The sequence below is a fragment of the Periophthalmus magnuspinnatus genome, chromosome 3 (assembly GCF_009829125.3).
Source record: "Periophthalmus magnuspinnatus isolate fPerMag1 chromosome 3, fPerMag1.2.pri, whole genome shotgun sequence".
Lineage (NCBI taxonomy): Eukaryota > Metazoa > Chordata > Actinopteri > Gobiiformes > Gobiidae > Periophthalmus > Periophthalmus magnuspinnatus.
In genome coordinates, this window is record NC_047128.1 from 22653278 (window position 1) to 22775173 (window position 121896).

General features: G+C 38.1%; 2 protein-coding genes across 3 annotated transcripts; both read left to right on the top strand.

Annotated features, from left to right (window-relative positions):
* The first annotated feature begins 20842 nt into the window (after positions 1-20842).
* Positions 20843-40925, top strand: znf507 (zinc finger protein 507). The gene is made up of 7 exons (XM_033988942.2): positions 20843-20978; positions 22844-24916; positions 27129-27231; positions 27551-27659; positions 32116-32220; positions 34962-35096; positions 36162-40925. The coding sequence occupies exons 2-7, from the start codon at positions 22847-22849 to the stop codon at positions 36544-36546; spliced, it is 2907 nt and encodes a 968-aa protein (XP_033844833.1). The 5' UTR covers positions 20843-20978; positions 22844-22846; the 3' UTR covers positions 36547-40925.
* A 3463-nt stretch (positions 40926-44388) lies between these two features.
* On the top strand, positions 44389-120987 carry dpy19l3 (dpy-19 like C-mannosyltransferase 3). Of its 2 annotated transcripts, XM_033990892.2 has the most exons (19): positions 44389-44589; positions 45618-45752; positions 46479-46606; positions 55453-55543; positions 58729-58850; positions 61528-61673; positions 67104-67227; positions 67414-67548; positions 67616-67747; positions 69044-69145; positions 69262-69335; positions 73179-73337; positions 75364-75480; positions 78266-78377; positions 80460-80516; positions 83508-83590; positions 100586-100718; positions 112898-113056; positions 118700-120987. In XM_033990892.2, exons 2-19 carry the CDS (start codon positions 45638-45640, stop codon positions 118901-118903), a joined length of 2193 nt encoding a protein of 730 aa, XP_033846783.1. In that variant the 5' UTR covers positions 44389-44589; positions 45618-45637; the 3' UTR covers positions 118904-120987. The 2 variants fall into 2 exon arrangements, with proteins under 2 accessions (XP_033846783.1, XP_055086160.1); XM_055230185.1 differs by lacking the exons at positions 44389-44589; positions 45618-45752; positions 46479-46606 and adding an exon at positions 51640-52557.
* Positions 120988-121896: the final 909 nt, after the last annotated feature.

Below are 121896 nucleotides of genomic sequence, written 5' to 3' on the forward strand. Positions count from 1 at the left end.
CAAAATCCATCAAAATCTGGAACGCTGATAACTGTAGAGTAAATGTTCAGGGCTGCAAGGTATCAGGAAGCATCAAAGAAAAATCACTCATGACTATCTTATGTCTGTGATTAAAAAATTTAAAAAAAAGAAAGAAAGAAAATATAATCCTTGATTAAAACATTTCCTAATAGTCACAGTATATAATTAGATAGAATTATGAAAAGTAAAAAGTATTTTGTACACATTTGAATCCTACAATGCCCTGTCAGACCACTGTGTCGTCCATTCCTTTGAATCGGTGAAGAATTGGTGAAGAAGAACAGCATACAAGAGCAGCAACAATGCAAAAATGTTCAGTTTAGAATCTTTTTGAGAGTTTAGAATGTTCAGAATTTTTTTTTTTTTTTGTGTGTGAAGGCCCATGTCTTCCTGCTCCTGTCAGCAGCTCTTCACATGAGACACATTGTTCCAAGAGGCACAATTGTTGTTTCTCATTTAGTTTTTACATTCAGGACAAGTGTTGCTGTGTTCAGGCACTTAAATAAATAGTTCTTGCAAATTATTATTCAAATGTTTTATCAAAATGATTAAAACATCCACATATGAGGACATTCGTTTTACATCACTTTTCTCAGAAACTACATAATAAAAAAGATAATTCTTTGTTTTTCCACTCATCAGGTCCCAATCAGCCTAAATAACAAAGAGAAGTTAATAAAGAATGTCATACAAGAGCTCGGGTCTTAGTAGGGTATAGCACGATTCGTACACAAAGTAATTCAAAGTGCTTTACAGATTAAGAATAACATTAAAATCACAATACAAAACATAAATAATCATCATAAAATTAACATTAAAAAAGACGTGCAGAATTAAAGTCGTATTTCAGTCGTATGCACTGCTGAACAGAACCGTTTTGAGCCTGGATTTAAACACTGTCAAAGATTTTTATTGTGAATTTCTTACATGTCTTTCTGCAACTTTAAAATGCAAGTACAGTATATAACCTATTGCATAGATTAGGACAGACAGCAGTATGAACAACGTAAACAAACAAACGTCTTTCTTATTATTATTATTATCATAGTCTACTTGGTCCATCTCACCCACCTCACAGTTGGAGAACAGTCACAACTCTACAACTTACAACTATAAACAGACTTGCAGTGTTTCATCTGCCATATTTGGACAAACCTGTCTTGCTCCTCTTTCTTGCTGTGTACACCTCACGTTTTTGCCGATCCTCCCTCTTCACCACAGCCTCCTGATTCACCCCAATTAAGGCTGAGCTCCGGGTGCCCTCGCTAACGCTCCACCTTCCTCGTGACAAATTAAACATTACTATAAAAGCTAAAGATTGAATTAGTGGGATCTCTGTCAGCAGTAACCTCTGTGCTAATTAGCAACGCCGAGGAATCTACCCACTGATTTGGTTCGGGCCAGTTTGTCTGCATTATTGCGTGGATGACATTCACCAGAGCGGAGTGTATTTACTTCTTATATTCTCGGCAGACAAAGGTAAAAGGCGCGGTATTCGTCGTAATGGGAGATTCAAGTGGAGGGATGCTGTCCGTCAACTTGGTGGAAATAATTCAAACGTGACAAAGCGTGTATCATTTATTTAAGAGGCGTTCAAGGGCAAGGGAAAGTCTCCGGTAATGCGAGATGTCATAAAAATGTACTATTATGTCAACTGTCAACAGGCGTGAACAGCAGAAAGTAATAATGCATCGTTGAGCGTTCAGTGGTATTATTTTGTGTACATAAAATGGCGTGCGAGAAGGTATTTCGCCAAGGTACATCAATAATCCAAGGTTGTGCATCGGATATCTGATTAAGAGTTAGAGTCATTTTAGCTATACCTCTAGCCATATTTTTAAAAAAAAAACGGCCGGAACTGTTGATTGTTCATTTTCCCCAAGAAGTTTCACTGGTTTCATTAGGCATTTTGCATTTTTGTCGGATTCTTTTGCCGCTCTGGTATTTTTTTTCCCCAATATGACCTCCCAGCATCATGCGCTTTAAGTCATGTTATAATGTTACCTCATCAAAAACATACCTAAAGTTGGGTTTTATTTCATTCGCGCATGTTTGTGTGATCTTTTACTATTAGTCTGTCTACATCTCCAAAGCTCAAAATGCTCTGTTCCACCTTGTGATGTCATTAAGTGGTAGTTTTCAAGTTAACAGCTGCCTTTTTTACCTTTTTTCCCTCAATAGTGATCGGCAATTCCTGTAAAAGCAGTTAGAAGTTTAGACGGTGACTTAAAATCTGTATTGCTTATGATCAGGAAATTAATATCAGAAAACATTCTTTATTTGTAAGATGATATAAAATCAAATGAAGCCCTGTAGTTTCTGTACAAATGACTGCATTTGGGAACTTTCAGGTGGAATCAGAAACCTTATAGTGACATGTGTAACAAGTCAAGCTGCCAATTTTAAAGAAATTTAGACTCACCCATTACTTTTATGGTAAATGGTCACATTTTTATATAGGGCTTTTCCACCTTCAAGGCACTGCATTTTACGTCAAGGCACACACATTCATACACCAGTGTACGCAGACATTGGGGGTGAGGTGGGTTAAGTGTCTTACCCAAGAACACATTCATCTGCGCTCAGTGGATCTGATCACTCTACCAATGATGTTTACGTCGTGAGTGGGATTTGAACTCGGAATCTTTGGATCAATGGACAAACACTAACTAACTAAGCTACTGTCGCACCTTTAATACTAAGAACTCCACTTTGCAACAAATAGAACCATCACTGAATCATTTATCCAGTTCTTCAGAATATATAAATTGGTAAAACATTATAATAACTACACTTTTAAAAGCCTTAATACAGTAGTAAGTTACTAAGTCTCAATCATTCTTAATACACTATTCGTTCATTCTGAATCAAGTCTTTGTTCATGTTATGTGTCAGAACAGTTTATATACTCATATCCAGCCGGTGATGGTCACTTCTCTACGATAACAAACAACTTCACCTGGTCAGAATATCGAGTCCATATTTCCCGCTGCTTTTGAACGCGACACAATTGTAATCACGCTGTCTTATTGGAGCATTCATTCACCATTGTCACCAGCCCGCGCACATAAACGTCCGTAGCTTTGACCTGCCCACCTATGTCTCCTCTGCCCCTCCAAATATCAAATGCATATTTCAAACGTCTTCACTATCTCCGGTTAAATAAAAGTCTACCATCTGATGTGGTTATTGCCTATACTAAATCACATACAATGGACTGGGAGCCGGAACACACAGACTAGCCATCGACGTAGATATATTTTTTTTTCTATCCCGAAGCTTAATGGACTATTTACTACTATGTTTACCAGTGCTAAACATGTCATGAACAATGCTAATAGGGTCATCGCCGCATGTTGAGGTCAGCCCGAGCCGTAGCAAAAGAGGGCGCAAAGCTAGCAAGCGATAAAATTCTCGATTTCTTCCAGCGTATGCACTTAGCAGTTTAAGCTATGTGCATATCATATATCACAGATAGTATTGTAAAGAGTGGAGTGGGGAATATTGACTGTATATCACGCCGTAAATGTCAAATATTGGCATTTACAAGGACAATTATGAGAATACTGGCTCGGATATGTCTTACAAGTGTCGCACTGCAATAAGACTCAAGGTCAAGGTTCAGGTTGCCGTAGGATACACATTTGTGCAGACGGTAAGATGGGAAAAGCAACTATAAATGTATTTTTGGAAGTGTTTGTAAAGCGGTATCTGACATCGTAAGTATTTATTCATCAGTGTTTTCAGTGGCTACAAGTTTCGTATCAGTTTTGTTACTTAAGTAAAAGTACAGATACACAGGTACAAAGTTACTCAGGTAAAAGTAAAAGTATCACATGAAAAAATCTACTGAAGTAAAAGTATTTAAGTACCCGCTGAAAAATGTACTAAACGAATAAAAAGTTAAAAAAAAGTATTTCACACAAGTTTTGCATGTAGTGATGTTGATTAAAAATGATACATATTTTGGCCAACAGCAGCAAGACAAATCAATTTCTTATTTTGTTCTTAGGAATTTTGTGTATTTATTTTTGTTTGCTCAAAGCCGAAACTTGAACTCGAAAACTAGTCAGGATGTTACCACGAACATGGTAAAAACAACCGCTCGATTATGAAAAGTACTTTTTACTTTTCAGTCTAGTTCAAAAATGTTGTGTAGAAGAAATGACAGTGATCTGCTCTCAAATGTAGTGAAGTAAAAGTAAAAAGTATCTACTGTAAAATTTACTTAAAGGTCCTGTATTACACAAAATTGACTCTAGTGAGCTTTGGCCATGTTATAATGTTGTTACCTCCTTAAAAACAAATCTGGAGTTTATTATTTGTCTAAATCTCCAAAGCTCAAAATGCTCCGTTCCCCCTTGTGATGTCATGTAGTGTTAGCTAACAGCTAACACTACATGACTGTTTTTCAATAGTCATAGGCAATTCCTGGACTGAAATCATCCAAATGATTCTAGAAAGATGTATGGAATTTAAGAACACAGTGGAGCACTTCCTGTATTACCATATGACATCACAAGGTGGAACAAAGTGTTTTCAGTTTGAGAAGAACTCAGGCTAAATTTGCAGGGTTTGTGCATCAAACATGTCAGAATGGAACAAAACTTAACTCTATTATAACATAGACCAGAACGCAGCATAATATGGGACCTTTAAGTCAAGTACAATAAAAAATCTGACTTAAGTAATTTACGACTTGTACTACAGTACCTTCCAACACTGGCTAATAGACAATAAAAATGAATTATAGTATTATTGCTGATATCCGTGTAATATTGAACAGTGCTTGTTGAGCCTGACCTATTGAAAAAAAAAAAAAATCTCTACAATTTCAAAGTTACACTATGATTCTCACAAAATGCACTAAATGTAATTACTTTAGTGCACATATGTCAAAGTCAGGCCCGGGGGCCAAATCTGGCCCGCGGTGTAATTATATTTGGCCTGTGAGATCATATCAAATGTGCATTAGAGCTGGCCAGTCGGTATACAGCACATGCACCACTAATACTACAAATCCCAGAATGCTTTGCTAGTACGCTGGCGTGTAGTAGAAACTGGGAAGTGCCCCTCCTTTTCTGTTGAGACTCATTAGCAACTAAGCTACTAGTCACCTCGGCCAAATTAAGTGCTACAGAGAGAGACATAATTATTTTTATTTATTTAAATAAGAAATTAATACTACTGATGTGTCTTTTATTTCAAATTAAATTGCTCTCTCTTTGTAATATCAAGCTTCAGTTGTTCCAGATTTTGTGTTTAAGCAAAACTAAAGTTTGTTTCCATATGAAGAGGTTAAACGTTACATATCAAGTGCAGTCAGTTTTTCAATAAATATTGAGTTTGCCCTGTGAATTTGTCTCATTGTTTAATTTTGTCCGACTGTGAATTTGAGTTTACACCTCTGCTTTAGTGACATATGACACGACAGGTCAGGACACCTCTCCTGCGCTGCATTGACACTGTAGCGCTCCAGTGATGGGGGAGGAGAAGAAACCAGAAAAAACAGGCTCGCTTCAAGAAACTAGATTGTTTTTTCATCTGCAGATAACAGAATTTTGGTGTGACAAAGTCTTTTAAAAAAACCTTGCTTTCCGCTTGGGGCCACGTTAATTGCATTAATTTGCCCTGACAATCGCACAACAGGAAAAGGGATAGACAGGCGAGGAGGGGCGAACGTGGGTAATGCGTGTGTTTGTCGCAAAAGTGCTCTTGTCATTTCTCAGCAATGATGAAATTAGCAACAAGAGTGTTGTCTGGCTATAATCAATCACCAGTCTCAGTCCAGTGCCAGCCAATATCACCAAAACCATATTTCCACCACTTGAGGACAAAATGTTTCTTGATTGGGTGCCATACTTGTTTATAAATATATCAGACAGACCAGTGCTTCTAGTTGGATTGAGTTTGGTGATATTTTGCTGTGGACATGTCGGGGGTGCGTGGGTGTCTCTAGACGTGGGTGTAAATGGGTTTGTTTGGAAGTGTCAGGGGTTGTGCAAAGAGTAAACATTTGTCTCTCTTCAGGTCGATCACTTTGGTGAATTCAGAGCAGCGGTCTGGAAAATCTGTAGTCCAGTGGCTACAGGTCAACGAATCAAATGAATCTTATGATATGGTGGTATTGTAGTACCACATTATGCACATAATGGGGTCAGGAATTTCAAATTAGACTTGAAACCTGCTTTTGTAATAAAACTATGAAATTGTATGTAAAACAGCACCTCAATAATAACCATGTGATGAAAGTAAAATATTAAACGATAACTCTAAAGAAGCATTTCCCAATTTGGGGTACAGGGACATTTAGATATGGGTATGGGATTGGCTTTTACTGGATATTAGTATGTGTCATATTACTTACTTGCCATAGTGTTCCCAATAAATTAAATATATTCCAAGCTTTTAAGTGAAAATGAAAGACTATGTGAGTAGAGGTGTCACAAAAAACTGTTAAAATTATTTATTTTGAGTGTTTAAGGACCTAAATGACTTGGAATGTTCCACAATATGACTTAAAACGTATCAATCCCCAATTCTACATGGAGACAAGCAGGTGATATTACTGATCAGATCTATGGAGCGGCGGCGCCATTGACACAGGTACAATGCATGTTTTCCAAAGTATTTCTCAGCAGTAAAACACCTGTAATAAATACATGCAGGATACACGTTTATTTCTGCACTGAGGAACATTTCAATCAAAGCAATCACATCTCCACTGAACAAGCAAGTGGCGTACTCTCCAGCATAAAAAAGTTACGTAGTGCATCTTTAAAGGGTCCATATTATGCTATTTTCTGATCTGTGTTAAAATGTTGTTTCCTCATCACAGACGTACCTGAACATAAAGCAGCTGTTCCACCTTGTGATGTCATGTGGTGATACAAGAAGTGCTCCACTGCGCCTTCACGTTTGGATCATTTTTACTAAATAAAAGATAATAAGTAGCTGTGAACTTCAAAACTGCCGCTTCATGACGTCACAAGGTGGAACAGAGCATTTCGAGCTTTGGAGATGTAGACAGACAAAAGGATTACTCAAACATGTATGAATGAAACAAAACACAAGTCCAGGTACGTTTTTTGATGAGGTAACAACATTGAGAGACAATTTTGCGTAATATAGGACCTTTGAATAAACGTGCAAGATTCAGAAAAAAAATCAACACCTATTTTTTTCTATAATATATTTCTTTAAAAACTAAAAACAAACGTAAAAATCTGCACCACCGTATAGACATTACTACTTGTTTTACTTTTACCTCCACCATTATATAGTCAAACAAGCCCGCATCTGTCTACTCCTCTCCACATCTCCTCCATAACAGCACATCCACGCCTGTACCCACCCCACGTCTCTGCTTGGGGTCAGGGCCGGTGCTGATAGTCAGACAGGGGCCACCGACCGCTCGCTGCCGTGGTGATTTGTAAGCCGATTTGTTCCTTTTATTTCCCCTGGCTGCCTGCATACAACAACATGCAGTCACACACTCATATATATACGCACCAAAAGACCCTCCCAAAGGACTATCTGCACTGAATCGCATTACAACCATTTCCCATTCGGTGAGGTGGGGACCGGCCCCTGCAGAAATCAAATATTTATCATGTTGTATTAACCCCCATGCACCGCTGGCCCCCAACACACATATATCGGCCCTTAGCTCGCCTCTGCTGTGCCCTGAATTCATTATCCTATTAGGCCATTGCTTAGCCTGTACTATCCCAGGTAGAGGCTGCGAGATTAATCGTAATCGAAATCGTAATTTGAATGAACGCAATTATCAAATCACAAAGGCTGCAACAAATATTCTTATATCCTCTTATTCTGCAAACAAACTGCTAATCCTATAGTTTATATCTGTACAAACATGTTCTGAAATGTGATTACTTTGTCAGTTTATATTTCAATCTTTTCCTCGTACTACAGGATGGCTGAAACGTCCCTGACACTTTTAAATCTTCAATAGCTTCTATAATTCTTAAGTTATACTCACCAAATTTTAGCAGTAGGTAAACTGAACCTTCCGACATTTTTGGCAATATATACGGTTATAACTGTTCACTTACACTTGAACTTATCACTACTTAAACTAGGGGAAGTAAAAATGACCTAATTTTTAATAATAATGTTTTTTAAGTGTTCACCATTTTTGGTTTCGCACTGAACAGCCCGATCCAACACAGTTTGCAGAACATTTGAAAGCATTTCTGGGCTCTTATTTGATCCTCGATTTTATGTTTTAAGTCGTTTATTGTCTGAGGTTTATTCACAAACACCTTTTCTTTAAGATCGCCCCATAGGAAGAAATCAGGACTAGTCAGGTCTGTGGAGACCACATACTGCCCCCTGTCTCTGAAAACAACTTATTGTTCCTTTAATGGCATTTACACTTGGGGCATCTCTGGTATTAAAATGTCGACGATAACACCACTGGGTTTCTGAATTTGACCCATGTGACTCAAAGTCCCACTGTAAAATGAGGGTTCGTCCCTCGGTGCTATATTTGCTCATATTAATGTCAGAAGGGTCGTTTTAAATGCTCTGAAAAAATAAAATAAAAATATTTAGAAGCAAAAGAGTTATGATTTTTTTCAACTGTCAGTGACTTTTGGGCAATAACAATAATACAAATTAATCCTTGTAAACCATTTTTAAATAGACAGTATCATTAAATGGCATGAGCTGCACAAAATAAATAGCAGAATGAAGCAATAATTCGGCAAAGAAGTTATTTTTTTAACCCTCTGCAGCTCAAATCTTATCATATTCCAACAAAAATGCCTCAAATTCCCCTACTTTTATAAAGAAATTGTACATATCGTTTCATTTTGTGACAGGCCTATACTGGACACATTTAAAACTTTGAACAGAATCCTATTATTAAAACATAAATGGCAAATCTTATCTTGTACAGCCACTATCCTGCTGTTGTTCGGTTAACATAGCGCATTGTATATGTTATAAATAATATAAATCACATGTTGTTCTGTATTGATTTGGCATTACTGTCCGTTTGTAGCAGATATGATCATTTTTCTCCGTGTCTGTCATGGGGACTCAGAGGAATAGGCAGTACAATGTTCCAGGAAGACCGGTCAAAGCGCTCGATGATCGGAGAGCAGGCCAGGCGCCAAGTGGGTGACACTGAAGCTGGAAACACCCATTCACACTGTCTGGGAGGTGTAGTGTGACCCAATGTCTTATTTTGTATTCATTTTGTGTGGTTTTAAAACGTGATACATACTGTGCCATTGAATGTATATTTTAGTTCATACGGTACCTGAGCCTAGTGATGGGACTTTTGGCTCTTTTATGGGATCTGAATCTTTTGGATCCGTTCATTTCAAAGAGCCGTTCAAAGGACTGGCTCTTTTACTATTTATTTATATGACAGAAGCTGAAGTGAGAACTCATTTTAACTACAAACTAATCACAGAGAGAAAAGACCAAGGCTGAGATTTGTTTAAAATGGTTCAGCTTTGTGCATTTTTTTTTTTGCATAAATCTCTCACTCGTGTTACCTGCTCTGCTTCTGTGCTGATTCTTGTGTTGATTTAGCGTTACTCAAAATAAAAATGCATAAAAATTAGAAAGAAAAAGATTTGGGTCCTTTAAAAAATGAGATCCGGTTACTATTCACGTTAAAGAACTGTTAAAAAGAGTCGTTTCGTTTATGAACGTCACATCATTACCTAATAAAACAACAAAGTAAAATTAACTAAGCCAAGTTGAAATTACTATATTTGTTTTACATTATATACTTTTCATTACCTAATAGCATTTTATGAAGTCACACCATTTTCAGTATTCCTGTAAGTGAGGCCATCTCCTTCTGAAGAGCTTAATACTTAACCTGGTTTGGTCCAGGTTAAACTTGGGTTCATCCCGTTCTAGCCCATGTTTAATTTTGATGTGGTGCGGTGTTGTGCAAGTTTCAACGTACTCAAAGTTTCATTATCTATGCAGACATTAGAAATAGGAGATGGGAAAACATGTGTGTAACAGCCGTGCTTCCTGTCGCTATTTCAACATGCTTCAATACTAACTGTCACCAAAAGAGGACAGCAATTTGATTCTTGTTCTTTGTACAGTCTCCAAACCTGCTTTTTTTATCGAAGTGAGTCCGGAGTCTGGAAGTAAAGCCTAAAATAGATACATTTAAACCTCACAATGAAAATCTGTATAGTTTTGTTACGAGTGGAAAAAATATTGTAATATCTCAAAATGCCTGCTATAAAGTTTAGGCAACTTTCTGGGGGAAAAAAAGCATTTTATTTCACTGATTTCATTTCCTGTGTTGTGTTTTTCTTTTATTTTTCTCCCTACATTCAAACTTTTTTCTACCTTGAATCCAAAACTTTTTAAAATGTGTATATGAATGTCGATTGGATTGCGTTGAAAGATGCATTTATCTTCCTACAAGTGCTGACTTCTGGACTGAGATGTGCTTTGAGGACACCAAAATGAATAAATAAAAACAAGACAAAAAAAAAAATCACTCACGAACAACATTCACTTCTTCTTCTTTGCATACAATCTGATTTGAACGCCACACTTTCATAATCAATACGTTGGTTGTTATGGCGTCCAACCTGCATCCTGTCTCCCCCCCTACCTTTGTCCCAACTCCACTGCTCCCCCCTCCCCTGTGGCAGGTCAAGACTAATGTGCCCTGTCAGTGCATGTGATGATAAAGTGTCTTATTACCCAACAAGCAGGAATTTTAAGATTACTATGAATATCTTAAGGAATCAATCTGACTCCACATTGCGCGCTGACCTACTTGGACAAATGCATGTGTGTGTCCCATTGCATGCACGGCGTAACATAGGGAGAATGATTGCGCACATATACAAATAGAATTCTAGTATTTTATTGTATTAATGGCTCTGTATTGCTTTGCTTTTTTTGCAAAGTCAGGAAACTTTGCTAAGTAAACTTTATACTCAGGGGTAAAGAGGCAATTAGCATCGGTGAAAAACAACAACCCTGTCGCGTACCCACATTCATCTATCTACGCTGTCCAACGCAGAAGTGCTTAAGACGGATTTATCTGTGTAAATATTTTGACTCCTCGACTTTGGAGATAATTCCCACTTTACGGCATCATAATTTCATCCTTTCTTTTCCCCACATTAGCTGAATACTGCACTTAAAACGGGGGCGTTTAATTATTTGCAACCATCTCCAATAAACATGACTTTATGGGGCTCGTAAATCAAGCAAACAAAAACACGTTAATCGCAGATATTCCGACCATAAAGGCCATCTATAAAAAGATGTGTTTTATACAAAATGTGCGTTGCAGAATACCTTAAGTAAATGCAATAAATGTGGCAAGCTGGGCATATAAATCTCCCCTGCAGCATGTTGTTAATTTGATACATTGGGCAATAATTTGGTATAAATAATTGTTTATTAGCCTGGACCATCCTGCACTGAGGTCTAATGATATGTACTTTGCAAGTTTTAAGGGAGGTTCCAATCAGTGCACAACTTTGCAGCAGCAGCTTCATTTATTAAATGCTATAAGATAAAATTATGGCCATTTAACTATTCCACGCACTCAGATCAGCTAATCATTTAAAGGGCCGACGTTGGTAATTGCTCACAGATTGCACCACTACAACATGGCATCTTGTACAGGCTACTGAAAACATGCACCGGAACAAGAGACAAACTTAAACGTGCACGATACGTAACTTTTCTGGCAGGGGGGTCCCATGATTTGCTTGTTTCCATGGAATTACTATAACTTTTTGCCTGGAAAGTTGCACTGTTGCGTGATACAGACACCACAGGGCTAAGTTACGGGTCAGATCTGCAGCGAAGGAGAGCATTACGTGTTTTTAAAGATAATTTACGAATAGCTGCAAGATATCTGAGTGTAGCGTCATATTATGGAACAGGCAAATCAATTACGTACATCTCTAGGTCGACAAACAGGTGGAACTATTTAACTTTTCTAAGCACAAAAGTTAAATAGTGCAACTTTAACTACACTACAATACGTTGTTGGACCATTTTGAAGAATTCTAGTTCATGATCTGTAGTCTGAATGGCTTTATAACTGTTTTCTAGCTTATAATTATTATTTTTTTTCATAATGTCTTATTGAAAACGTACCACTACTCGAGTATTTATCAAACTGCTATGCAAAAAATGTGTCTTACATATATACGAGAGAGCATTGTGAGGAAATAACTAACAAATACAACACACCGCATAAGCTTGAGAGATTCATACCCGACAAACGAATGGAAAACTTTTCATTTTGCAGCCATAAATGTTGAACCTGCATTATAAAATCTAATAAAACCCCCAAGTATCATTAGCAATTATGTATCGACCTCTGCCAAGCTCCATTGTGCTAATAGTATGGGAACCCTATTTGGGTAATAATGAACTGGAAAACAAATGGATTCTGCCAAGCATGATGTTTTCAAAAGTGCACCAGTATCCACCTATAGCCCGCACACACACAATGCTATGTTACTTATAAATTCACTTCATTTTATTCACCCGCGCCCGTGATCAATAAGTAATTAATTTCACCTGCTAAGGGAAAAACGGCCCTCAAGTGTCATTCAACCAGCCAAGTTTGCTTAAAAACTTCAAAATTTAAATTAAAATATGGCGTAATAATAATGATTTTTGAGTTCGTTCCTTGGATTGGGTGTGTTGTTGTGGCAGATAAGGGACAGTATCTCATCATAATATTGCGTTTATGTTTTTGGGAATAACGCCAAGGACAGAGTTGAACTGCGGATTGAGCTGCTGTACGGTAAGTTATTGTTAATTTACTGCCTCTGTTCCCACTTTTGCTCTCTTTCAGCACTCATTTGAGTTCTTTAATTTCAAAGAAGCACAAAGTTATTACCCGCAATGGAACAAACCCAGCTCCAGATGATGGTTATTTGATTTGAGTGTAAAAATGGCTGACGCTGCTGCAGAAAGTGGCGTAGTGAATTTTGTCTGTTAAAATGAATAGATACAAATGAATGACGTGGCATCTCACCTTACATTGTGACTTGACATTTTAAGATTCTGAAAGTAAAAGTACATGTTTTGGTTAAAATAATGTTTACACTATTTCCAGAATCAAAAATGTCATAAAACATTGCTTCGCTCATCTGCTTTTTCTAATACTGCACTTTTCTGGACTTTGTTGTCTGATGTTTTTCCTGCTGCTGTAGCCACTCCTCCAGTTTGAAGGTCACTGTCCCGACTGCTCTGATGACCACCGGCACCACTGACGCCTTCACCTTCCGGGCCTTCTCCAGCTCGTCTTTGATATTTTTCTAATTTCTCATGTTCCTTATGTTCCATCACTTGGTATTGCTTTGATGTTTATCCGGTTGGTTCGCCATCACCCTTCTGTCAGTTTGTATCTGGAAGTCCCACAGGATCTTGGCTCGATCATTCTCCACCACCTTTCGAGGTGTTTCCCACCTTGACCTTGGGGTTTCCAGTCTGTACTCTGCACAGATGTTTCTGTACACTATTCCTGCCACTTGGTTATGCCGCTCCATGTCGTTTCCCCTGCCAGCATCTCACACCCTGCAGTTATGTGCTGGACTGTCTCAGGGGCCTCTTTGCACAGCTACACCTTGGGTCTTGGGTCTGATTTGGTAGAGAGACAGATTATTTCTGTTTTTGTCTAATTGACCACTATGTTGTGCACCTCGCCTAAGGCCCAAAATGATCCAAGCTCCTTTCATGTAAATGAATAACAGATGATTTTTACTTGAAAATATGCTTTAAAACTCTTGAATGGCAGCCAGGTTCAGATACGTGAGGGTGTACACAGTGTACGTCAAGTTCTTTGAGAAGATGCACAAATAAACAGCATATGTCAGTTATTGTTTTCAGGGCTGTAAAAATCTGAGGGCCGAGGACAGAGCCAATGACACTTACAGATGCAGCAGAGTCTGGAGAGTAGAACAGGACTGAGAAAGAATGTGAAAACTCAGTCTGGCCCAAAAATGACTTACGCAGTAATGCTATGAGGCCAATGATATTTTTAAATTGTAAAATCAGGAAATTGACAATTTAACTCTCAAGGGCTTTATGGGGTTGTGTAACAAAATTGCATATACCAGATGCAGCGGCAAGTGGCAGAGCTTTTACAGAATACTCAATACCTGCATTAAAATATGTATCTAATAATAACAAAATAATAATAAATCAGTTACATGGTCCAGTCAGAATAAGCCTACTGTGTTCTGACTATTAATGTTCATATTTTGATTTACATAAACAATTGCAAAATAATAAATGCCAGGATCATGTAGAGCGGGTTAATACGAACATTTTATAATTGACGAGCCTGACCGCAGTAGTCACGGAGAGAGGCGCAACAGTTTTTCAATAGAAAGTGAATTGGAGCCAGAGTCATCTTTGTTGAAAGGCAAATTATGCAAATATTTATTAATGAGAAGTAAGAAAAGGAATCACCTAATACACACGCACAAGCCAATACTGTGTAGTTTGAATCCATAATTGCGATTTTTGGGTAAGTAAATGGAATAATAATAGCAAAACACATTGACTGACACAACATAATCAAAGTTTGTATTTTGGTAAATGTGTTGTTGTATAGTTACTTCCCAATACTTACGGAAAGTTTATCACATTTTCTTTCCGAACATTACACCACGTAGTAACTTCCTTTTCCCATCCAGTGCCGCCCCTCTCACCCCCTTCCCCTCCGTATAACAATAATAACCTGATTCATGTATTCGATATGGCCCAGATAGATCACCAAGACACATTATCCCCCATTCCTCTATACTGAAAGCATTATTACACCATGTAGCTCGTGTTGTTAGCGCGGGCACGTTAGCGGCATGGTCACTCTATTTCTCTTTTCGCAGGTGAACCGTGGCTTTGAGATCGCGCCGGGGCCAGGAAAGAAAAATCACACCAGATGCCCCGGGAAATCGGATCAGCGCGCACAATAAAGCCCGGCAAAATGACCCGAGAACGCTATAGAGAAGAACGCCCACTTTTCATCTGGCCCGGTGCGTTGGCGAAATGCGGCTAAAGAAGGAGTAGGATACATATAACTACCGGCTTGACATTTTGTTTGTCCAGTCGAAAATAGAGGACATACATCGTGCCTTATTGCGTAAACTAGGAAGGGAGGGGTGAGGGGTGAAGGGAGAAAATACCCACGATGCAATTCAGCTGGCCCCTGGGTGTGGCTGGTCACTAGGGGAGGTTGATCCGGGAGTCATACTACACTGGAGATGGATCACGTCAATTTGCAGCGAAAAAACAATATGGCCCCCGTCCAACCTCGCTCTGTGTTTTTGAGATGTGCAGCCTTCAGTCAATCGCATTAAAGCGGGAATCTAGCCCCGACGCCCTGCCTCTGTGCCCTTTGGCTCGTCACAGCGTTAGCTCTGTGCGCCCCGCTATGGATGTGCTTTGTCATAAGAGGCATTTTCAAGCTCTACTAGATTATTTCTTTCATAACAGCCAAGAAGAAAGTTTCAAAAATATTTCTTATAACTTAGATACTGTATTTTTTTTTTTCTGAAAGCAATCTACCCTGTTTTTGTTTTGCTAATACTTGATGGCGGATAAATGCATTCATCATGGTTACAAACTGAGCTGTGCAGGCAAGTACTATAGATTGTATAGATGTACTTGAAGTTTGAATATCTTTAACTGTTTTTTTATTTGGCACTTGCCTCACTGATTAGCAGGCTACTACCGCCATCTTGTGGAGCGTTCTGATAATGCCGCTTCTTCTTAACAGTCCCTTAGTTTGAAAAGTGACTGTAAAATGAGACTTTCTTCAAGACTTTCTTCTGCAGAATTAGATGTCTGCGCAATCCTCAGTCGTCCAGCTGTGATTCATAGTAAAAGGGATATCCAATTCTGTCAGCTGGGCAAAAAGTTGTAGGACTGAAGATGTTTCGCTGCTCATCCAAGCCGCTTCTTCAGTTCTGGTCAGATTACTGGTGGACACTGCCTTATATCTATCTAAGTGTAGTTCAAAGACCAAGCCAAAAAGAGAAACTGTATACAAATAAACGTGTTAGTTTCAGTGTAGTTAGCTCCTCCCTTCAGACAGATATAAGGCAACGTCCACCAGTAATCTGACCAGAACTGAAGAAGCAGCTTGGATGAGCAGTGGACGAGCTGACAGAACTGAATTTATCTTTTACTGTGCAGACTTAGGTATGGCAAGATCATTAGAGTTTGTATTCTTTCTTTCTTTCTTTCTTTGTCTTTATTTATACAGGGGAACCCAATGAGAGCACTTGGGCTCTCTTTTTCATTGGCACAAGGTTTAAAATACAATACAAATAGAAAAACACACAAAACAACCAAGTACAAATCATTATAAAACATTAAAAACAGGTGCAGGTGTGTGTATAAAAGTTTGTTACCAGATTATTAAATTGCGATGTAACCAGCGTATCTATTTTTTTATTTTTTATTTTATTTATTTATTTATTTTTTGGCTTCTCCTTTTAAGTGTATAACATTAAATAAATAAGTATAACAATTTGCAATATAATAAGAACAATAACTATAAAGGTGAGAAAATGTATTAAGCAAAAGTATATTTTTATCAGATACTCATTACAAATCTCAGACCTCAGAAATCATTGTCAAATTATGATGTTTCTTAATAATAATAATAATAATAATAATAATAATCATAATAATAATCATAATAATAACTATAATAATAATAATAATAATAATAATAATAATAATAATAATAATAATATAGTGTAATTTTCCTATTCAGAATCATTTCAAAGTAGACACCTAAAAATGTTACAAATCCAGTCAGATATATTACACAGAACAACAAAAACAAAACAGGTCATATACAACTATTTATTAAAAGTCAATGGGTAGAACAAAAAAGAGGCCTGTGAAAAAGCACTGATGAGGAGAACTGGAATGTGGAGTGCACAACAGGTTTCTTTTCAAAATGTTGCAGACTTTTAAATGTTGAGTAGCAGTGTATTTCATAACTGTGTTCCTCTGACACCACTATGAATATTTGCTGGCTCTTATCAAAAAATAGGAATGAATTAATGCATTGGAGAGGGTGGGATATGAAAAGTCAAGTTAAATGGCGCAATCAGCCTCATTCAAATGTATATTAAAGAAATGTATATTATTAGACTTCTATGGGGTATTCATTATTATCATTATTAACACATGACATATTTAAATTCCCATGTTACCTTTTATTGTTTTGAAAATGCTATATTCACTAAAGAAAAAAGAAAGTAATTTGTTTCTTTTTTGATGCTCTGAGTCCCCTCTCCCTGTTGCTCCATGCGCTAAGTCACTCCCCCTTCACAGCGCTGTCACAACACAACTAGAGCACTCAATGAAACAACTGCACATGGCTCCAGGTTTGTGAAGTTGTACTGCATTGTTGTATCATGAGCGTGGCCTTGTACCGATAACCGTAAAGAGGGTTCGAATACGGCACAGGAGAGATCACAAGATTACTTAAACATGCATGCATCTAAAACCTCAGGCATGTTTTTAATGAGGAAACAGTGTCATATGGTAGAAAACTCCAAAAAGTTGATTTTTCATAATATCTCATCTTCCATCACTTTCCACCTGCCTGTTTCCTATTGCAAATAAAACCACTTTGTGCACTCATATCTTAAACTGAAGTATGACTTTAATACCTCAATAGAAATAACCAGGTTGCAGAGTCTTTTGAAAGGGCCGCACAGGAGGGGAGCAGTGTGCCCGGGGCTATACACCGCAATGTGTGAGTGAGTAGATGGGCTGTCACTTCAGATTAGGCCTGTGACGGAGAGCCCACAGAGGTAATAGGGGGTTCATAAAAATCATAAGAATGGTTATGGGCAACAATGAAAGATGTCGTATTCAGGCAGGCTTGTGTTACACCTATTTGGCCTGAATTACACTGCGAGTTCTGTGAGCGAACTGACAAACACAGCTGACATTAAGGTGGACATATTGTAACGCGGCCTGACAGTCTGGGTGTATTGCTATGATAACAGGGTCAAAGGTGGCAATGTGCTGGGATAATAAAGATATGGGTGACGTATGGCAAGTCATAAATGATTACTGTAATGTTAAAGCCATACATGAAAAGGTATTGATGGAAAGATTGTGTTGTTGGACCGAAATGCAGTTCGTGCAGCTCTCTTGGTACAGAAAGAAGATATTAAAGATGACATTATGCTTGTTTTAGATATGTAGCATTAAGCTATAACGTGCATAGTTCACTGTGTTACATTTTGGTCACTGAAAAAAAAACAAAAAAAAACTGACATATAATAGCTTAAAGATGATGTACCTGATGTTTTACTGTCTTAAAAATGAAAAAAATGAACTATCTTGAACTTATGAAATACATTTATCAGGCAATAAGATGCTTTATATTTAGATGCACCATGGAGCGTACTTATTTTGACTTCAAGAGCTGCTTATACAATATATCTGTACTGGGCGAAAACCTGGTGCAGTGCACTGACTTCCTGCTCGTAGATGTATTGTAGATGTATTTCACTGTGTAGCGAACAGCAGATTTTCTTTTGTGTTTTATTGTTGAACATGGCCATGAGACATTTTTAAACTCTACATGTGGCAGGTGTTTTTTGAATAATCATAGGTAAGTACAGAACAGTGTGTAGAGATAGGGGGTAAGTGAAAACAGCAATTTTCTGAGCACTCAAGCATGGAAGGACAATCTAATAATGCAAACTTGACTGAATCAATTAAAATACTTCTCTGAGTAAGCTAGTGATAACATGTTTAGACAGATCATATGAGACGATTTTACATAATCTGTCTCCTTTAAAGGACTTCTTCTTATGCACAAGTCTCTCTGTGGCCTGGCAACAAAGTACATCTTTGACATCTCAGGACTAAACATGATGAATCAGTGTTTCAGTTTAATGCAACTAAAATCTGGAGCAGTCTTCCTGAAGATGTCCTCTACTCTGACAATGTTCAAATCCAGCCTTAAATGCTTTCTTGGCTGTGCATATGACTGAAAGAATTTTATTCTTCACACATCTCTTTCAATGATTATTTATGCTTTTATTCAGGTAGTAAGAAAGTGACTTTCCTTGTCCCACAGAAATATTTTCAATAAACATAAAATATACAAAAGAAACAAATATCTTGTGATACACTGAACGAGGTCAGTGTGGGGTTACTAAAGATGATAAACAGAACAAAATATACGGCCTATGCTCAGCTGACTTATAATAGACAATGCAAGTCTTTGTGCAAAATCCAGATGCACTTGTAGTTTCCAAATGATCCCACTAGATGGTGACATTTCTATGTCTTCCTCAACATTCAAATACCATCAAATTTATTTGGTTATTCTTAATCACAAGAGGACCTGGTAAAACAGTATCTGCTTTTGCAAAGACACTCCCAGTGCCCAGTAACAATGTAGTTCTAATTCAATTCAATTTATTTGTAGTCATTGTCACAGAAGAACAATGAAATTGCGTTTGTAGCATCCCATAAAGTGCAAACACATAAATAATAAATACCCCTTAACCCCAAGTGTAAACATTGACCCAGTGTGGCTTCAGTACAACATGAGACAGTTCTTGTAGCAGCATGATGGTGTCAAATAAGGTGCACAAAACAGGGACATACAGACAGGGACCTGAGAATGATGACAAAATGCAACAATGCAACCAGTTCAGTGTTGTTAAGAGTTGGATGTGTTTTTTGTCCGTGAGAGGGGGGCCGAGAGGGGAGAGGGGCAGAGTTCAGGAGCCTCACAGCCTGTGGATACAGACTGTTGGCCAGTCTGGATGTTCTGGCCCGTATGGACCTGTACCTTCTCCCTGAGGGCAGCAGGTGAAAAAGATGGTGCGCAGGGTGATGTTGGTCCCGCAGGATGTTGTGCACTCTTCTCAGACAGCGAGTGGAGTAGATGGTGCTGATTTCTGGCAGAGTCGTTCTGATGATTCTACCGGCTGCTTTCACCACCTGCTGGAGTGTCTGCTGGTCAGCCTTAGTGCAGCTGGAGAACCACACTAAAAGTCCATACGTCAGAACGCTACTGATGGCACAGTTATAAAAGTTCAACATCAGAGGTCTGGGAATGTGGGCACTCCTCAATTTCCTCAGGTAGTAAAGGCGCTGTTGGGCCTTCCGTACGGCTGAGGTGATGTGATCGCCCCAGGACAGGTCCTCAGTCACGGTTACCCCCAGGAGGTCACGGTTACCCCCAGGTAATTGATGAAAGTAATTAATAAATAATAGAACGCATTAAAAAACAACCAAAAAAAAAAAAAAAAAAAAAAAAAAAAACAAACAAAAAACAACAGCCTATTATGGAATAAAGTAAGAGAATCCAATTTAGGGACAATCTAAAATGTAATTAGGCTAAAACCACAATTATTTTGACTATTTGCGGCTGAGAAAAACATTTTGGAGTGTGGAAGTGGGTTATTTTAGCTTATAACTTACACAAGGGAAAATTATTAAAATGTTAATAATAATAATAATAATAATAATTTTCATGAGTAGTTCTTGTTCTGTACAGTTGTGGGGAAGAAATTACATTTAGAAGTGCAGCCTACTATTAATTCATTTAATTTCGTGAAAAGTTAGCCTGTACTAAAGTAAGGCTTGTGTGACAGCATAACTTAAGACAATATCAATAATAACGGAGTCTCTCTTGTCCATAACTAAACGTGTAAACTCTCATATTCAGAGTTATCAGCCATGACCACTTTCCCTCATGCTTTTCTCCTCAAAGCGTGAAGAACATGAACCTGCCTGTGATTGGCCCAGGACGGTCACCTGACCCAAACTCCGAGTCACGTGACTGATATTCCATCCTCGCCATTTTGCAATGTGGAGAGCAAGGCTTCTACTTTTTATGGCAGAGAAATAATCAGAGCGGCTTTATGCGCTGAGGACAAAGACCAGCGCGCTGATCTGTGTCCGTGAGTACATTTCATTTGTATACAACCGCTATATTCTTCAACACTCATTAACAGAAGCGCGTGTTAAAGCGTCCTTTATACTCGTGTTTGGTTAGCTACATTTTAGCATGTGTGGCTCGTGTGGGAAAGAGAAGGCAACAAGCTATGCGGCGATGGTGGATCAAAACTTGTGTGTTCTTCAACGAGTTCTGAAAAAATCCAGCGTTAATGTTGAGGTTAAAGTTGTAGCGTCTCTTCTCTTACCAGTAACATATCAGTGGCATTTGACTAAGAGGTTCTGCTAGAGTTAGGAGGCTCTGCCCAACTTCTGTGAGCTGCAGGGGAGCCTCAGTGGATGACATATTTTTAGCCTCTGACATAACAGGTGCTGGTTTGGGACTGTGAAAAGCACATGATAATGTCCACTAAGGGTTTGAGCTGAGTCCAGTCATATGATCTGAAAGAGGGGGTAATAGTTATTAAAAATAATATTACAAAAAGCTCAGTATTAATTAACCCTATCTGTCCTTTATTTAACCATTGGAGATTCTTATTTGAAATGGGGAATAGGGAAATCACAATATCAAGTTAAGTGTTACCATAATTGCGACAAGACACAAAATATATATACTTAATATTATTACAGTATTAGTTTGTCACAATTATTAGCACCAAGACCCAACAACTGAAAAAAGCCTCATTACCGCTGTCTGCTACTTTACTATTCCTCAACTGTGTGACCAGTTTTATGAAAATAATTAATAATGTAAAGTTAATCTGACATAAACCAGTGAGATTTATTAAATTCATATCATTTTTATTATGACCTGTGTAGTCACGATTGTCCTTTAACCATGTAATCTTGACCTTCCTACTAAGAGGTCACGCAGACTGTGCAGCATGCTGTAGAGTGAAATGTTTTTGTTTTGTGGGTTTTTGGGGTTTTTTTTGTTTTTTTTTGTGTGTAAATTTTGTAGCTTTTACAATGAATAGTAATTTATCATCACTCAAAGTGCTTTCCTATGCTTTGAAAATTCTAAGCAGAAGTAGAAGAAAGAGGAAGACAATTTGTGGTTAGACCAAGAAAAGTACTTCCGTTAAAAATTGTAAACAAAAGCACATGTCTTTTGTATACTATTCTGAGTCATATATATTATACTTTTAGGTAATTATTTGGAGTAGTCAATTTTGTTTTAATACTTTTGTTTAAATAAAACTTGCATCTGCCATTTAATTAGTTTTACCAGTAAATAAGCGGATATTGGTTGCATTTGACATCACAAATATATTGCAAAGATAATCTTGTATAATTGTTGTGTTTAAGGCAGACTGCATTGTTAACCCAAGTCATTTGCCACATGCTCCATAGGGGACAAATTACCATATCAATTCAAAGTGATGTGGGAAGGCACAAACACTTTATTTATTTCACTCAGCAACAATATGTACCCATGTTGTTTTTTTTAAACAACAGAACAATGATAGGACAATAAAAACACTACCTAATAGTCACACCCAGCAATCATCATGGTTACTTATTGTTTTTGATTGTTGTAGGAATTTATGACTTTGTTGTTCATTCATGCGGTGTGGTTCTGCTCCAGATTAATTTATTTGTTTTGCATTTGCATTATAATATTAGATAAATTGTTATTATTCTGAAAATTTCAATCTTTTTTTTTTTTTTTTTCCACAACGATGGTATCAAAGCCTTTTATTTTCACAATAGAGTTTGAAATTTTAGCACTTTATGACACTAATGGTGGAACAAAGGTGTGTGTAGGTCACTGTCTTGTCCCTAATGAATACTAAGTCAAAGTTGCGAGCTAAAACTACTATTCTACTTGTTTTTATTCTTAACTTTAACTTGCCTTTTTATATTTTAGGTGATGGAGGAGGTCAGTGACACAGCAGTACTTGTCACCTCCTCTGCCCCTTCAACTCAGACCCTTCAAGCTGCCCCCAACCACGACCACCCAAATTTCCAACAGAAACAAGCCGCCGACTCCCTCATCCAGGTCATTCAGAAGCTCAGCAAGATCGTCGAGAAGCGTCCTCAGCGTTGTCGCACCTTAGGACAGAAACGTCTGCTCTGTGACTCCTCAACCAGGGTCCCAGGGGTATCTCCTTACAGGAAAACCCGTAAAACATGCAAGGAAGAAGAAAGCTTTGTCAGTGCTGGTAGTACTGATGGAGATGTTTGTATGTTAGGATCGGGTGACAGCAACAACAACATTTCCACCTCCATAACAGAGATCGCAGATAACCCAGGCAGCTCTGAGCACAAGCGGACAGTGACATGCTATCAGTGTAGCCTCTGCCCCTACCTCTCCCCTACCCTGAGCCTGCTGAGAGAGCACCTCAAACAACACGATGAGAACCACAGTGACCTCATCCTCATGTGTTCCGAATGTCGCTTCACCTCACGAGACCAAGACCAACTGGAGGCGCATGTCAAACTGCATTTTGACAATAGCCCCTCTGCTACACGATACAAAGATGCCCTCAAAAGTGAAAGTTCAAATGAGCTAGTGCAAAAGAAATGGTACAGCTACGAAGAATATGGCCTCTACCGCTGCCTCATCTGCAGTTACGTTTGCAGTCAACAGCGAATGCTCAAGACACACGCATGGAAACACGCCGGGTTGGTGGACTGCACTTACCCGATATTTGAGGACGAAGAAGGGGTCGCAACTGGCAGGAGAGAACCCCAAATTGCTCAGGTCTCCGCCAGCGTCACCACAACCAGAGAGGAAGTGGTCCTCCTGTCCCCCGTTCTCCAAGATAAAAGCACTCAGAAAGTCCAATCCGGTTTAAAACTGCAATTGTGCATGCCGTTAGCGATGGAAAATAAACAGGATATGTCCACTCAGTCAGAGCCCAGAATTGTGAAGATAGAGCAGGAAATGGAGGAGGAAACTGTGTATCCGATGAAAGACGTCGTCGCTGATGGGCCGGTCGTGGAAGTGCAAGTAACTACAGATGCGGAGAGCCATGACAATGCTTCAGACAGCTTGCTCTCCTCCGCTCAGAAGATCATCAACAGCAGTCCTAACAGTGCTGGACACATCAACGTGATCGTAGAGAGGTTGCCGTCTGCCGGGGATGCGGTTTTGACGACAAACCCTCTTCTTCTAAGCTCAGATGAAGATGCGGACAAGAGCATACTTAGTGCATCCAAACATGTCAAAGTAAAGGATGAAGAAATTGACAGTGCTAGCCCCATTGATGGCCAGTGTATAGCTGAAAATACTGTATCTACTGGCGCAGACTTGCCGAGGGATGAAAACGTACCTCCGACCGGCCGCAAAAGAACGCATTCAGAATCTCTGCGCTTGCACTCGCTAGCAGCCGAGGCCTTAGTCACTATGCCCATGCGAATGCCCGAACTCGCCAGCTCAAAGGTCGTACAAAAGCTGACAGAGGAGGCGGTCGACGGAAAACCATGCGTCATCAAACCCAAACGAGAGCAAAGTTTGGGGTCACTCGGCGAAGGGGACGAAGAGGTCACAGGCACTAAAGCAGCGGGCATCAGTCTGTCCCTCCTCACTGTCATTGAGAGATTGAGGGAGCGATCAGACCAGAACACCTCTGATGAAGATATATTAAAAGAGCTACAAGATAACGCGCAAGTGCAAAACGGAACAGCGAGTGGTGTAGTGATGGGGAATGGAACAGCGAGCTACGTGGATGGATTGGTAGCCACTTCTGATAACAGCCTGGTGGACTATATTCAGGGCAGCGAAAGGCCGTACAGGTGTAAGTTGTGCCAGTACAGTAGCGGTAACAAGGGCTACATCAAGCAGCATTTGAGGGTGCACAAGCAGAGGCAGCCGTACCAGTGTCCCATCTGTGAGCACATCGCCACGGACAGCAAAGACCTAGAGAGTCATATGATCCATCACTGTAAGACCAAGATGTACCAGTGCAAGCAGTGCCCGGAGTCCTTTCACTATAAGGTCAGTAAGACGCAGGTCATTATTTCTTTGTAAAAGAGATGTTTTCTATTTTGGGCTCAGTAGGGTTATCAAAAAATCATTACTGATACACAAAAGTTTAGCAAAAATGCTAAAATTTCAGTAAAACTAGATGTTTATTTGAAGAAGTCAGTACTGAAAAGAAAAAATAAGGGAAAAAAAACAATAAGTCAATTGTCAATAATTTCAACTAATTTAATTTCATTTGATCATTTATTTTTCACACTGCAGACACACACAAAAAAACATCTACAAATAATGTGTGTTGAATTTATATCAAAAAATGAAATTTTAGTATCGTGACACCACAAAGTTCATGAAACGTAATGCCTAACTCCAGCTTTTAGGGGCATTTGGTGAAGTATGACTTGGTGGCCTCCATATGTTGGCTGTTGATTTGATGAATCTGCACAGGCTCGAGGGTGTCTGGGACAGCAGAACAGGCCATGTTTAGTCATGCCCTGCATATGGACACTGTTTATGTGTTGTGAGCTTGTACGTCTGTATGGTGTGAGCCTTCTTCACTCTCAAACCCACAGGGATCTCACATTATGTCACAGTTTATAGGGCTGGTCCTATCTGTTTACAATAGCAATTCTGTTTTTTTTGTTCTTATAGCTGCACAAGGCATTATTCTGCACAAATGTGGGTATTTTCATCTTTGAAACTCAGTAAAGGGTCACTATGTAACTTTACTAATGTGGGTTCTCCACCTGCTTGTCTTCATGGGGATATAGTTGCTTTATTTCCTTTGAGTGTTTCACAGTTGGTATATTAAAATCAGGGTGCTATTTCTCAAAAGATATCTTGGAAAACATATTTGTATTGTGGACGCTTTTTTGCAGATGTGCCCTGTACCTTGTCCTAGTGGCATCCCCAGTTTAATTTCATGCTGTGGAACATTCTAGTCAAACCAATTACATTATGGATACAAGCAGGCGACAGACCCTCCACCAGAAGTAAATTTACTAGCACCTTTTAAATGATACAATCCAATTTAGAAACTACAATTCATTAGTAACGCAACACATTCATTTTATTATTTAGATCAACAATGTGCGAGTCAATAGCAGAATTACAATTGGCGACCAAAACGAACCCAGTAAAAGTTTATTGCATTTGTTAGTGTAATTTGAGCTTGGATTGAAAACGCAATAAAGCATTACCACAGGGCAAATATTTACCTCCTCACTTATTTCCTGGTGACAACTCGGCCAACAAACAAACAAATGCCAAGTACAATGGGACAAGCACTGCAATGCTAATGACCTAGCATACTTTGGAAACAGTGCCAAGATTTTTTGTTAGTGTTTTTCCACAGATTTTGGGGAATTACATTACAACATTTGGCACTTTGTTTCCTAAAATGGTTATCCTTATTAGGGCTGTAGTCGACTAAATTCTTTTAAAAGGAGCGTGGCAAAAGCTGTCAAACCTGACCCAAACTGCACTCACAAGACTGCACAGAAGTTCATATAAAGACAACTATTTATGCAGAAAAAAGTACAAGGAATTAGGGATACACCGATCCAGCTTTTTCAGTTAAAAGGTAAACAGTCACATTTTTATACAGCGATTTTCCACCTTCACGGCACTCAAAGCTCTTTACAATTCCGATACTGATTTCGATACTGATATTATAGCGATAAGCAACTGCTGATACCAGTGGAGAGACTGAAAACACCATCTATTTCCTTTAAAGAAAAATAAAATGTGACAAATGTGTTATGTAGCTGTTGTTTATCTCTTAAGTAACTACAAAACCAGTAAATAGTCTGTTCATATGGCCAACCAGGATATCGATTGAACCAATATGTGGAATCCGATCCACCTAATTTTTCAGGATCGGCGCCGATATCCAATACCAGAATCTGATCAGTGCGTCCCAACTAAGAATGTATGTTCAGTGGATTTGTATAAAAGTAGATTAAACTTGTGAATCATTAGTTTAATCTGACTTTTTACAGATAAATACCAAAAAAATACCATATTTTCGGCTTACTCATTCACTAATTTCTTCTTTCTGCTGTCCCAAATCCTTATCTAAATGAAATGATTAGTCCACTACTACAAATTTTGGTCAACTAAGACACTAAGGGACAACTGCAGCCCTAGTCCGAGTTAACCTAAGGACACAATATTGTTCAGTTAACATGTTTTATTCATTCTTGCACACCTTTCTTATCTGCTTTAGTGTCAACTGAGAACCCATGAAGGGGAATTCCACAGCCCAGACAAGGCATCAGTGACCGACAAGGTGACCAAAAGAGAAGAGGCGTATCGCGTTACAGACAATGGTGAGTCGCATTTGCATTGGTCTTTCGATGCTTGAATGCACAATGACTTAAAGTTTGCGTCTTAGTGTTTCCTGATGTTGACAAATGTTGTATTTTTTTGTATAAATGTCACTTTCTATTATCTTTAGTGATCAAAAAACACTGATACAACTTAGATATGGTTCCTTCTATTGCTGTATGACAATAAGTAGCATTTGTATTACCATTTTTAGACGGTGGGGTCAAAAATTATAATATGAGGGGCACCACAGTCTGCTCTATTAAAGGGAAATGGTCTCTATAAAGTTATGTTGACAAGAATCTTTTTTTTTTTTAATAGAGCACAACGGCCAGAAAATGTACAAGTGTGATGAGTGTAATTACACCAGCTCCACTTTTCTCGGCGTGAGAAACCACCGGCGGATACACAACGCAGACAAACCCTATCGGTAAGTCTTTTGGTTTATCAAACTGTTAGAGCGGCACAAATGAGAAGGAAGTTGAATTAAAAGCAAAATGTGAATTACTTCTCTTTACTAGTCCAATTATCAATCTAAACGCATCAGGAACTAAACAAAGTCCAACATAATTTGCGATGCCATAGTGCCATACATTTTAGTGGTCGTTCTTGTGATTTTACAATTAATCATGATTATTTAAACTATTAATTTTCATCATTTGTGAAATACATATAATGCTTTAATTCATGAAATGTAATAGTTACCATTGCTCTTATATATGACCAGCTTTTTCAAATTAAACCTTCTGAATGAAAAGGTAGTTTAACAGTAAAAAATAATGCATAATATCTGTTTTTGTCAAATATATATTTTTTGGTTTAAAAGTTTGAAAATATATTGCCATCACTACGATTATTGCTTCACCAATTTAATAGTGTCTCACAAGGCCAAGTTATTACACAAAAAGGTATGATTGAATGATGAATGGGAACATATTTTGAAAGTTCTACAAAGTTTTACACACATTCACTTACAATTTTATTTATTTTTGTTACTGTGAATTCTCTTCTAAACGGACGCGTCACTTTTTCATTCTAAAATTATTTAATTATAACTAAATGTTCACTCAATTTTGAAGTGTGATATATTGCTGAAGAAAATATAGACAATAAAGGATAATACTGAAACTGATTTAATGCCACTGACACAATAACCAAAGAGCAGGTTTAAACCACAAAAAGTATTCTAAATCTACAATATTGTTAAAAATCATGAGCTGCAATAAATAAACAGCAGAATGAAACACTTTAGTACTTTGACTGCTGGGACATTTTTGGTTATTTTTTTGGCTATATAATAACTATTTAAGACGTAAAAGTTTGAATTAATAACTTCTATGACTCATTACAGATACAAAGAAAAAGTACAAATGATAAATATTGACCCCCACAGAAAAATATTGCTCCATCGATCATATATTGAACGATAAGTCGATATAGTAAATATCGTGACAGGTCTACGGGGCAGTCTGAGACATAACTTGAAAACAAAATGTCAGATGAATTCCCTGTTGCACATTTGTTTACACTCGAAGTTGAGCGCCATTGAAATTACAACTTGTAAATTATTCAATGAAATGATAAGAGCTACTTAAATATGACGACTAATTGAAATTCAGTTCATGTCCTTCATATATTATTTAATTTGTTGTGTATCACTTGGGATTCATGAAGTATTCATTTATGATTTGACCTGCCATGGCTTTGGTGTTTTGCTTGTGGGTAAAGTTGGGAAAATCAGACACTAATTGAAACTAAACCTAGATACTCTTTTTGAGCCTGTATCAGTACTGAAAAGTCACATTCACAGAACAGAGATTAAACTTTCCTGAATAGTTTTAGAATAATCTTGAGCTGTATCAGAACAAATATAAGACCACATAGACTAGTATACGTCCATGGACCACTATGGAACATACTGGACGACTGAGGGATTACACAGATATAAGGCCACATGGGAATATAAAAGAAAGTAAGTGATTCTACACCACAATGATAATTAAAAACCAAACTGGTACTGAGTATTAGTAGTAATATAGACATCGAGTTTGAAGATGCAAGAAAAATGTGCTGTAGTAGGAGTAGAATGTGGTTTAGTATCCCCATGCAAGTTGGTTTGTTCAGCCTGGTGGCCTGCTGTGCCCTCTGCTCCTTCCTTTTCTTCAGAGCTTTCTTCTGAGTGTTCTTCAGATCCTTTTTCTTGATAATGATGCTGCAGACCTCCTCCTGTGATGCATGGCTTTTAGAGCTCCCTCACTTTCTTGGACAGCTCCTCTTTTGCTCGGGTTGCTGTCTGTTAGTGTTGTATAAATTCCAAACTCAAGTTCAATACTAAAGAATACACTCGATACTCTATAATGATTTTGATATTTTAATGATAATTTTAAAAGCTCTTTTTAGACAATATGGCAATTTTCAACTCAAGTTAATAGTATTTGATTATTATACCATTTGGTCTTACAAACTCAAGATGAAACTGTTCAAGAAAAGTCTGGTTTTATCCAGTTATGTGATAGATATTTTTTTCCCAGTATCGTTTCTTGCTTAAATGAGTTTTCAGTTTCAAGTTTAGTTTTAGCATTGATTTATTATCTGATTTTGCAATACTTTTGACAACCCTAGTTAGTAACCCTGATTACTTTGGTAGTCGACTAGTCCTGTGGTTAATTTTTTTAATTAGTCGAGCAGTCAAATTAATATTTATACTGTACATTTAGACTTTTTAAATACATTATTCATAAAACACTTTGGGTTGATAAAGTATTATTCCTGTTTTTTTGGGAGGGAGGTTTGTCTTTGCTACAAAAAAAAGACTTTTTATATGTGTTTTAGAGTGTGTATCGTCCACATTATGTTGATCAAAATACAACTTTTTTCTTTTTTTTTTCTTTTTTTTTTATGTAGAAGATTAGTCACGATTAGATGTGACGTTAGTGAGTCCATCATGGAGGTCAGGACTCTCTCTCGCTCCCATTTCTCCTCCATGGCCTGTGGTGGCACTTCTAAGGTCCACACTGATGGAGATAACTGCATCTTCATTTGGAGTTTCTGTTTCATCCTGTCTTTATCTCAAACTTTTGTATTGAGTTTTACAATCAGTATTTTGGCAGAGGTAAGCTCCTTCTCCTTGAGGATCAGGACCAGTGTTTGATGTTCTATAGGTAACAGACATGTCGGCCTGGATAGACTCTGGAGCTTTGTCTTTCTTCCGGAGTGTCATTTGGACCTCTGTCAGTTCAAAGCGCCATTGACCTTCTTATTCAGTTGAATTTGAACAGATCCCCTGACTCTGTAGTGCCCCCTGTTGGTGTGGTACTTCTGAGCACAGGATCCTGGTCAACGAGCTCCTCAGATCTAATGTTGATTTTAATATCTATATCTCAGCATTGGCATTTCCTGTGGAGAAGTCAACAAAAAATTACATTTAGATCATTATAATCATTCTACTTTATTTGTTTTCAGTAAAATGAAGGATCTACTTTCATTTTGATGTTTCTTAATAGAATTGCCTCGTAGCAGCATTTCCCTTATTTTCCACTAGATGGCAGTAAATTGTCATGAATCAAACACATGTCTAGTGGCACAGCACAAAGAAATGTTGAATAGAGTTAATCACAGGTTTGTGTTCATCTTGTTGCAAACATTTTATTTATTTTATATCTCATCCTCCCTTTTATTTGGAGTGGTTAAGTCAGTGAACTGTATGATATGAAACTGTCGGATTCATTTATGCCATTCCTGATGCCTATAGCCACATAAATGGTGTTGCAGACTTAAGTTAAGGTGCAAGCTGAAATATACAGCAAAAAAGAAAATACAATGTTTCTGTCAAACTACATGAACTGAGGAGCCAGTGCAGAGTTGTGAAATGAAAAAATGATCACACAGCTCTGAGCTCAGTTTTAAGGTTTAAATGTTGCATTGTCTCCCTTTGTTGTGAGAGTCTTCAGGCGGGTTGCGTCAGAGTGAACCCCTGAACTGCAGTTGTGTGGCGGCACACCAGCCCACATGAGAAACATGGATCTGCACTTGACAAGACAGCGCTGTGGCTTTGTAGTTTCCAAGCAACATTTTAAAATCACTCCTGTTCTGTGCAGCCTCTCGGAACACGTTGTGATTTACACCATTTTTTTTTTTTTTGCAAAGTGCTTTTACCTGGTAATGGAATAAAAAGTGGGAGTATAATGTGATGTCATGAGAACAAACTTTGTATATATTTTTTCATATGAATGGTTGTCATGACGATGGTTGCTATTTTGACTCTCCATTGATTTTAAACTAGACCCTGTTTTAACATTTGGTTATGGCCTTCTGTATTGATCTTTTGGTACCAGCAACATGGCGCCTTAGACAAACTGCATTTTCTTGTTAATGTCGGTGCTTCACAACGCATTTTTATTCAAATTGCAAAGTGAAATGTTATATACTTCTTTAGGGATGGAAAGAGATGCAGTTTTCACAAGACCAGACAAGACACGGGGTTGGGTCCATGCGAGTGAGACACAATGAAATTTTGACATGATTTATCGTAAATAAATTCTGCAATTCAGTGTTTTTGCTGTAATTGTAGCCATCCATTTTGAAACTAAAGCTTCTCATGAGGAGTAACTTGGCAACTTTGACTTTTTTTTTTTTTCATCCAAAGCAAATATCAGAAGATCTTTTACCTTATGTGTGCACAATCTCGTGAGTTCTTGTGGTATGAGATCCTGTCCCATCCATATTCATTTTGTACATGAACAACATTTGTGCAAACTAGTGCCTCTGTCTATTTTTCATCCTGTCAGAACATGTGAGTCATTTAAATATGAGTGATCGTTTTTGAATGAAGATAACAAAAGCCTCCTCTTCCTCCCCTCTTAACACTTGTTGCTGTTGTTTTTCAGTTGCTGCAGCTGTGACTTTGCAACCACCAACATGAACAGTCTGAAGAGCCACATGAGGAGGCACCCACAGGAGCACCAGGCCGTGCAGCTGCTGGAGCAGTACAGGTGAGCCTTTTAGGAGAGGGATTTCAGCTACGCCAAGCATCACTACAAACCCAGACGATCTATGGGTTTCGCTATGATGACAAATTGGGACAGTTTCCATAGCAGTTACCAATTCAAAACAAAATATTATCTCTTTTGAATTGTCAAAGAGTCCTCGGCATCGCACCTATGACTGAACTGAAGCAGACGGTTAAATATGCTACAGTGGCTACAGGCTACAGTGGGCTTGATTTTCTCGCCGTGTTAATGTAATGTAATATATTCACTGGGTAGAATCAGGTCAGAACACACTCTTAGTTAAGTATTGTCTGAAGGATGTCTAACCTTCTGCTTTGCACAGTGCGCTGCCAGCTATTACAGCAGTTCTTGCTTCATCCCTCAGTAATTACTGCTTCTATCTGACACATGTAGTCAACTGTTATAAATTGTAAGTGCATATAATTGGCTCAGACATCTTTTAAAAATGTTCTTTCAGGATAAAATCCTAAAAAGTGAGTTCAAAATACGAATGTTTTTCACCTGGACTTCAAAGTATAAATACATGTTAGCAGTAAGCACACACATTAAATTATTCAACTACATCCAATAAACATAGGGCTGCAAGATTCATCACAATCAAATCGAAATTGCATTTTTGAGTGATTGCAATTAGCAAATCCTTTACCTGGGCAGCCAGAACCACTCGCTCTGACAAAACTTTACAAAGACGAGTGGATCTGGAACTGTATCCTGTCTCCCCGAGGGTGTGTGTGACAGGCAGATTAACCGATCAGATAGACGTGTAGTCCGTTTGTGTCAAAAACAAACAGGGCTGCTTCGACGTAAAAAGGAAAACAAAAACATGAAAGACAGAGAAACAGCACATATTTTTGTAATTTCAATAATCAAAGCATCAGACTGTTACTTATCTCAGGTAAAATAAGTTATAGATTGTTCTGAATGTTAAGAGTATTTTTGAAAGGACATGTCTTTTGCATTTGAGAAAAGCGTGATATAAATTGGCGACTGTGGTTGGAGCATGTCAAGTTAGAATGGAGGAGTTTCACCCTCTGTTGTCCGTTTCCAAACCTTTCTGGATTCAATTAGAATGTAGAAGCAAATCACAAAAACTACAATTATTTAAGTCCTTTCTAAAGAACAAAATATCATGTCTTATTAAAAAAAACATAAAATGCCAACCTTTTTTGCACCGTGGACCAGAATAATATAGGTTTTATTTTTCATGGACCAGCCTTCTACATATGGCAGAGAAATATGGCAAAAAAGTTAAATGCATAAAAAACTCAACTCACCATACCGCTGAATGAGTGGGAGCCCTGTGCTTGTTTCTTTGTGATGAGGCCATCTAGGTGTGATGGGAGACAATGATACGCGCAGTGTGTTTCTTATGTCCAGTCTGCTCCGTAATTTTGTCTTGGTTGCAGAAAAGCTTCACACAGACCGGATGTTGGAAATGGTAGTAAGGTTTTCAGTGCTCTTGTGGCTTGATTTTCATCCAGAATGTCAGCAGAGATGTTGTCTCAAACATACATTTAAGACCGCCATCATTTGCAGTCTCCAACAGCTGATCCTCTTGTTGCACAGACATGCTCAAGCAGGACTCCTAGTATTGTCTGTAAAATTTAGCTTTCTTTTTCTTGGAGGTCGTAGCTCCTCTTCTGGCTCCTCAGTTGGCCTTTTTTCCTTTGCAAAAAAGCTCTCCAAAGTCTTGTTTTGGCTCATTTTCACTCGCTTTTGGGTCTACTTTTGTGCGACGTGTCTCAGAGGTTATATGTGATATGTCATCGTGGTGGACAAGAGCAGATCTAGCACAGATATAATATACTTGACATATCAAATGGATTTCTGTGATAAATTCCTATTAGGATTTTTATTATATATCTACGATCAAGCTTATTAGTGGGTCATGGGGCAGGTGGAAATTACTTCGGAGAAGATGCGGTCGCTGATAAATTATTTACTGTTTTTGTGCGGCCTGGTCAAATGCTTAACGGACCAGTACTGGTTTAGACCATTAAAAACTTTTTCTGAAATACATGTGGTTCTTGTATTAAATTATTAATTCTTAATCAAGTCTTCTTTCAAATGTTATTTCATTTGGACATGCTTAAAATGTGCACTGTGAACAGAATCCAAGTATTAAAATGTTAAATGTTGTAATTGTAATTGCAATGTTTGTGTCATGTTTTGTCAAAATCATTCAATCCTAATCTCAGCAAAGTTTTTTTGTATTTGCCCTTTATAACAAAATCAGTGTAAACTCATAGTACTACTTTACCTCTACTCTTCATAATACATTTGTTAAACAGCAGTACTTTACATTCATTTCCTTTCTAGCTGCGCTTTCAATTTGTTTTAATTTACCGTACCTGCCATGCACCTGACCTGCCGGACTTCCTGTTGAACTTTACATCTGAAACGCCATAGCAACTGCCGGCTCACCATTTGAGGTTCAGCTGTTCTCCGCCGTTTTCTGTAATTATTTTAACTCTGATAAATCATTTCCGCACTGCACTGTAAGTCGCCTTTTCCCTCCCTTGTCTGCCTTCGCCTCTTAAGCTTTAGTCACCCCAACTGCGCATAAAGTCCGGATGATTCCTCTTGATAGAGAGTAAGTTGAGGATTAGTGGAACTTGAGCACGCATATTAAATCAAACAGACCGTTGATCTGCTGTTACTTGCTCGGTCTCTCTCCTCTTTTGGTTACTCTTAAATTAAGTCTTTTTTGTGGGTATTCCCAGGTGCTCGCTGTGTGGCTATGTGTGCAGCCACCCCCCGTCGCTCAAGTCCCACATGTGGAAGCATGCCGGGGACCAAAACTACAACTACGAGCAAGTGAACAGAGCCATTAACGAGGCCATCTCCCAAAGCAGCCGGTAAGTAGGGAATAATGGGACTGCTATGACAAATTGGAAAATGGGTATATAGGAAAGTGTGTGTATGCAAAAGAGAAAGCTGGCATTGAGTTTTGGAATTTCGAGATTACAGTTGTCTACACAACAAAGTAGATCACTAGGGCTGCAACTGAATAGTCACGACTGGTTGACTATTAAAGTGATCATAATTGTATGTTTAATAATTGCAGTCATTAGCTGGACTTTGCAGACTCAAAAAAAATCATGCCAAAAGACCTTTTAATGACAAAGAATGAATTATTCAATCAAAATGTCAAAAAGGAATAAAAAACTTGTAATTTCCATCACTAATACACTCGGAAATATCCACAAGACTTCTGTTATAGTTCAATCTTTATTTGGTTAAAGATGCAATAAAAACAATTTATAAAATATTACCATAATCATTACTTGCAGCTGTCTGTGTTGCTTGTATTTGTAACACTGTAAATTGAAAATGTGATGATGAAAGTGACATTCCAATAGTACATTTTTGACAGAGTTTTGGTACATGAATGCCATTGATATGTCCACTCTTCATTTTATGCAATCTATACAAATTCTATTAACGTTTTTTGGTTAGTCAGCGCAAATCTACCTTTGAATACACATAACTATTCAGTATAGGATTGTATGCTTTGTTCTGTTTGTTTTTTTACTTTCAAACTTACTGAGTGTGATGGGTTGTGTTTAACTAAGCTGGACAATGCACTAACCAGTATAACCTTGTACGTGTGTAAGATTTGTGGTGAATCATCTTTTCTTTTTTTTATTTCAGGAGCAAATATAAATGTATGTAAACTGTATTGGCACTATATAAAAAGCGGGTTCTCTGAAGATGAGCATAAAGACTTAAAATTACACTGTTTTCAGCCCTCCTCCGGTTGAATTACCTCTTGCCTCTAGTTGAAAGATGAAGAGGTATAGCTGACTTAATGCAAAAGTGTCACTTGTCAACAAACTGTGTCTTAATCTAAATGGCCTGTACATCGTTTGGAATTATATTGCATAATACCTATAATTAAATTTAACATTTTTTCAAAACAGTGCTCCCCAGAAGTCATCAGCAGTGCAGGACTCCACCATCGACCAGCCTGCATCAATTTCCATGGACAAAGCGAAGAACCCAGTGGAACAACTCTCTACCCCATCTACTGCTATGTCCATCTCCGTGGACCTCCCTACCGCCCCCGCAGACCAGTCCCAGGGAGCGCCCGAGTCCCTCAACCCGCAGGGTAAAGAGCCCCAGCTGCCCCACGCCACAGAATACTGCCTCCTGCTGTTCTGCTGCTGCATCTGCGGCTTTGAGTCTACCAGTAAAGAGCGTCTGCTGGAGCACATGAAGGAGCACGAAGGAGATCTCATCAGCATCATCCTCAACAAGGACCAACAGCTGGCCGTACAGCACAACAGCCTCCAGATAGCAGAGTGACCTCCTCCCAGAACCACAGCGCTTGTGTCCCTTTATACCGCTATGCCTGCCTGACCCCTCTAATGCCCCCTTACCTCAGGACGGCTGCGGTGGGTAGCACGGTGTTGCCATTTCACGGATGGTTAGGCTGTCAAGTGAGTGCTCTCCGGGTCAGTCCTTGTGTTGTCATTTTAGGCGATAATAGCTGGAAAATACCCAAGAACATTAACACACTGACTGAAGAGGTGTTGAGTAAAATGATTCCTACTTGAGGAATGTATAACAACACCTGAGAACGTTCTTGTATAAAACCTTTTGTTTGTGTGATTTAAATAATTTCATGTTAAAGGGGCTACATGTTAAATTACTTTTCAGAGGGTAAAGAAAATACTTACATCAGGATTCTGTTAGTCAAAAATCTCATTTCCATACACAAAGACCCTCAGTCGTCTGATCAACCTTTAAAATTCACGTGACTACAGTAAGCTAGGTCTCGTACATTTTGGTTGAAATTGTGTTGCGTACCAAATGTATGCTAATTGAATTGACATAATGTCCATTAGTGCTGCACAATATAAGAAAAAAAAACAAAAAAGAATGTTCAATATTGCAACATAACCCTATTATACACCAGCATTGTCAAGATAAAAATACTGAACTAAAACAAAAACGGTGAAATTTGGGGCAAAAATTTTCAATCACGAATAAAATGTGAGATTATAATAAAAAAAAAATACCTCTAAAATGAAGAATAACTCTAGTGCATTAAATGTTTCATATATTGCACTATCAATATTCCATGAAACATAACGCAGTATTGGTAGATTTGCGACATATTGTGCAGTGACTACATGTGCCAAGTGATCTGTGAAATTTGGCAAGTTTACAAAAATGTCTAAGAAAAAATATCATTCCTGTTCAAAACAAGCAACTGTAATCTTTTCACTCAAAATTGTGAACATTTAGCTGTCATTAATGCTATAGCAAAAATGTGCATTATCGGTTAGGGAACAAAGCCAAGTAATTATTTTCCCAAGTTCTTATTTATAGGGAAGCACTGATACCTCACCATACTTTTCTTTGCTGCAGAATTTTTTCTTTTTTTCCCCCAAAATCCACAGCATGGCCCAAGGCAGCTCTTTATTGCTAATATATTTAATTAGCCCGGCATTGCACAGGCCCTGGCCTTGTTTTGGCGGTACACGCAGACTCCCTCATACCCACAGGCATGTATTGCAGCTTAAAATAGAATATTTATCCATTTTATTTTTTTATGCATGTTAGGTTCTGTTATGCCAAGTTTAAGACGGTTATTATAGTTCACATTTTAATGTTAGTTTGTGGATTTATGTAAAAATAGTGCTGGGGCGTACATTATGTGTTATAGGAGGAGTGTGAAAGTGAATGAGAATTTTGTCATTGCATTTGACACTAGCGGTTAACTGTATTACTTGAGGAATGGTTTAAAAGGGACGTTTACATAGAAAGTCAATACTCGCAGTTGGTATTGAATTGTGCCTAGATATTGTTAACAAAAAGCTAGTTTATGTCCGTTATTGTGGTGCTAGGCTAAAGCTTACTTCAAGTCCATAGATTTTGTGTCATAGTTTTTTCTTATGTATATATTACGTTTTTATATCATTTTAATATTGTTTTTTCAGAACATGTTCAAAGTAGCTTGTACAAAAAAATGAAAATATAACCAAACAACCCAAGACGTTAACTGGCATAGCCCTGCCATTGTTGAAAGGACGGCTAGACGTCAGACAGTAATGCGATTACTGCAGTTCTGATATGAAAACCCAACTCAGCACTATGTAAGAGCGCAAAGAACTCAGATCAATTTGGGCCCCATGTTTACCGTGATGAATTGCCTTTTTTATGGACAATGGCAGCGACGTGATGTGACGAGGGTAAAATGTCGATGATGCTCGTGCTGACCGTGTGCAGAAATCTCAAAGAAAAAGAAAAAAATAAATAAATAAAGGAGGGAGAAAGTCACTATTGGCACAAAGCAAACTTTCAACTTTGTGGCACAAGAGATTGAGGCACCTTTCAATAATGTTGTGGAAAAGTGGATATAGTTCAACCAAGTATGCGTGTTTAAAGTATTTGACTATGTGATGATTGTGAGGGTTGATAGAACGCTTCCCCCTTTTCCCAGGCTCTCTGTTGTGCTTTTGAGCAATACATTTAGCTTCACATCCAGAAACAAGACTAATGCTTGTGAAAACTTGCTGTAAAACTGTCCTAGCTAACGTGGAAATGAAATTATATATCTATTTGTTTTTTAATGTATCAAAAATGAATTGTATGCTCTGATCTAGGGCAGAACAACTTTCCAAATTGGCAGATTTTTTTTGCAATTTATTTTTTTATTTAAATTTTTTTGGCAGATTTTTTGCAATTTATTTTTTGATTGGTTTGGTTGTTTTTTCCCCAACACTTTTCCACAATATTATAACTTGACACGTGCCTGTCATCTGAGCACTTTTAGTTAGAGCTGTAGAATAAACCGTGCCATTCAAACTAATATATTCCTACACAATATGTATCTTATAGCCTTATTAAAGCGAGTCACTTTTAATATGCCACGTTGCAACTTCAAATTTGAGATTGGTATCTTTTAACACACAATAGAGAGGTTTCACTTTAGCTTGGGTACGGCACTGTCCAGCCACTTCATCAGTATGCCATTCATTACCGTTGCACCGAGTGGATGTGGAAATTAAGATAAAATAGAAAATCCATTATTCATGCCTTCTTGCCTTACCTTACAGCAGCTGACATTGTGTGTGTGTGCAAAGAGTAGGTTTGCGTACCACAAAATTAAAAGTCATTCTAACAGACCTGCTACATTACCCTGACGTCGCGTTATCATAGAACATAGTTATTGGCTTGACAATTTTATGGCAAAAAGTGCACTTGTACACTTAAAAAAACGCAGGAGTAGGTGTAATAGCCTATTTTGGATTCAATTAATTGGTAAAAAATATTTTTTTTTTTGGTAATAGAACGCCAGCTATTGATTTTGGTCATTTTTTCACAATTGGTTGGATGTTGGTACCTGATTATGACGTTATGCAATCCCAACCAAGAATGCATTTTAAGACACAAATGTTTCAATTTCTCTTGGGCAGAAATTTCATATAAGAAGCTAAGTGTACGTCTTTAAGCTAACTTCTGATATCCACTAATTGGGAATAATATGAAAAACCTCGAAGTTCTCCAGTGTATTTAATAGAAATACATGGGAGCGCACATTTCCTCGCTGACAACAAGTGTATGGTCATTGCGAAAATTATAATAGTCATTTTAACCATGCGGAAAGCTGCAGGTTGTTGTTTTTGTGCCTTGAGTTGTTGAACATCTGCGTTATTTTTTGAACTAGACTGTTCTGCCAAATGTCTGTCAAATTCACTCGAAACTTTTTGTATTGAAATCTGCTGAATTGTAGAGCAGGGCTTGCACAAATGAAAAGTTCTCAAGTTTTTCAGATAGTTGCTTTGCTATTTTTTTTTGTTGACTTCTAGCAGAATGTCTATTTTAAAGGGTCCGTATTACACTGTTTTCTGATCTATGTTGCGTTTCCTCATCAAAAACATGTCTAACACACAAACCTTGCATATTTAGGCTGAATTCTCTTCTCAGACAGAATACACTCCCTTCCACCTTGTGATGTCATGTACTCCACACACCTTTACTACCATCATTTGGATAATTTCAACCCTGGAATTGCCGATCTCTATTTAACAAATGGTAAAAGGAGCTGTTAACTTGAAAATCATAGCTTCGTGACATAGCAAGTTGGAACTGAGCATTTTGAGATCTGGAGATGTTGACAGTAATAATAAAAAGTTACTAAAATGTGTGAATGAAACAAAACACAACTCAACTGGGTATGTTTTTGGTGACGTAACAAGATTATAACATGACTAAAACCTCACGAGTCAATCTTGCGCGATATGGGACCTTTAAATATAGTTGTACCTAACAAAATGTACTTTTTTTTCCTAATTTGCATAATCCAGGGTAAGGGTAAGTTTTTACTGTTGGTAACTTAAACATGTAAATAATTGTAGAACGCTTAAACTGACTTTTTAAAAAATGCAGTATATATTTTTACTGATCTTGTATGACAAGCGAAACGTTTTTAAGGGAACCGATGGTGAGCTCGGTTTAAATGAAAGAGCTGTGTGAATTCAAAACCAAAGGACTGGGGAGGACTTGTATTTTTGCTCAGATTCACTTTTGTAATCAAGGTTAAAATGGCCTCTTAAAGGGCCACGTCACGTTCGCTTGGGTTATTTATTGTTAGAACATCTTAGGCAGTATTATGTATCTACTTTGTCACTGTATTTTTGGTAATAAAGACTGAACAAATAATCAAAAAGTTATAATTGTGTTAGTGTATTCTGGTTTACATTATGCATTTCTTGTACACTTGGAACAATGATTATGTGAACTATTTATTTTAGGTTGCAAAACTGGCATTGTTGATGAGCGTATGCCTTCCAACCAGATGGTCACAGGGTCTGATCTCTGTACAGTGAGATTTGATTGTGGATAGGGAGGACATTTGACAAAAAACATCTGCCAAATCACCACGGTTTGTTTAAAATGCGACACTATGTTATGTCTCCTATACAGTATATACACAAAAATGAACCTGCCCTTCCCCTGCATAGCCGAGGTGATCAGATTGACCAGGACTTTTTTTTTTAATTGGAGTTGGAAGTCAGATCAGAGACAACAAAAATAGTAATCTCAAATACTTATCCATCCTGTGCATTGCTGCGTATTTGGTCACACGCTTTCACCACATCTTCCAGCCCCCTGCCAACATCTTTCCAGTTAAAAATGATGAATGAAGGTTATTAAAAACTAGTTACCCTGGAGGGGTGTCAAAGCCAAACTGGGAGAGTAAATGGTGCTCATTTAACCAGGGCCCAGTGCAGGACAAGGCCTTTGCGAAGTCTGTAATGTGCCCAAATTCTGCCAAAAATCACATACATTATTCTCAACATTAGTCATTTTTTCCGGTTTACATTTTGATGCGTTATGCAGTCGCTCATTAAGTTTATTAGTGTTTGATGAGGTAGCAACGCCAAGTGAGTACAAGTAAAAATGTTCAACAAAGACGAAAGAGTACTGCTACTTCAAATTCACATAGGAGTAAAAGTATGTTCTGATTAAAAAAAAGTTACTAACCTTAATGCATCTGAGTAGTACACACTTCTAAGGGCTACCCACGCTTTACAACTACTGCTACCCATTCACTCATTATTGGTAAAGCAGCTACAAACTACTTCATATCTTTTTATATAAAGACAGAATTAGTCTAGTTTCTATTAATCTTCAACCACGTTTGGCTGAACCCGCTGGCCTGCCCATTATGCGCTGCTTTATACATGATTCAAATCAAGAAAGTTAATTTGAAATCTTTTATTCACCCTTGCTTGTATTCACACAATCCCTCTATTTTGCTGCAAACCAAGGTCAATAATTTTGAAATAATCACGACCCTCTTAATTCAATAATGTTTTTTATTTTTTTGAATCCACTCCATTGTTTTACCATCTTCTTTGTGCCGTCATTGAACTCCAGTCTATTAAGTTCTTCAATAGGGTCAGTCTTTCTGTCTAAACCCTTTTTAAAGTTCAGCCATGAAAAGTCCGGATCACGGCAAAGTAATCAAATAAGAAGAGGAGAGAAAGTAGGTTAAATAAAGGGCACTGAGTGAATCTAAGTAGCTTTCAGGGACAGTCTGGGCAAAGCAGTTCTCAAGTCCTGGTTTCGCACCACTTTAGGTATTGCCACGGCGAAGAAGAGGTATTTTCAACACACTCAACCAAACAAGAGGCATGTTATCTTAAAAGGCACACCTGCAGTCTGCACTTTATGAAAAATGGCAAGTAGAAAGGAGACATTTCAGGATTTGCTTCTACTAAAATGCAGCTAAATACAGTTTTATTTCCCTGTAGTCTGCCACTTGCTATCGCTCTGATAATCTTTGGACTCGCTGTGTCTTTTCAAGCTGTGAGGTTGTCACTTTTAGGTCTGGCTGTTCTCAAAAATAGAACATGTTGCTACTTTACCGTTTATTGTTAATTCTAGGCCCCTTTTTACTCTAATCACTCTGTATTATTGGCTATAGCTATACTGCATATAAGACCTACATTTTGCAATAAATGAACCTGCCCTCTCCCTGTGTACACCATTTTCTGACCTATGCTACAATATTGTCATCAAAAACACACCCAGAGTTGTGTATTGTTTCATTCACCCATATTTGACACACAAATCCTGTATATTTAGACTGTGTTCTCTCAAACGGAAAACACTGTTCCACCTTGTGATGTCATGTGGTAATACAGGAACAGTGTATTTTTAAACTACGTACACATTCACCAAAATTGAGCCCTGGAATTGCCAGTCTGTACTGACCTAATGGTAAACTGTGGCTTGAAAACTACTGCTTCATGACATCACAAAGTGGAACAGACTATGTAGACAGAAGAGAGACTAATAATAAAGCATTACCCATGTGTGAATGAAACAATACACTACTCTGAGTATGTGTTTGATGAGGTAACAGCATTCTAATATGACTTAACAAGAATCCAAGTTACCCAGGAGGGGTGTCAAAGTGGGAGAGTAAAGGGTACTCATTCACCTGGGGCCCAGTGCAGGACAGGGCCCTTGCAAACTCTGTAATGTGCCCTTTTCATAGGGAACATGTAGTGTGGGGCCATCAAAACTGTTTGTACTTTGTACCCAGGGCCCATTTTGTGCAACAAACCTGAGGTAATTTCAAACAGCCCAGCCTACTATTACTACAGGGAGGTTTCTTGTTGTATGTCATCATAGGGGTCCCCTACCTCAAGCTTAGCTGCTGAGAGCGATCCATGGCTGAGACACCTGAGGGGTACACTAGGTAGGTGGATGGACATAGTTCGGCTTTAATTCAGTGAGCTGGTTTCTCAAAGCCTGAACTTCAGCTCAAAGATAATGGTTGTCATGAAGCAGGTTTTACACACAGAACTGGCCATCTGATGAACAGCTGGTTATAAAATATTCAATTATAAAAACTACTAATAACAAACTAAATGGATTTCTGTACATTGACCCATATCTGACAGTATTGCTCATTTGACTCTACTTCTTTGCACATTTAATACTTCTACTATTATTTACTATTTATTATGATTATGACGATGATTATTATTAATATTAGTTATTATTATTATTATTATTATTATTATTACAATTGTATTATTATTTTGTTATTTACTACTATTATTTACTATTCTACTATTATAAATTCTAGTTATTTGCATATGTTTTGCAATTTATTAAACAGCTTTAGTTTAATAAATAGCATAAAATACACTGGAAAAAGCAGCACACTTCTTCTTCTAATAGTTTGCAATATAGACCCAAATTGTGAGCATAATATTCTACACATTGCTGAGCAAAGTGAGGTTTTCGGAGACTATGGGGGGATGTGTGGCGTTATCCGCGCTGTGCAGACCGTGGAATATAAAACTTATGAATCTGAAGACCTACAGAAGAAAGTGATCTAGTGAAGGATTGAAGAGCTGTGTGTGAGAGCGCCCCCTGTGGTGGACACTGGTGAGTTAAACCTCCCTCTGTACGCGCGCGCTTCTGAGTTTGACTATCTATTTCACTTCGTAGTACACTCCTCTGACATGTTTGCTCAATTAAATAATACATTTCTAAACAATAATTATTTCATCCAGAAGGTAAGTAATACATTTTATATATCAAAAATAAAATAAAATAAAATAAAAAATCATCGTCTATTTCATAATAAAAGTACGCGCTCTTATTCTGAAATCCAACCTGGCGCGTGTTCCGGTTCAGTCCTCCTCGCGCGGCGGCATGTAGCACCCAGAGAGCGATTCCCAGCCTGCGAGAGGAAAAAAGAGGAGAAATATGATCCATCTGTCCGGATAGACAAGTGACACAGACAGGAGAGACAGAGGGACAGAGAGACAGAGGGAGGGGAGACTGGACTGTCCTCCCAGCGGCCGGAGGAGGGTGAGGCTCTGCTAAGCACCGCATATACAGCTCCATTGTTTCTGCTGACAAGATAGTGAGATAACGGGAACCATCCTTCCTTCCTTCCTTCCACGTTGTGTTTTGCAGAATATTCATACGTATGCACTGGTTTTATCCATTAGAACGGTTCATTTGTTTAATCTGCACAGCATCCACTAAATACCATAATCCCATCATGTAGTGAGTCCCTTATTCTTGTTTCCTACCAGGCTGTGGGAATTTGTGGTCTGGTGGTTAGATGAGGGTCATGGTAACAGATGATTGCGTGGTTTGGGCAGAGACCTGATCACAAACAAACAAGCAGACATGTCACGTCCAATAGGCTTTGTTTACGTAATTGAATCCATGTACTGTGGGTCTATATTGACAGAGGGAGAATGCACACACAGTGGTATCACACAAGTGGATATGTAGGCCTATCTAGTAAATGCAGTACAATTCAAGTATTTCCAATAATCTTCAAATAAATCAACGTAAAATATAATATAGGCTTGTTAACTATGTAACTTTTCCAATGTGGGTTTTGCCATCTTCTTGTCTCCATGCAGATGCCATTGATTTGCTTCTAATGTTCCACAGTGTCGCATTAAACAAATCTATTTTACTTTATTCAATTACCAGTGCATTAGTTTGCTCACAAAAACACTAGAAAACTTGCATTCTCTCTGTGATTGAGCTTGCCTTTCCAAAGAACTCACCTGTAACTTGCCATAGTGGTGTCACCGTCTTTGTCTCCATGGAGTTTAATGCCGTACTGTGGAACATTCCAAGGGAAGCAAAACCTGAGAAGCAGGTGGCGGACCCTCTGCAAGAAAAGTTACAATAAATTGTGTTGTATTTTTAATCCAGTCATCAACACATATAGCTTCATTGGGGATTTATGGGTATTAATGTGTGCGGGCTATACTTTTAATCTGAACCCCAGGAAGATTGACAACCACCATTGTCCAAGCTCATGGGGTTTCCAATAATAAATAAACAAATATATACGTATATTTCTTCTTTAGGCTAGCAGCAGTAATTCACCATGAGTGCCCTGCGTCAGAGGAAAGGGTCCAAGGGGAAGGAGGCACCCGTGAGCCCTGAGCTGCACCCACAACATCCCAACTGCTGCTCCGAACATCCAGAGAGGATATGGCATGGTAAAGGAGTTTGCAGACATGATCTTTCTCCATAACTCTAGATATGATAGAATAACAAATCAGAAGTACCATGATTAGTGCGATATGTTGTTATAGAAACAAAGAAAAAAAAATCACAATAATTTTGAAACTGCTGTACATCACTGACACAATAACGAAAAACAGAACATTTTCTTCAAGTCTTTTTGAATGAACAATATGTGTACCACTTAAGTTGGAGTTAATGAGTTATAGCCAAATTTAAATGAAAACGCTTCTTGTTAATACATATATTAAATATTAAACCACAAAAACATTTTCCAGCTTTCATTTATTGAACGATAAGCTGATATAATAATTATTGTGACAGCCTTATGGTTTGTATTTTATTGTATTAGTATAAGAAATTTGATCATACGATTTTAATACTCCCAAAAAAATATATTCAATTGAAATGATTAAAAGTCTGTGTCTAAAAAATTGAATTATTTACATTATAACAAAAAAAAAAAAGGTTATTCACATTGTCAATAGATCGCTTCTGTTTATATAATGGTTATTCTGAAAATGCTTAAAATGTATGTCAGAACATTCACTCAAATGTAAAATTGATTAATCGTCCTAGTTACCTTTTTTGAACCAGAATTACAGGAGACTTTCTTTGCTATAATATTATTTACTGATGTGTATTATGTGTACATAGATAAATGACTTTTGCTCTTGGTTAAGCTTGTTTCCTTTGCACAGGTGACTGGTCCTGGGGGTCAATCATCTGGACGTCTATTGGCTGGTCCGTGTCTGTCGGCCTTGGGCTGCTGTGCTGTATCTATGTGGCAACACTGCACGAGAATGACCTGTGGTTCTCCAATATCAAGGTAAATATTATCAAGATCATGAGCTGTTTTGGACTGTCTGCGAAGTCAGTGCTTAAGTATTTCAGTTGTTAAGATAATTAGATAATTTTTGTTTTTAAGGTGCTCAAAAGGGAATTTTTAGTGTAGGTTCAGCCTCATGCTTGTATCTATGGAGGTGTTATTGCTTTGCCAAGAATTTTCCACAGTATGGCATTAAACCTCTATGTCTCTAAAATTTCGAACTCAATTTCGATCCTAAAGAATAGACTTGATGCTCACTGATTATGATACCACGATGATAACAAAAAAATACTCCTTTGAGATTTAAATTAAATTGTAGTACTTTCCTTTTATATTACCACGTGACTTTGTATCTGTGTCTCAGTCGTCCAAGTAGGTTCCATAGTGGTCTAAGTCTATGAGGTCCTATGTGATCGAACACATTCTAAAGCTATTCAGGAAAGGTTAATTTCTGTCGTGTGAGTGTGACTTTTTTTTAGTATCGATACTTGCTTAAATGAGTATCTATTTTTGATACTAGTTTTAATATATACTCTGTGGATCAGATGTGTGGAGAGGCAACTCTTCTCAAAGTAATAATTCATATTTTTCAAGGTATCTATTCAGCAAAGACAATCAGATAAGTTTAATGCCATATTCTGGAAAATTTCACACACCACAATAACATCTTAAAGGAGACAGGAGACAAAAGTTACCTAGGTCAACTTTAAGCATGAATCTTTCTAGAACAGGTTGTCCCTCAAGTGTGGTCAGCTGCTCAAGCCATTACCATGACTACCACATTCAGATGTTCAAAACTCATATTTTACAAGAAACAATAGACATTTAAGTGACACTTTAATATGAAGGTTATCTATGCTCTGGCATTACATGTAAGCTCACGGATATAGATATAGCACATATGGAAAATCACTGAGCTTTTGTCCATATGATTTTTTTTGAGTCCTGGTTTCTTCTTATCTCCGGAGGAACTTTAACTCCTATCAGAGCTAGCTAGCCAATCAGTATTCTTCCCAAAACAGTCTTGAAATGGCTACAAAAGTATGATTGTTTTTCCATGAAAGCTGAAGGATTCATTTCCATTTTTGTTGAACCAAAACACGACATTATAAAACACCGCTGTTAAATATCCCTTTAAACTTTTCACACAGCATCAGAACACGGTGCACTGCCAGTAATGAAGTCAGCGCAATAGTTTATCCAGAGCTTTGCCTGAGAAATATGGAGCAGATTTATAACTGGACATTGGGCAGAGAAATGTTCTGCCAGACACATAACTGACCAAATCTGTGTTGTTTGCATGTGCTGCCTGGTCATCTGTTTTAGGGAACATGTGCGGCCGCCAACCTCATGATCTAGTGATGTCAAATGTTTATCACGTGGCTTCTGGAGAGTTACTGTACTGTAGAGGTGAAAACAAAAGAGAGTTCTTTCAAAAAAAAAAAAAAGAGCAGCTACTTTCACCCATTCACAAGTCTGCAATCAAAAATTAATCTGAAAATAACCAGTAATAAGACAAATTATGTAGATTCCATACAAGATGTGAATAGTCAAAAAAAAAATAAAAAATCAAATTCGTAATTTAATAAGCCAATAATATTGTAATGTATCGCAACAACTTGACGATAATCTAATATGTTATGACATTTTTGACCTAGAAAATTATCTTTAATAATATGAAGATGTCAGCCAATAATAAAAATCAACTTTAAAATAAACTTTGTGCCCTTAAAACACTTAAACACTAAATGGTAGCATTTTTTTTGCCAAGGAACATTATCACATTATTGGCTCATCAGACTTTTTCCATTATTGGCCTAGTATTATATTATCATCTTATTACATTTTAAATTGGCCAAAATTGTCGACATTAGATTATTGGTCACCATGTTAATAGTGGCTACAGGGCAACATGCCAAAATCTTAATATCAGATTTTTTCCACTCTAGTTTTTCTGTTTGTTCACACTTCGCCGTTATTGGTTAAGTTCACCTTTCCCTCATCCAAACCATAACAGAGGTTGACTAATAGGACTGAGTGAGGGAAATTGTCTGTGTTTGAGCGTGCTCCATTAAAACCACAAAATGACATAATAATAGCCCCTGGAATGAGATCATGATGTGATTTGATCAATGTGTCACCCAGCCTTAATATGAATGTGGTCACACAATTACTCAGTTGGGGTTTTTATGCCAGATGCCCTTTCGGTTGCATTTGATGTAATTGTTGTTTGCAATGTGGGTGAGGTCTGTGTTCTCAAATGGGATTCAAACAAGTGGTTAAAACTCCTACTCCTCACCACTACTACCTCAAACAAATGCAAAATCTAAAACAGATAATACACACATTTTAATACTATGATAATGTCTCTTTCAAGTTGCGTGTTACTCAAGGTAAAAGCAATTCAAATTGGCTTTCAGTTTTTCTCCAGAACTGAAATTCCTAAAAATGTGTGGTTTGTGGTTCTGTTTCTTGTCATAAGCAGTTCAATCAAAGCTAATCCGTTGTCAGTGTTTAAATCTAGGCCAAGATCTGGTTACTTTTATAGTTCTATAATCCTGTGAAAGTCTTTCCGGACATTCATTCTCCATCTGAAAGGGCAAAAGTTTCCTAACACCAAAGTGGTGCAAGCTAACATTCCAAGGCCATTACTTGGTAACTTGGAAATCTTGTTTTGTTTATTTTATGGCCTAGAGACACAATTGTTTTACTAACTATGTTTCTAACTATGTAACTTGTTGTATTTTAGCTGAACACAACAGTGGTCAGATGCAATCTTTACTGTAAATGAGTATTGCCCAAACAACAACAGTGTTGATTGATTAGCATCTCGTGCAGACTATGCGATGTAAAAAAGGAAAAAGAAATGTCATTAGTTATGTTCATTCCCTCAGAGGCTGCGGTTTTGGAGAACTGCTGCTTGTTTTCTAGTTATTTAAAGGTATGGTGCGTAACTTTCTGGAGATGGCACTTTACCTTACCTTCCAAACATCCTCCATGGAGATAGATATGTTTTATGCCATACAGTGGAATATTATAGCCAAAGGAAGAACATTTCCATAGAAATAAGCTGCAGGAGGCCCTTCTCCAGACCAAGTAAGAGTCAGGTTTGTGGAGATACTAGCTCGCTCTCAGTAAGGACACATGTTTTTAGCGCAACAAACTCAAAACAAACACGCTAAAATAATAAGAATGAAAAGGATTGATAGATTTATAACACTACAATAATATAACAATGTCACCACAGACATATCGTCACTGGGATGAGATCACAGTTAATTTAAGTGAGCTATCGCTCAGCCTTCTTCCAATTCAATATATTGTAATTTAAAATATTTTTTTGTGAGACTTGAACAAAAGATTTTTGCTACATGCTTAACTTTAAATGTGATAGAAAATGACTATAGTCCATTTCTTGTTTGGACAAAGCTGCATTCACCTGATGATGCCGCAGTAGAATCTGACCCCGACTTGACCTCTCTGCTGTTAGTCACTTAAGAAGCTCAGTTTCACTTGTTCCTCTGGAGATCCACTGTCTGGGCTGCTTCTTTTCTCAACAACCAAATGTTTTCTCATGCGCCCAACTGCAGGCCAAGTGGGATGGATGAGGCCTGTAAAGCATGCGGGAAAAGAGTTGCCAGACATGCTATCTGAGCGGCAGTTTATAGTAGTCGATACAGATGACGTTTAGATGATGATGAGGTAAAATAGTATTCTTTGATAGAGTTAATTATCAACAATAGGTTAAAAAATAAAAGAATGTGAAATTTCTGGCTTCATTCCTACTGCTGTGTGCTGTTTATCTTTCTATAGGGTTTCAGTGGTAAATCTCCTTATTTATGCCACAGTTTTTCATCTATAACTATGAATTTTGCGGTTTGAAATGTTCCTTAGCTTTTCCTGTCTGTTTGAATGTTTATGGTGTTGGTTGGGGAGGCTGCCACGATTTAGACAATTTGACCCAAGGCAGCTGTGACTAGCTTTGTCGATTCTACCACCAGCGATATAGTTCACAAGTGTTAATACAATTTGTATTGTTGAGACTGAGATTTTGAAATACATTTTTAAATCAAATAAAGTTAAACTCAAGGCTTCTAGATAGAAAATGTTAAATAATAAAGTGTATTTCTAATTTGTATTCCTTCTTTTGATATTTTTACTAACACCACTGTGCTGAAATGTACTTTTCTATGTACTTTAGAGTGCGTATTGCCCAGATAACCATTAACAATGATTCAAATCTTCCTTAATAGTCGACAAGCCACTCCAAGACATTATTCGGATTATTCATTGCAAACTTAACACCAGGAAAAACCAGCCTGGTTCTAATAGCCAACCTTTACCCCGTACACTTGACACATCTGTAAGACATTTAGCGCATATTTTTTCTCATCTTGTCTTTTCAACACGGAGTCTAAATCCTCACGCTTGTTGCCACCACTCCTCCCCACCACACGTGCACCCGGGTCGGACAGCAGCTGCCTTAATCTGCCCCTTAAATTCATCCCCTGTGAAGTCATCCAGGTCGCTCCCCTCCTGTCTGGTCCAGTTTATTTTTTCAGACGCTCGCTCACAGCTGGACACGGCTTCACGATCTGCAAAAGCCTCTAGGATAAATCTTCCCGACATTTTCCTAGAGAAGTTCCAACGTGTAGGATTCCCGCCCCCGGCTGACTCTTTTCCTGTGTTTTTTTATGGATAAGAGGTTACCAGTAAGTTAGCTCCCTCACTTTTTCCCCATGTTCTGCAGCTTATCTGACAGTAAGCTGTTCATGCAGGGGTGGCTGGAGCTCTGACATGACATTTGGAGTGGTTAGACTAAAGATTTCTTTTTGTTCTCTTTTTTAACGGAACTTGTTTTTTAGACGCAATGGAAGTTTGGAATTGGACTGCTGTGACTTGGATTCTAACAGCACAGATTCACTTGGAAGATTCGTGAAGAACTATTGACAAATAGTGACAAACCTTTAGGTGATTTACATATAGATTTGGTATATTTTATTTTTTTGGAGTTCTACAAGTTCTACATGTATTTTGTGCAGACTTGGGACTGACACAATTTTTTTCTTGGCTCTTTTTGACTGGATTGCAAACTGGATTACTTACTGGTCTTCCCTTCAGTCGCAATAGCCAATTTTTTACCCTCTTCAGTAGCATTGATGTGCATATTGATTCTGAATTCTCTTTGGACTACGCCTTGTTCATGCAACCTACATCATTTATCCAAGTTTCGCATTGGCACATATACCGGAATCTCATCATTATGTGGTTGAATTCTTGTTAGAAATTATTAAATCCTCAATATTCTCTGTGGAGCTTGAACTTGTAACCCTTCGCTGTTCTCCTGACCCTAATTTAAACCGCGGATTAGCCATCTCATCAGAGTTCGGGAGAAGAAGCCAGTGCTTGTTTAGCTCGAGGCCAGCTCAAAATGAGGATTGGGAAGGAAACGAACGGCTCATTCCCGCTGAGAACGCTTTTGCATATTACCTTTGGCAACAAACTGAAAGTGATTAAAAGGCAAATTTGTTTGGACTGACTTCAGATAAAAAATACATTTACGCCTGTCACGTGTTTGGAAGGCTTTTGTAGAATTGTAGCTCTACCTTACGTCAGCCAATGAGAAGATACAGGAAGATTTTAATAAATATTTGAACATGGAGCTTCGGAAGAGGGTCCTGCATGGCGAGGAACTTAATTTGGTCATCAAGCAAGCCGCCACGGCCAAAGGGAACACGCCAAAACAACCCAACGCCCAAAAGGGGGGCAGAAAGGAAGCGTTTTCATTTGCGTTTGCTAATTTTTCCGGTTCAAGCGCTCTACCCCACCGGCCCTGGCAACCAAGCGTTTCCACGGCGACCGGGCTGCTATTGGCCGGTCTCTTGGCACTGACACAGGCCTGGAGTGTTAACGCAATTCACGAAAATCTTCTGTGGTTCTCCCAGCTCACGGTAGGAGTCACGCAACTGGAATTATTGATACGGTTTTAATTCAGTGCTTTAATTAGCTCGGCATGTCGGGGAGAGAGAGAGACGGGAGGAAGAGCCCGGGGATGGGTTAGGCGAGTGGCAGTTTGTAAAGCGCCGCAAATAAAAGTGTCACACGCCTCACTGGGCTAATCTCGGATCACAGCAGGAGAGACTAAAAGTGAATGAAACCACCAGACTCTGAGGTTATTGTTGCGGCGGGATAAGCTGACACAAATCTTTGCATTAAATTCTTTATGGGCACAGTATTTATGTGCTTTATTTACTACAGTTTTAGTTGTGTAACTGATTATGAGCCATGAGTTTCTGAATCTAGTCCCCTCTCTCACTTTGATGTTGAACCATGACGGAGAAAGACATGTCTGGGATAGTCACCGGCAGTTGTTTCTACATGGTTCTCATTCAACATCTCTGATTGGTTAATATTACTTGACATTTGGGATGGATATATCAAGCTAATATTTGAACTTTATAGCATATCGGCCATCGGACTCAAATCTCACAGGCCGCTCACGAGGTAAACAACGTCGGTGAAGTGATCAGATCCACTGACCCACAGTTTGGCGGTGCGATTCCAGCTCCCACAGATGAATACTGTCACTGTGTCCTTGGGCAAGACGCTTAACTCACCTCGTCCCAAGTATCTGTGTACACTGGTGTATGAATGTGTGTGTGAATGGGTCAGTGGTTCTTTCTTGTAAAGCCCTTCGAGTGCCTTGAATGTGGAAAAGGACTATATATAAAACTGTGACCATTTACCATTTTGTTGTAAATTTTTATTACATAATTTGGCCCTACATATCGGCGCAAAAACCTTGTCGACCATCAGTTTCTCTGTAAATAATCGGCACCAGCCATTAACCATATTGTTCAACCTTTACTAACACAACATCAACATAAACATCCAACAGTTTTCGCTTTTCAATTTTGCACTGTTGTTATGTTTTAATACACAATGAAAAGTCTCAGTTTTCTCTGCAAATAGCAAAATATCCTTGTAAAAACCCCCAAAATAAAACAGTAATAAATAAAACAAAAAAATGGACATAACCTTGCAGTGTAGACCTCTATGAACATGCTCTGAAATGCATGAGATTCTCATTAGTTTAGTATTCATAATTCAGTCTTTTATCAAGCGTTTTAAAATGTGAACAGAATCATCCTATTAGAGCATAAATCGCAAATCTAATCTCAGTTCTTGTCAGGAAAATTGCAATAAGATATTTCCTTAAATCATTCACCCTTAATGCACTTTATGTTGATAATATTGTGAACCCAAATTTGTACTATTTAGTTTGCATATTAGACAATCTCATTCCCCAAATCTATTTTTCTGTTCACATTCTCTGACACTTACTATGCCTTTAGCACTTAATCTTCCATTGCTCTTCCCACCACAATTAACTCTTGGAGAGCAATGGGCTGACATGAAGCAGCTTGGAACATCTGTAAGAGTAATTAGACCAGTGCTCAGTCACAGCTGTAGTTGTAAGTGCGTGTTTCAATTTTCTCTTGTTTATTTTACCTCGAGCACGAGAAGTAAACCTGCTGACAGCGTGACATTTACAAGGCACCACGAGGGGAAATTGTATTTGAACGTGTGGAACAGCTTGTTTTTGGGTTTTGTTTCATTTTAAATATATCTTGGCTAGTTTCTTGTAAGCGATCAGTTATAAACAAAATAAATGGTACTAAATTTCTACACCTAATTAATTTCTAAAACTAGTCTTAATGAAGCATGAAGAAGGAGTGCAGTATGTAACTTTTTTGGCTACCTGATTGTCTCCATGGCGATGTTATTACTTCCACAGTAAAGAATGAGACATAAAACAACAGAACTGTCTTCCATTGATTCAATTGCATATGTTTTTGTTGCTTAGAAACATGTATTCTTACCATAAGATGGCCCTCCTCTCCACAGATCTAACCTGTAACTTAGTCAAGTGGCATCTGTTGCTTGTTTCCATGGAGATAGTTATTATTTTTAATGCCATACTGTGAAAAATTCCAGAGAAACCAATAACATCTTCATGGAGACCAACAGAGCGAATCCTGTATCAAAAACGTTACATAGTGCACCTGTATTCATAATGAACAAATAGTTTATTCTAGATTATTTAGGCTTAGTAATGAATAACCCTTACCATAACTCTTAATCCTTTTAATGAAGCAGTAGACGTTAGCTCAGAACCTGCAGAATTCACTCCCTGAGCTGCCAAAACTGCACTAGCACTGCAGTTGCTTGGGTTTAGATGGTGATTATACAGAGTCATTTATGGTTTATGTCCAACCGGTTCAGTCATAGGATCAAAACCCAAATGAGAAACACACACGAGAGACACATGTGAGACTCATTCTGATTAGATAATAATCAAAACAACAAACAATACTCCATCATGTCCATTGTTTTTGTAATTAAGAATGAATCAGCATTACAACCTCGTTTCTGGGGACACAGATAAGTCATGTTAATAGGACCATACCCTCTTAAACTATTACATGTGGCACTTTATTTTGTTCATTACAGCACTACATAAGACACTGTTGTTGGAAAATCTTCAAAATCTTCCTTGACATCTGCGACTGCCGTAACACGAATCAGTCTAATACAAAGACAGCTGTGGAAGGAAATCCATAAATGCAATTCAAGATGGCATCCCATTCTTGTTTACTTTCTGTTTCTCTAATCTGCGAGGAAGAGGCACACTATGCACCTGTCATATTTGAGTGTAGGATTACCGATGTATTAGCTGTACAGGCACATCCTGCTGCTTTCTGTCATGTCCTGCCAGCTCATTTGTTTTTATAATAAACCAGAGGAAGCGTTATTACATTTAACTGTGTTTTCTATGTTTCCAGGAAGTGGAGCGGGAGATCTCATTCCGGACAGAGTGTGGACTGTATTATTCCTACTACAAGCAAATGCTACAGGCGCCATCGATAAGTGAAGGTTCGTGCGATCAGACTTGATGTTAAACACTAAAGGTGCACTATGTAACTGTTCTTGTGGATATCCGCCATCTTTGTCTCTATGGAAATGTTATTGCACACAGTGGACACTATGGTATTTAACTTATCTGTGTTGGAAATAATAACTTGATACAGGTTAGATCTGTGGACAGGTGAAGTAAGACTGCCTGTTTTGCAAGGTATTTTAGCAATAACAGCACTTATAATTGAATAAATGTAATAAAGATAAGGTTAATGCTATACTGAGGAATATTCCAGGCAAAGGATACAGACAAGCAGGGGACGGACCCATAGACTGTTTATATACATGGACATAGCTAACCTGCTAGCTGCCGCTTTCCAAATAGGAAGTGATCATGGACGCGCTTCCGGCTCCTTCGACTCCAGTTCACTTTACATTAGAAAACTGTTGCACCTCTCTCTCAGGCTTATCATTTATTTTTATTTTGCTGTTTTGTCCGTAGCTCAAGATATGAACATTAATAAGAGACAACCATTGCTAAGCGTCCGCCCCCTGCGAAACCAGTGGTGCGGGCTGGAAGGGGCGTTACCTTCAACAGCTTTGCTCCAGATTGGCTCTTTGGTTGCTAGGATACTCGCGGTCAGAATTCAAAATATGAAATTCGGCTCTAAATTCACGCCTTTAACTGCTCGCCCTCATGAGCTTCATCAACACTACGGGTAACATCACACTCCCTTAGTCCACTTCTTTATACAGTCTATGGACGGACCCCATCTAACATAAAAATTACATAGTACACCTTTAAACCGGCACAGAAAATAGACTGAAAATGTGTTAAAAATAAGTTAAAAAGAACGCCCCATTTCTTCCCAAATTGTCAATATTGTAATTAGGCCAACTACTTCCCTATTGCAATAAACAAAAAATACTGTTATAAGAGGTTCTCCTTGGACTTGAAATGTCCTTATTTAAAAAAAGAAAGAAGCCTGGATTCATTCAGCCTTGGTTTAGTTGATAATATTTATTTTGAGAAATCTCTTATTGTATCACACAACACATTCTTAAAACAAAGCAAATTTGGAATTGAACTTGTACTTTTATCACAGAAGCTGGAAAATGCTCTCTACACCCTTTTGTTTTCTGTGCAGCTGCAGCTAACTGAACTGCTGTTGACGCTTAGTTTGTTGTGAGTGAAATTACTCTAATTATTTAGCTGGCCTTTGCCTGCTAAGCCCCTGATTGTTTCCAAGCTCCTTTTCTAGCCAATGCAAATAATTGAGCTGTGAACTAATCAAAGCATGGACTGTCTGACCTCACTGTCTGGACCAAAATACCTTTAACTTCTTTTTTTAGTTCAAATAAATCACAAGAAAATAACAGCACAGCATTCGCAATGTGTGGAGCAGTGAAAGAAAATGATGAATTTGAAGAATATGGCAAAACATAGCAGCAAAGGTGGAAATATGTCACAGTGGTGTAGAGGTCATAGAGAGAGGCTAAGGAAAAGCAAATAAATCAATAAGTGGAGTTTAAGAGTTTGCTGTATGGCTATAATATATTCGGTGAGAAGAAACATCGCTGGTTTTATGGGCTCATTTCATGGATCAAGAACGCGTCGATGATCAAGGTGACACATGGCTGCATAAGCCAAAACTCCTCTGCTCCTTCTGATGTCAACATTTGTCTCAGTGCAGTGGGAGCATATGACTCCACAATGGCTGTCCGCAGAATGTATTGTGGGTTCCTCATTGTGTTGCTGTGTTGGTGCTTTTAGAGATTGAGTTGCAAGAAACAAATCATGTCTGGAGTGGATTCTGTAAGTGGTCAGGAGTTGGTTCATCACAAATTTACTTTAAAGCCATACATAAGTGATATTCCATATGTCTGTGTAGACCCTCAGTCGTCCAGGTCTGATCCATAGCAAAAGACGAAGTTCAAATCTGTCAACTGGACAAATCGTAGGAGTGAAGATGTTTCGCTGCTCATCCAAGCTGCTTCTTCAGTTCTGGATTTCCATATCCATATCACCTAAAAAGAGCAGACAAACTTGCAAAACCTTGATTCATATTGATGTCAGGACCAGACTGGTGTAAAACTATGATAATGACCATCGGTCAGGTTCTTCCCCACCAAACAAAGTCATAATAAGAAAAAAAAATGCGAACACCTGTTATGCAGGAAGTTTAAACCTATAAAAATTGTAAGATCTCCATGGAGACAAACAGGTGGCAGCCCACCACTGTGCTCTGCATGGGCCAAGTTCTCAGTAAGGCAGATTCATATCTCTTGTGAGGTATTGTTCACTAATCAAACCTGTAATAAAATACACAGGTGAAATGTTCTGCAGCTTGAAGTACTAGTGAAACTTTTCATGATAATCAGTTACTTTTGTGTGTTACGCCCAACAATCTCTAAAGTCATAATAAGAAAAAAAGTTTTAAAAAAGGCTTACACAGACTTACTGATAAAGGGAAGAATCGTATCAATCAGGTAAATCACACCTTTTCAATGTAACACATGCTGCAATAGTTTCTCTACTTTTAATTTCCTACACCTCAGTAGAAAATGATGTGTGAAGAACTTTCTTCGTATCAAGCAGTTTGAATTAACACGAGAGATAATCACCAATTATGTGCTGTTGAGAATCTGACTGATAGCATATTAAATGTGTTAGCATGTTAACTGTAACAGTATATTCTGGCATTACCACCACTGCAAACAGTACATTTAAACTTTAATGTCATTTTTAATGTCTTTTTTTACATGTGATACAAATTGAAATGAACATTCATGCCTTCAAATTTTTTTTTGAATATTATTGCAAATAAAAGCACGATATAGAAAAGAAAAAAAAAGATTAAGAAAGTGTCCACACTTAACTGACAGCTCTTGCCTTAGCTTGAACGAGCTAACCACATGTAAATGTATGAAGCAACCTTTACCTTAATAAAAGGTTACCTTAATAAAATCATAAAAAGCCACATCAAATATTATACTTTAAGTCAGGAAATGGCTCCAAGGTTGCAGTGATGACTTACCATACATTTTGAAACCGGCGATTATCCCCTAATGGTCTGCACTTCCAGGAAAGGTTCACGTCCATTCTTCACAGCTTGTCACAAAGCCAATAATAACTGTTATCAATCCATAGCACTGTGAAGAAACTATGGCATTTTAAAGTGCGTGTCTATTTTCTTTCTAAGGGCTCTCGGAGTTGATCCATGACAACTTGACAGAATCCAAGAGGACCATTAATCTCCTCCAGCGAATGAATATCTACCAAGAAGTCTTTCTGAGCGTGCTCTACAGACTGCTGCCCATACAGGTAACAAATGAATGGCAATTTGTTCAGTAAAAATGAGGATGTATTTCGTAACCCTGCTTAAATTTTCATTTATTTTGCTGGCTGATTTGTTATAGTGCTATAATGGCAAAATGGCATAGTTAGCACACCTGCCTCATATCGAGAAGGTCACAGATTTGATTTCCAGATATTTTTTTTTTTTTTTAATGAATCCCCATTAGTTGCTACCATGACAGTCCAGTAGTATTCCTGGGGTCCACTACATAATACAGTAATTACAAAATGGATGTAAAAGACGATACATTCACTAAAGGACCTGTACCTTGTTTTTTTTGTTTTTTTATCACCATGTATTTGAGCAATGTTTGTCTTGTCCCAGCACAGATATATTATATGAGCAGCTCCTGAGATTAAAAAAAGTGAGCTGTGTACTGTTTGCATCTAATTATAAAGCTATTTATTGTGTGATAATCAGGAGGTGTGCTTTAGCCTGCTAGTTGCTGTTAGGTTTACGGAAAAACTCCACACTCCACACTTGTGAAAAGCGTTTATAAACTCATCCGGGGAATAATTAGGATGCTCAGACTGCATAAGGTAAGTGAGGAATAGTCATTTAAACTGAACAAGTATTTTTAACATTTTAAGGCCGTAAAACTGTTGCAAAATGCCTTTAAGCCAAGCAGGTGATGTAACCAGGCCAAGTTACAGGTCCGGCCTGTGGAGAAGCAACCCACAAACATTTAACCAGACAAAGACAAGTGAATAAAGCCCTTCGCTTCCTGACAAGTTGCCCCAGTGGCTTTGAAGAATGGGTCAAATGCACAGACCACATTTCCCCGCAGAGAAAAGAAAGTCTACCTTACTTTTACTTGATCTTAAAAGCGTAGGAGTTCTGGTGGCATTTCACTTCTCAGTCTCCAGATGACAGTACCAGACACGCTCACACTTGTTACAATGAACAGTGAAAGGTTCCTTTATCGGCACATCAATTAACTGAGAAACAGTTCCTCGGATCTGTCTGCGATCCAGCTGAGCGACAAAAATGTCAGGAAGTAAAATATCAGACAAAGCTGTAAAATACCAGAGAGCGGCTAAGAGCAGATTCAGAGGCTGTCACTGCGGGTTCGTTTAGCAGGTGTAATGAGCTAGGGCTGAACGAGCTGGAAAGAATATCTAACTGGGAGGTTACGTATTGTGGTTGAACTTTGATTTTAAAGCCTACAACACAAATCTAAAGTGCACAGTTTAGGTGATGTACTTGATTTTTACTGTCTTAAAAATCTGAAATACAATTAATTTTAAACAATACAATATGTCTGTACTAGGCAGGACACTTTTTCTCAATTACACAGGGGAAAAAAAGCTGGTACAGGCCTATAAACATGTCGAAGAGCAATAACAAGTAATAGAAGAGATTATCACAATTATTGAATGACACTTCATTAAAAATGCTCCACAAAAACCATGGCATTTTTAAACAGGTCTATTTTAGAACATGTTTGTTGGGGGGGATATTGCAGGACTAGCTGGTTGTATTCATCAACAACGCATTCAGTATGGAGGAAATGCTCACAAATTATCTTGCTTGCTTGCAGCATTGCTTGTAGCACCAGTGATTTATTTACAGAAAGCAGCAATAGGCCTGTCACAATAATTACTATATCGACTTCAACTCCATTCAATATATTATAAATGGAACAATCATTTTGGGGAGGAATATTTATCGTGGTTAATATTTTTTTGTAGGAGTGGGGGATTTCTGGTTATTTTTCTGCAAATGATCAGCTGTAGAAGGTTGAATTATTAACTAAAATTACAAAAAACGAATTACTAAAGTGTTTCATTCTGCTGTTCATTCATACAGCTCAAAAGTATTTCACAATTTTGTACAATTAGAATACTTTTTGTGAATAATTCAGCTTTATGGTTTGGTTTCAGTATTATCATTTATCATTTATATTGACGTCAGCCATATATCACACTTCAAAATGTGTTATTGTGATGGGCCCAAGCAGCAAGAGAGTGTGCTAGAGTTTTCTCATTTCCATTCTGTATTAACACACACAATACACATAATACAATAATAATATTTGAAACTTGATTTTGATATTAAACAAATGACTCAATACTCGATAAAAATGTTGATAGCACAATGAAAAACAGTCATTTATATTGAACTCCAGTTTCCTTTAACAGCTCTATATTTCCATCCTGATAATGTGCAGTATACAGCCAGGTAAAAACACATTAACTTCAATAGCTTCTTTAATTTAACCATATAGTCATTCATAGCATTAATACTCAAATGAGCATCTAGTTTGAGTACAACTTTTGATGCTATTTGGGTATTAGGTATTTCTATTAACCCCAAGGAGACGTCATATTTCGCATAAAAAACTACTAACCCTGGAGTTTAGATCTGTGCATACATGTTCTAAAACGTGATTTCTGTATTAGTTTGTCATTTCATATTTCAATCCTTTTGTCAATTCTTCTGGACACGTTTAAAATTTGAACTTTTAACAGTGTCCCATCATTGTCAGAAAAATTTCAAAACAACCCTAGTGCACAGAAAAAGTGACATAAACATAAACTGCATCTTACGTGATTTGCTTTTGCATTTTTTCAGGTATTTTTTAAACAAATTCTGAAGCATGAACTAACTGATTTACTGATTTACTCTATGTGTGTGTTGCAGTCCTACCTGGAGCCGGTGTACTTCTATATCTACACAGTTTTCTCGCTGCAGGCTGTGTACGTCATGGCTCTGTATCTCACAGCGTGGCTCCTATCCGGGTCGTGGATGGCTGGCGCGCTCACTGGGGTCTGGTACATCCTCAACAGGTGGGCAATAACCGTGTGTTTATTTATAGAGCCAGGAGAGTGTCAGAAAGAGGCACACAGACAGACCGACACAGGCAGGAGCTCGTCTACTGTCAAGCCTCATCTCACTCTGCTTTGTACTCCAGCTCAAGTCTGCACACTGCCATTTTAGGAAGAGCTCTCTAAGCTGTTGCAAGTTTTATGTTTATGATTTGTGTTGTGGGTAAACAACAGGAGCTAGTTCTTTATGAGATGCCACAGTATTTTTTTTTGTGATTTACCTTGCATTTTGGCCATTCATTAATTTATTTTTTAATCCTTTAGAATACAGAAACTACAGTAATAAAGAGATGTCAGGGCATATTTAGAGAGCATTTCTTCAAAACCTACAGCAATAGAATAAATATCATACTCTGAGGTGTATAGTGTTTTCACAAGGCATTTGTATCCCTCTGTTCACTTATCCTCATTAAGTCTGTAGTTGACAAATGTTTCAGAGCTCTGTGTATCAATTAGTCGACTAAAGTTGGCGTGTCGCGACCGTAACAAGAGGTACGAGTGTGTGTATATATGTATAAAGGTAGATTATAATTTACTTACAATCATGATTTACTTCCAAAACTCCAGATAACTCCTTCCATGCCTACTTCTTTCTACTGTCGTTTAATTAGTCGAGAAACTTTGTGATTTATATAAAGTTTTGGTCATCTACCACCATTGCCATTGACCGATTAATTGACTTAATGACTAGAAGCTTACAGCCCTAATCCTGATCTATATTTTTCTTTAAATGTGAAAAAATAGCTAAATTTTAAGAAAAGTAAGCCTGTACTTTTTTGTAACAGACTTTTCAGTGACCTAACCTTTCCACTTCTGTTGTACAAGATTTTAGTTTGTGATGTGAACTGTATGGTATGGCGTCCTATTAGACCAAGGCCAAATGTTAGTGTAAGTTCACAAAGCAGGCTCGCGTTTTCAGAGCTGTCCTTTTAGATCAATACAGAGGCGAGATTTCTGAGCAAGACCTTTTGAAGCATAGCAATGAAAGGTCGCTGGCTTTTTACAACTTTTTGACTCGGAAGGTGTATGATGTATAGATTGTAAACACGACTGTGGGACATTATTATACGCACTGTTGGCATTTCTCATTCAGCAGAAGTTGCAGACAAACAAATATTTAGCACAGCACGAGTCTTGTTGGCTTTCCAAAATACATTGAATGAGAGAGAGTGGAAGTGGGTTGTGTCCATGAAGACTTCCCTCACAAAATAAAAGATTGAAAGATTGTTGGCTCAACCCTCTGTTCCTGTGTTGCTATGGATTTTCTGCAGGCTCTTTGACAACAACTATAATTTTTTGGGGGAGATAAAATTAACTTCTATTGAGTTTGTATTTGCAACAGTATTCATATTTTAAATCAAATCTAAAACGCTAAACTAACAGGCTTAGATGGATAACAGACACTACACGATTGTTCCTTATTCACGGGCTGTAGCCACATGATTCATTTTGTTTTTGGACACCATTTGCAGGACTTTTAAATCACTGAAAGGATGGAAGAATTTAGAGCACATGTGTCAAACTCAAGGCCCGGGGGCCAAGTGCGGCCCGACATGTCTTTTTATGTGGCCCGCGACAAGGTGTATTTAAATGTATGACTGTCTTAAAATGTCAGTTTATCAGGAGTTACGCAGTTACACAGACATATTTTTTTTATATCTTTGCAAATTTGAGACAAACCATTTTGCTGATGTGGCCCTCGGTGAAATTGAATTTGACACCCCTGATAGAGAATATGTGATTTTCAGTTGTTTATTAATTATTCCCAAATTGTGCAAAAAAATGTGCTTGTGCGAAGGGATCTTTCAGTGCTTTCAGCATCGCTCTCTGGCGGTCATCAGGGAGTCATAGAACCAGAGTTACATATATATTATTAGGCCCGAGCCTGGGACAACGTCCCGGCGAGGGACTAATTAAAACCGTGTCCGGAGCATGGAAAATGGCAAAAATCAAGTAGTAAACACGCTCCGACATGGCAGTGAGTGGTATCAAAAATTAGAACTCGACGAGCTCTGTCACCGAAGACCCCAAGAAAAAAATAACAAAAGACGACTCGGTAGTGCCATCTCAAACTTTCATTTTCATCGTGCCAATGGGAGCCCGACTCAGAAACTCAATTTTTTGAGACAAAATGAACTAGACCCATGTGGGATTATATTTAACTCTTTTGGAATTTTCTAAGTCATAAAATATGGGTGTGGCCAGCCTGCAAAGAAAAAATACATTTTTTGAAGTTTTTAATTGCATGTAAGTCACACATGCAGTGTCCTATTTCCCGGCATTAATATACATTTGGTTTAAAATGTTGATCTGAATGCATAGATATACAAATTGCATAGGTCAGATATTATATTGCTCCACAGCGCCCCCTTGAACTTTTAGGACCAAAAAAATTACTTTGTCAAAATCATTTGAAATTCGCCATGGACATCTGGCTTGACAACCTGAACTAAAAAGCCAATACCTCGATCTGCAGCCGTGTTACCGTGGTAACATAAGAAATGTGTCTTTGAAATACATGGGGTTCAGAGTACTGGACTTTGTTGTAGACTAAATACATGCTTTACACTAATTCAAGTATGGCCTAAAATTCAAGATTGGCAAAAAAATTTGTTTTTTCATGTGCAAAAAAAATGTATGTTTTAAAATGACTCAATAGCGCCACCTGAAAAATCAAAATACATTACGGCAATGAGAGACCTTTTTCATCATAGACAAATGAAATTTGGTACAACCATATAACATGTCAAGACGAGTAAAAAAATATATTATGACTTCACCCTAAACCTTACAGGATGTCAGCCATTGTGGGCAGAACCCAGTTTTTTCAAAATTGTAACTCTCACATTTGAATTTTTTACACTGTGAATTTTTATTCAAGAAACCTGCAAATTGGACAAAATGAACTAGGCCCATGTGGGATTAGAGGCTCCTCCGACGGCTCCTCTGGGATGTAAACAGTCCGTTCTGTGACCATCAACGACTACAACCCCTGGAAAACAAACTTCTATGAGCACATCTAAAGATTGAAGTAACAGTACTGGAGTATACAGTTTTGGTTACTCTTCCCACTGTGAGGAAGTCTATAAGCACAGATGTGTAGTACTCAGTTACATTTTACTTTTTGAACAACTGTATGTTTACTCCTACTTAAGTAATATTTAGTTTGAAGTAACAGTCAACAAGTGACAAAAGCTTTATGTTGACAGTATGAAATGATCTGAATATTTGTGTTTCTTGCACCGCCCTTCAGTAGTAGTTTTCCCAAATACTTCATATAAATTCTCTTTGCAATGTGACAAATTTCTTGGGTTACTCTCACAAACATCAAGGGAGCAACATTTGACTCTCACAGTTAGCTACTAACTACTTGCATTAAACAGAATATATTTAATATTTTGTATATAAATTAAATGTCTAAATGTAGGTAAAGTATAGTAAAAAGTAAAGTCATCTGACCTGGTTGAACTTGAGGCCTGTTGAGTTAAAGATCCACTGAAAAACAAACGAAGAATTAGCCGATTAGCTTGATGCTATTAGCTAGTTAACTTAGCTTAGCTTCTCTCTCTGAGTGCAGAGAGAAAATGGCAGAAAATTGGAATGTATCTGATTTTTCCTGTTGTGTCTGATTTTTCCTGTTGTTTGGTTTTTTGTGTGTTGGCGGCACGGTGGCTGAGTGGCAACACTCATGTCTCACAGCAAGAAGGTTTGGTTCGATCCCCGGGTCACCAGGCCTTTCTGTGTGGAGTTTTTCATGTTTCTCCCCGTGTCTGGATGGGTTTCCTCTGGGTACTCCGGTTTCCCCCATCAACCAAAACATGAACGCCCTTCGAGACAACTGTTGTTGTGATTTTGGGCATTACAAAAATAAATGAATTGAATTGAATTGAACCATGGAATGTATCTGGTTTGTAAGGCCTGAGCCTGGGACATCGTCCCGGCGAGGGACTCAATAAAACCCTGGAAAATGGCAAAAATCAAGTTGTAAACGCCCCCTGACATGGCAGTGAGTGGTATCAAAAATTAGAACTCCACGAGCTCTAATTATCACTGAAGCCCCCGAGAAAAAATAACGAAAGACAACTCGGTAGCGCCCCCTCAAACTTTCATATTTCATGGGGCCGTTTCAACGTAAGAACCTGATTCTTGAACATGTCAGGACATGACAAAAATGATATTATGGTCTCACCCTAAAATGTACAGGAAGTCGGCCATATTGGATCAAACCCGGAATTGACAAAAGCACACACCCTCGCATTTAGGACATCCCGCACAGTTTCCATCACAAACAATTCAAATTAGGCTAAAACCCACTAAACTAATGTGCAATGAAAGATTATCAATTGTCTTTTAAATATGACTTTGGATGCGGTCATGGTGAATTTTCAACAAAATTGCAATTTCTGGAAAATTTCAAAAAAATATTTTACTTTCACATATGTTTTGTTGGGAAAAAGCTCATAGAGCGTTTATGCACATTTGCAAACTGAACGTAATGATATGATAATCATATCATTATCTCACAAAATGGCTCTCTAGCTCCCTCTTCAACTTTCATTTTCAAAAATTCATAGAAGACAATTGAGTTTTCGTGGACCTGTGAAAAAATTCACAGAGGCCTTATTTGTGATGGAGCGCAACGTGAGAAAATTACATGACTGTAGCTTTTATTGTTTAGGGGAAAAATAATGGGTGGGAAAAAAATGTCCATTATTATTATTATACTTACCGCTTTGTGGCCATTTTTGACCCTCTGAATGTTAACGAAAAGTCAATTTTTTGGACCCAAAATTCAAGTTTTGCGAAAAATTCATTATTTTGATGTTCACAAAAATTATCCTTTCAAAATGACTCAATAGCGCCACCTCAAAAACAGCGCCTACAGCACCCCCTTGAAATTTTCCAAAAAAATTTACTTTGTCAAAAACATTTGAAATTTGGCGTGGACATCCGTATTCCCATAGTGAAAAAAAAGCCAATGAGAACATACCTCTTTTTGAAAGTGTGTTGCCATGGCAAGAGGCAGGAACTCCATGGTGGCATTTATCCCGCGGTCGCAAGGGGGTGGCGTGGGCCTTTATCACTGCTTGCAGTTTTAATTATTATTATTATCGTTATTGGCTCTTGTTGTTCCTAGGGTTGGACAATTAAGAAGAAGATTTAATCATGACTGAGTTTCAAACATTAGAATTGTAAATGATGTGCTTGATTTCAAACTTCTGTGGAAAATATACAACAATATTTTGTGGCAAATTTCACTGATTAAATTAATATTGAAAGCCATTTTAATTGTTTTTAATAAGAGAAAATCTAATCAAAAATCAAGGTTTGTTTTTTGGTCATATCGCCCAGTCCTACCAGAAACTAATACTAACAGAGCTTTGTTTTCAGGGTAGATACCACTCGTGTTGAGTTCACCATCTCCCTCAGAGAGAACTGGTCTCTGCCCTTCTTCGCTCTTCAGGTCGCCACTATTACATGCTATCTCAGGCCTCAGCTGTCGGTCCTACAACAGGTACGTGCACATTTCACCACAAACTAGGAAATATTTAATCAAAACGCTATACCATTATCTTGATTATCCTCAGTTGTCCAATCCAGGCAATTACTATATTCTCGGCTGCAGTTATGCACTTAAACTGCAGTTATGGAACCACTCGGAGGTCATAAAAATGTGTATTGTTTTTTTTTTCCTTTACAGAAAGTGATGGTGTGGCTTATGTACGTGACTACATTTTGTTTCTGCTTGACTTGGCAATTCAATCAGTTCATTCTACTTGTTCAAGCTCTCATCATTTATACTCTGGACTGTACAGACTTCCTATCAACTAAACAGGTACGGTGTCATTTAGACGATAAGACATGTTTTTTTTGTTTTTATCTTCACTTTAATACTTTTTTAGGTGACCACTTTGTATCTTGTCCAAGTGAGCGGCCTATTGAGTGTGTGGCTTCTTCAGTTCTGTAACTCCATGATACTTGGATCACTGGTTCTGAGCTTTATCGTTGCTGCACTTTTCGTCCGACACTGCCAGGTAATGTTATGGAGCAGCGTTTTGTTATTTAAAGGACCTGCACATATTGTCTTGCCTTAGTACAGAAGTCAAAATAAGTCTGCTACGTGCTGCCTGCATCTAATTAGAAAGCATGGTTCAATAGTCAGGAAGTGCGTGTTAGCGTGCTACTTGTTGGCTTTACTGTCACATACAACTCCGCTCCAGTCTCCGAGAGTTGTGATGCTCGGAATTCATAAGATAAGGGAGGAATAACTTTGGATCAGTGCAAATTATTTAAAAAGACAGTAAAATGACAGGTACAGTGCCTTTAACCATAATTGTGCAATTGAAAAGGCTGTCATGCGTTATGATAATGCTCAGAATAGAAAGAAAACAATTTGATTTTGTTATGCCGCAGTGTTTTGAATATTTCATCTATTTCCATGTTGACCCTACACCTTTTGGCTTGAAGGTATTTAAAACATGGACATATTATTCATATTTGAATGGTAACATTTAGAGGAGGCAAAACACATACCATAATATAGCCATAACACAAGCAGAGCAATTCATTATTTATTTGTATGTAAATGTAAATTTTCATTTGTTGAACTGAGTGACATTTTGAGAAAACAGGATTCTTACTGGATAATTCAATAATATTGTCACTACTTACCAAAAACATAATGTCCACGAAGACCCAGATATTCACGTAAACTGAAAAAATGGGCAGGATTGACAATTGACGAAGTTGTTTGGAGAGATTAAACATTTTTCAAATGAGATAGTGTTTACAATAAGCTTGAAATAATTTGGACTAAGTAAATATGCCCCTTTGTTATTACACTGTATATTAAAATCTGACTTTTTTGAGCTTTTAACCATGTTATAATGTTGTCCCCTTATCAAAACATACCTGGAGCTGTATTTTGCTGCATTCATGCTTGTTTCATTTATCCATTAATCCAAAGTCATCCAGAGCGCTCAATGCTCCGTTCAAATTTTGCCCAGATTGTTGCCTTCTCCTACACACACGGTTCTATTAGCATAGGATTCACATGGCGTGAGATCTTCATTTGTTTATTTTCCCATTGTTCACTCCCATTGCTTACAGCAGAGGGAGCACCAACATTTTCCACATTTAAAAAAATATTTTAAATTAGAAAACGTGAAATATTTAACCCGCAACGACCATAAGTGTATTTAGAAAGGGAAATCAAGCTACAAGAATGCATAATTTGTGTTATTTAAATGGAGCAATATCAGTTTTTGCATGATAACTGTAAAATCTGCTTCTCTAATTTAATAATAAACATTTGAATTTTGTTCATACAGCCGGGTCTGAAAACGGGAACCTTTCTAGTTCGTGTGGGCAAGCTGCTTCTTCACACCACCATGGTCCTCCTCCTCACCTTTACCATCAACTATTTAGCCAAGGTACTTCCTCTCGTTTTTCACCCTCAATCCTTTTTCCATGTCTTTTAAGATGTATTTCACATTGAATTAAATAAAACAAAATGTCATTCTTTAACATAATTATTTGTGTGTTACAGAAAGCCCTACAACTCAAGTCAGATGAGCATATTTTCAAATTCATCAAGTCGAAGTTTGGCCTTGGGGTGACCAGGTATGATTGACAACTCTAATTAACTTAGCTGTAAATTTGATGATAGGACGTTGAAATGCAGAGGTCCTAGTCCAAGCTTGTTGTTCTTTTAACGCAAAATAAGCAACAGAGGCAGTAAATAATGACGAAATAATGATGAGCAATAGAAAGTGAAGTGTAAATAAACACGGGCAATACAGTTACTCTAATATGATACCAATAAGCTACACAAACGAATAAATTACTTGTAATTTCAAACTAATTGTAAACAATAAGGTAATGTATGTCCTATTATACTGCTGTGGAAAAATAATATCGCTCTTGATGAAACTTTTTTGTATTTCATAACTCAGCAGGCTTCGTAAAATGGATTATTATTCATCAAGAGATATAATTTCCACAACAGTGCTATTGTTCAGTTTACCATACCAAGACTGTGAATGGGCTGCATTTGCACATTTTTGTTTATTTTTTTGCATTCATTTTCACATTAGACTTAAACAATCCACCCCGATATAATGAAGGTTAAAATCTGGTCATCTCATAAATCTGTAGTAATCAAAAATGTGTTGAAACTGTTTTGAGAAGAAATGTTTTATCAAATTTAACACCATGGCCAAACACTGAAATCCTTAATTCACTTTCATTCACACTTTCACCGTACAATAGATTATCCTTCCTCTAGTAAGTAACCAGCTTTATGATAAAAATCTCATTAACGTGGCATAAAATTGATACTTTGCAGCTGGGGGTCTGATGCTAACTGTAGGCACTGCTCTGTGTGAGGCTTTGTTAGACTTTAATCTGAATTTTAACACAGTTTGACCATGAAGAACTGATTTAGTTGGAACTACAACAGGTGACATGATTTTTATTGTTAAACAAGTGTCTCACAAATAACAACTTAGCTAAAGCTTTAGCCAACAGTTTTTCAGTTAGTCACTCTCACCTTTTTGTTGAAAATCAAACACCTAAACAGGGCCATGAACATTTGTATTGATCACAGGCTTTTTTTTTTTTTTTGCTGTGTTTTCTTGTCTCACCATGGTAACTGATAAACATTCTGCCATTGACAAACATACAGAACACCCCCAGCATGACATCACGGCAAAGGATCAATAAAATAAACACTTAACATTCAGGTTTACTCTTCAGATTAAAGACTAGTTTGAAATGACTTAATTTTTGCTTCTCAATAATAATAATAATAGTAGTAATAATAATAATCCTAAATGTAATGTGATGCGTATAAGCTGCGTTCACGTGACGTCTGGGCATTCTTACATCATTTCAAAATGAGCTTGAGCACATGTCATTATTCTATGAAAACTGAAACTGTTTCAAACCTTTAGAAAATTGTGCAATTATTCAACCCCAAAGATGCATGTTGTCAATTGAAAAAACTATTAAACCATAAGATTAGTTCAACAGATTATTAGGAGATGATTAGGTTCACCATTTGTAGATCATAAGTTTGGATATTTTGTTCAAAAACAGTGGATCTCCCATAGAGTTATATCTATTTTTATTTCCATCTAAAATTAGGACATCATCAGATTTTATACAGGTAATGCAACCTACTGGCATTTAGGTAACCAGACCATTATTATTTAAACATTCTTTACTAATTTGTGTCCAGCGTTGGCCAGATTACTTTGCAAAAATCTAATTAGTGACTACTGATTACTACATTACTACACTAATTACTTTATTTGAAATGTAATTAAATTACTGATTACTACAAGTTACTTTTAAAAAGGAAACATGCAGCTCAGGAACCAACTTATAAAAAGCATGAATTCATCTCACTAATTACATCGTTATCGAACCTAATTTTATTCAGAGGTGAAGCGCACAGTTCTGCATAAACCATTATATTGTTTTGGTTCACAGCAGATCTGCATCTGACACCAGAAGATCACATCCCACGCAGCCTGTTTATCTTTTTACTGTTTTATGATACAGTTGAATGAATTGCACACATTTTTGTCAGGGAAAGGATAACTACATTTTACTAGGTCAAGTAACTATAATCAAATTACTACATTATTTCCCAGTTACTTCCCAACCCTTTTCTTGTCTGGTGTGTTTCTGTCTCTCTTTCTCACCCCCCCCCCCCCCCCCCCCCCCACACACACACACGTTTCAATCATATCTGTGACTGTATTATTCACTTAAGCACAGGTTGTTTTGCAGCACCTGGAGTGTGAGCCTGTGTGAATAATAGATGCGAGGGTAATGCCAGCGGACCTCCCATCCATCAGATAGAGCCAGTACAGTACAGAGCTCCTCAGCCACTGGATAGCTGCTCTGAGGTGGCAGATAACACGCGCCACACAACCGAGCCTTCAATTATTCAGAAGATGGGAAATGCACGTCTTCTACTCTATACTGCTCTCCTAGGGGTGGGAAATGACAAAAATTGAGTATCTCAGTTTTTTTGTGCATTATCTCGATTTCTGATTAACAATGAATCTGGAATATGCTAAAATGTGCCTATAAAGGTCTTGGTTCAGGTTCAAGTATTGCACGAAACATGAATGGACTATAAAATTAAACAACAAAGTGCAGAGATGCATTACACTTTATGTCCTTGTTTGAGAGATTATGTGAAATGTTTCGGTTCTATTTATTTATTTATTTTTTTGTTTTATGTAGAAACAATATACTTGAGTTGATATTAACATTTTGCATATCTTCAAAGCAACAACTTCAATATATAGATTGTAGATTTTGTAAGTTTTGGGCTTTTTTTGTTGTTTGTGTTTAGACTTCGACAATCTTTATTAATCCACAAGGGAAATTACTCAAACTTAAATTATAATATAAAAACAAAGTGCTAAAGGTAATACAATTCAATTTTGCAAACTTAGTGTGAAGTAGTAAAAATAGCAAAGACTTGTGTCGAAAAACACTCAAATCTAGACATTTGTATATGTGCAAATACCAAAATATATTATATAAAATGTATTTAGGCTACATACACAATAGGAGGTTGGGCAGAGAGAATGAAACAGTGATGTGACATGTATGAGTTGTTGTATAGTAGTGTGGCGTATGATATGGATGCAGTCCTGCATTTCTTTCCCCCGTTGTTGATTTTTCTTTTATTGCATTTTGTGATATTTCAATTCTCACTTCAATTATGTCTGCCTTCAGCTGTTTATCGCAAGCGCTACAGAAATTCTGCTACTAAACTCTTTCAGGCTTGTCACAATGTAGTTTATTGTTTGTTGACACACATTATCAAAGCATCCTTCTGTTTCTGTCCCATCTCTGCCTCCGCATCCTACTTTTCTTCCGTGTCTCCACATGAAAATGCAATAAAAATGTTGATTTTGTGATAACATTGTAATGCCAGTGTACATTTGATATTACTTCCATTCAATGTCAAATATCTGTTATATGAAATACACAATTTATAGGTGATAGCTTTAATATTCGTTCCTACTGCTTTAAGAACAGCAATAGAATTACAATGGGAACTGGGATGGCTGTCATATCAGAGAGGCCTTATTGGGGTTACTGCAAACTGGTTTTAGTAGTAGGCAACTCCTGCGGCAGAATGGAGAAAGAACTCTGATATCACCAATACCGATTTAGAAGATATTTAAGAAAAGAGGTTTATGTATTTTTGCAACAATCTCACTGTAGTAGTCGGTACAGTTCACCCAACTTGACCTTTTATGAATGTTTGTGTGATAAGTAATGGACATATTAAGCTTGGAATAGTGCAAAACATATATATTTTATGGGGAAAAGCACTACATAAGACTTGGCATTATTGTAGGAAACGCGTCTTTCAATACTTCATTATCACACCTGCATTTCTGTTTCATTTAATCCTATCCTTTCCTGTTGTAGAGATTTTGACGCAGGGCTGTATCTATGTGAAGAGGCATTTGGAGTTCTGCCATTGGACACCCTGGACCGCCTGGCCGGGACCCTGCTGCTGTACCCCTATGTCCTCACACTACTGCTGCTTTTAGGGGTCTTCACAGTGACTGCAGTACAGAACCTCAGGTATCAATCAATCAATCAAACTTTATTTATAGAGCCCTTTACAACACTCAAGGTGACCAAAGTGCTTTCCAATAAAACCAACACGATATAAGAACATTCAAAACATCAAGAGATATAATTTCCACAAACAGTTCAAAGTGTCACTGCAGTACTAAGTGCTAAAAGCCAGTCTGAATGAATATGTCTTGAGTCTGGATTTAAACAGGCCAAAGTCTGTGGTTTGTACAAATCAGGGGGCAGTTTGTTCCAAAGTTCAGGTATTGGGGGCAATACTTTTCAAAGCACAATATGTATCAATAGGCAATACATTTCAGTGGGCAATACATTCAATGGGTAATATGTTTCGGTGGGCAATACTTTTTGGTGGGCAATACGCTTCAATGGGCAATACATTTATGTTTCAGTGGGCAATACATTTCAATGGGCAATATGTTTCAGTAAGCAATAGATTTTAGTCCCAAGTCATTTGAAATGGCTGTACCAGTAGCACCCCTAACCCTAACCTCAACTCAGTAACCTCTAGAGCTGCAACATTTTATTTAACAAGTTTATTTGTATAGCACAATTCGTACACAAGGTAATTCAAAGTGCTTTACAGAATAAGAAAGACATTAAAATCACACAAATCAAAACATAAATAATCACAAATAATCACCATAAAATTACCATTAAAACAGAAGAGTGCAGAATAAAAACCTTTCAGTCATATGCACAGCTAAACAGAAATGTTTTGAGCCTGGATCTAAACATTGTCAAACATCAAATTAATAATAATCAACCTAATCAACAGTTACAATCTGCAAATCACACAAACTGTGATTATTTAACTAATAGCAATGCAAACTATAAACACACCTTGTTATCCTGTGTTAAAAAGACAGTGTATTTTCAACTTTGATGTTCTGCAGTGAATGGGATTTGTGTATTTTTTTAGCAGTTCATATTTCATTTTTCTCTCAAATGTTGAAGTTTAAAGTTGAAATTCTGCACTAATTGCGAAACTAATGATTTGTTTTTTGATTGATTTAATTATTTTATATTTTTCTTTAGTTATAGATAGTTATAGGCTTTTTTCTCATGTTTCCAAGAAATCTACATGGCTATTGTAGTCAAACAAAGTGCCCAATGAGGTGTGTTTGTGCAGTCCCTTCTATTTATCTCCTAAGTTCCAAACTTTGCTTTCACATACTTAATATTGAAAAGTGAGCAGCCTTTTCCCCACTACCAATTAATTCTTAAGTGTTTGGACGTATTTTGATAATTAGTCAGAGAGTGTCCGATTGGCTGGTTTTCAGCCATCATTCATTTTTAATGCTTATGCAGTGCTGTGATGAAGGCTTGAGTGCATTTTCATTTTCGAGCAAGTTGGTCAGAGTAGATGGCATAATGTGAGTTAATGAAAAGTCCCTGGCATGGCAGAGAACGATTCCTGTTTGAAACTAGTAAGGAACATTAGGTTAGCCATCAGGAAGCAGACACAGGCACAGTGGTCCATTCACTCCGCTGTGCAGTGTTCTCAAAACACTTCCACTTCATGCTCGGAAAGCCAGAATATTCTACTAGCTGCTGCCTCACAAAGCAGCGTCCACCTACGGTGCAAGGTGAGGGGCCACAATGAACTAATCGCATTAGCATATCAGCTCACCCTCTACTGGGGGAGACACCCAGAATACTAACCTCATAGAACAAAAGGCTATTTGCCAATTCAGGAATTAATATAATCTACTTTACTCCACCTCACATCAGAAGAAGCAGCATATCGGATTTGTATTCAAATGGAAGCTGGATTTGGTGTATCTGTGCACAGTGAGGCCAGACAGCGGCAGTGACATCACTGCCCCTGGGCCCTTTCATTGCGTGTCTGTGCACCGCCGACTCCAGTACAGACAGGCAGTAGTGGGTGTCTGCCTGCAAACACTAGAAATCTGAATAATATATCTGTGCAATATTAATTCCACCCACCTATCCTTCTGTCTTGGCTGTAATGTTTTATGTATCAATGTTGTCTTTCGTGTCACTGCCACAGCCCGCCAAAAGGAGCGTCTGGCGAGGAGAAGAGACGAGCGGTAGCCTTCCGACCAGATGTGGCATACAATCTTTTGCATACGATGTTCTTTGGCCTGCTCGCCTTCAGCACCATGAGGTAAGCTTGCATATGTGCTTGTGAAATCGCTAGTTTATGCACTTCTAGCCACCTGAGGATACTCACGGTCTAAATTTCTGGCAAAGTGGCTCTCGAGAATGCGCTCCTTTCCCTAAAAGCCAGATTTTTGTGCTGGTGAATAGCAGCAGAAATCCAAGTGCCTCTTACATCACTAAATTGGTCTACTCTTGCCTTGATCAGGACCCTTGCTCTGAGCGCTATGATATGTGGTTGAGTCTTGCAGGAGCACACTCATGTTATAAAGCGCAGACACATGGTTAAACATCTCATAATTAATGTTTGCTTTGGAGGACGGAAGAAATATGACTGTTTTTTAAAGCTCAAATTCCAGGCTCTCATGTAGCTAAATAATATCATGTTTGTTTAGAAAATCCATCCATGGCTTTGAGTAGAAGCGTCTCAATAATACCACCTGCTTTTAGCCTTTAATACAGTGTAAGTAATATAACCTGTAGAAATCACTAGGGTTTTGCTGCTCTTGCTGTCTGCCTTTTAACCTGTCTGTCTTTCCTACTGAGCCAATTGATCGCAGAAAATAATCAATTGCATTATCCTAAAGGTGCACTCTGTAACTTTTCTGGGGGGATCCACAAGCTACTGTTCTCCATGGAGATGTTATTGTTTTTCCTAGAACAATATGGAAATAAGTCAATCTTGTATTTATTCAGTTCCAGGTGCTCAAAGATACTTTGACAGACTTTCATTCTTGCTGTTGTCATCTGATTGTCTTCATGGTGATAGATATGTTTAATGCCATACTGTGGCATATGCTCACAAAGCAATAACGTCCCCATAAAGATAAGCAGATGAAGTTACCTATACCCAAAAGGCTGTACTGGCCCTTTAGTACGTCAGTCTTTTGCAGTGTCCAGCTATACTTATCCATAATTCCATTTATTTACTGAATTTTGTGTGAATATAAGTTCATTTTACTGACTGACTGTGTTTTAAAGACCATACATGAACACAATCGTTTTGAATTCAGCTTTCAACACAACATTAAAACAACTCTTGACTTGGTCAACTGTGCACTGTATCTAAAGTTACAACTAAACTAGTGTCTTTTGGAAATGAAAACATGGAAAGCAAGGTAGAAAGGTTTTCATAAAACCCAAGGCCATTTTGAGTTTTGCCAAAGCTTTTCTTTTATACCAAGCCAAATATGGTACTAAGTTCAGCTAACCTCTGTGTTTCTGACAGCAGTACTGAAGAGGCTGTCAGCATACATAGGCCAAGTGTCAACATCTCTATTTTTGACTGTGAAAGAATGACTTGAAAGAATAATAGCAGTATTCACAAGTTGAACTTACTTTTCTATCAGTATTACTTCTAAACTATTTTAAACTTAAACAATGTAACTTTGCTGACAGCTCCATGGAGACAAGAGACACAGAAAACACTTCATCTTCATGTAGACAAGCAAGTCAAGTTATAGATACCAGGCCAAGTTATAGGTAAGATCTGTGAAGAGGCGACTCTACCGCAATAAGAATAAATACTTTTGAGCAATAGAAATACTGGTTATTAAATAAATGCATGGTAGATAAGTTTAATGCCATACTGTGGCAGAATCCAAGTCATAACATCTCCAAAATGACAGAGCTTCAGTCTGAAAAGTTACATTGTGCATCTTTAAGTACTGGTAAAATAATACCTCTTACAGTTTTTACTTTTATGGTTTAGTTGAATGATACAAATGCTACTTGCTCAACATGAAAGGTACAAGTACAGACCACATGAACTTCTAGGTTCTTTTCTATGGGGACCGCCCCATCAACAACAGCCCAGGTAACCTGCCTCTTGGGAACTTTATGTGTTAGGGTTGGTGTTTGACAAATTGGCCACCATTTAGTATTGTTCACAATACTAAAATGTCAAACATACTAAGGAATAGACTCGATGTTCGATTTTGACAATGTGGTCTTATATCTGTGTATTCCCCCAGTCTAGTCTATGTGTCTTATACTTGTTCTGATACAGCTTAAGATTATTCTACAACTATTCAGGAAAAGTTAATTTCTGTCCTGTGAATTTGACTGTTTCAGTATCAGTACCTGCTCAAATGAGTATCTAGTTTCGATACTTATTTTAGTATTGGTTAGTATCTGATTTTCGATACTTTTGACAACCCTGCTGTGCATCAACTTGTAGTATTTGGGTCTCATGTTTGTCTTCTTACAATATAATGACACAGATACAATGTATTAACTGTAGTAAAAAACTGAAATGCACTCTCATTAGTCACAGTGGAATTTTGGCCACAAAACATTTGAGGGTGACTTGCTCCCGGCTTAACCACAGCTTCTCCAATTTTACACTTGGCTGCACTTTTCAGCTTTGTAAGTCTGTTTTTTTTTTTCAGTTTTTGTCAAATTAAAAAGTTCTGTCAGTTGTTTTCTCATTTTATTTTACTTGAATGTATTTATTTACAAAGGCAAATTCTTGTCAAACCATTTGAAGCACAATTATCTTTGCTTAGTAAACTTTGTAGATGGTCATTTTCCTTGGTGCTATTTTAATTGCATTTTTAAAACTGACACGTGGGTGGAATCATGTTTTTTTGTTGTTTTTTTTCCTGTTAATTATTGAAAAAAATAATGAACTGGTATTAATTAGTCAAAGGAAAAAAAGCTGCCACTCTCATGATGTGAACACTGAAGTTTTCAGTACATTCCATTAGATACCTTCAGTCTAAAACATTTATATAGCAGACACCTATTCTTTTGTTAACCACTCACTTTTCTTTACATTTGACTCTGTTCAGGATGAAGTATATCTGGACCGGTCACATGTGTGCAGTGGCAGCCTATGGAGTGTGTGGGACAGAGATCTGGTCTCTGATTTTCAACACTCTTCGATGCAACAGTAAATTCCTGGTATGTGATATAAGATATTGTAACACTTGATAGATAAAAGATTTGAAAACACACTCAAAGTTGTTTAAAATCAACCAATGCATCCATATATTTACATACATTTATGCTCTAACATATTGTAGGCTTAAAGGTACACTGTAACTTTTCTGGTGGAGGATGTGCCACCATGGGCATGTTATCGCTTGGCCTGACATGCTCCATAGTGTAGCATGTCAGGCCATACATTTATTCAATTGCAGGTGTTTTTATTGCTCAAAAATATATTGAAAAACATGACTGACCTTTCTCCACAGATATGACCTGTAACAACATCAGCTGCTTGTCTCCATGGACACGTTTATTGCCATACAGTGGAACATTCCACACAAAGCAATAACATCTCCATGGAGACAAGCAGGTGGTACATAAACTCAATGTATATATTTAATGTATAAATATGCATTGTGTTAAGTATTGGTCAAGATATCAAGTAAGTATTAGTTTTATTTTGCAAAAAATGTTAAAGCAATCATCAGTATTGTGCTTTGGTTTACTATTGATGTTGATTAAATGTATTAGGTTTTTGTTTTTCATATCAAATTATTACTTTCTGACAAATTCAATTAAAAGTAACCTAATTAGTTTGAATACAAAAAAGTAAAATCTTTGGCATAGTGGTTTAAGTTTTGGTCCACAAACAGCAACTCTAAATTAGAAGGCATAAAAGGTGACTTGGTAAAAGAGTATACCCAGTACTTTCTTTCAGGTCACTTGACGTGGGCAGCTAATTGGCCAGTAACACTAGTGTGGTGAAGAAGTTGGCTTAGAGCTATAATTTTGGGGACTGTATTTTAGAGCTGAACAATTTGGAAAAAAATAATCTAATTGGGATTTTTTTGACAAGCATTGTGATTTGCAATTTGTTTTAATAATAGGATTCTGTTGAAAGTTCACATTTTTAACACGTCCAGAAGAACTGACAAAAAGCTGAAATATAAACTCACAAACGAATACAAGAATCACATTTCAGAACATGTTTGTACAGACCTAAACTACAGGGTCAGCAGCTTAAATGCAGAATAAGACACGGTATTTAGTTGTTTGTTACTTATGGTACTTTAAAAATTTCCAACCAAATTGCCTTTTTAAAGAGATTGTACTTTTCTGATTCTGATATTATTTATATATATATATCAAATTATATATATATATATATATATATATATATATATATATATATATATATAATTTGATAAGTAACAGTACTCTTACTTGAGTAAAAGTTTTGGTTACTCTTCACACTAAGTCTACTTTATTTTGGCAATATTTGAACATTTGTGTTTCTTGGACGGCTCCTTCAGATAACAAATACCAGATTTTGTGCAATATTTCTTTCTTCCAATTACACAAAGTTACAGTTACTCATTAAGTTACTCTTACTTTAGGAGCACTTTTCCGAATACTTTTTTACTCTTACTTTACAACTACTTTGAACTCTAGTAAAAGTATTTTAAAGTCTTACTCTTAACATTTTTGGCTGCTCTACCCACTTGTGACTGCAGCTCATATTATTGTACCAGCATTTGAATTTGTACCACAGATTTCATCATCCTTCCAAATCTCTTATCATTCTTCCTTTGAGTTTACGATAAATGCAGAGCGAACATAAATTGCCACCTTTTAGCTTTGCACATATATTAGCTGCGATAACTCGTCCTGAGGATAACTGGCTCTCAATCCAGCTTCTGCGTTCAGTGAGCAGGCCATCCTCAGTCACCTTAGATGTTTATAGTGCACTGGTTAGGCAAGTAAGCGCACCATAAAGCTGCCCGGTTTCATTATGGAGACTGGGGCGTATGTAGCAGAGATAAGCCTCCGCCGTGACCACTAGGGGTCAGTGTGCCCCTAATGTGGCAGCTGCAGGCATCAGATAAGCTGGTATGTGTTCTGCTGTCTGGCGCTTATCTCACTGTTATCTCATTCACTCCTCATCTTAATATATTTCCAACATTATTTTGTTAGGCTGACTCCAAGTTTGACTGCAGTTGATTCGATTATATCCTGCCGTTTCATTGGAGCTGTTTTCTCTCTCTCATTTTGCAGTTAAAGCTTGTGACGTGCGCAGTTCCACTGGTGATGATGGGGTGCTTGTATTATAAGGTATGGCATTTTGTCTTTATGCTCATCATTATCACTGTCTATTTAGAAAGTTGAATTGCTGCTGTGATGTGAGAGGGGTTTAAAGGAAGTGACGCAAATGTCAACTTAAAACCAAATTATTGTTTTTATTAATATACACTGATTTTTTTCTTTGTTGAAATATTTTTTTGTAATATTTGGTTAAGAAATTATTATATAGCTGACATACACTGCCTTGTCAAAAAAAAGTCACCATCAAAACCAATATTTCTTTAGACTGCCTTCAGCTTTAGCCCACATTCACTGTGGCATTGTTTCGATTTCGCTTCTACAATGTCACAAGATTTATTTCCATCCAGTGTTGCATTAATTTTTCAACAAGATCTTGCATTGATGATGGTCGAGTCTGACGCTGCACAAAGCCTTCTCCAGCACATCCCAAAGATTCTCAATGGGGTTAAGGTCTGGACTCTGTGGTGGACAATCCATGTGTGAAAATGATGTCTCATGCTCCCTGAACCACTCTGTCACAATTTGAGCCCGATGAATCCTGGCATTGTCATCTTGGAATATGCCCGTGCCATCAGGGAAGAATTGATCCATTGATGGAATAACCTGGTCATTCAGTATATTCAGGTGTCAGCTGACCTCATTCTTTGAGCACAGACTGTTGCTGAACCTAGACCTGCCCAACTGCTGGAGGCTTGTACCTATTTGCTTATTTAAATCCAGGTGGCAACTTTTTTTTTTTTGGCCAGGCAGTGTATATCCAACACTGTTAGAGACAATACTGATTCATTCCCCAAATATTATTAGTAATATTTGGTTAAGAAATGATCATTTAGCTGTATAAAATATAATCTGACATATATCCAACAGTGTTAGTGACAAAACTGATTCATTCACTAACAAAATATATTTAGTGGAATATAAAATAATTTGCCTTATGTTTGTGTTTCAACATACAGCCATATAAAGCTCTTCTAGTTTCACTGTTACTCATGAATCTGATGCAGTGAAGGCACTTTGCGAATGGCACACAGACACATACTGATAGTGACAAACATCGTCAAAAAAACTATCGATATCACCCATCCCTATTTAATACATTCTATAAAGAGTCAAAAATGAATTAGCAGATCATCCCATCCCTCCGGTTGCCGTCACAACACATCTAACCATAGTGAAAAGGTGCGCTATGTTTAATGACATTAAACATCTCTCATGTCTTTGTACCCTCAGAAAAGTTACATAGTGTCCCTTTATGTTACCTCTGCTACAGCAACCACGGTAACACATTAAAGCAACTAGAAATTATTCTCTCTACTCATAAAAACATTTTTTTCCTCTCCTTCATAATGCTTAGAGATAGAGCTATTGAGTCACCATCCCTTTGCTCACACTGCTGCTGCGTTCATATGGCCTTGCTATTTACCTTGCATTCAGCATTTACACTAAAAGTAAATTACCTAATGTTAAGGTTATTTACGCAGTTGGTTTGATAAAAAATAAGATTTACTACTCTTTACAAGTTTGAAGTACACTGGATTGCAATGTCAGACAAACTTGTTTATCTCTGTGTAGGGATGTTGCAATATCACATTTCTCAGTCATGATTGTGATTGTGTGTAAAAATATTGTGATTTCACGATTGATCACGACTATTGTCAAAAGATAAAAAAGGAAACTGACTGTTTTTCCTTTTGTTATTTTAATAGATGCATTCTCTGGCCCCAGAAGCTTGGTGTGACTGCGCTGATAGTTGAATGTGACGTGACTGGGGATTTATTATGTAGGATGAAGGCTGATTTATGAAATTTATGGGTTTATATTTACATTCAAATGTTAAGCCTCCTTATAATATACACCTAATTGTAATAGTATTGCACTGTTTAAACATTAAACTAAAAAAAACAAGGTCAAATGAGAAATTATATAGCTGCTGAAATCGATTTAGGCTAATTCCTTTTTGGGATTATTGGACTCTGGCTCAGCAAACAAGTTGTGGCTGAAGTTAGTGCGTTCAGTTTTTTTCTCTCACAGCAAAACAAACCACGGAGCTAAAGCGATTAAAAGTAGCGCTAATATCCGTTTGTCTCTCCTTTGTCTCAGCGCTGTCTCACGTAAGTCTCCTCCTTTGTGTGTGCGTGGAGCGTGTGTGTGTATGTGTCATTTTGCTCGCAGTGACGGCCCCCCTCCTCCTCACACAGAGCAGTCGAGACAGAGAAAAAGAGTGACTCAAACAATATACAATGACTTAAAAAACAACTACATCTGTTTTAATGAAGTTGTGGCATAATGTGTCCCAAAATGCATTTAACATTGTGCACAAGCTTATTCCCAGTTTACTGATGATGTGAAACATGTGGCTGGACTCCGCACACGCAGCCTGTGAGGGACTTGCATTGCACCTTGAGTGACGTTTCTGTGGTATATCATAAGTTCAAGAACTCCTACAATTTACCTACTGTGGCCATAAATATTTGCGTTAACTGGAAAACTGGTTAATCTTGACATCCCTACCTATGTGGTAGAATTACATATTTGCACATTTGCGGATATGCATTTATTCATATACATCAATTTAAGTATAAAAAGAAAATTGCATTTGACTTCTTTAGCAGTAGATTGTACCAGTGACTTCTGCCCACCTGCCTCTATGGGCTCCATGTTATGACATCTCATAAAACCATCCTATTACATATAACTCCTTTTACTTTTTAATTGTTTTGCTGTGTCCTTCAGTTAGACAGTTAGACAGTTAGAGAGTCTGAATGTCGTGTGTGAGTGGTTGGTGGTGGTCGGAGGGGTTGATGACGCAGATTTGCAGCCTCTCTTTCATCAGTCTACCCCTTGGCAGTTGTGGCTACAGTAGGAGCTTACCAGCAATGAGTATGGAGTGAATGAATAATGCATTGAAAGTGCTTTGGGTGTCTTGAAAGGCGCTACATAAATCCAGTGCAAGCGCCTGAACATGAGTTATCCATCCCAATATTTTTCTTGTCATTTCAGTTCTGGCCCAAGCTGATGGAAGAGCTATCCGAACTGCGAGAATTTTATGACCCAGACACCGTGGAGCTCATGACCTGGATAAGGTACCCCCACCAACATTACCCAGCATCCCCCTCTCTTCACTACTACACCACTGCGCTCCTCACACACAACCACATCTGATTGGCTTGTTTCATCGGATCAACTTCCCCCTAGTCCTGATGCCCTTGATTGCCGCTTGCGAGTACATGTGCGTATCGTCGTGTTTGTTTGCGGAGGGAAGACGGGGCTGATGAGTGATGAGAGCCGATGGGACCTCCATGAATAAGACATGGGGGTGCCTTGGAAGGGACCCAGCTGTTGGCAGAGCAGTAGCCCACCTCGGGGTGTCCATGGGCAGGCGTTCGATCAAGAGCTCCGGCTTGATGGGATGTGAGATGGAGCCGTAATCTGGAATGGCGGCTGCTCCTTGTGTTATTGTGTTTGCACATCTGTGGGTCTGCCAGTCTTTCGCTCACTCTTTTTGTGCTGCATGGAGTCTTTTGGGTTTTCGGCTCTGTGTATATAGTGAAAGCAGACTACAGACTAGTCTACTAAACATCGTGGTGGCTTCTTTTTCACCTCTTTATATAGCAGCAGATAATAGATAAGTGTAAAGTATATAAGGTCAATAGGCATTGAGCTGAGCCGGTGGCACAACTCTTACAGAATAGAGCTTGTATAAATCTTTTAAAGCTGAACTATGTAACCTTTCTGGCAGGGGTATTGTTGCTTTTTTCCTGGAATGGTCTAAATGATTGCATTGAACGTGTCTGTCTCAAAAATGCTTTTCATTTTTTATTTTTAAAGTATACGGTACTTCTTACTGTGAGCAAGGTCCTCTCTCCACAGATCTAACCTGTAACTCTTTCTACCTGCTTGACTCCATTTACATGTATCAGTTTAATGCCATACTGTGGAATATTCCAAGCAAACCAATAATGTTTCCATGGAGACAAGCATATGGCAGACCCTCTACTGGAAATGTTACATACTGCACCTTCAAAGAACAACTTTACAGATATAAAATTACAGCTATCTCTCTTTTCACCAAATGCAGCACATACAAGTACGTAACCTTTACCTTTTTTATTTTTTCATATCCTTTCAACCTTAAGCAATGTTCAGGGACATTTAAAAACATAATTACCTTGTTCAAAAATGGATCCATTTGGCATATCTAAAATGTTAACCATCTGTCCCATAATAGTTGGAATTTTGTGGTGAACCTTGTGACAACCTGGGTCTCTTGTCACTTAGAGCTTAGGATGGACGATATATTAATTACAGTATCGGTATCGGCATCTACTACCAATATTTTTTTCACGCTACCCTAGTCTCTGTGTGCCTTATTTGAACAGACTAATGAGTCAAAATGGAAACAGAAGAGCGTTATATATGTAAATAAACAACATATTTCCACAATCGCATCATGATTGTTGTAATTTAAGAGGACTTTCAGCTAAGTTTCATATGGCAACTTTGCAGATCATTCCCTATGATAAATTCAGAATGATCAGAAGGTTGGACTATACAATGACTCCCCCATAAACTCCCCCCATAAAAGGTATACACCATCTGAAACTATGACATCAAATTTTAGATTGTAAACATAACCTTTACTCTGACTGGATCTCGCTTTTCAATACGCACACAAAACATCTGCCAACAGTTTTAGACACTGATAATGAATGAAAATATGTTGTATGTATTTAAAGCCACATTATCTAACATGTAGCCAACAAAGAATAAAATAAAAGCGCGTTTTTTTTTTTTTTTTTGTTTTTTTTTATTTTGGATGAGTGCACTAAAAAACATAGAAAAACATGTGTCCTTACTGTGAACGGGCTTGCATCTCCACAAACATGACTCTTATTTACCCTCCTCCTGCTCGTTTCCAGTGTATAGCATACTGTATAATATAAAACACATTTATCTCTAGGGAGAATATTCCGAAGTATGGTTTTAACTTTCTATTTCAATTAAGTAATGCCAGTGACATGCCACATACAGAACGTTACATACTGTACCTTTAAGTTGTTTTTAATATATTTGTTATACATATTTCTTAAGGTCCTTATATCATATTTGTAGATTCTTCTAATAATGCGTGGTTGCTTTTATTCGCTTGTTTACTTCCCAAATCTTTCCAAATTGGCCTAAAACAATTTTTTGAAACCAAATACGAATCATAATGGCATTGAACTACCAAAGTGGTCTTGGTACTCAGCTGGACAACCATTGTACTAAGCTAGTTCTAATTCAATACTCATTATACTCCTTCCATCATAATCAGCCTATAACTGTTGAGTGGACCAGATGGAGATTTTTAAGAAATGGGCCATTTTGGTGTAATCCAATTAGACAGATAGAGAAATGCCGTGGAAATGGTTGGAGAGAGCTTTGGAGGGGATACATTTGTGTGTCTGTGCGTGTGCGTGTGTTAATCCCATTAGGGCTGCCTGGATTAGGGCCTGCCTACAGTTACCTTCACTGGGCTGGAGAGCAGGGAGGAGCATTAAACCACTCATGGCTGTGCTAATTACATTGCAGATGAAAACGTCAAGATGGAGACGGCGACTTGTGTTGCTTTATTTTTCCCGTGACCAATACTATGTTCAACGGAAGAGAAAGATGTTGAAAGGATATAGCCATGTGGTATAACGAGGGACGGTTTATGAGGGCTGATGTAGTTAAAGTGGGATGACTGTGGTGAGGCTGGCTGAAGGGAGAGTGTTAATCACGCCTGGTAAAAAGGGTGAGATGTAGCTGGAAATGCTGAGGATGCCTTGTTTTTTAATATGTAATAAGGTAGTTTAATAAAGATATTTTGTATAAAGATGACAACATGAGCTTACAACAAGGAATTCATTAAAAGTGCATAATGTTACATAGAAATACATATTGAAAATTGTATATTATTTCAACATTATATGCAAACCATCTGTAGTTAAAACTATTGACAGAAAAAATGTAATAAAATAACCAGAAATGCCTAGTATAATCTTCCAAACACGGCACGATTATTGTTAAATTTTTGGTCCATTTATGTTTTGTACTTGAACCTCAACCAAGACATTTACAGGCACATTTCAGCACATTCCTGATGCGTTTGATATGGATATTATGATCTAGATAATGCAAAAAAAACACTGAGATATTCATTGTTGGCAATATTACCCACCCCCAGTATCATTGCTTTGTTTAGACTATTCCACAGTATGATATTAAACTGGTCTATCTTGCGTTTGTTCAATTACAGGTGTTTTATTGCTCATATACAATTCATTTTTACTGTGAGCTGGGCTGCCTCACCACAGATCTGACCTGTAATGTGACCTGTAACTTCAGTTAAGTTCATTTTGCCTGCTTGTGTGGAAAATTTCAGGCAAAGCAATGTGGCGGACCATCCACAAGCAGGTGACAGACTCTCCACCGGAAAAGTTCTACAATAGAAAACAACTTTTCTCTCCTCAGAATTGAAGTTGTGCTTATTGTATTCTACTTTCATAGTTTAACATCAGTCAGATACTATTGCACTTCTACTTAGTTTAAAACTGCTGTGTAAGCTACTGGGAGTCATTGTTTGATTGGAAAACGGTGCTAACAGTCAATGGAAGCAACCTCCAGCGAGTGAGACTATTTGACCTCAAGCCAAACTTCCAATGTGGATTTTACACTAATAATTTAAGAGACTTCTAGTACTGCAGTTACATCAGTCTACATTAGAAGGTATTTGTTTAGGGCACTGTTAAAGGTGCACTATGTAACCTGCTTGTCCATGGAGATGTTATTGCTATGCCTGGACTATTCCACAGTATGGCATAAGCGCATCTATTTTTTGCATTTATAAAGTTAGCAAAAAAATAGAAAATAAAAGATCATGCTTTCGTACTGTGACCAGGCTTGCCTCTTCACAGATCTACCCTGTACCTTTTTGTGACGTCACCAGCTTATCTTCTTGGAAATCAGTACCAGGAGTTTAATGGCATACTGTGGAACATTCAAGGCAAAGTGATAACATCTCCATAAAGACAAGCATGTCTTATGTAGTATAATGGTGTCAGTAGAGTAATCTAACTAATGACTCTTTCCGCTGCTGTGACGCTGTTATAGGTGCTGACAGTGTAACAGGGCTCGTTATTTTGCTGTGAGTCTCAGCAGGTGACACATCAGACTCCACTCTCGTCTCATTCAGAGGAGCTGCAAAGTTTTTCCTTTGTTTTGGGAAGTAAACAGAACAGAGATGAGGGATTAAAGACAGTGATTGTCTAAAACAAACTGTAAAGTTGACCAATCAGAAGCAGCGCCGTGTGGGTATAAACACTTTCTTGGCATGCCGTTGGTTTAGCACTGACAAAACTCACTATTTCAACACACATTAGGAAATACGGCAGTTCTTGTTGATTGTATGAATACTTTTTGTGATGGGACACTACAGCGGGAGTGACTCATGCGTTCGGAGTTTACAGATCGCTAAAAACACGTCAGTGATGTGATAGTACACAGCCCTCTGTTCACGCTGCGCACTGTAAGTGTAGGTGATTTAATATCTGTTTGGTGGTTTGTGTGTATCAGCGCTGTCCTGTGGCGTGCACGTGTTTGTAATGTTGTGTTATCTGTGCGTTTGGTAAATGCTGTTTGGCCACAGTCTGTTGTGTAAAGGGGACAGTAGTTTGCTCTTCTCTGTTATGACTGTACAGCTGTGAGTCCGTTTTCGGTGCTTTCAAGCGTATAACGCTGGCTCTGGGTGCATTTGGTGATTTGTAGGACAAATAAGCCTAAATTTAGCTTATTTTACTTAGAAAAAGCAGCTGGAGGTGTATTTATTTTTTTGTAATTTAATAGTTACTTGATCTGGTAAATAGTTACTTTCATCACAGAGTAACACAGTTACTTTGGGGGAGAAGTAACGAGTAACTGTAACAAATTACTTTTGTGAAGAATCTTGCCCAACATGATTATTTTCCCAAAGGTGATATACCAGGGCTTAAAATTTCCGGCACTATGACAGATTTTTGTCAGTCAATTGAAGAAATTAGGAAAACATTTCCGTCAATATGTAATGTGAAAAATGTATATCATTTTGGACGCACCCAACAGGCCATCTGTCATTTTAGTCCACATTAGAGTTTTGAGTCTTCGCCCACCAGGGGTCCACTATAGTCCAGAGAGCGCGGGCCGAACTGCACACTTTGTATTCGTCCGCTGCCATATAGGCTCTTCAAGGGTGAAGACTGACCTCAAACGGCACAGGCCTAGGTTGGGCCCAGACATGTAGGGAATAATTTGTGTTGGGTTCAGACAGTACACAAGTAGTATTTCTTTGATCCGGATCTAAACTCTCCACTTTCAGTGTGTAAACAGCCTGTGGGGCAGCAGCGTGGTGCTACCCCTAATGTATGGGTTTATTTGAGGCTTAAGCCCCGGGACCCATCAGCGTAAAGAGTCCATGTGCTAGAAAAAAAATGGAAAATATGTAGCTTTTATGACTGACTGTTAGGTGGGGCCCACAAACAGCAACGAAAAAGCCCTCTCTTTCCAAAATCAATTCCTAGTCGCTTTCAGGCACACCACTCTCAAGCTTTCCGCCCATCATGTTTCACCAGCACCACCATTTTCCAAGCGGCCCGTGTGCTATGAGCGCCATGTAGATCCTAAATCCACCTCAGTGCCACAGCTCCTCACAGAGCCCTGTAAATGAGCGCTCCCTCCTCCCACTATGAGTCCCACTATGAGTCCCACTTTGATTAAACCGAAATCCACCTCATGGGTCCATGGCACCCCATGCCTTTTTCCCCTCTCTCCTCCCAATAGCACACAGTGTGCGTCCATTGTCCTGATTCATGACCCATTGTACAGTGATGAGAAGAGTAAACAACGCAGAGCTAAACTCCAAGAGTTCCAAATGAACTCTGTCCCAGCAGAGGACAAAAATGTTTCCTATGTTGTGTTTTGTTTTGTTTTTTTCTTCTATAAAGTGCAATAAGCTCCTTGTCACAAGGAGCTGTTATGTTTTTACGTGAAAGTTTAGAGTTTAGACCACTGGTTCTCAAACTGTGTGAGGGTCCTACGAGGGGACACAGGCTGAGCCCAACTTGTAGACAAGTATATAATGCAGGCCTAAAAGATGTAATAATAAAATATATTATAGCCTGTATTATTAAATTGCAAGTGAAATTATACTAGATGAGGCATCTTATGTAACATTTGGTGAGGTTTTTGCTTTGCCAGGAATATTCCACACAAACGAAGGTACAGGTCAGGTCTGAGGAGACACAGTAAAAATGCATTTATTTTCTTTTTATCCATTAAAAAAACACCTAAAAGCAGTTAAAGAGACAGGGAGAAAAAATAACCTATTGATGATTTATTACTTAGGTAAAGGTACATTTTTTAATTTCTGGGTTTTGCTTTAACCCCTGTGATATGCTAATGAGACATTTGTTTCTTAAAAATCAGAGTTTATATTGTAGTTCTTATTAAACCTGTCACACACACACGTACCATTGAGGGAAAAAAAAACATAGTTTAAAGTGTTGTCACGTTGCTAAAATGTCAGACTTGATATTGATACTAAACAAAAGGTTTGATACTTAATGCTAATTTTGATAAAACAATTAAAAATCAAAAACACAAATTGTTATTGTCGGTACATATAGTTTTGATATAGATCAAGATCAGCCAAAACTATTCAGGAAAGGTCCAATTTTATCCCATTTTTAATAGGTTGTGCTCATGTTCTCAGATTCACTGTTTCTGAAAGAAAATCCACAATTGTTGAAATCCATGATAATTTGTTTGGGACAAGGTCCACAAACCTGAAGTATTAATCAGATTAAAATCTTTTCAACTGACAACTGTCTGCTAACAGAGAACATGATGAACTGTGCCAGTATTTGTTTCATGTGGATAGGCCCAGAAATTACAGAGATGGTAAAAATCTGTAGTCTGACAGTTAAATAGCAAATACTACCATCACATTCTGACCTGCGCTCCAGCTAAGTTTTAAAATACAGGCTGTTGTGTTGTGACATGAACCCAGCCTATACATGGGTTTCAGACTGATGAAGATCTAGCTTGTTTGTCACCTGATGCACTGTTTTAAAAACATGAAAAACGAGTTAAATTTAAACAGTGTGTAGTGTTCCAAATTGTATTGGCTGCAATGACTTGTTTATTATTTCACAACTGTCAGAGGCTGTCACAGTTCTGCCTGTTTTCACGTTTATCCCCAGTCCAGCTCCATTTTCCAGCTTGTTCCGGTCCTTCTTTTGCTCCCTCCCTGTTTTCTCTGCAGCTGCCATTCATTTGCTAATCAGCCCAGGGTAGCCTATATATACTCCCTCTGTTCATTCAGGCTTTTCTAGATTGTTGATCAGTCAAGAGCAACACTCAAGCTCTGTATTTGAAATGTTTGAGTTACCTGTTTCTCATATTGAGTGCATTTGGGTTCAGTTTACCTGCATGATTGAGAAAATTGGTGAGGTTTGCTGTGACACCAACACCCACTTTGTGATTAGCAGACAATAAAATGCATTCTTATTAGATGCAGACAACACGCAACTGACATTATGACCTCAAGAGCTATTTATACAATATATGTGTACTGGGGCAAGGCATATTTTACTCAAATACATGGGGGAAAAAAATCTGGTAGAGGACCTTTTAACAGTTCAAAACCAAATATTGTATCTTTGAATGGGGAAAAAGTCACCTATAAACAGGAAGCCGAAAGATAAATATGTTTAATTGATATGTACCAGTTTTAGTATCAATTAGCATCTGGGTATCGATGTATTTGACAACCGTAATACTTTAGACAGACTCATATGAGCTGTCCTCCCTGAGCGTGGCCGAGGGACTGAAACAGCTGACGTGTGGAGTGGATAATGACCTGTAGAGGCTGCAGCGTTCGGACTGTGCACAATCATAACTCACTAGTTTCCTCCTGATAGCAGCTCTGCGTGGCCGGGCTGTGGGCTGATACTCGGCTCTAAATGGACATCCGATAAATCAATAGCTCCGCCTGCTCGTCCCGCTGCCTCTCACTCTGAGCTGGAGCTGTGAGTGTGCACTTTTCACCAGTCACAAACATGAACTGTGAAACCCCCCCAGTATCGTCCAGATTCTTGGTTTGATTAGATTTTATTTGCTCACTTCGAGAGGTCAGTAGACTGTTAGTAAACAAGATGGCTGAATGAGGACAATCGAGTGAATAGACCACACGTTTACTTTTAAAAATTGCTTAAAGGAGCACTATGTAACTTTTCTGTTAGAGGAGGCATGACCTGTTGACTCTTTTTTGTTTTTTGCCTGGAATGTTCTACAGTATGGCATTAAACATCAGTGTTCATCATCAGTTTGCTTTTCTTTTATTGATCGATTTTTGGGCTCTACAAAAATACATGGAATGTAATTGAATCTCTCTATGGAGACAACTATATGGTGTCAAGTTACCTATCAGTTCTGTGGAGAAGAGACACCACTCACAGTAACAATGACTGTTTTTAAGGTATTTGAGTAAATGCAAGTATAATATCTTTATTTATTTTTTCAGTATTTTACCAGTTAAGTCACTTGAGCACACCTTCTCATTTGCATTTGCTCATTTGACAGTTTGGCCAAGAGGCAACATAAAACAGCACAGAATACACTCACTAACACTCTCACATCAGTCATAATGTGAAACGGTGAGTTATAATATGAGGCACTGAAACGTTTGCCGATTAAAGATGTAAAACTGTTAAAATCTTGTGCACTAATCTTGTAACATACTCTGGACTGAGTTTTTTAAAGTAGACAGAGGTAAAAACCAAACTAAGTTTTAAAGTCTGCTGTAGGTGGTTCCAGTCACTTGCTGCAGAAAACTGAGATGAGGAGCGGCCAAAAGTTGTGCAGGCTTTAGGAATGACCTGGTTAATGAAGCTGTCGGAGTGTGCGGCTGGAGATGTGGATGTTTAGTAGTGAGCTGAGCTAGGACGAGGTTTTACCAATTAAAGACTTGTAAATGATTAATAACCAGTAATGCCTTACTGTGGAACATTTAAGGCAAAGCAACAACCTCCTGGAGACATGTAGATGGCGGAACCCTTACAAGAAAAGTTAGAGTGCAACTTAACCAAATGTAAATCTAAAAATACAGCCAACTCCTTGTCTTGTTAAATGTCTTATGTTTGCTTCATTCAAGGTATATATGATTTTACTAAATATTCACCATGATGACTTTATAAGCACATCTCACAACTTTCCGAGATTTGTCAACGCTGTAATGCTAACTACAACTAACATGCTAACATCACACTTCCTCATTCTTGTAAGGGTAACATTTTCGAATTAAATGCCAACAGTTGTCTCAAGCTTATGCAATATATCTGCTGGATCAAAAAACATTTTGCCAAACTACACGGAAAACATCGGATACAGTTTATTTTTTGGGGAAAATAAAAGCACCATGATTACAACTTGTATAACACATTTTTAAAAATATGAATTCTGGTGCGATGGCTCATACAATTTTCTCTTTGTGGACATATATGCTGTTTGTTTTCCTCATGAACTCTTCCTCTGGTCAGGATGTGGTGTGAGGGTGATTAAAGACGAGGGGAGGCTGCAGTGGAAACATATACAAGAGCTTGGGCAGCAGTTTGGTTCACTTCAAGAGCCTCAGTGAGCTACTCTGCAGGACGCCACAGTCAGGAGCCGAGCAATACGAACATCAGCACATTTCAACACATCATATGGCTTCAAATCATCTCAATATATACAGATGATTAATTCTTTCTATGCGTTAGATTCAAAAGTATGTTTATTTGTGCTGTTTTATTAGATTTGAATATTGTAAAAATGTATGTTGCACAAAAAGAAACAAAAAATTAATGGTGTATTATGTAACTTTTTAGTGGAGGATCTGTCACCGGCTGGTCTCCATTGCTTTGCCTCAAATATTCAACAGTATGGCATTAAACTTAGATGGAAACAAATGGGGTGATGCCAGCAGACCAGTTTACAGGTCAGATCAGTGGAGAGGACACCCCAATCACAGTAAAAATTGTGTTTTTTAGCAATACAATACCCATTTTTGAATAAATGCAACATTGTGCTAGTTTAATATCATACTGAGTAACATTACAGTCAGAGTAATATCTCTAGGGAGACAAACGAGTGATGGAAAATTACATAGTGCATCTTTAAACATACACTAGATACAGCCAGATTTTGTATTTATTTATTTTTAGCAGAAGCACACACGTTTGTGCCCACTGTATGTTCTCATTTACATCAGTTTTGCATCAGAAATAACTCATGCAGTTTCTCGTTGTAAATCACATGCAACACACCTCAAAGCCATGTTGCACGGTCCATTTTTTATTTTGTGTTTTTAGCGCCTAAAATAATCTTCCTGTCAATCTTTTTCAATCTTATTCCTTATTTTAAATTGCCACATGATAAAACATTGTCTGGATATCATAAAGCTTGACATTTGAGATCCTGAGAGGAGGAGAAAGTGTCTTCGAGGAAAGCCTAAAAGCTCAGGTGCAAACTCCACAGACTGGTACATTTATGGAAGCACTCCAGGGCACTTTTTACCTATTAATCATCGTCATCAGCTCCTGTCGGCCCTGCTTAGTTTTCGGTCCTGTCTCACTTTGGTTTTAATAATCGCCTAAAAAGAACTACTCAGCCAGTGGTGGATAAAGCCTGCACTGCCTTTTGATTTTGCCAATAGAAATGAATAGAGTGTAGCTACTGTATTTAACAGCACTCTGGTCAAGGACAAAGTCAATAGGAGTATATAGATTTTTAGCAGCGTTCTAGCCAGCCGTTAGTAGTTTTAAGTCGCAAGTCGTATTTTCAATGATTTGCAGTTTAATGTACCATACGTAGCCTATCGAGATGCACTTGATCAACTATAAAAATTTTGCCAGGTTCAGCCAAGTTGAACTCTTTGGAGCACTGCCATTTTTTGCTAGATTTTTATGAGTTGGTGTTATTCTTATCTTTTTATTGTATTTAATTAGGGTGTTTAAAGTGTTTGCGATAACAGTTAATTGAAAAATAAACACATTATGCAAACAGTAACCATTATTACATTATATATTAAAATATGTGCCTGTTAAATGATCTGCTTGTGTTGTTGGGGACAGGTTTGCCATTCTTTGGAAAATTCCATGCCAAACAATTACATCTCCAGAGAGAATAGAGAATAGAACCTACACCTAACGACTTGTATTGTATCTGTAGACTGTGGTTTGATGGAACCTTATGTCACCCACAGCATTCGGCTTCAGCTAAATGAAGCTAATCGAGGCTAGCAGCTTGAGCCGAGTTCCTTCCAATCAGGAGCCCACACCACTTTAGCACGGGACGGGGGCTTAGCAACACTGTCAGTCAACCTGTTGCTAACACTAGAGGGAGCATCCTCGGGGAAAGAGGGCAGCTCATTGGTCTGTTATTAATGTTCATATAATTATTTATGGACGAAACGGCAAAAAAAAAAAAAAACACCAGGATCTTGTAGAGTGTTTATACAAACATTTTAAGGTCAGAATGATGAGGCTCACAGCAGCAGTTACAGAGAGCAGGGTGACAATCGAGTCGAATCGCGCCCATTCTCACTTCCTATTTGAAATGCAACTGCTAGTGGGCAAGCTATAGCCACTTATATATATGGTCTATAATTGTACCCCTTTTTAATTATTTTTCCCCTCAATAACTATTATAAAATGTATATTGTTATTTTCAAATGTATTTATTTGTTAATTTTTTATATACATTTTTTGCCAGATAATACAAAACGACAGAGATTGTAATGTGTAAAATCAGTCTCCACCATAATCAACGCCACTCACTCCACAGTAGATTAGTAAAGGAAGAAATCAACAGTATTTTTACCATTGCCACATAGGATAGGATAGTGTATGCAAGTTAAAATCCCTCATTTTGTACAACACACAGTTCCTCTAATGTTCACTGTCTTGGTTATTTACTCTTTATTTAATTGTGCTACTGAAGAACCTGAACCTACTGAGCCACCAACTCTACCCAATGCAACAACCAAGATCCTACCCATGAGTCTTCCATGGCCTCGTCTGACTGTTAACGTCATTAATTCATTTTTATAATGTCAGAGGGCTGCATTACCAGTACCCCCTGGCATTTATATATGAGCAGACCAAATTAAATGTAAATCAGTTTGGATGGAGGGATGCAGTGAGTGATTTAAGACGCGCCTAAGGAGGGCAAGAGAGAATTGACCTGACGCCTCCTCTGGGTCGAAAGGCCAAGGCACTAGCTCAAACATGCGGCTTTAATGCATGTATATAAGAACGTGTAGTGGTAACCTAAGGGGATAGATCTACACAGGCATGGTCATTGGAGCATATGGAAATTTTCATGCATATGATTGGATGGCGTAGCTTGTTGTTAATGTGCCATAGAGACACAGCAGGTCGGTGTAAAGTGTGTGTTGAGTTTTAGTATTTTCTTGTCCCAGTGGTGTTGAGAATGTAGGTTTTTTTTCTAATTATTACCAAGTACAGGTAAAAGTTCACTATTAATATTTCTGGTTTGTGCTTGTATTACTCCTGCTTTTGCTCTGCTACTAATGTTACAACAACTATTACCAGCTTTTTCTGTAACTACCATTTAGTCCAATGTTTTTTCAACCTGCTTTAAGTCACAGTCATAGACTGTATGTATAAATGGACATAGCTATCCTGCAAGCCTCTGCGTTCCAAATAGGGGGTGATCATGGCTGCGCTTCCACCTCCATCGACTCACTTTCACTTTACATAAGTACCTTCTTTCCCCGAGGTTGCTCTTGCTAGCGTTAGCTACAGGTGTGATTGGCAGCATTGCTAAGCATCTGTTCCCTGTCAAACCAGCGGATGGGAAGAGCCATTACCTTCAACAGCCTCTGTGGATTTGCTCTTTGGTTGCTATGATACTTGTGGTTGGAATTCCAAACATGGAGCTTAGCTCCAAATTCGCCCCTATGACCACGAGCCTCGGTGAACATCATTTGACCGGAGCTGAAAGCTATGGGTGACGTTGCATTCACTTTGTCCACTTCTTTATACAGTCTGTGGTCACAGCACACATTTGTGGTTGAAAAGTTTCTGCGGCTAAAAGCACATGTTTTAGAAAATAAAATGTATATAGCTTAATATAGCAAACGTTGTCTATGCCAGGGGTGACAGTAGCTCAGTGTTTGTCCAGTGATCTGAAGGTTGGCGGTGCAATTCTAGCTCCCACAGATGAATGCTTTCATTGTGTCCTTGGGCAAGACACTTAATCCATGATTTTTATTCTTTTCTTTTTTTTTTCCAAGGCACATCTGATAGTACCTCAAGGCCTACTAGTGTTACCTGGCACACTGTCTGAAAATCTATTATTTAGACAATATATAGTGTTTTAGTCTACCAAAATGTGTATTATTGACTAATATTTTATTTTGATTATATGACGATTTTTTTTTTTTTTTTATGGGACATCAGTAAAAAGTATAAGGCATGGATTCGGATAGATTTGGGAGTTTAATTTTCCTTTTTAGTTAAATATGGTTTCCTAATACTTCTGTAAAACAATTCCTGTGTGGTTGAGGTCTTGTGAGCGCAGTTCAGGTCTCATATGTTCAGATCATATAGATACTGAAAAGTTTTGAGGGCTTTTGCCAGTTTCACACTCACTACTTACTCAACTGTAGCTTCTTCTACTGGATACGCATACTATCACTTATACGACTTACCAGTTCATGTTTACACTTTGGAAATCCAACCCGGAAATAAACATATTTGTATCCCTTTTAAAGATGTTTTCTATTGACTGCAGCAAAGGTATCCAGCTGCTTCCACTCTTGCATTCTTAGCATCAAAAAGTAGTTCGCTATTTCTCTGCATTCATTTGTTGACCTTTCTTGACCTCAGTATTGACACAGCACTTTAACGTTGTTATATTCTTCTGTATTTATATTCACAGGTGAAGCCAATGCTGTAGTTCATCTTTTTCAACCCACAGACAGTAACTCTACAGTACAGTAAGGTCAGGCTGAAGTACAGATAGATTTTTTAGCAATCCAAGCATTTTTTTGTTGTTTTATTGAATCAACATTTCATTGAAAATTGAAAATCACTTTGTATGGAGTATTTGGTACGGCTTCAGCTAAGTAACACTCCAGGACTTCTGAGTTTTATCCAGACATGTAGCTACAATTTATTTAACTTCAGAAATCTCTTGTGTAGTAAAACTCACAAGTTATTTACGTTCAAGTGTTCCCAGAATTACAGCCATGTTTTATGTGTTGGCTCAGATAGAAATGGCTCTCAATAGGTTAACAGCCCATGAAGAGGGCAAAAGTGTGGGTGTGTGCTTATGAAAGGGAATGCATCTAATGGAGGTCAGGATATGCTAAATTAACCTGACTTATCAAGGGAAAATACAAGCGGTTGTGAGAGTAGCCTGAAGTAGTAAAGTAGTAGAAAGTAACAGTACCATTAGTTGTAAAAAGTAGAAATGCAGGAAGTAGCGGTGAGTCTAAAATGGGATACCTCTGCCCATGTCATCAACACGGAAAAATCCATCCAAAATCCGGGAGGAATTTAAGAGCATTTTTCGGAGAGATTAACATTCATTTAACAAAATAACTGTGTAATTTGTTTTTATTAGTCCAATCATAACTATTGTGCAGTTTAGAAAAGTTCTGGCCCTTCTTAACATTATGGTTGCTAGGTAACAGTTCTGTAAAACTCGGGGGGGGGGAACTAGACCAGAGTTTTTGTAAATTCTTAAGTATAATGATGCTAATGATGTTTTAGTGAAATGAGTAGTTGAACCCATCTAGCATAATTCAAGTAAGAGTTTGGTTGTAACATCTGCTTTATAATTAGACGTTAATTAAATTTGAAGGACAGAGCCATAAAAAAATACATAAAACATATTTTTAAAGGATAAACTGCAAAAACTAAACTATATATCTGAAGGAGGGGTGCGTGAAACACAAATGTTAGCATCATTTTATATTCTCAACATTAACCTTTGGTCTGTGGAAAGAGTAACCAAAACTTTTACTCAAGGAAGCGTACTGCTCCAATGTGGAAAAATAGTATAATTGGACTAGAAATGATGTTTGAAAAGTAGTTCTGAGTAAATTTATTTCAGTATTACCCACAGATGTCAAATACCATACTACATGTTTCAGTATTTTATAGTATTTTAACATGTGAAAATGTCTTAGCATATGTGATGGGATTTCTCTGACCAAAGAATTTTTTATTTTTTTCTGATACAGGTAACTACACTATCCTTGAAACATTCATCAATATCTCTCAGTTATCTTGGTTCATGCAGTGAGCACATGAATGAAATAGTTTTAAAACTCAATCTAACTTTTTGATAACTAAAATATACTTCATACAGTCCAGTTTGATTGCAGTTGTAGTAGTGATTTTCTTCATTCATAACTTTATCAATGCAAGTTTATATGATGAATAAAGTATTCTGTGGTTAACCATACACAGACTTAATAAGATGATAAATGGTCATACCAACAGTTTGTCACCAGTAAATGAGCTTTGACCACCGTGATAGTTGGATTAAAATGTCCTTCTTTGACTACTCTTAGCATTACAATTTTGTCTTTGCCAAAGTCAAATCTTTAGCTAGTAGTCATAATGATAAGATGGCTAACTAGAGGCACTGCTCTGTCTGAACCTCAATCTGACCAGAAAAAACGGATTCAGTTGGAATTGTATGGATATGTGCTGTTGAAACAAGTCCCCTCTTAAATAATCACAGTCACGTTCGTGTTCATCACTGGCTCCTGAAAATGTTTGTTTATTGTTTTACATTAATTTTGTATTTTTTCTTCAGTTTGAGGACCATTTAAAACTTCTCAGGTTGTTTTCCTATTGTCTGTAATGTGTTACCATGGTAACTGGTGCTGTCACTGAAAAGCCTCAGTGAGTGAATCCCCATCGCGCCAAGTGAGGGACAGGCAGATTTAACTGATCACATTATTGTGTGGACTAGAGACAGATATATCAATGTGCTAATATATTGAGCCGATATTTGCACATTTTAGGGTAGCTATCTGTATTAAATCTTCAACATTTGTTGTTGATACGTTGTCGGTTTGTCTGATCACCTCACTATAGGGAAAACCATTTGACTTTATTTCAAACACTGTAGTTTCAAAGGACACAAAGGACACAGCACCAAATGTGATTTAGTGTGTCTCTTGTGGGTTTATTGTTAAATCAGGTTCTAAATAAGTTTGTTACAATCTGAATCAAAAGAAAAAATTATCAGAATTCGCCATGAAAAAAAAAAGCACATCAGTCAATCGCTAGTGTGGGCTCATTGAACAAACTCTGAAGAAGCTTTAGGTACCTTGAAGAGAAAATAAGGCCTTGCAAGGCAAGTTTATTTGTATAGCACAATTCATGCACAAAGTAATTCAAAGTGTTTTACAGAATGAGAAAGTCACAATACAAGTCCGAGATGGTTCATATGGCCCTAACATGTTGGAGATGTACTTTGGTGTTGGGCCATGGAGAGACTTGTTCACAAACTGAGCTGCTTTAAAGTCTATTCTCTGAGCCACAGGGGCCAGTGCAGAGACCTGAGCACAAACTTATGCTCATACTTCCTGGTTCTATTCAGGACCTGAGCAGATGGATGTACTGCAGCTGTCTTAAGGCTCGTTTGGAAAGGCCAGTGAGCAGGACATTACAGTAGTCTAACCCACTGGAGACAAATGCACGCATAAGTCTCTTCAAGTCTGGTTTTGACAGTATACCCTTGATTTTTGTTTTTTAGAAGGTAAAAAGCTGAAAAATTGTATTGATTTGATGTGGCTGTTAAAGTAAGAACTGTGAAGAGACCTACATCTTCTAAGAATACATTATTTTTGTCATAATTTCCACTCTACGATGTCCTAAGTTAAATTAAATGCAGTCTTATGCAACATTAGAACAAGTGTATCTAATAATATGGCCTTTTTATGCATTATAATTCACTAGAAGTAATCCTCCCTCTCTCTCTCCCTTCTCTGTGGACAGCACGAAGACTCCGAGGCGGGCTGTGTTTGCCGGGAGCATGCAGTTACTCGCAGGCATCAAGCTGTGCACAGGCAGAGTGCTCACCAACCACCCCCATTATGAAGATAAAGACCTGCGGGAGAGGACCAGACAGGTACGCCCCAACACACACAGCGCAACGCAAGCACCATCAAAGAGACAAGACAAACAAGAATATTTGGTTTTAATGCAGAAGTTTCAAAGAGGCATAGTGTTAAACGAAAACAAATACAGACTAATTATTACATCTGCAAATAATCAAACTATTGTTGTTATTACTGGGAATGGGGGAGGATCACGTGCCACAAGACCTCAAAGGACAAAATTAGTATTTGTTTAGAAAATTAATGAATACTTTAAGGTAGTTTAATGAGGTGTGTAAATGTCAGAGTGTAGGTGCGTGTGTGATAGTCTGAGTGTGTGTTATAGGGTGCGATTTTAAATTAGAGAAAATAAATGGTGCGGCCGCACAGGTGCAGAACTGGAAGTGGAGTGAGCCTGAACAAACTAGTGGCTGTAGGCGGTTCCTATGCAGGTGCTGTCTGTCAGGCCCTTGACACATGCACGGCCAGAGTGATTCCCCAGCTCCACCTGCACAGACCAAAACAATGAAATACACGGCCACAACAGGGTAGCCAAGACAGGGCCCTGACATAGACAAAACAATAAAAAAGGGGTTAAGTACTGGCGAGTTACACTTAAGAAGCTTGGGAAGCAGTAGTAACATGACAACAAAAAAATATATAAAAAAATTGTAGGCCAAAATTACGAACTGGACCACAATCTCTCCTGGTTTCGTTGATCTAATCTCATATCTCATATTCTTGTCTTGTGGGAATTGTCTCGTTCCACCCTGGAAGATCTCTGGCCACCACCTCCTCTGCATCTCAGGCCAAACTCAGATAGAGGCATCCAGTCAGATTTGTTTATTTCAGAGGGGCTGATTGTTCATGTACCATGTAGACCAGTTATGCCCAAACTATGGTCTAGGGGCTAAATGCAGCCCTCAGAGCTTTGTTGGTCCTCAGACTTCATGATGAATTGTCCCAAATAACCTTGAGCAGTACTTTTTACTCCAAGTTTAGAAAATCCACCATCATAACCTCTCGAACTTTTTGGTGTGAAACAAACCCTACATTTAGGTTCTAAGCCTTGTGTGCCGGCTCCATCAAACCTCTGCTAAATGCGTATATTTGAATTACTTACTGCTTGTACCACTAGTCTGTGGCCCTCTGCTTCATGTATATATTTATTTTATGGCCCTCAATGAAAATTTTGGACACCTCCAATTGAGAATAAAATCTCCTCTTAGCACAGATGAACAGCATTTAGTGATTCAGTGGAAATCCACATTTTTTCTGTCCTCTGTGTATTTTTTTCCCCCATAAAAAGCCATGTTTGTGTTGATACAGACTGATCCCTGCTAATACACCTGTCAGTCAATCCCATCTGAACTGAGGGATAGCTGTCCACACTACACATCTTTGTAAAGTATTTTAGAAGAGTGTGTTCTTGGCTGGCCATGCAAGCGGTATAGTTGTTATATTGTGTACAGTTTCTGTGTCATTGGGCAAGACACGTCCATATTGCTCACTCCAGGGCATCTGGCTTCAAAAAATATTGATCTCTGCAACGGGTTCACCAGAAACCCTAAACAGATAAGATCATTAGAAATTATTACTTTAGCTCCCAAAACATATACAGAGGTCTTTTTTATTAAGATACAACCTGTCAGCTGTTTATAACAATACAAGACTAAACTCCTCTGTAGTAAACTGTGGTTAGGTATTACTGAGTCCAAATTCGTCCCCTTTGCGCATTAAAAAGTCAGTTGCATCAGATCAGTTCCTTCTTGAGAATTGATTAGCTCTTATTTTCACCCAAAATACAGCTTACAAACAGATTTTTACCACTGTCACGGAACTGATGTTGATGTTAATATACAAACGGAAAATGGATTTTTGTCGCAAAACAAGAGCAATGAAGTTGGCAAAAGAGCGGCGGCAGACAGGCGGTCTGTGCCAAACATCAAGGTCAGCTGCTGCTAGGAGACGGTGCTATCAGAGATGTGACTCACAGAGGAATCCAAACTTGCTCGTACCCCAGTCACACTGTCTCTGAGATTACAAAACTCCTCCCAAAAGTTTTGTCAACATACCAAGGAGCTAAACAGCTGATTGTGCACGTGGGTGCAGTTGACACCAGCCCTGGGTCTCCTTTGCTACATCTACTCCCTCTAGGGACTCCTCACTCTCCTTCTCCTCCCCACCTTCACCTATGGCCCTTCCTGACCATCTAGAAAGTCTCATCAGATCAGGAATTAAAATGGCTCCCCTCACACCTAATATAGAGCGATCAAGAGTTCTGGCATGCTGAACTCTTCCCCGTACCCACCTATCCCCCCTCGTCTTTCACCCAAACTCCCCCCTGCTCCGCCTCCTCGGCCCTCACCTGGTCCCTCACCCTTACCCAAACTCCCCCCTGCTCTCTCACCTGGTCCCTCACCCAAACTCCCCCCTGCCCGCCCTTCCCTGCCCTCCCCCAGAGCTGTTATCAACAAGAGCTAGGACACACAAGGCCTCTGCTGTCTCAGGACATACAGTCATGATAAAAAATAATATCAGGCTGAGGCCCTGTGATGGAGCTATATCTACAGTTACACCACGTAGACTGATTAGCAGAAGGACAGTTAGACTGTCCAATCAGAGACATTTAGTTCACATTCCCTGTAAGACGATAACATCCAGTCCTACTGAAACTAACCTGAAACTTGCTGTGCTCAATGTCAGATCTTTACGTAACAAGTCCTTTTTAATTAATGATTTTATTTCTTCTTTTAGTCTTGACTTTATGTTTATAACCAAAACATGGCTTGACAAAAACACAGGTAATGCCATTTTAGTGGAATCAACTCCACCCAACTTCAAATTTGAATCTGAAACACGAGTAAACAAAAAGGGTGGAAATGTGTGTGCATTTTTTAGAGATAATTTAGTTACTCACAGATTGTCATTTGGGGTGTTTTCATCTTTTGAGTATGTTTCATTCAAAATGGAGCTAAAACAATCTCCCTCCATACTCTTCTTAGTCATATACAAACCTCCCCAGCACTGAGTTTTATTGATGATTTTACTGAGATGCTTTCAGTCATATGCACAGACTTCGATGGTTTAGTCATTACAGGTGATTTTAATGTACATGTGGATAATGTGTTTGACAGAAACGCTAAAGAGCTCAGTTCTGTCCTTGAAACCTTTGGTCTGACTCAGCATGTCAGCGAGCCCACCCACAACAGAGGACACACTCTGGACCTGCTCATTACAAAAGGAGTAAATATTTCAAATGTCAATGTGGTGGATGTTGCTCTGTCTGATCATTTCTGTGTCTTCTTTGACCAGTCTGTTATTCCCAAACCAGCGGCTGGTCCTGCAGTTGTTCAAAGGAGACACATAAATGATAACACAAGTGCACTGTTCATGGAAATGATACACTTTGAAAATGCCTCATGTTCTAATGTTGATGATTTCTTGAACTCTGTAACTTTGAGTGTTTTGAATGTTCTGGACACCATTGCCCCAATGAAGGTTAAAATGGTTAAAGATAAGCAGAAAGCGCCATGGAGGAATGATGACTCAGTCAGGGCACAGAAAAGGGAGTGCTGGAGGGCCGAGCGGGAATGGCGCAAGTCAAAGCTCCAGGTTCATTATGAGATTTACAGAGAAAAGATTCACATGTACAACCACAGTTTATGTAGAACAAGGCAAAGGTATTTTTCTGACATTATTGGAAGTTGTAGTAACAACTCTCGTGTCCTTTTTGCAATGGTAAACAGATTAACAAACCCCCCAGCTCCACTGCCGTTAGAACTAATTTCCACATCTAAGTGCAATGAGTTTGCAGTATTCTTTAATGACAAGTTTCAGGGCATTAAAAATGCCATAAATTCCACAAAGCAAATAACACCTCAGCACCCACCTAGACACTTAGACTGGTGACAATCTCTTGGACAGTTTTGTCAGTTACAGGTGCAAAGTGAGTCAGCTCTGAGTTTATCATGCTGCCTCAATGTGTTACCCACTAAACTTCTAAAGTCTGTGCTCAACAGTTTGCTATCACCACTCACTCACATAGTTAATATGTCACTTCAATCTGGAACATTCCCAAGTGCTTTGAAAACTGCAGTTATTAAGCCTCTCCTAAAGAAGAGCAGTCTTGATACCACAATATTGAACAATTATCGACCGATCTCAAATCTGCAGTTTTTAGGCAAAGTCCTCGAAAAAGTTGTTTACCAACAGCTTATTAACTTCCTCGAAATGAACAACTCCTTTGATGTTTTCCAATCAGGTTTTAGACCCCACCATAGCACTGAGACTGCTCTTATCAAGGTGACAAATGACATCCGCCTGAAGACTGATGCAGGCAAAGTCCTGTCCTGTCAAAGTGCCTTTGACACTGTGGATCATGAGATTCTCTTACAGAGACTAGGGGACTGGGTGGGCATCTCTGGTACTGCACTAAACTGGTTTAAGTCCTATTTAGAAAACAGGGAGTACTTGAAATTGGAAAATGTATATCAGATAAAATGTCCCTGACCTGTGGGGTACCCCAGGGTTCAATCCTGGGACTCCTGCTGTTCAAGTCTACATGCTGCCGTTAGGCCAGTTAATACGCAGCAATAATGTGTCTTCCCACAACTATGCAGATGACACTCAGATCTCACTGGCAGCAGGTGAATATGGATCAGTGGATTCACTCTGCCACTGCATCCAACAGATCAGTGTGTGGATGCAAAACAACTTTCTTCTGCTAAACTCAGACAAGACTGAAGTCATCATCTTTGGCCCACAGAAACATAGAGAAAGTGTCAGCAGTCACCTCCAGTCTCTCTCTCTAAAACCTTCAAATCAGGCTAGAAATCTAGGGGTAATATTGGACTCAGACTTGAACTTTAACAGCCACATCAAATCAATAACATCTGCAGCTTTTTACCACCTAAAAAACATTGCAAAAATCAAAGGTATACTGTCAAAGCCAGACTTAGAGAAACTTATCCATGCATTTGTCTCCAGTAGGTTAGACTACTGTAACGGCCTGCTCACTGGCCTCTCCAAACGAGCCTTAACACAGCTGCAGTACATCCAGAATGCTGCTGCTCGGGTCCTGACTAGAACCAGGAAGTGCAAGCACATAAGTCCTGTGCTCAGGTCTCTGCACTGGCTTCCTGTAGCTCAAAGAATAGACTTTAAAGCAGCTCTGCTTGTGTACAAGTCTCTCCATGGCCTAGGTCCAAAGTATATCTCCGACATGTTAGTGCCATATGAACCATCTCGCATTTTGAGGACTTCAGGGACGGCCTCCTGCTGGTGCCCAGGGTCAGGACTAAACATGGGGAATCAACGTTTCAGTTTTATGCAGCTAAAACTTGGAACAGTCTTCCTGAAGATGTGAGACAGGCCTCTCCTTTGACAATGTTTAAATCCAGGCTCAAAACGGTCTTGTTTAGCTGTGCATACGACTGAAAGGTTTTTATTCTGCACTCTTCTCCTTTAATGGTAATTTTATGATGACAAAAGAAACATGGACTGACAGACTTTTATTAGACATAGTAAAGTGACAGGAAAGTATTTGAGAAGTGACAGGAAAGTTTTGTAAAGTAATGGGAAAGTTCTTAAACTGAGCAAGACAGTGTTTAAAGAGTGCAAGAGAGAGTTTTTAACAAACGAGTGGGTGAGAGAGTTGCAGATTGGGTGATTATTTCTGTTTTGATTTGTGTGATTTAAATTTCATTCTTATTCTGTAAAGCACTTTGAATTACCTTGTGTACGAATTGTGCTATACAAATAAACTTGCCTTGCCTTGCCTCTTTTGGAGGCGAAATTAGATGTATTTAACTTATCCCATGTGAGTAGCTGAAAACCTCAAACCGTATGCTACTATGGGATACTCTTGAATTAATGTACTTTTTCTTTTTTCTTTTTTTCATTTATCTTTGTTTATACAGGAAGAGCCCAGTGAGAGCGTTCAGACTCTCCTTTTCATGGATACCCCAAACAAAACAAATAGTTACATAAGACCATTTAAAACAGGTGCAGGTGTGATTATAAGTGTTTGTCACCAGATAACAAATATGTCCTAAAATGTCAAAATAAGGCCACGGATGTGATTATAACTCTAATTAGACTCATTTACACAGTTAATCAGTAAAACTGGCATTTAGGGACTCTTTAAAGAGCATTTGTGGCACCAGTGTATCCAGTTTTGCATGTCCTCGAAATGTATTCCATTTTTGGGAAGAAAAACAACCAAAAGCTTTATTTCCCATTTCAGTTCCAGTGCAGCCAGTTTGTAGACTTAGACAACCATGAGATCTTGTATTAAAAGTTCTCATATCAAAGTTCAAGAAGCAAGTGAGATATTCAGGAAATCTATCAAGTATTCCCTTATAAATATATTTTATACAGTGTTGTTCTCTTCTAACAGATAGCGATGGACAACCTACTTTTTCAGAATATGCCGTGATGGGTTTTAAATTCATCACCTGTTATGCAACAATAATTATGTCAACAAATATTCAACATAGTTCAATCTCAGGTTATGCAGTACTTTTAATTCTTTTCATTTCCGCTTTAATACTCAAGCCATTACCGCATAGTGTCTAACAACCCCATACAGTGGAACCACCAGCTGCGCTATGTTCATAAGTCCCGTCCATCTGCTTCCTGCCATGTCATTTCCCCTCACACAGACAACCCAACCTGTGTCTAGTGCTCCGCTCACCTCCCATTTCCTCACGCTGTCCGCTAATGTTTGGGGAATTGTCTGCAGATGGGGGCCAGCGACCTGCGCTGATAGTGTGAATGAATATGGGATCAGACCATGCACTCGGTACAATGTGAAGCCATTAAGGCACTCCCTGTTCCTTGACACATGTGCTCAAGAAAGTCACTAGAACAGAATGGGAGCTCTACTTGTAAATGATGAAGCAGGAATGATCCACAGGAGTTTTTTAGTCTGGACTGGTTTTCTATTTTTGGCTGTAAAAAATTGAAAAGAAAAAAATAGTTAGTAATATTTCCGTTTCCCTTTGACATGTTTTGACTGCTGTCTTAACTATGATGCTGCGTAGTGATGTCTCTTCACTTTTAATTATACTTTTAAGAAGACAGAAAAAGCAACTTCCATCATGAAGCAGGTAGCAAGCAGCATATGGAACCCCATTTTCAGCCTTTATGCAAGATCTTTTAACTTTTTATTGTAGATTAGCCCCATAGACTGTCTAAAGAGGTGGACTAAGTGAGTGCGATGCCACCCATAGCATTCCAACTCCAAGGCTAGCTTTGGAGCTGAGTTTGGAAATCCAATCACAAGTATCATAGCAACCAAAGAGCCAATCTAGAGCGAAGCTGTTGAAGGTAACGATCTCTCCCATCCACACCGCTGGTTTAGCACGAAGTGGGCTCTTAGCAACGCTGGGGAAATAAGGCGCCTGATTTGTCTGTTATTAATGTTCAAATCTTGATTTACAGACTCGATAGAGGAATAAAAATACCAGGATCATGTAGAGCGGGTTAATACATACATTTTCAGACCTAAATGACAAGGCTCACTGCAGCAGTTACAGAGAGATGGGTGACAATTTTTCAAGGTAAAGTGAATTAGAGCCAGTTGATGGAACCAGCAGCGCGCCTGTGATCACTTCTTATTTGAGTTGTGGCAGCCTGCACGTTACCTATGTCCATTTATATTAACAGTTTATGATTAGCCCCTATAAATTATTTACCGTGAAGTAATAAAAAATGTATAACTGTTATGGTATTCACTGTTATGTTCGCTTTAAAAACACATGATCTTGGCGTTCTATCATGTTTTCCTAAGCAATACATGCTTTTTTCAGTGCCATTTAATACTGAAAAATGTAAATTTTCTTCCTCCTAAGTCTGAAATATGCTCCAGATCACATGCTTTTACTGACAGAGGATTGGCTGTGGATCTTTTGCTTGGATTCAAATTTGATTAATCGTGAACCTTTACCCTGAAATGCAATGGATGGTTGCATAATCATTTTCCATTATATGTTTTACCCCAGATGCCCTCCGTGATACAGCCCCTTCCCAGTTGCGTATAGTTTAATATGGGATAATGTATTCTCCAATTCAACAAGGAACACACATTTTCCAACTCCTGAACCACCTCTTAAGTCATTTCCATCTCTGCAGCAACTAACCACCAGCCACCTCAGCCACTCTGTTCCCATGTCCTGTTCTATCTATCTGCTTGTGTATTTTCCATCTTTCTCTCCCCTGATCCTATCACCTACATCAGTGTTTCTCAAACTGTGGTACGGGTTCCACTGCAGGTCAAATATTTGCGGAAGCAATTTAACCCACATTTTTGTTCTCCTTTAGTCCTTTTTTACAACAGTATAGTTCTACTGTAGTCTTATTTTAGACCTAATTTAGACCTTTTAGTGTCCTGTTTTAAATCTAGTGGTACTTGGCAAAATAGGTTAATTGCATTTGGTGTGAAAAGTCCATTAAAAGATCTTATAGGCTGCTTGAGCGTCCCAAATTTACCCATCTTTGCCTGTTTACATTTCTCGTCACTCAACATCCAGCCCTCTAATCTCAACCATAACCGTAGGATAATAATAGGATAGTTCAATTTTATGACAAACTATAACATCAAAACATGCTATCAAACCCTTGCAAATTAGCTGTATATGCCTCATCTGTTTGTGTGTTTGCCGTTGTGTTATTGTGAGCGTGTTAGCCAGCGTGCACGGGTCATGCAGGGGGTACGGGAGCCCGAGTCTGCCCTCCCGGTGGGAAGTGAACCATGGGCAGGCCGAGCGGCTCATTAAGGCAGCACGACACTGTTATGGACCTCCAGGCTGCTCTCTGTGTATTCTCTCCCCCTCCAGAAGTATGCGATGTGTGCGTGTGCAAGTCTTAAACGCACCTCAGAACTTTAACAATGGTCCCAGTTCTTTTTAAAGCTTAATTTGTTTGCCTGGACAAAACAATTCATTAGCGGACAAGACTGCAGTTGTTCTTTGGCACCTTCGTGGTTGTTTTTATTGTTTCTTGAATTCATTTGTATACCCACCGGGCAGGCATTCAGAGCAAGAGATATTTTTTTTTTTGTTGTATTTATTGTATTTTCGGTATGTGCTTATGTTATGTGAATGCAACCTTTGGCGTTAGCAAAAGTTCAACCAACTGTTGAGCGCAAATATAAGCCACAAATGAACCGAGATGTGCGCAAGGGCAAATAAGGCTTTGATGAGGGACAAAGGCTAATATAGGGCTAGCAGTTGTCATGCTAGTCCGGGTGCTAAACTAAGACAAGAGTAAACCATATACGCTGCTGACAAATGTGTGGTGGAACCAGGGTTAATTGGATTTAAATGATCTTAATTAGCTCATTTAAATTGGTTTAATTAGCGCTATTTCTTCACTAAAGCTGGTCTAAATTTTTACTGGCAAACAATAGAAGCACTACACTTAAAGGCACTGTACCTTTTTACTGTATTAAAAGGTAAAAAACTGAATTTGTTCACTTTAAACAGTTTGCAGCAACTTGCAAATTATTCCTCACGTTCTAATGCATTCCTAGTCTTCAAATGTTTTGCTGTTGAATAGGAGTTTATCATTTGACACCATCACGGTAATGCTAACAACAACTAGCATGCTAACAGTGCACCAGCCTTTCTTCCTGGGTCACAGATAATATAGACGCACTTTATATTTAGACACAGACAGCACACAGCGGACTAAACTAAGCTGTATCAGTAGACTATCTTTGCAGCCATCTCCACATCATGGTTGTTGGTCAGGAGTAGGAGCTTTGGATGGAATCATAATATCATATCATCTACCAGACCAGTTTGTTTAATGGCTTTGACCTGTTTTGTTTGTAGTCATCATCAGTAGAGTCACGGGATGTTGCTGTGACGTGTCTTGCCGGCTGACTCAGACAGCAGCACTGATGCCCGACTCTAGCTCTGCCATAACTGTGTCATAGTTGACCAGATGCACAAATCTATATTCATTTTCAGATTTGTTGCACTTTTTTTTCTTTTTTTTTTTTCTTTCTTTATTTGACAGGGACCATATACAAATTCATTAATCTTACAAGGAAAAGATGATTTGTACCAGATTTAGCTACTGCTACTTTCCATCTGCAGTCCTTGGGCAGGTGAACACACATTAAAAAACACATATCAATTAACAATAACAATATACGACTACCAATTTGCCATACAATAAAATAAAAAATAAAAAAATGACCCGATGTCCAATACAGTATGTCCCCCCCAGTCCAGACTAATATAAAAATCATTATGTGCAGGTTTATACAGTGAGGACAGAACAGCACCAACTAACTAGACTGATGTGGACACATTTGATTATTTAAAATGTACTTTTTCAAATTTCTAGTAAAACTATTAAAATCCACAGACAATTTCAGACTGTCTGGAAGCTGATTCCACTGCCTAATGGTTTGATAAGAAAAAGCCGATTGAGCAAAGGCCGAGGATCTTTTTGGAGCTATACAATTTCAGTTTACGGAGGAATGAGTGAATCGGGTAGTTTGTTCAGAACAAAGGATAGTACATTTTTTTAATGTAGGTGAAGCTGCATCATTAATAATTTTGAATAATTTTCTTAGATTTGAATACAAAATTAAATTATTGAAACTGAACATTTTATATTTACTTAAGATGTTACAGTGGTGATAATGCAGGGTTTTTTTTAATGAAAAATGATTTAAAGTCCACAGTGTATTCTTCCACTTTCATCACCCTCTATTGTAAGTGACCTTATGTTGCAATAGACTGGATATTCTTTGATTAACATAAGGCTTTAAAAAAAACCTATAGCTGTGCATTTGAATTAGCCCAGATTTAGCCTTAGAAACCGCGTGGGACTCAGTGTGTTGATTGCTGTGAAAGAATATGTCACGCAGTGGAACAGTGGCTTAATGATAGGATTTGGTTGAGAATAGATCAATCAAATGGGAGAGGAAGGTATAAAGATTATGGATTAAAATAAACTAGAATAATGCAATGCCTCGCAGAACACTCTTAACAATCAGCCTGCAGTCTAACCAGCAACTAAAGTCTATGCAAATGAAGCAATTGCAAATGTAGGTTCATTCCACAAAATTGGTGCCTTTTCATCTTGAAAAAATGTGTATATGCATGCCCGTACGTGTGTGTGTGTGTGTGTGTGTGTGTGTAACCAAACATTTTTAAACATTTTTGCCAGATGCTAGTCCATGATAGCCTTCACAGAGCTACAGGTTGTACATACTGAATTCTGTTACTTGTAGAAATGTATTGATGGTGTTACTGTAATGTCTCATTATTTTATGGGGCATTCTGAGAGATGGTAGCAGGGATGATGAAAACATATGAAAACGACACGCATGAAATGATAGATTTTTAATGAGTGGTTTTTAGGTTTTGCCATGGTTTCTTTTATGTTTTCACACATGTTTCATCTCGGTGAAGATGACCAATCCTGTTTAGGGACAGGCCCAAAAACAAAAACTTAAAGTTCATGTAGGACCTTCTCTACCTAATGTGTTCTAAAATTAAGAGTAAAAGCAGCAATTGGCAGCTGTTCAACACTGTAGTGTTATTTAGTTCAGTATGTTTTTTTTTTTTTTACATCAAAACCTGCATTAAAATTTTAAAATACTAGATGCTAATTGAGTTATAATGATTATAATATGGAACCAAAAGTGTGGATTTTCTTGCTTTTCTAATTTGGATCAATTTGCATCATTGAATCAGCGTTACAAAAATAATTGTCACCTTGTCAAAACAAGCAGAATTTTAGTTTTGTGCAAATTAAGCTATTCATTTGAGCCAAAACTTCATTTTCAAGATCAAAACAAACATTTATAAAACTCTACCAGGCTTGCTTTATTTGGACAATGAAAAAAAACATTCTATTAAAAATTATATATTTTTGAAATTACAAAAATTGGCCCCGCTTCTTGGACCATTGCTCCAAACCTCTAAAATATGCAGTCAAACTTTCCCAGAGCTGTATGCTGCTGAGTTACTAATTTTGCCTCCAATTTACTTTCTCCTCTAATTGTTTTCGCAATTCATTTTCATAAGCATGTCATAATTGAATTGAATAAGATTTCATTAAAACTGTAACTCCATAATAAAACATGCAAATTAATTGAGTTCTCGCCCGAACAATGGCGAAGCTGGGAAGGCATGGGACTTGCATACAGTAATACAGTAAGGCTCATGTGTGCGTTTGTGTGCAGGTCTACCAGGTGTACGCACGGCGCCCCCCGGAGGAAGTACATGAGATCCTGAGGGCCGTGGGGGCTGAATACGTGGTCCTGGAGAATAGCATCTGCTACGAGAGGAGGCACAGGAGAGGCTGCAGGCTGCGCGACCTGCTCGACCTGGCCAACGGACATGTGGGTGGACTACTCTGAATCAATTCCACTTCTTCTCAGTGTGAATGTGGTTTGTGTGTGTGTGTGTGTGTGAGTGTGATGGGAGATTGTTGTCTTGCTTTAGTGTTGGGACAAGTGTTTTCCCATAGACTGTGTATATAATGGACATGGCTAATAGCTTGTTTTGTTTTTTTTCAATAGTAAAACGAAGGTAAAATGAAACAGACTTTGAAAAAATATTAAGGTGGTGATTATTAACAAAAAAAAGGGTGCAAGTGAGAAGATGGAGATAAAGGATGAAGCGGAAGAGAGAGAGAAGATGAAGAAAGGTGACATAAAAGAGGCAGAAAGAGTCAAAAGAAATGAGAAAACGGACTACAATAACTAGAAGACAACACATGAAAAAGATATTTATAGAGGACTTACATAAGATGAAGTGAGAAGCAGATCACAGTTTTGATCTGATCTTGATTCCTGTGCTGTAGACGTATAGTATTGGTTAGTAGTCATTTAGAATACATTGCCTTAAAGACATAAATTAAGCCATTTGCTTCAAAAAAAGTTCAGACTTCACTGCGATTGATTAAATTTAACTGTCGTGGTGACCAATAGGAGGTGGGTGGGAAAAGGTATCTGTATTTGACTATAGACCTTTATTAAACAGAAGAATATGACGATTTCACCCAAAAAAAACACATATTGTCTGTGGAATCAGATCTCAGTTTGATTTTTATCATCATATCGCTTAGTCCTAATGCTGCACTATACAGATGCCAGAGTTTCATCCCCCCACATCCTTTCTTCGGGTTGAAAGATGAACAAGAGACACAGGGTGGGAGAGAGGGGTCAAGAGAGCAAAGACAGACAGTGTTGCCGGGATTGGCTTCTGGGTAATTAGATGTGAGGTTGAGGTGAGCTGTGGCTCTGTGGTCCTGCTCATGAATCTGTTAATCATATTAACTCCATTTCTTAGTTACTTTCATTTACATTGTTTATTAGATTACCATTTCTCCAGTGTGTGACTAACATTATGGAATCAAACTTTCTCAATACAGTAATATGACATAAGAGGCCAAAAAAAAAAAAAAAAACGGAAATAGTTTTATTTTTATGGAATATATATTGAAGTGATATTGAATATTCACTTCTAAAATGTGCATGATTATATATTTTTAGTTGACAATTATTGATTAACTGAATAATCTTGAATCCTGAATAATTCTTTCTGTGCTGGCTGATCCTAACAGTGTCTGAACAACACTGTCAGACACTATCTACCGATCTATTTGTCTTTGTCAAAATGGTGCTTGTTCAAATTATTCATACTCTTGTTTTGACTGTGTTGCTGATTCTATCGAGAATAAGGGGGAAATATTAAAAATAAATATGGAATTAAACATATATGTCCATGGAGTGAAGCTAGCATGAGGTCAGATCCATAGATTGTAGATATAAATGGACATACAGTTGCTAACGACCTAGCCACCGCGTTCCAAATAGGAAGTGATCATGGGCGCACTTCCGGCTCAAGAACATTAACAACAGACAAATCAGGCACCTTGTTTCATCGAGGTCGGTCCCACTAGCGTTAGCAATAGGTTTGATTGACAGCATTGCTAAGCGCCCGCCCCCTGCCAAACCAGTGATGCGGACGGGAAGGGACGGGATTGGCTCTTTGGTTGCTATGATACTCGCGGTCGTAATTCCTAATATGGAACTCGGCTCCAAATTCGCCCCTATAACTTCTACCCTCGATGAGCTTCGTGTGACTGGAGCTGAACGCTATGGGTGACGTCACACTCACTTAGTCCACTTCTTTATACCACCTAAGGTCAGATCTGTGGAGACGAGACCCTGCTCACATTTAGATGCATGTTTTTCAAGATATTTGTTTTAGCAATAAAAACACCCATATATGAAGAAATGCAAGATAGATATGTTTAATTCAATACTGTGTAACGTCCCAGGCAAAGCAACATCTCCATGGAGACAAGGAGGTGACAGACTCCCCATCTGTAAAGTTACAGTGTCCAGCTTTAAGACCTGTTTTAGCCATTTTTTTAATCAGTCAGCGATCAGTCATGTCTAGCTCTGATCGTATTAGCATCATATTTTGTCTTTCTGTGCTTGAATATGCAACTCTGTAAATTCATTTGTTTTTGTAGCACACAGTAGTTAAAAAAAATCGTGTTTAATCCAGTTAGTCCGTTCTTTAGAGACTGTTATTGAAGTCTGGGGTAGAGGTCTAAATTGTCTAAAGCCTAAATAGGAAGTGCAGTCCCCGCTGACCACTTAAAACGAACACGCGCTGAAAAATTAATATGGAAAATTTGTTCAAAGAAGCCATAAAACAAATATAAAAACTGCTGAAGCTGAACCCATTAATGTCCACAGTGTAACATTAGAATTTCCTTCACAACACAGAAGCAGGAGCTAACCTAAGCATAAAACTTTAAGAGGAAATGGATCAAAAGAGGCCACTATAGTGAACATGGACTGTTTTACAAGAGCTTATTTAAGCGTTCAATTTTAACAGACCTCAAAAGTAGTCCACACAGAGCTGTAGAAGTAGTCTGCCTGCAATTATATATATCAGCAAAATTTCTGTTATCAAATTTATTTATTTTTTTTTTACTACCACAAGTTACAATAATTAGAAATAGGGATGGTCTGATATGTTTTGGGGGGTATTTTTTGGACTGTTACCGATATCTGATATTTGTCATGTCCATGGAGAAGTTGCTGGTCAGGTCCATTTATATCTCAAGGGGCAGTCAGTGTTTGCCGAGACCAAGACTAAGATTTAAAAAGTGTTTAGCGTGGATCTAAAATATTGCTGCATGATTGTTTAAACATACAGCCATATTTATAGCCTAATTGCTCTTCTATTTCCATTTTTACTAGAGACTGGGTCATCTTAAATATTGATGCCAAAGGTTACAAAGAATTTCCATATCTGCCAATATCTGGGACAACTTCTGTGAAATCTCATATATCAACAATGTGAATAGTTTACTATAAAACAATACACAAACATCTGTAATTTTTAAAGACCCTAACCCCCAATACATTTTTTCTTGCTTTTTTACCTCTTTAAAGTTATTTTCCATCACCAAAAAGATACTTGCTATAAACTTCCCAGTGGAACTTTTCGCTGTGAATCCATCTTGTCTCAAACATCCGGAAATCTTGCACCCAACCTTATGTTGTTGTGTGAACCTTTTCCTTCCTCCAATCAACACATCTGTGGCATATCTGCTTGGGTAATGGGATGAGCCAAAATGAGCTTGTACCTGATTTAAATTTATTCTTGTCAAGATAAATGTTCTTTACATCGTGCACTTTATGGTAAAAGCTGCTCAATAAGAAAGACATCGAGACTATGGAATATAATTTATTCATTTTACATAGGATTTTCTCAGGTAATAAATAATACAGAAGCTCCTGACAGTGTCTCAGTTTTTGTCAGCCACATCACTGGATTTACAAGAATTATGGGAAACCAACTGCCTGACACTATCCCAGACACTTGATTTTATGTCATGGTGCATTTTCTAGAGTGACAAAAAAGCTAATGGGGCAGGAAGGACTAAGTGGGCTTAAGGTTCAAACTAAAACATGTTCCTGACTCATGGTTGGAAAGCAGGTACAGGCCCTTTAATATCTCAGTTATAAAGTAAACACGAGATACTATAAGGGCCAAAATCAACTAGTGATGAAAAGTTAAGATTAGTGTACCCTCAGATTGACTTTGGCTGAGGTCCTATGGAAGCTGCGAAGTGGCCCCGCGGTGCAGGGGCTGACAGGGGCCGGCAGGAGCTGGCAGGAGCTCACAGTGAAATTAGAGGCAGTGAGAGGCTGTCAGTCACCCGCTGCTACTGTTTATTTACACTGACTATACCCCACACCCTCGTCTTCCCAATTTATTGATTTATTTCTGGCAAAGATCACTATTTCCAACACTTTATTCTAAGGTCTGTTTTCGAAAATTTAAACCGTCTTTGTGCAGAATGTTGCGTGTCGGGTTGAGTCATGCTGAGTGATATTGTGTTTCTTTTGCGATGGTGGTTTTGTTCGTTCGGTCATTAAATTTTCACGACTTTTTGTCTGGGGTCACAAGGGGAAATCCCATCTGCTTTTAGTGAACTGTATACCTATACTCAGATCTATGACTCACAGCTGTGTACCTTAGTTTGTACTAAAAGTGGACTATGTAACTTTTATGAAGGGATCTGCCAACTTCTTATTTCCGTGGAGATGTTAGTGCAGTGCCTGTAATCTTCCACAGTATGGCATTAAACATACATATCATTCAGTTCCTCATGTTTATTGCTCAAAAATACCTTGAAAATCATGCATTCTTACTGTGAGCGTATCATCTCTCAACAGACATGCAACTTGACCTGTTGTCTTCATGGATATAGAAAGGTTTAATGCCAAACTGTGGAATATTTCAGGCAAAGCAGTGACTAAAAGGAAGGCAGAATGTGTACTTTCCAACAGAAAATTCACTACACCTTTAAATATTCAAACAAAAGTCAGCCTGATGGGTCTCACTAAAGACATTTGAGGAAGCCAATTGTGATTCGTAATTTTAGCATTTCTTTCTTTCTTTCAGCTTTAATATGTTTTGTTGTTTCTGTACCCAGCAGTTTTCAAAATGAATGCAAAATATCTCAAGGGGCAGCAGCTGTGAAGTGGGTTGAGCAATGTTCAAAACTCGCCCGCACACATACATTTTTTGTGTCCCTGAACAACATAAATCATCATTAGGGCTAACCATAAACAAAGGAATAAAAGGAGTAAAAGTAATTAAGATGCAACTTTTAATATTTGACTAATCTTACGAATGAATAGCAGTACGTTAAATACAACAAAGACTATAACCTTATCTACGGCTGGTTGTTTGAGAACATACCAAACTGACATTCATTATAAACCCTTCTTGAATGAATAATTAAATAAGAACAGTGACTCTAACCACACTGTGATAGTGTTGTCCAATTCAATCTAGAGTAGTCCAGTCCAGTCTATGCTTTTGTTGTAGGGAGTATTATACCTGATGGCATAAGGACTGAGCTGGCGATGTGGGGAATAGCACAGAAATGCAGTTTCTCTATCGCCTACCTGAAAGTTTCACAAAAAATCTTCTAAAATTTTACTTAGGACTGAGTGTTTTTGGAAATAAAAATCTAATTGTAACTTAATCCCTGTGATGATGTGCTATTTTTTAGTGATATTGTCATCCAGTGCTTGTCATGCTCTTCCCATACCATTCCAAAACTATTCACCCTCTTTACCTCGCTAAACTACTCATCTTACTTATTCGGATTGCAAGATTAATTGCAATTGGATAAAAATCGCAATTGGAATGGACACAATGAACAAATCAGAAAGTCTGCAATTTTAGAAATGTTTATGCAGAATAAGACAGGATATTTTAGTAAGTTAAAATCTGTAAAAACATGTTCTGAAATGTGATTCCTGTATTAGTTTATCAGTTCATTTTCCAGTCTTTTTGGCATTTCTTCTGGACTTGTTTAAAATGTGAACTTTGAACTGAATCCTATTATTAAAAATGCTTGTCAGAAAAATCACAATTACATATTTTTTTTTACCAAATCGATCAGCCCTATTACTTATCTCATTAATCTCTACTTTCAGATCATGGATGGATCCGGAGAGAATGACCCCGACCTGTCTCCGGCTCCCCATCCACGCTTCTGTGAGGCTATAAAGACTGACTCAGCAGCCTACAGCGCCTTCTTCACCAGGACCTTCCAGAACAAAACCTTCCATGTATACAAACTCAAAAAAAAGCGAAAGAAAAACCCCACCAAAACCTCAGATTCCACCAACGCTCAATAACCCCAATCCCCATCCACTTGCTCTACATTTCGTTCATTATTTTTTGAACAGAAGATTGTCTGAACTGTAGCGCAAGAGGCTAGCTGGACGGTCAAGAGCTGCGGGCGGCTTTGTTTTGGTCCGTGGAGTGTGCTGGGTTATATAGGGGAGGTAACATGGGGTTAGCTCTGCTGTTTCTAAGCCCCACCCATCCCGCTGTGTTCCTCCAGTCTCCGCTGTTGTGGGTGAACTAACGCATACAGAAGCAGAATCAACTCGCCATTAGCTATTAGCATGGTACTGGTTTGCTCTGTTGAATGTGCTAGTTTGAATAGGAGTGGTAACATGGGGGGGTTAGCTCTGCTGTTTCTAAGCCCCACCCGCCCCGCTGTGTTCTACAGGGCTGCTCTGTTGGAGATGAACAAACACATACAGCAACAGAATCAGCTAGCCGATAGCGATTAGCATGGTACTTTTTTGTGAGTGTAGTGTACTGGTTTATTTAGGGGCGGTAACATGAGGGTTAGCTCTCCTGTTTCTAAGCCCCACTTACCCCGCTGAGGTCCTCTGGGTTGCGCTGTTGTGGATGAACAAACGCATTCTGCAGCAGAATCAGCTAGCCGTTAGTGATTAGCACGGTACGCTATGGTCTCTGCACAGCGCTATGGAATGAAGTGCAATTTATTTAGATGTTGGCACCACTTTATAGTAATTACACCTTAATAAAGCCTTAATAAAGCATGAACAAAGACTTAACTCATAACCCTATTTGTTCATTGTGAATTACGGTTAGTGTATTCATAGTTGCTAAGCCTGAAACATTCTTAAATTCTTAAAGAGCCTGCACCTGTTTTATTTCCCGTGTGTTTGAGCAAAATTTGTCTTGCGCTGCTAGCATGCTAATTGTCGCTCAGTTTAGAGGTCATGTCTCTGAAAGTTGAGAGAAGCGCTTAGAAACTCATTGCGGTGAATAATTACAATCCTCAGAATAACTTTAGATGGTTTAAAATGAACTAGATCTGTTTTTCACATTTTTAAGACTCTTGACTGTTGTTGGTCCTGAAGTCTTTATTCATGCTTTATTTATGAAAAGTGTAGTAATTGTGAAGTATTACTGAGACGTTTGTTAAAGATCATGAAACTGGACATTTTTAAATACTTTTTGGACACCTTGACATTTGTATTTCATGTTTTTGTAACTTCAAATAATCATTCATCTGTAAAAATCCTTGTGCAGTACTTGTTCAATCACAGTCCCTTTGAACGCCGGGATTAGCTGTGGTATGAGAGGCTGGAGAGTCGAGCGCTGCAGGCTGCTTTGTTTTGGTCAGTGAAGTGTAGTTTTATAGGGGTGGTAACATGGGGTTTGGCTTGACTGTTGCACTAATGCTACAAGACGCTAGCAGATCAATGGAACACTGAAGGCAGTTTTAGATCTAAAATGGCTTGAATCCACTGATGTAGTATGCACAGGAAGTGGGATTGTCTAAATATGTTGTATGTTTTGATGTAAAAATGTAACATTGTTAAATTTTCATGTATTACCAATTTGCACATTTCTTCTTTAAAGTGCATATGATAGGTTTTATTGTTTTTCTAAATATGGCTTCATTTGGTGGGAACGTACCTTTGTTAAAAATTTTAACTGACAATGTTTGAATTGTCGGTTTGTGAAGAAAAGATGAAACGTTCATTTAAAATTACAGTAGAGCTGAGTTCTAAAAAAGGAATCCCTCCATGTCATTAATACACAGATTTAACAAACTAAGGATGATGTTGACTAGGTTTTATTCAAATGTGTAGTCTAACCTGTCATATGCACTTAAACCCAAAGTTACGAATGTAACTGTGGTTCTACGATGACCACCAGAGGGCAGAGCTGAAATAACTGAATGACTCCCTCGATGCTCGATGGGAATCGTTCAGTGGATTCAGTGGTCAGTTGGGATGAAGTAGAACTGATTTTGAAACTTGAATTTTCCTACCTTTCTAAACACTAAACATGGTATTACAAAACCAGTACAATAATTGTTTCATGAATCGGGTGCCATAAGGCTTGGATCTTGTCTCAAAGTGCCAAAATAAACATTGATGCCATATGGGGAGATGTGTCATTGGTGCCTGTGTCGTTTAGTTAACTCATTTTCATTCAGAGCCTGGATTTCTATGCACATATTCAGAGAACTGTTTTTTTGTACTTTTTTCATTGCCTGACAAATCTAGGATGTGCCCCACTGTGTCTTGAGCCAGAACCTGCAGAGATTCATCGGTGGCCAGACTCACATCTTCATACGTATTGAAGAACTGTACATTCTGAATCCCAGGCAACTTTTTACAGCAGTATACATAGCTTTTACTAACAATAATTCTGTCCTGTTTTGAATACTATTGGAGGACATTTTATTGTCTTGGCGATAGTAGTTTTACATCTCTTCAAAATCACTGTTTAAAGACACTACTCTCCTCCCAAGCTGTGATTCCCCATTCAAAAACATGGGATTTCTCTTGTTTATAAAATAAGAAACATTTTAAGAATACAGATGTTTTTTTTGGTTTTTTTTAAATCTTTTTTCTACAATTTATTCCCATAACAAATGAGAAACAAATAATTTCAAGAGTCATTTTTAGAATTCCTCAAAACTCACCGTTTTGCACCAACCCAAACACACAACCAACTGCTTATTGGAACCATTCACTTATTTGGAGTTTGGACCTTTTCCTTAAAATAAATAGCCCCTCAGTCTATTGCCCACAGAGGGACGTTCTACTTTGGCTCACTTTCACAGTATTTCACAGACCTGGAACAGCGTCCAAAACCGCTCTGGCACGACACAGTCTGCTCTTTTATCAACACCATACATTATTTAGGAGCCAGAGTTGCCAGAAGTGCAGAGCCCAGACAGAAATGAGGGATCAAAAGAATTATGGGAATATGGCGAATGCACAGACAATAGCATTTTATAGACATATGAGACCTTTTCCTGTGTTTCTGTTGGTTAAATCAGTGGTGATCA

Bases quoted from the DNA above. Each gene is read 5' to 3' on its own strand.
- znf507 (XM_033988942.2), top strand. From the start codon at position 22,847: ATGGAGGAGGTCAGTGACACAGCAGTACTTGTCACCTCCTCTGCCCCT. The intron at 24,917-27,128 runs GTCAGTAAGACG...TATCTGCTTTAG, and splicing joins CGGAGTCCTTTCACTATAAG to TGTCAACTGAGAACCCATGA. The intron at 27,232-27,550 runs GTGAGTCGCATT...TTTTTTTAATAG, and splicing joins GTATCGCGTTACAGACAATG to AGCACAACGGCCAGAAAATG.
- dpy19l3 (XM_055230185.1), top strand. From the start codon at position 52,264: ATGGAGCTTCGGAAGAGGGTCCTGCATGGCGAGGAACTTAATTTGGTC. The intron at 61,674-67,103 runs GTGGGCAATAAC...CTTTGTTTTCAG, and splicing joins GTCTGGTACATCCTCAACAG to GGTAGATACCACTCGTGTTG. The intron at 80,517-83,507 runs GTATGGCATTTT...TTGTCATTTCAG, and splicing joins TGGGGTGCTTGTATTATAAG to TTCTGGCCCAAGCTGATGGA.